Source organism: Chiloscyllium plagiosum, unplaced genomic scaffold (assembly GCF_037043375.1).
Source record: "Chiloscyllium plagiosum isolate Xiang-an unplaced genomic scaffold, Cpla_swu_hap1 HiC_scaffold_50, whole genome shotgun sequence".
NCBI lineage: Eukaryota > Metazoa > Chordata > Chondrichthyes > Orectolobiformes > Hemiscylliidae > Chiloscyllium > Chiloscyllium plagiosum.
In genome coordinates, this window is record NW_028270188.1 from 47,139,989 (window position 1) to 47,279,090 (window position 139,102).

The following is a 139,102-nucleotide window of genomic DNA, read 5'->3' on the forward strand; positions in this document are numbered from 1 at the left end:
CTGGTTTGTTGCCTGTGCTAGTGAGGTGAGGAATAGGGAGAGAGAGGAGTTGAACATGTGGCTACAGGGATGGTGCAGGATAGAGGGTTTCGGATACCTAGATAATTGGGGCTCATTCTGGGGTAGGTGGGACCTCTACAAACAGGAGGGGTACCAATATCCTGGGGTGGGAGATTTGCTAATGCTGTTTGAGAGGGTTTAAACTAATTTAGCAGGGGGATGGGAACCTAAATTGTAGTTCCAGTGTCCAGGAGGTTGAGATTAATGAGGTCAGAAATAAGGTTTCAAGGTCGCAAGAGTACACTGGCAAGTAGGAATGTGGTTTGAAGTGTGTCTACTTCAACTCCAGGAGCATCCGGACTAAGGTGGGTGAACTTGCAGCATGGCTTGGTACCTGGGACTTCGATGTTGTGGCCATTTTGGAGACATGGATGGAGCAGGGACAGGATTGGTTGTTGCAGGTTCCAGGATTTAGATGTTTCAGTAGGAACAGAGAAAATGTTAAAAGACTGGAAGGTGTGGCATTGTTAGTCAAGGATAGTATTACAGTGGCAGAAAGGAGATTTGAGGACTCGTCTACTGATGTAGTATAGGCTGAGGTTAGAAACAGGAAAGGAGAGGTCATCCTGTTGGGAGTTTTCTATAGGCCTCTGAATAGTTCCAGTGATTTAGAGGAAAAGATAGCAAAGATGATTCTGGATAGGAGTGAAAGTACCAGGTAGTTGTTATGGGGCACTCTAACCTTCCATATATTGACTGGAAATACTATAGTTTTAGTATTTTAGATGGGTCAGTTTTTGTCCAATGTATGCAGGAGGGCAGACAGGCCAACAAGGGGCGAGGCCATATTGGATTTGGTACTGGGTAATGAACCTGGCCAGGCATTAGATTTGGAGGTAGCTGAGCACTTTGGGGATAGTAACCACATTTGGTTATGTTTATTTTAGCGATGGAAAGGGATAGGTACTTACAACAGGGCAAAAGTTATAATTGGAGGAAAGGCAATTATGATGCGATTATGCAAGATTTAGGATGCATAGAATGGTCGAATGAGGGAGTAGTTGAATCGTTCGTCAAGAGGAAGAAGGCCTCTGATAGGATGAAACATGAAGGCTCAGTCAGGGTGCTTGAGAGTTACAAGCTAGCCAGGAAAGATCAAAACAGAGAACTAAGAAGAGCCACGAGGGGACATGAGAAGTCATTGGCAGATATGACTTTAAAAATCCTACAGCAGGAAATAAAGAATGACGAGAGTAAAATTGGGGCTGATCAAGGACAGTAGTGGGAAGTTGTGTGTGGAGTCCGAGGAGATATGAGAAGTGCTAAATAAATATTTTTCGTCAGTATTCACACTGGTAAAAGTCAATGCTGTCGAGGAAAATACTGAAATACAGGTACTAGACTAAACGGGATTGAGGTTCACAGGAAGAGGTGTTAGTAATTCTGGAAAGTGTGAAAATAGATAAGTCCTCTGGGCCGGCTGGGATTTATCTTAAGAATCTCTGGGAAGCCAGGGAGGAGATTGCAGAGCCTTTGACGTTGATCTTTACGTCGTCGTTGTCTACAAGAATAGTGCCAGAAGACTAGAGGATAGCAAATGTTGTTCCCTTGTTAAAGAGGGCAGTAAAGACAATCCTGGTAATTATAGGACAGCGAGCCTTACTTCGGTTGTGGGTAAACATATTGGAAAATATTATAAGAGATAGGATTTATAAGCACCAAGAAAGGAATAAGTTGATTAGGGTTCGTCAACACGGTTTTGTGAAGAGTAGTATGTGCCTCACAAACTTTATTGAGTTCTTTGAGAAAGTGACCAAACAGGTGGATGAGGGTAAAGCAGTTGATGTGGCGTATGTGGATTTCAGTAAGGTGTTTGAAAAGGTTCCTCATGGTAGGCTATTGCACAAAATACAGAGGCATGGGATTGAGGGTGATTTAGCTGTTTGGATCAGAAATTGGCTAGATGAAAAAAGACAGAGGATGGTGATTGATGGAAATGTTCATCCTGGAGTTCAGTTGTGAATGGTGTACCGCAAGGATCTATTTTGGGTCCACTGCTGTTTGTCATGTTTATATGTTTGGGTGGCACAGTGGCACAGTGGTTAGCACTGCTGCCTCACAGCGCCAGAGACCTGGGTTCAATTCCCGCCTCTGGCGACTCTCTGTGTGGAGTTTGCACATTCTCCCCGTGTCTGCGTGCGTTTCCTCCGGGTGCTCCGGTTTCCTCCCACAGTCCAAAAAAAAAATGTGCAGGTTAGTTGAATTGGCCATGCTAAATTGCCCATAGTGTTAGGTGAAGAGGGGAATGGTTCTGAGTGGGTTGCGCTTCGGCGGGTCGGTATGGACTTGTTGGGCTGAAGGGCCTGTTTCCACACTGTAAGTAATCTAATCTAATCTAATGACCTGGATGAGGGCGTCCCTGCCTGCCCTGGCTGTTTTGACTTGCCTTTGTTCTCAACTGTTTTATATGCTGTTGCATTGTTTTGGAACTTTTGGAGAAAAGAAAATCAAAACAACAACACTGCCAACTGAGATAGTTAGCAGTTATTGCCTTTGCTGTTGAATTAATGTATCCCTGGACATCGGACATGGGAAAATTTTAAAAATGGTATAAGTAGGAAACGAGATGAGGTCCTGAAAGAAGAATTCAGGGAGCTCGGAGAGAAGTTAAAGAGAAGGACCTCAAAGATAGTGATCTCGGGATTACTACCAGTGCCACGTGCTAGCCAGCATAGAAATGATAAAATAGGCAGGATGAACACGTGGCTTGAGAAATGGTGTAGGAGGAAGGGGTTCAAATCTGTTGGATATTGGGACCGGTTCTGGGGAAGGTGGGATTATTACAAAATGGACGGTCTACATCTGAACCAGACCGGAACCAACGTCCTTGGGAGAGTTTTTGCTACTGCTGTTGGGGAGTTTTTAAACTAATGTGGCAGGGGGCTGGGAACCAGAACAGTAAACAAGTAAGCAGGGAGGTGGAGACTGGAGACTGTAAGAATCATAGAGATAGCATTAATAAAGGGAAGAGTAGGCAGAGAGCAGATGAGCGCAAAAAAACTGGTGGGATGAAATGCATCTACTTTAATGCAAGGAGTACAGTGTGTAAGGCAGGTGAACTTAGGGCTTGGATTGGCGCCTGGGAGTATGATGTTATTGCAATCACAGAGACTTGGTTGAAGGAAGGGCATAATGATTGGCAATTAAATGTTCCAGGATACAGACGCTTCAGACAGGACAGGGAGGGAAGTGAAAGGGGTGGGGGGTGCATTGCTGGTTAAGGACGATATCATGGCTGTGCTAAAGGAGCACACTATGGAGGTCTTGGGTAGTGAAGCATAATGGGTGGAGCTGAGAAATAAGAAAGGTACAGTCACACTTTGGGGCTGTATTACAGGCTTCCCAACAGTGAGCGTGAGGTAGAAGAACAAATAGGTAAACAGATTATGGAAAGATGTAGAGGCAATAGTGTAGTGGGGATGGGAGACTTTAATTTTCCCAACATTGACTGGGATACACTTAACGTCAGAGGTCTAGATGGGGTAGAATTTGTAAGAAGCGTCCAGGAGAGTTTTCTAGAGGAGTATGTCAATAGTCCGATGAGGGAAGGGGCCATCTTGGACCTGGTATTGGGGAACTAGCCAGGACAGGTGGTAGAAGTTGCGGTGGGGGATTTCTTTGGGGACAGTGACCACAATTCTGTAAGTTTTAGAATACTGGTAGATAAAGAAGAATGTGGTCCTAAGGGAAGAGTACTAAACTGGGCCAGGGCCAATTATATCAAAATTAGGCAGGAGCTGGGAAATGTGGATTGGACGTGGCTATTTGAAGGGAAGTCCACATTTAAGATGTGGGAGGCTTTCAAAGATAGGCATATCCTGTTGAAGGCAAAGGATAGGAAGGGCAAGATTCGTAAACCGTAGATGACAGGAGAAATTGTACGACCAGCCAAGAGGAAAAGGGAAGCATACATAAGATCCAGGCAGCCAAGAACAAAACAGGCCCTGGAAGAATATCGGAAGAGTAGGACAAGTCTTAAACAAGGAATCAAGCGGGCTAAAAGGGGTCATGAAATAGCTTTAGCGAGCAGAATTAAGGAGAATCCCAAAGCATTTTATTCTTATATAAGAAGCAAGCAGGTAACTAAAGAAAGGATTGGTCCACTAAAGGATAATGAAGGAAGGCTGTGTGTCAACCTGAGAGAATGGGTGAGATTCTGAATGATTACTTTGCATCAGTGTTCACTGAGGAGAGGAACATGATAAATGTTGAGATTAGAGATAGAAGTTTGATTAGTCTGGATCACGTTGGCATAAGTAGCGAAGATGTGTTGGGTAGGCTAGAGGTTATTAGGGTGGACAAATCCCCAGGACCGGATAAGATCTATCCCAGGTTGCTGAGGGAGGCCAGAGAGGAAATAGCTGGGACCATAAGACCATAAAACATAGGAGCGGAAGTAAGGCCATTCGGCCCATCGAGTCCACTCCGCCATTCAATCATGGCTGATGGGCATTTCAACTTCACTTACCCGCATTCTCCCCGTAGCCCTTAATTCCTTGTGATATCAAGAATTTATCAATTTCTGCCTTGAAGACATTTAGCGTCCCAGCCTCCACTGCACTCTGCGGCAATGAATTCCACAGACCCACCACTCTCTGGCTGAAGAAATGTCTCCGCATTTCTGTTCTGAATTTACCCCTCTAATTCTAAGGCTGTGTCCACGGGTCCTAGTCTCCTCGCCTAACGGAAACAATTTCCTAGCGTCCACCCTCTCCAAGCCATGTATTATCTTGTAAGTTTCTATTAGATCTCCCCTTAATCTTCTAAACTCCAATGAATACAATCCCAGGATCCTCAGCCGTTCCTCATGTTAGACCTACCATTCCAGGGATCATCCGTGTGAATCTCCGCTGGACACGCTCCAATGCCAGTATGTCCTTCCTGAGGTGTGGGGACCAAAACTGGACACAGTACTCCAAATGGGGCCTAACCAGAGCTTTATAAAGTCTCAGTAGCACAACAGTGCTTTTATATTCCAACCCTCTTGAGATAATTGACAACATTGCATTCGCTTTCTTAATCATGGACTCAACCTGCATGTTTACCTTGAGAGAATCCTCAACTAGCATTCCCAGATCCCTCTGTACTTTGGCTTTACGAATTTTCTCACCGTTTAAAAAGTAATCCAAGTTTCTATTCTTTTTTCCAAAGTGCAAGACCTCGTATTTGCTCACATTGAATTCCATCAGCCATTTCCTGGACCACTCCTCCAAACTGTCTAGATCCTTCTGCAGCCTCCCCACTTCCTCAGTACTACCTGCCTGTCCGCCCAACTTTGTATCATTGGCAAATGTCGCTAGAAAGCCCCCAGTCCCTTCATCCAGATCATTAATATATAATGTGAACAGCTGCGGCCCCAACACTGAACCCTGCGGGACACCGCTTGTCACCGGCTGCCATTCTGAAAAAGAACATTTTATCCCATCTCTCTGCCTTCTGTCAGACAGCCAATCCTCAATCCATACCAGTAGCTCACCTCGAACACCATGGGCCCTCACTTTGCTCAGCAGCCTCCTGTGTGGCACCTTATCAAAGGCCTTTTGGAAGTCTAGGTAGACCACATCCACTGGGTTTCCCCGGTCTAACCTACTTGTCACCTCTTCAAAGAACTCCAACAGGTTTGTCAGGCACAACCTCCCCTTACTAAATCCATGTTGACTTGTTCTAATCCGACCCTGCTCTTCCAAGAATTTAGAAACCTCATCCTTAATGATGGATTCTAGAATTTTACCAACAACCGAGGTTAGGCTAATTGGCCTATAATTTTCCATTTTTTGCCTTGATCCTTTCTTGAACAAGGGGGTTACAACAGCGATCTTCCAATCATCCGGGACTTTCCCTGACTCCAGTGACCCTGACAGATATCTTTGTGGCATCCTTAAAGACAGGTGAGGTGCCGGAGGACTGGAAGGTTGCTAATGTTGTCCCCCTGTACAAGAAGGATACTAGGGATATTCCGGGTAACTACAGACTAGTGAGCCTGACGTCGGTGGTGGGAAAGTTGCTGGAGAAGGTACTGAGGAATAGGATCTGTTTATATTTAGAAAAGAATGGTCTTATCAGTGATAGGCAACATGGTTTTGTGTGGGGGGGATCGTGCCTTACCAACTTAATAGAGTTCTTCGAGGAAGTGACCAAGTTGATAGATGAAGGAAGGGCTGTTGATGTCATATACATGGACTTTAGTAAGGCGTTTGATAAGGTTCCCCATGGTAGACTAATGGAAAAAGTGAAGTCACATGGTATGCAGGGTGTTCTAGCTAGGTGGATAAAGAACTGGTTGAGCAGCAGGAGACAGAGAGTAGTAGTTGAAAGGAGTTTCTCGAAATGGAGAAATTGACCAGTGGTGTTCTGCAGGGGTCAGTGTTGGGGCTACTGTTGTGTGTAATAAACATAAATGATCTGGAAGAGGGCACTGTTGGTATGATCAGCAAGTTTGCAGATGACACGAAGATTGGCAGAGTAGCAGAAAGCATAAGGGACTGTCAGAGAATACAGGAGGATATAGATAGACTGGAGAGTTGGGCGGAAAAGTGGCAGATGGATTTCAATCCAGACAAATGTGAGGTGATGCATTGAGGCAAGATTAATTCTAGAGCGAATTATACAATGAACAGAAGAGTCTTGGGAAAAGCTGATGGGCAGAGAGATCTGGGAGTGCAGGTCCATTGTACCCTGAAGGTTGCTGCACAGGTAGATAGAGTGGTCAAGAAGGCATACAGTATGCTTGCCTTCATTGGACGGCGTATTGAGTAGAAGAGCTGGCAAGTCATGTTAACATTGTGCAAGACATTGGTTCGGCCACATTTAGAATACTGTGTACAGTTCTGGTCGCCACATTACCAAAAGGATGTGGACGCTTTGGAGAGGGTGCAGAGAAGGTTTACGAGGATGTTGCCTGGTATAGAAGGTGCTAGCTATGAAGAAAGGTTGAGTAAGTTAGATTTATTTTCATTAGAAAAAAGGAGATTGTGGGGGGACCTGATTGAGGTTTATAAAATCATGAAGGGTAGAGACAGGGTGAATAGAGACAAGCTTTTTCCCAGGGTGAAGGATTCAATAACGAGAGGTCACACTTTCAAAGTGAGAGGTGGGAAGTTTAAGGGGGATACACGTGGCTAGTACTTCACACAGAGGGTGGTGGGCGTTTGGAACGCGTTGCCAGCAGAGGTGGTAGAGGCAGGCACGGTAAATTCATTTAAGATGCATCTGGATAAATACATGAGTAGGTGGGGAGTAGAGGGATACAGATGTTTAGGAATTGACCGACAGGTTTAGACAGTACATTTGGATCAGCTCAGGCTTGGAGGGCCGAAGGGCCTGTTCCTGGGCTGTAAATTTTCTTTGTTCTTTGTTCACAACTGATCTTGGAGGAACCTGTTTGGAAGAGGCCACAGCACAGAAACAGATAAGTGGATTTTAAGCATAGCCTTAAAATAAGTCTGCAGTAGTGAGTAGAGTGGGTTCTTCCTTGATTATATGTTTCATTGAGCTATGTCTCTTGATTAAACTTAAAATATAAGCCATAAGTATTAATTTAACCTGGAGCAATGTTTTGTAGAGGAATAAGACAGTGCTGTTTCCTGGGTCTGTAGTTTGAAAGAAGCAACAATGGCCCTTCGTAGAGTGATATGCTCTTCTTGTCGGATGTGGGAGTTTAGGGAGAGTTTACGGGTTACTGAGGATTATATCTGCAATAAATGCAATTCATTGGTTGCGAATCCTATCAGATCGAATGGGTCGGTTGGAGCGACAGTTAGAGGCAATGGGGAATTTACAAGAGCAAGAAAGTGTGATGAATGGCAGTTACTGGAAGGGGGGAATGTCTCAAATACAGTCACATAGATGGGTTAACTCCACGAAAGGTAAGAGAGGGAGGCAGGTAGTAAAGGAGTCTTCTGTGTCTATCCCCATTTCAAACAAGTACACTGATTTGGAAAATGTAGGGGGTGATGGGTTCTCAGGGGAACGTAGCACGAATAGCCAAGTTTCTGGTATTGAGACTGACTGTAATGTAATGAGACATATGTCGGGTTCCAAGCAATTGATTGTGTTAGGGGACTCTCTAGTCTGAGGCACAGACAAACGTTTCTGTGGCCAGCAATGAAAAATCAGAATGGTCTGTTGCTTCCCTGGTGCCAGGATCAAGGATGTCTCAGAGAGGGTGCAGAATGTTCTCACAGGGGAGAGGGACCAGCAGGAGGTCATTGTACACATTGGAACCAACGACATTGGAAGGGAAAAAGTTGAGATTCTGAAGGGAGATTACAGAGAGTTAGGTAGGAAATAGAATTCTCTCTATGCCTGCGTGGGTTTCCTCCGGGTGCTCCAGTTTCCTCCCACAATCCAAAGATGTGCAGGTTAGGTGAATTGACCATGCTAAATTGCCCATAGTGTTAGGTGCAGAGGTAAATGTAAGGGAATGGGTCTGGGTGGGTTGCTCTTTGGAGGGTCGGTGTGGACTTGTTGGGCTGAAGGGCCTGTTTCCACACTGTAGGGAATCTAAGAATCTAAGTAACAAAGAGGATTGATGAAGGCAGAATGGTAGATGTGATCTATATGGAATTCAGCAAGGTATTTGACAAGGTTCCCCATGGGATACTGGTTAGCAAGGTTAGATTTCATGGAATACAGGGAGAACTAGCCATTTGGATACAGAACTGGCTGAAAGGTAGAAGACAGAGGGTGGAGTGGAGGGTTGTTTTTCAGACTGGAGGCCTGTGACCAGTGGAGTGCTACATGGATCGGTGCTGGGTCCTCTACTTTTCATCATTTATATAAATGATTTGGATGCGAGCATAAGAGGTACAGTTAAAAAGTTTGCAGATGACACCAAAATTGGAGGTGTAGTGGACAGCGAAGAAGGTTACCTCAGATTACAACAGGATTTTGATCAGATGGGCCAATGGGCTGAGAAGTGGCAGATGGAGTTTAATTCAGATAAATGCGAGGTGCTGCATTTTGGGAAAACAAATCTTAGCAGGACTTAGGGTAAGGTCCTAGGGAGTGTTGCTGAACAAAGAGACCTTGGAATGCAGGTTCATAGCTCCTTGAAAGTAGAGTCACAGGTAGGTAGGATAGTGAAGAAGGTGTTTGGTATGCTTTCCTTTATTGGTCAGAGTATTGGGTACAGGAGTTGGGAGGTCGTGTTGTGGCTGTACAAGATATTGGTTTGGCCCCTTTTGGAATATTGCATGCAATTCTGGTTTCCTTCCTATCGGAAGGATGTTGTGAAACTTGAAAGGGTTCAAAAAGATTTACAAGGATGTTGCCAGGGTTGGAGGATTTGAGTTATAGGGAGAGGTCGAATAGGCTGGGGCTGTTTTCCTTGGAGCATCGGAGGCTGAAGGGTGACCTTATAGGGGTTTACAAAATCACGAGGAGCATGGATAGGGTAAATAGACAAAGTATTTTCCCTGGGGTCGGGGAGTCCAGAACTAGAGGGTATAGGTTTAGGGTGAGAGGGGAAAGATATAAAAGAGACCTAAGGGGCAGCTTTTTCACCCAGAGGGTGGTACGTGTATGGAATGAGCTGCCAGAGGATGTAAAAGCCATTTGGATGGGTATATGAATAGGAAGGGTTTGGAGGGATATGGGCCAGTGCAGGTAGGTAGGACTAGAGGATTGGGATATCTGGTCGGCATGGACGGGTTGGACTGAAGGGTCTGTTTCCGTGCTTTACATCTCTAAATGGCTTTGGATGGCAAGGGATGGGAATGTAAAAACCAACCTGTAAGTCGGAGGCATCCCATCCTATCCTTAGGACATCCAATTTCCCGCAGGTCAGCAGAGCACTTTCTCTCTTTAGTGTCACATTCCCTCTTTTATCATTCCATGATAACCACCTAGATGGCACTACCAGCTTATTCATAAGAATCTGACAGCCAGTATTTAAGCAACTTATTGATACACAACAAACAAGAAATACTAGTTCATGCAGGATCCTCCCACATGGGGAAAAAAAGTGTTCACCAGTAAAGTTCTTAAATCCACAATCTTTAGTGGCCACTCCACCCCCTCCAAAATCTCCTTCAGTAAACTCCAACTTGAAAACAAAATCCAGTCTGTCCTTACACACCACTCCATAGAGAAATCTGAATTCTTGGATAAGGGCAGTTAAATACTTAACAAAATTGACCATTCTTCCATCCTTGCGGAGATGCTGCAGATGGAGGATACCAGCGCATCTGAGTGTGCAGTGCGGCAGCTGCAGCAGCAGCAGCAGGCTAGGTGGACGCAGCATTCTTTGCTGCTTTTGCTCCCATTCTGCTGTCAAATATAACAAAGCCAACTGGCTGTTTTGATGTTAGCTTGATCAGTGAGCCTTCATATCCCTTAAGTGATTGAAAGGGAATGTAAAGCTCACGTGGTTTCATATCCATAGGAAGGCCACTGACAAAAAGCATACTGACCTCCTCTTCACTGTTGTTAGCTTTTTCATTTTTCTTGCTCATGACTGGGGAGTTGATTGAATCGTTTGGATCAGGTTGTGGAGGGGTGGGCAGTGGTCCAAAGGCATGGTTTAACCTGTGAATGGAGAAACTCTAGAGACTGTAGCTGTTGAATGTATCTTTGCATTTCCTGTCTCATTCCTTCCTTACCAAGATGGTTATCAGTATGAAGACAGTCACATATATAACTACATTAAATTGTTTCTACCTATTTCAACATTCTCAGTCGTCTTGAAGTCTGTTATGCTGTTCACTATTTATGACATTATTAGGTTTTATACAATTCATAAACTTCTAAATTGTACTGCCTAAACAATTCAGTCATTTATGAACAACAATCAATGGTCCTAAAATCAAACCCTTGGGGAACCCCATTCAGGTTACTCAAAAATTATTTTCCTTTGACAAATTAATACTTGGCAAATGTGAAAGCTGTCAGGAAAATATTTCATAATCTGGAACAGCAAGAAAACAACAAAATGTATCCTGTGCTTTAGCCATTGAAGAGGTAGTTACTGTTCAGATTTCAAATATTTGTGGGAAACAAATGCAGAATATATTAAAATATGTTCTCCAAATGAAACTGGAATTACAGTGGTTACAGACCCAGTAGCTGTACAACTTTGGTAGAGACTGACATTCTTTGAACTTGCGATATGAAAGGGGCTAATGAAGTCTTAACAATGATTGACAGAACTTACACAGCTCAGCCTCAAGTTCTAATATTCTCTAAAATCTTAACAAAACATCAAAATTAAAATACATTCTTCTTTTTATGAAAACTCTGCATTATAAACACAGCAGCAAAGATATTTTAATATAATACTCTCACCTGGCCACTGACGCAATTGTTTTTTTGAAACAGGCATTGTAGAACTTCAAACAAATCAAGGAGTTAAGGCCCTCAATCAATTCGTTTTAAGGTTACAAGTTTGATAATTTTAAAAAAGGACATAATGTTGACTAAAATTAGTGTAAAAACAAAATCTGCCCTATTAAAAGCCCACAAAACACATTGAATTGAGATCCTAATTCAAAGAAGGCAAAACAAAGGATTTTGGGTTTCACCCCCACACTCCCTGTGAAATAAAACTAGTTCCCTGTAATTACAAATATTCTGCCATTTCACCCCTTATTCCCCGAATAAAAACAATGCTATTGTATCAGGTTATCATTCTTCTTGGGTTTTAAAAAATGCTGGAAGCCTTTAGCATGACTTTCCCTTACAGTTTCAACCCTTGCAAGTTTGACTGGTGTTTTAATCAATTTTTGACCATACACAGTGAACACAGACAATTAAAATCTAAACCAGTAAAGAGGTATCACTTCATATTTCAGTAGCAGATCTGGGTCTTGATTGACCCATTATGTCATAATCAACCTTTCCCATATGAATTTCCTACCTACTGTCAGACATCAATAGTTTATTGTTTAAGCTACTGTAACAAAGCTCATCAAGAGTTCTGACTAGACTTGTGCAAATAAAAGACTGGTGCACTTAAAATTAACTCCTTAATATCACATTCCCCATACCTCAAGTCCTGCAGTCTTGGTAACATTCCTTTTAAATCATTTTTTGTACCCTTTCCAGTTTAATAACATTCTTCCTATACTAGGGTGCTCAGAATTGTGCGTAGTATTCCAAATGTGGCCGTATCAATGTCTTGTATAGTCTTAACAACTCCTGTACTCAGTGCTCTGGCCGATGAAGACAAGCTTGCTAAACCCTTTCTTCACTGACATGTCTACCTGTGACACCCTGTGTACCTGCACTCCTAGGTTTCTCTGTTTGACCACATTCCCCAGGGCCTCACCATTAACTGTGTAAGTCCTGCCCTGGTTCGTCTTACCAAAATGCAACATCTCGCATTTATCTAAATTAACTCCATCTGCCAATCCTCTGTCCACTGGCTCAGTTGATCAAATCCCATTGTAATCTGAGATAACCTTCTTCACTGTCCATTATACCACTAATTTGGGCGATATCCACAAGCTTACTAACCATACCTCATATATTCTCATCCATATCGTTTCTATAAATGACAATCAACAGTGTGCCCAGCACTGACCCTTGCAGCAGGACTTATACTGTGTTTGGTGGGCTCTGGGGAGTGTAACTGAATAAAGAGATCTAGGGACGCAGGTATATATTTGCTTGAAAGTGGAGTTGCAGTCAGGCAGAGTGGTGAGGAAGGCATTGCCTTCATTGGTCAGAACATTGAATATAGGAGTTGGGATGTAATGTTATGGCTGTACAGGGCGTTGGTGAGGCCTCTTCTGGAATGCTGCGCACAATTCTGGTCACCCTTCTGGAGGAAAGGTGTTGTTAAACTAGAGAGCGTGCAGAAAAGATTTACAAGGAAGTTGTCAGTACTGGAGGAGTTGAGTATAGGAAGAGGCTTAACAGGCTGGGGAGTTTTCCCCTGGAGTGTCAGAGGCTGAGGGGTGGTCTTACAGATGTTTATAAAATCATGAAGGGTATGGATAGTGTGAATAGCCAAGATCTTTTTCCGAGGGTGGGGGAGTCCAAAACTAGAGGGCACAGGTTTAAGGTGAAAGGGGAAAGATTTAAAAAGGACCTGAAGCACAACTTTTTCGTGTAGAGTGTGGTGCACATATGGAACGAGCTGCCAGAGCAGCTACAATTACAACATTTAAAAGGGACCTGAATAGGGAGGGTTTGGTGGAATATGGGCCAAATGTTGACAAATGGGACAAGGGTGTCTGGTCAGTGCGGCCAGGTTGGTCCGAAGTGTTAGCTTCTGTGCTGTATGACTATGAATCCTGAGAGAGAGTGAGAAAGAGACAGGATCTTCACCCCTTAAGAACTAAATTTATTGAAATTCATAAGTTTGATCAATTGCAGATGTGTATTTATGAATGGTTCTGGGCCACAACGCGGCAGTAAAATAACATTGATGAGGGGTGTGCAATGATACAATGCAGATCACTTTTGGGTGTAGAATTATGTCAGAGAGATTTTCAGACCAGCCAGCAGATGGCAATGTGCTCATAGACTTTTTGAGTTTAATAGCACAGATTCTTCAGAATTAAAATAAACGTACGTTTTATCCAATCTGACACACTCCTGGAGCACATTCAACCCGATCTGACATGCTTTCAGAGCAGATTGCAACTCACCTGACACACTCAGAGCAGACTGTGCCCAGTCTGACATAGTCCTGGAGCAGACTGTCTGCAATCTGACAAACTCCCAGAGCAAACTGTACCCAGCCTGACACCCTCACAGAACACTCTGTGCCCCAGCCTGACACCCTCACAGAACAGTCTGTGCCCCAGCCTGACACCCTCACAGGACACTCTGTACCCCAGCCTGACACCCTCACAGAACAGTCTGTGCCCCAGCCTGACACCCTCACAGAACAGTCTGTGCCCCAGCCTGACACCCTCACAGAACAGTCTGTGCCCCAGCCTGACACCCTCACAGAGCAGACTGTGCCCCAGCCTGACACCCTCACAGAACACTCTGTGCCCCAGCCTGACACCCTCACAGAACACTCTGTACCCCAGCCTGACACCCTCACAGAGCAGACTGTACCCCAGCCTGACACCCTCACAGAACACTCTGTACCCCAGCCTGACACCCTCACAGAGCAGACTGTGCCCCAGCCTGACACCCTCACAGGACACTCTGTACCCCAGCATGACACCCTCACAGAGCAGACTGTACCCCAGCCTGACACCCTCCCAGAACAGACTGTACCCCAGCCTGACACTCTCACAGAACACTCTGTACCCCAGCCTGACACCCTCACAGGACACTCTGTACCCCAGCATGACACCCTCACAGAGCAGACTGTACCCCAGCCTGACACCCTCACAAGACACTCTGTACCCCAGCCTGACACCCTCACAGGACACTCTGTACCCCAGCCTGACACCCTCACAGAGCAGACTGTACCCCAGCCAGACACCCTCACAGAACACTCTGTACCCCAGCCTGACACCCTCACAGAGCAGACTGTACCCCAGCCTGACACCCTCACAAGACACTCTGTACCCCAGCCTGACACCCTCACAGAGCAGACTGTACCCCAGCGTGACACCCTCACAGGACACTCTGTACCCCAGCCTGACACCCTCACAGAACAGTCTGTGCCCCAGCCTGACACCCTCACAGAACAGTCTGTGCCCCAGCCTGACACCCTCACAGAACACTCTGTGCCCCAGCCTGACACCCTCACAGAACACTCTGTACCCCAGCCTGACACCCTCACAGAGCAGACTGTACCCCAGCCTGACACCCTCACAGAACACTCTGTACCCCAGCCTGACACCCTCACAGAGCAGACTGTGCCCCAGCCTGACACCCTCACAGGACACTCTGTACCCCAGCCTGACACCCTCCCAGAGCACACTGTACCCAGCCTTACACATTCCCAAAGCAGACTGTACCCAGCCTGACACCCTCCTTAGAACACTCTGTACCCCAGCCTGACACCCTTCCAAAGCAGACTGTACCCAGCCTAACACCCTCACAGAACACTCTGTACCCCAGCCTGACACCTTCCCAGAGCAGACTGTACACATCGTGACACACTCACAGAACACTCTGTACCCCAGCCTGACACCCTCAGAGAACACACTGTACCCCAGCCTGACACTCTCCGAGGGCAGACTGTACCCAGACTGACACATTCCCAGAGGAGGCTGTACCCAGCCTGACATCCTCCTAGGGCAGACTGTACCCAGCCTGACACCCTCCTAGGGGCAGACTGTACCCAGCTTGACACCCTCCGAGGGCAGACTGTACCCAGACTGACACTTTCCCAGAGGAGGCTGTACCCAGCCTGACACCTTCCCAGAGCAGAATGTAACCAGCCTGATACCGTTCCAGAGCAGACTGTACCCCAGCCTGACACCCTCCGAGGGCAGACTGTACCCAGACTGACACATTCCCAGAGGAGGCTGCACCCAGCCTGACATCCTCCTAGGGGCAGACTGTACCCAGCCTGACACCCTCCCAGAGCAGACTGTAGCCAACATGACACCCTCCCAGGGCAGACTATAGTCAGCCTGACACACTCCTAGAACACACTGTACTCAGCCTGACACCCTCCCAGAGCAGACTGTGCCCTAGCCTGACACCCTCACAGAACACTCTGTACCCCAGCCTGACACCCTCACAGAGCAGACTGTGCCCCAGCCTGACACCCTCACAGAACACTCTGTAGCCCAGCCTGACACCCTCACAAAGCAGACTGTGCCCCAGCCTGACACCCTCACAGAACAGTCTGTGCCCCAGCCTGACACCCTCACAAAGCAGACTGTGCCCCAGCCTGACACCCTCACAGAACACTCTGTGCCCCAGCCTGACACCCTCACAGAGCAGACTGTGCCCCAGCCTGACACTCTCACAAGACACTTTGTACCCCAGCCTGACACCCTCACAGAGCAGACTGTGCCCCAGCCTGACACCCTCACAGAGCAGTCTGTGCCCCAGCCTGACACCCTCACAGAACACTCTGTGCCCCAGCCTGACACCCTCCCAGAGCAGACTGTGCCCCAGCCTGACACCCTCACAGAACACTCTGTAGCCCAGCCTGACACCCTCACTGAGCAGACTGTACCCCAGCCTGACACTCTTCCAAAGCAGACTGTACCCAGCTTAACACCCTCACAGAACACTCTGTACCCCAGCCTGACACCCTCACAGAGCAGTCTGTGCCCCAGCCTGACACCCTCACTGAGCAGACTGTACCCCAGCCTGACACCCTCACAGAACACTCTGTGCCCCAGCCTGACACCCTCACAGAACACTCTGTACCCCAGCCTGACACCCTCACAGAGCAGTCTGTGCCCCAGCCTGACACCCTCACTGAGCAGACTGTACCCCAGCCTGACACCCTCACAGAACACTCTGTGCCCCAGCCTGACACCCTCACAGAACACTCTGTACCCCAGCCTGACACCCTCACAGAGCAGTCTGTGCCCCAGCCTGACACCCTCACTGAGCAGACTGTACCCCAGCCTGACACCCTCACAGAACACTCTGTACCCAGCCTGACACCCTCACAGAACACTCTGTACCCCAGCCTGACACCCTCACAGAACACTCTGTACCCCAGCCTGACATCCTCACAGGACACTCTGTACCCCAGCCTGACACTCTCACAGAACAGACTGTAACCCAGCCTGACACCCTCACAGAACACTCTCTACCCCAGCCTGATACCTTTCCAGAGCAGACTGTACACAGCGTGACACCCTCACAGAACACTTGTACCCCAGCCTGACACTCTCCCAGAGCAGACTGTACCCCAGCCTGAAACACTCACAGAACACTCTGTACCCCAGCCTGACACCCTCCGAGGGCAAACTGTAGTCAGCCTGACATACTCCCAGAACACTCTGTACCACAGCCGGACACCTGTCCAGAGCAGACTGTACCCAGCCTGACACGCACCCTGAGCAGACTGTTCCCCAGCCTGATACCCTCACAGAACACACTGTACCCCAGCCTGACACCCTCACAGGAGGGTGTCAGACTGGGTACAGTCTGCTTTGGGAATGTGTAAGGCTGGGTACAGTCTGCTCTGGGAGGGTGTCAGGCTGGGGTACAGTGTGTTCTCTGAGGGTGTCAGGCTGGGTACCCCAGACCACTCTGTAACCCAGCCTGACACCCTCCCAGAGCAGACTGTACCCAGCCATATACCCCTCCAGAGCAGACTGTACCCCAGTCTGAAACCCTCCCAGAGCAGACTGTACCCAGCCATATACCCCTCCAGAGCAGACTGTACCCCAGCCTGACACCCTCACAGACCACTCTGTAACCCAGCCTCACACCTTCCCAGAGCAGACTGTACCCAGCCATATACCCCACCAGAGCAGACTGTACCCCAGTCTGACATCCTCCCAGAGCAGACTGTACCCAGCCATATACCCCACCAAAGCAGACTGTACCCCAGTCTGACACCCTCCCAGAACAGGCTGTACCCCAGCCTGACTCCTTCCCAGAGCTCTCTGTACCCAGCCTGAAACCTTCCCAGAGCAGACTGTAAACAGACTGACACCCTCCCAGAGCACACTGTACCCCAGCTAGACACCTTCCCAGAGCAGGCTTTAGCCAGCCTGACACCCTACTGGAACACATTGTACCCAGCCTGACATCCTCCCAGAGCAGACTGTACCCCAGCCTGACACCCTACCAGTGCAGACCATACCCAGCCTGACGCCTTCCTAGAGCAGACTGTACCCCAGCCTGACACCCACCCAGTGCAGACTGTACCCAGCCTGACGCCTTCCCAGTGCAGACTGTACCCAGCCTGACGCCTTCCTAGAGCAGATTGTACCCAGCCTGACACCCTCACAGAACACTCTCTACCCCAGCCTGACACCCTCCCAGAGCAGACTGTACCCAGCCTGACGTCTTCCCAGAGCAGACTGTACCCAGCGTGACACCCTCACAGAACACTCTGCACCCCAGCCTCACACCCTCACAGAGCAGACAGTACCCAGCCTGACACCCTCCTAGAGCAGACTGTACCCAGCCTGACACCCTCCCAGTGCAGACCATACCCAGCCTGACGCCTTCCCAGAGCAGACTGTACCCAGCATGACGCCTTCCTAGAGCAGACTGTACCCAGCCTGACACCCTCCCAGAGCAGACTGTACCCAGCCTGACACTCTCCTAGAGCAGACTGTACCCAGCCTGACACTCTCTCAGAGCAGACTGTACCCAGCTTGACACCTTCCCAGAGCAGACTGTACCCAGCCTGACACCCACACAGATCACTCTGTACCCCAGCCGGACACCATCACAGAGCACACTACCCAGCCTGACATCCTCCTAGAGCAGACTGTACCCAGCCTGACACCCTCCCAGAGCAGACTGTACCCAGCCTGACACCTTCCCAGAGCAGACTGTACCCAGCGTGACGCCTTCCCAGAGCAGACTGTACCCAGCCTGACAGCCTCCCAGAGCAGACTGTACCCAACTTGATCTCTTCCCAGAGCAGACTGTACCCAGCGTGACACCCTCACAGAACACTCTGTATCCCAACCTGACACCCTCCCAGAGCAGACTGTACCCAGCCTGACACCCTCCTAGAGCAGACTGTACCCAGCCTGACACCCTCCCAGAGCAGACTGTACCCAGCGTGACACCCTCACAGAACACTCTGTACCCCAGCCTGACACCCTCCCAGAGCAGACTGTACCCAGCCTGACACCCTCATAGACCAGCCTGTACCCAGCCTGACACCCTCCCAGAGCCAACTGTAGCCAGCATGACACCCTCCTATGGCAGACTGTAGTCAGCCTGACACACTCCTAGAACACACTGTACCCAGCCTGATACCCTCCCAGAGCAGACTGTACCCAGCCTGACACTATCCCAGAGCAGACTGTACCCAGCGTGACACCCTCACAGAACACTCTGTACCCCAGCCTGACACCCTCCCAGACCAGACTGTACCCCAGCCTGACACCCTCACAGAGCAGACTGTACCCCAGCCTGACACCCTCCCAGAACACTCTGTACCCCAGCCTGACACCCTCACAGAACAGTCTGTGCCCCAGCCTGACACCCTCACAGAACACTCTGTACCCCAGACTGACACCCTCACAGAGCAGACTGTACCCCAGCCTGACACCCTCCCAGAGCAGACTGTACCCCAGCCTGACACCCTCCCAGAACAGACTGTACCCCAGCCTGACACCCTCCCAGAACACTCTGTACCCCAGACTGACACCCTCACAGAGCAGACTGTACCCCAGCCTGACACCCTCCCAGAACAGACTGTACCCCAGCCTGACACCCTCCCAGAACACTCTGTACCCCAGCCTGACATCCTCCCAGAGCAGACTGTACCCCAGCCTGACACCCTCACAGAATACTCTGTACCCCAGACTGACACCCTCACAGAACACTCTGTACCCCAGACTGACACCCTCACAGAACACTCTGTACCCCAGCCTGACATCCTCCCAGAGCAGACTGTACCCCAGCCTGACACCCTCACAGAGCAGACTGTACCCCAGCCTGACACCCTCACAGAGCAGACTGTAACCAGCCTGACACCCTCCCAGAGCAGACTGTACCCCAGCCTGACACCCTCACAGAGCAGACTGTAACCAGCCTGACACCCTCCCAGAACAGACTGTACCCAGCCTGACACCCTCCCAGAACACTCTGTACCCCAGCCTGACATCCTCCCAGAGCAGACTGTACCCCAGCCTGACACCCTCACAGAGCAGACTGTAACCAGCCTGACACCCTCCCAGAGCAGACTGTACCCAGCCTGACACCCTCCCAGAACAGACTGTACCCCAGCCTGACACCCTCACAGAACAGACTGTACCCCAGCCTGACACCCTCCCAGAGCAGACTCTAACCGGCCGGACGTATTGGGACACATTGTTTCCTTTCCTGAAGACCCTTTCTGGTCTTTTATTAGATGGAATTTAATAGCTCCCCAAACTGGGATGTGATCTTGTGATTTTGGGGTTTTTGTTTCAACCTGTCACCTCTCAGCTGTTATACACACACACTGGATACTTTCATTGGAAAGAGTGCTGTACTGTCTGATTTGTGCTACCTTTTCCTCTGAGCCTGAAAAACAAGTGCTTGCCTGGTTCTACCCATCAGATAAATCAGGTTTGACAATGCAACAAAAAACACTGTACAGAAATAACTCTGGTCCCTTGAGTGCTGTTTCTCAGCACTCCACTGCTCAAGGTCGCTCCCTGACATACATTCATCGATTCATGTGACCTGATCTAGCCCCCTTTCCCTGCAACGCACACCCCCAACAAGAGAACACAACCATTGGAAGAAATATCTCACACAAACTGCAGTTGGCTCTTGTTAGATGGTTCCCCAAGACACACACGTGTGTGCGTGTAAGATAGAGCAACCTGTGTTAGGTAGGGCCTGTGTCATCGTAACACAAGATGCACCAAGTTCAAGTTAATTGGACATGGCCCAGTTAATGTGTAGAGTGAGTGTAAATGTCAGTGTCAGTGTCTCTGTGCTTTGACCTCCTGTGCATTCAGTCAAAAAACATTGAGCTGTAGTGAGAATATAGAAGGCACCTCATTTGGTCTGCACAGATTTAGCCAGTTTGAGGGTTAAGTATTGGACCCGGACTGTACTAACCCTGACACCTCACAGGAACTGGATGGTGAACTTGTAGATTAAAGTAAAGTTGCCACAGTCCTACCAGACCACAAGGCTGCTCTCTCACCAGAGAAAGAAGGCTGGTGGCGGTTTAACCTGAGGGTCACCACACCTCAGGCAAGAGGAGAGGTTGAGAAGCAGTATTGTTAATGGTAACATTGAACTCATGCTGTTGGCATTATACTGCATTGTAATTAACTGTCCAACCAACTGAACTAACAATAAGGTGAGGGTGATGGGACATTGTAGGAGGGAGGTGAAGAAAAGTGTCAAAGGAACAACACTGAAGTATCTACAAGACTATGATCCAAACATTGGAAGTCGGATTTGGCTGGAACACTACATGACAACTAGTGCGGATACATGAATGGCTACATTTCAGGCCATAGATTTCTAGGATTCTAGATTGCTTTATTAATGACTGCTCGTGTGAAATGAGGAAAAGAATGAGCTTGTGAGGAACTAAAAGACAGCTAAGCTCCAGAGAATCAGCACTGACTGGGCCACAATATTAGTATTGTGCCCAGAAATGTGTTCAGTTTAGATCAACCTTCTTTGCATGGTGGATGTGTACATTCCTCGGGGCACCATTCAAGCACCCACCTGCCCCAGCGAACATCGATTGTACAAGGAGAACCATTGGTGAAAGGCACTGTTTAGTCTGCCCAAAACTTGTTGGTTTTTCAGAACAAGGAGTTGACCCCGGCTGAGTGTTGCAGACTGACACATTCCAAGGTCCAGCACCATGTGCAGGGGCATGCACTAAAGTGGGAAAAGACCATTGTCTGAGGTCCTTCTGCCAAAGTTAAATTGGGGACTGTTCAGTTATTGGACCCTCCCAAGTGCCTCAAACGCATGTGAATGTAGTGTTGTTCAATAAGAGATGCCTTCGCTTTGTTTGGTTAGAATCAAACTCCAATGTTTGTTCGTTTCCCTGATATGCTACTATACAGAACCAACCTGCATTTGTGACTATGCATATGCATAAAGGTTTTTTTTTAATAAATAAAGTATGTTTTTAAATTTTAAAAAAAGCATCCTGACCCGGGATATCTATCAATGCAGTGGCCCAGGAGGAAGAGTGTTGTCAGTACCTCCTGCCAACATCACCGGAAACATCAGAGTGTACCACCTGCTCTTCAGCAGTGTGAGGTTCCAAATGTGGGCCTCAGCTCTGCTGTCTCTCAGGCCCATACATCATTTTCTTCTTGGTATATTTACTGGCCTCCAAAGAGCTGCAAACCAGCTGTGCAGCCAGGGATGTGAACATTGCACACTTCGGACAATCCCAACTTCTCCCCAACCAGTGGAGGAGACCTTATTCAAGCAGAGGCTGCAACCCAGACAAAGGCCACTGAAACCCTGCCAGATAGTTGGATCCTGCCGCACTCCTGTTGACCCTGAGTCCGGAGAGGTTAGAGAACTAGAATGATCGAGAATAAACAATGGAACATCAGGCCATTTACCCAGCTGATCTGTCCAAGGTTTTGTGTTCCACAAGCATCTCCTTCCACCAGACTTCATTGCACCCTATTAGCTTAACCTATGATTAGAACGTTGCACAATGAGAGCACTGGAGGTTATGAATACTGAGAGTGTGTGTAATGTGAAGAGAGTTAATGATGAATGTCAAGTTGAATCGTGAGCAAAAGAGTGCATGAACTGAGAGACAGTTCTGGGTCTGCCCTGCAGGCCCTAACATTGATTTAGTTCCCTGTGCAATGCCAGCACTAATCGGTCTCTGAACACACTGTTCCAGCCCTTTGGCTCATGTGAATGTACAGCAAGAGTCAGAGATGAGTTTGACGCTGATCCAAGCTGGTGCGGGATGGGGGGAGGCACATCAGACAGATTTACAAACATTCTGTTATGCTCCCCTTTTTTTAACGTGATAGATCCTCTCTGCAACATCAAGGGGATGAGCCTTTCCCCATCCCACCCCACCCCACCTCAGCAACATCTGACCATCCGTTAGGCAGATGATAATCCATTTTGTGAATGCTTTGTTGACCTTGGTAATCGCAACACGATCTCAGAGACCTTTCTCCTGAGGCAGGCTTCACATCTTAGATTAGAGGGCGAGGGACTCTCTGAATCTGGAGTTTATCTCAAATAACAACTGTATAAGTACATAGCAGGCCATTCAGCATCTGATAGGGTGAGAAAGTGGAGGGGAGGGAGCTCAGAGTTTCTGATCGGACATAGATCATGTCAGGTCTCTGCCATAAGATGTAAACCTCCCTGGAGCAAGATTCTGTTCCTAGCAGCTGGGGGCTAGCTGAGCTCAGTTGGGAGCTAACCCACACGCAGCAAAGTTTTGCCTGGGTGAGGAGATGGATGGTTGCAATCCCAGACAAAATTATAAATTATATTACAATTTGGTTTTGGACCAGTAACTGTCTTTTTGTTAAAGGTAGACAAAGTTTGAAATCCTGGGTACTCAGAAAGCGAATATAGCCACAAGATTCCATGGTTTTGGACAAATAAACTTTACGATACAAAATTAGAAAAGTTAAACTGTAATATACAGAATGAAGATGATGTACCTATGGCTAACAGGCAAAGCAGATCAAATGGCAGATATGGTCAGGATAGACAGTCAAGATATGATTGTTCAGCAACCACCCAGATTGTAGTGACTCTGTGGGTCATCAAATCTCATTAAAGTTTTGTTTCCCTTACAAGGCATTCCAACTCTTTCTAATGTCTAGCCTGGATCTCTCTCAGAAGCCGCTCTGTCATGCATTGGCTCGATTGTTATTCTTAGAACATAGAACATTACAGCGCAGTACAGGCCCTTCGGCCCTCAATGTTGCACTGCCCTGTGGATCCAATCTGAAGCCCATCTAACCTACACTATTCCATTCTCGCCCATATGCCCATCCAATGCCCATTTAAATGCCTGTAAAGTTGGTGAGTCTACAAACTGTTGCAGGCAGTGCATTCCATGCCCCTACTGTTCTCCGAGTAAAGAAGCTATCTCTGACATCTGTCCTATCCAGAGAAAGTATATACCTGTCAGGGTGAAAGGGAAGGCTGGTAGGTATAGGGAATGCTGGATGACTAAAGAAATTGAGGGTTTGGTTAAGAAAAAGAAGGAAGCATATGTAAGGTATAGACAGGGTAGATCGAGTGAATCCTTAGAAGAGTATAAAGGAAGTAGGAGTATACTTAGGAGGGAAATCAGGAGGGCAAAAAGGGGACATGAGATAGCTTTGGCAAATAGAATTAAGGAGAATCCAAAGGGTTTTTACAAATACATTAAGGACAAAAGAGTAACTAGGGAGAGAATAGGGCCCCTCAAAGATCAGCAATGCGGCCTTCGTGTGGAGCCGCAGAAAATGGGGGAGATACTAAACGAGTATTTTGCATCAGTATTTACTGTGGAAAAGAATATGGAAGATATAGAAAGTAGGAAAATAGATGGTGACATCTTGCAAAATGTCCATATTACAAAGGAGGAGGTGTTGGATGTCTTGAAATGGGTAAAGATGGATAAGTCCCCAGGACCTGATCAGATGTACCCTAGAACTCTGTGGGAAGCTAGAGAAGCGATTGCTGGGCCTTTTGCTGAGATATTTGTATCATAGATAGTCACAGGTGAGGTGCCGGAAGACTGGAGGTTGGCAAACGTGGTGCCACTGTTTAAGAAGGGTGGTAAGGACAAGCCAGGGAACTATAGACCGGTGAGCCTGACCTCTGTGGTGGGCATGTTGTTGGAGGGAATCCTGAGGGACAGGATGTACATGTATTTGGAAAGGCAAAGACTGATTCGGGATAGTCAACATGGTTTTGTGTGTGGGAAGTCATGTCTCACAAACTTGATTGAGTTTTTTGAAGAAGTAACAAAGAGGATTGATGAGGGCGGAGCAGTAGATGTGATCTATCTGGACTTCAGTAAGGTGTTCGTCAAGGCTCCCTATGGGAGATGAGTTAGCAAGTTTAGATCTCATGGAATACAGGGAGAACTAGCCATTTGGATACAGAACTGGCTCAAAGGTAGAAGACAGAGGGTGGTTGTGGAGGGTTGTTTGTCAGACTGGAGGCCTGTGACCAGTGGAGTGCCACAAGGATTGGTGCTGGGCCCTCTACTTTTTGTGATTTACATAAATGATTTGGATGTGAGCATAAGAGGTACAGTTAGTAAGTTTGCAGATGACACCAAAATTGCAGGACCTATACACTTTATGGTAAGGTCCATGGTAAGGTCCTAGGGAGTGTTGCTGAACAAAGAGACCTTGGAGTGCAAGTTCATAGCTCCTTGAAAGTGGAGTCACAGGTAGATAGGATAGTGAAGAAGGCGTTTGGTATGCTTTCCTTTATTGGTCCGAGTACTGAGTACAGGAGTTGGGAGGTCGTGTTGTGGCTGTACAGGACATTGGTTAGGCCACTGTTGCAATTCTGGTCTCCTTCCTATCGGAAAGATGTAGTGAAACTTGAAAGAGTTCAGAAAAGATTTACAAGGATGTTGCTAGGGTGGGAGGATCTGAGCTACAGGGAGAGGGTGAACAGGCTGGGGCTGTTTTCCCTGGAGCGTCGGAGGCTGAGGGGTGACCTTATAGAGGTTTACAAAATGATGAGGGGCATGAATAGGATAAATAGGCAAAGTCTTTTCCCTGGGGTGGGGGAGTCCAGAACTAGAGGGCATAGGTTTAGAGTGAGAGGAGAAAGATATAAAAGAGACCTCAGGGGCAACTTTTTCACGCAGAGGGTAGTACGTGTATGGAATGAGCTGCCAGAGGATGTGCTGGAGGCTGGTACAGTTGCAACATTTAAGAGGCATTTGGATGAGTATATGAATAGGAAGGGTTTGGAGGGATATGGGCCGGGTGCTGGCAGGTGGGACTAGATTGGGTTGGGATGCCTAGTCGGATTGGACAAGTTGGACCGAAGGGTCTGTTTCCATGCTGTACATCTCTATGACTCTATAGCTATCACCCCTCATTTTAAAGCTATGCCCCCTCATGCTAGCCATTGCCATCCAAGGAAAAAGGCTCTCCCTGTCCACCCTATCGAACCCTCTGATTATCTTCTATGTCTCAATTAAGTCACCTCTCAACCTTCTTCTCTCTAACTCGCGCTTTTCCCCATTCGTTATTCATGCCCTGTTTGCTCAGTTTCTTCCTCTGAGCCTGCAGTCAGCTGGATTCATGGCCAGTTCTAGCTGGCTTCATTGAGCTGGCATTGTCCCTGAGTTTCCCCAAGCTTCAGTATTTAACAGCTGCACAATGCAAATACTGCAACGTCGGATTCCCCTACCTCCAGTCTCAGAGCCACTGAACTGTCAGGGCTCTCGGGACTTCTTCTGAGCTACAACCCACTCCAGCACAGAGTCTGTGACTTTCTGCTGCCTTCTCAGTTCAGCGTTTCTCCCAACTCCTGATTGCTCACACTCGTATTTCTTCCACTTGGAGTCTCTCCCCTTTTTCTGAAGAGTGAGCTATAGAAAGATAATGTTAAAAATCACGCAACACCAGGTCATAGTGGTCATATACAGCAAACGCCGATCCTTCATCAGGAGATTATGGAGTCTAACATTGTAAGACACAGAATGTAAGGGTGTGATTTTTACCTTTGTACACCCCAGTCCGCCAGCATCTCAAATTTAGAAAAATAATGGATTTTGTCATGAATGGAGAGAAGCCATCAGCCCAGGGTTCCTGTTCCTTATCATTATACAGACACTGATGCTCATACATTTGTGTCAGTGTTGATATCAGGGTTAGGTATGGATAAGCTGCCTATATCCATCCTTTGGGGGCTGTCTCCTTACACATCATTCAAATAAGATAGCAAAGGTCACCCAGCTATTGCAATTCTCACATTCCCAATAAGAATGAGAAACTGAGTCACTGCATACTGTACCTTCATCCTGGCCTCAGATAGAACTTCCAGGAATTCCTGAATCCATCATTATCATTCCCACACCCGAAATTATTTTGGCAGGTCTCTGTTCTGGGAAAGCCCAGTTCTCAGATTACGGTGTGGATCTAGCAAAGCAGGTAATTAAAGTCAAGTGAGTTTGAACAAGATTTGACATGATTCTTGGTGAAGCTATTTGTCCAGGGTCGGGGGGGTGCGGGGGTGCGGGGAGGCGGTGGGGGGGGTGGTTAGTAATGATGAAGCAGGTCACTGCACTGAAGAGAGTGGCATCAAGTTTGAACTGGGGAATTTTTCACTCTGTTTCAGTCTCAGGTGTTCACAACAGAAGGCACTTCACGCCACTTCCTTTGTCATCAATTACGCTTTGCAGATCTTTTAACACAGCTACGTCAGCAGATCATCAACACCATCTTCATTTTATGTGAAACATACTACCTTTCACTGTTAGAGAGTCAGCCACCCCGCCTGAAGGGGCTGACCCTCACTGGGGTATGGGGTCCCCCTCCCTCTCCTGAAGGGGCTGACCCTCACTGGGGTATGGGGTCCCCCTCCCTCTCCTGAAGGGGCTGACTCTCTCTGGGATACGGGGTCTCTCTCCCTCTCCTGAAGGGGCTGACCCTCACTGGGGTATGGGGTCTCCCTCCCTCTCCTGAAGGGGCTGACTCTCACTGGGGTATGGGGTCCCCCTCCCTCTCCTGAAGGGGCTGACTCTCACTGGGGTACGGGGTCCCCCTCCCTCTCCTGAAGGGGCTGGCTCTCACTGGGGTACAGGGTCCCCCTCCCTCTCCTGAAGGGGCTGTCTCTCACTGGGGTACGGGGCCCCTCTCCCTCTCCTGAAGGGGCTGCCTCTCACTGTGGTATAGGGTCCCCCTCCCTCTCCTGAAGGGGCTGTCTCTCACTGGGGTACGGGGCCCCCCTCCCTCTCCTGAAGGGGCTGACTCTCACTGGAGTATGGGGTCCCCCACCCTCTCCTGAAGGGGCTGCCTCTCACTGGAGTATGGGGCCCCCCTCCCTCTCCTGAAGGGGCTGCCTCTCACTGTGGTATAGGGTCTCCCTCCCTCTCCTGAAGGGGCTGACTCTCACTGGAGTATGGGGTCCCCCACCCTCTCCTGAAGGGGCTGCCTCTCACTGGGGTGCGGGGCCCCCTCCCTCTCCTGAAGGGGCTGACTCTCACTGGGGTACGGGGTCCCCCTCCCTCTCCTGAAGGGGCTGACTCTCACTGGAGTATGGGGTCCCCCTCCCTCTCCTGAAGTGGCTGACTCTCACTGGGGTACGGGGTCCCCCTCCCTCTCCTGAAGGGGCTGACTCTCACTGGAGTATGGGGTCCCCCTCCCTCTCCTGAAGGGGCTGCCTCTCACTGGGGTGCGGGGCCCCCTCCCTCTCCTGAAGGGGCTGACTCTCACTGGGGTACGGGGTCCCCCTCCCTCTCCTGAAGGGGCTGACTCTCACTGGAGTATGGGGTCCCCCTCCCTCTCCTGAAGGGGCTGACTCTCACTGGGGTATGGGGTCCCTCTCCCTCTCCTGAAGGGGCTGCCTCTCACTGTGGTATAGGGTCTCCCTCCCTCTCCTGAAGGGGCTGACTCTCACTGGAGTATGGGGTCCCCCACCCTCTCCTGAAGGGGCTGCCTCTCACTGGGGTGCGGGGCCCCCTCCCTCTCCTGAAGGGGCTGACTCTCACTGGGGTACGGGGTCCCCCTCCCTCTCCTGAAGGGGCTGACTCTCACTGGGGTACGGGGTCTCCCTCCCTCTCCTGAAGGGGCTGACTCTCACTGGGGTATGGGGCTCCCACTCCCTCTCCTGAAGGGGCTTACTCTCACTGGGGTATGGGGTCCTCCTCCCTCTCCTGAAGGGGCTGTCTCTCACTGGGGTACGGGGCCCCCCTCCCTCTCCTGAAGGGGCTGACTCTCACTGGAGTATGGGGTCCCCCACCCTCTCCTGAAGGGGCTGCCTCTCACTGGAGTATGGGGCCCCCCTCCCTCTCCTGAAGGGGCTGCCTCTCACTGGGGTATGGGGTCCCTCTCCCTCTCCTGAAGGGGCTGCCTCTCACTGTGGTATAGGGTCTCCCTCCCTCTCCTGAAGGGGCTGACTCTCACTGGAGTATGGGGTCCCCCACCCTCTCCTGAAGGGGCTGCCTCTCACTGGGGTGCGGGGCCCCCTCCCTCTCCTGAAGGGGCTGTCTCTCACTGGAGTAGGGGTCCCCCTCCCTCTCCTGAAGGGGCTGCCTCTCACTGGGGTACGGGGTCCCCCTCCCTCGCCTGAATGGGCTGACCCTCACTGGGGTATGGGGTCCCCCTCCCTCTCCTGAAGGGGCTGCCTATCACTGGGGTACGGGGTCCCCCTCCCTCGCCTGAATGGGCTGACCCTCACTGGGGTATGGGGTCCCCCTCCCTCTCCTGAAGGGGCTGCCTCTCACTGGGGTCCCCCTCCCTCTCCTGAAGGGGCTGCCTCTCACTGGGGTACGGGGTCCCCCTCCCTCGCCTGAATGGGCTGACCCTCACTGGCGTAAGGGGGCTCCCTCCCTCTCCTGAAGGGGCTGGCTCTCACTGGAGTACACCTTCCGTTCAGGGCTATTCTACAATGAAAATGTGAATAGTTATGGCCCCTTTATGACTTGATGTCAGAATTGTCTCTACAACAACCTGAGAGATTGACTGACAGTTTATGCTCAGGGCACACACCTGGTCTAGGTTTATGTTACGCATGGGAAAGCAACAGGGTCAATATCTGAGCCCACAAGTCTCGAGAGGCCACAGCTGCAGGACCTGGCATGATCCCGACTGCTGTGATTATTATTAAATCAGATTAGTTTAAATGTTTTGAGGCAAAATGGCCTATTCCTAAAATGGCTATGCTTCAGGGTATTAACTCCATCAAGGTTAGTAACAGGCTATGTTCAAGATTCAGATTACTACTGCAAGCCAGATGCCCAAACTGTCAGCTACTCCTTCTTGATCTTCCTTCTCTTTCTCTCTCTCTCTATTGTGTCGTTTGTGAACTGAAGTGACCCACTGCTGCTTATCCCTATCTGAAAAACACTGTTTTCCCTTCTTTCTCTCCCCATCCCTCTCTTATTATAACCTCAGTTATTGAGTGGGTCATATTTTCAGGGATTCTTTTCCCTGAAAGTGCACCAGTAATGTGTATATTATGGGATGTGATTGAACAATCTGTTCTATATTAACTGCAACTTTTTCAGTATTCATTGGCCTGGGCCCTTTCTCAGTCTGCCTCACCTTCTAATCCCTCAAGGCAGATTTCAAAGCAGCAGGCTGACAGGAAGTTGTTAAACAACCCATTCAGGGATATTATGAACTAATCTCTGGAGCAGGTAGGACTTAAAATCAGGTCTCCTGGCTCAGAAGCATGGACACTACCACTCTACCACAAAACCTGCATGACAGGCTGATAATCCAGGGTAGCTAATTGTGAGCCGAGAGTGTGGTGCTGGAAAAGCACAGCTGGTCAGGCAGCATCTGAGGAGCAAGAGAGTCGACGTTTTGTGCAGAAGCCCTTCATCAGGAATGAGGCTTGTGTGGGGAGGTGGGAGCGGTTGCTGAGAGATAAATGGGAGGGAGATGATGCTGGGGGGAGGGGGGGTGAAGATTGGCTGGGAATGTGATCGGTAGATGAAGGGGGGGGAGGAAGTGATAGGTCTGAGAGGAGGGTGGAGCGGTTGGATGGGAAGGAAGATGGGTAGGTCAGGAGGGCGGTGCCAAGTTGGAGGCTTGGGACTGGGATAAGGTGGGGGGAGGGGAAATGAGGAAACTGCTGAGATCCACATCAATCCCATGTGGTTACAGAATCCCAAGGTGGAAGGTGAGGCTTTCTTCCTCCAGTTTCTTCATTTCCCTCCCCCCACCATATCCCAGTCCCAAGCCTCCAACTTGGCATCACCCTCTCGACCTGTCCATCTTTCCCATCTATCTGCTCCACCCTCCTCTCTGACCTATCACCTTCTCCCTTCACCTTCATTTACCTATCACATTCCCAGCTAACCTTCCCCTCACCCCCCCTCCCATTTATCTCTCAGCAACCCCCCCCACCCCCCCGGCCCACAAGCCTCATTCCTGATGAAGGACTTATGCCCAAAATGTTGACTCTCCTGCTCCTCGGATGCTGGCTGACCTGCTGTGCTTTTCCAGCACCACACTCTTGGCTCACAATTAACTACCCTGGATTGTAGTTAAATCTTTCCCCTCTCACCTTGAACCTATGCCCTCTAGTTTTGATCTCTCCCACCCTGGCGAAAAGACCTTGGCTATTCACCCAATCTATGCCCCTCATGATTTTATAAACTTCGATAAGGTCATCCCTCAGCCTCTGACGCTCCAGAGAAAATAATTTCAGCCTATTCAGCTTCTCCCTATAATACAAACCCTCCCACACTGGCAACATCCTTTTAAATATTTTGTGATTGCTTTCAAGTTTCACATCATCCTTCCTATAGCAGAGAGACCAGAATTTCATGCACTATTCCAAAGGTGGCTTACCAATGTCCTGTACAGTCACAACATGACCTCCCAACCCCTATACTCTATGCACCGACTAATGAAGGAAAGCATACCAAACTATCCTACCTACCTGCGACTCCACTTTAAAGAAGCTATGGACTTGGACTCCAAGGTCTCTTTGTTCAGCAACACTCCCGAGGACCTTACCATTCAGTGTATAAGTCCTGCCCTGATTTGCTTTTCCAAAATGCAGCACCTCATTCATCTAATTTAAACTCCATCTGCCACCCCTCGGCCAATTGGCCCATCTGATCGAAATTCTGTTGTACTCTGAGGTAACCTTCTTCACTGTCCACTACTCCTCCAATTTTGGTGTCATCTGCAAACTTACTAACTATACCTCCTATGTTCACATTTAAATCATTTATGGAAGCAGTGAAACTAGCACCAATTCTTGTATCACTCCACTGGTCACAGGTCTCCCGTGTGAAAAGCAACCCTCCATCACCACCCTCTGTCTTCCACCTTCGAGCCTGTTCTATATCCAAATAACTCGTTCTCCTTGTGAGTTTCTCCAGCAATTTCTCTTTATATTTCAGAATTCCAGCATCTATGGTTTATTTTTGTTCTATTTTAGAGTTTGTCTGATGTTTGGGGCCAATATTTATTCCTCCATCATCTTCATTAAGCCGAATCAATAAAAGCAAATTGCTGTGGATGCTGGAAATCTGAAACAAACACAAGAGTTCTGAAGAAGTCATAATGAATTTCAAACATTAATTCTGTTTCCCTCTCCACAGATTCTGCCAGACTTGTTGAATTTCTTTGGCATTTTGTGTGTTTGTTTCATTAAACAGATTATTTGGTGATACCATTGCAGCTTGTGGAAAATTAGCCGCAATTTTTCCAATGTTACAACAGTGTCTCCACTTTAAAATCGTATAGTTGATTATAAATAGCTTCCTGATGTGTCAAGATTGCGATATAAATGAAAGTCTTTTTTCTTTTTTTGTCTTTTCCTCTGCATTTATCTGTGTTTGCATCTCTCTCTCTCTCTCTCTCCCTCTCTACATCTCACTCTCTTCCCTCCTTGCACACACATTAATGCGTCCTATGCTGCCATGAGGTCAAATCCTTTCAAATGTATGTTTCGGACCATTGCCCATTATCCCTTGACCTCATTCAGCACAGCACACAGCAGGAGCCTTTGTTCAGAGTCAGGCTGCTGAGCAGGAGAGGTGTCAGGCCCTCCAGATCCGGGAACACAGTTCATCATTGCCTGGGGCCTTCCCTGACCTTTCAGAAGGCTGATTATTCATCAGCTATGGGCTTCCAAAAAAATGTTCTGTGTTCTTTTGGGGCTGGGGCTTTGGGTGAAGGTTAAAGAGCAGTGACCTAGGCCAGCAGAAGATCAAGTCTTGCGATTAAGGAATGCAAGACTAAGAAAGGACTGCTGAAATCGGGTTGAGAGCAGTGATTGTGGACAGTGTTTGTTTGTGCTGAGTGGGGTAAATTACTTCATCACGCTTTTAGCTGACAGCAAGATGTCAGAGGTCAGTGAGAACAGGAGTGTGTAGGAATTTAGAGAGAAGTTTTGGTGGAGTGCAGCTTGATTGTTCTCGTGTGTTCCACCTGTGTGTGTGAAATCTGCAGCACGAGCTGTTTCTAATCATTGCAGATTGTTATAAAATTAGTCAGGTTGCAGTGTTCTGAACCACAGGATGGAACAGTACATACATTTTACTCCAGTCAGTTTAAGTGTTTGCAATTACATTAAGGTGCAGGTCAGTAACAGCACAGTGGGCAAAGGGCACCTCTACACTGTCCCCATCAAACATTACCAGGATAGGTACAGTACAGAGTTAGATATAAAGTAAAGATCCCTGTACTCCTTTCAACTGTGAGTAAAGTTCCATCTACTCTATTAAGCAGAAAGTAAAACCCCTTCTACACTGTCCCCATCAAACATTACCAGGATAGGTACAGTACAGAGTTAGATATAAAGTAAAGATCCCTGTACTCCTTTCAACTGTGAGTAAAGTTCCATCTACTCTATTAAGCAGAAAGTAAAACCCCTTCTACACTGTCCCCATCAAACATTACCAGGATAGGTACAGTACAGAGTTAGATATAAAGTAAAGATCCCGGTACTCCTTTCAACTGTGAGTAAAGTTCCATCTACTCTATTAAGCAGAAAGTAAAACCCCTTCTACACTGTCCACATCAAGCATTCCCAGGACAGGTACAACATGGGTTTGGATACAGAGTAAAGCACTCTATGCTATACCCATTAAGCACTCCCAGCACAGTTAGAGCATGGATTATTGAAATAAAGCTATAGTGTTGGAGAAGTTCAATACGTCTGGCAGCACCACTGGAGAGAGCAGCAGAGTTACCATTTTGTGTCCAGTACAACACCTTCAGAACAGGTTCCTTTTCTATCTCCGCTGATGCTACCAGACCTGCTGCATTATTTTTAGATTTCCAGTATCTACAGTATTTTGTTATCCTCTGTATTGCACTTTCAAATTTGCATTCAGACTGAAACCGGGTCACAGTCCTTGTTTTGTCGTTTGTTAAGTTACATGTCTTGCAGATTATTGAAGTTCCCTCATCCGTGAGTCCCCCTCTGCCTAAGAAAAGTCCCCCTTTACCTCCCAGTAAAGATGGGGTCGAGAGGTCAGAGTGCTCCAAAAGGCATAATCAGAACCGATTCCTCTGGCTGAAAGAGCATGAAAGAGTCTGGTGTTACTTAAACCAATCTCACTATTTTCATTAAGGAAAGGTCGAGCAAGGTTAGGGAAAGTGTTTCCAGATTTGCTGTGGATGTGGCTATTCAGAAGTCAGTACTAATTTGAAATTCTCTTCCTCTTCTGATTCTACAATATCTTGAGCCAACACTACCTGAGCCAATTCGGCCTCTGCTTATTCTGTCCCTCAACCTTGTGTGAACATACATTGCCATGGCTGTGATGCACAGATCTTTCACTGGCAGATACAGCTGGATACTGACATATCACCTAGAGCTGTCTTCTATCCATCTCCCACTAAAGTCTGATAACTCTGTTGTGAAGTCCCCGGGGATATGTTTTCCTTCATTAAAGGTGGTTATAAATGCAATTCATCGTTGCCAATCAACTGGCTCCAGAGCAAACTTGCCAGATTTAGCACTTCACTCACAATCCGACTGAAAGAGGCCGCACAATGGCTAATTGAGGAAATGTGCCTTCCCACTCTCCACCACTGATTTTCTAATCCCTGTGAGTACGAAGGATAATGTGTGCGATTCTGGTGGGATCAACTTCCTGCAAGAGAGGTACCCCAATTGGAAAGACGCTGAGAGCACTAACTCTCAGGTGAGCCAGTTCCTGAAATGTACAAGAGTGAAACAGGCCATTCTCTGTACCAGTGGGTATTCTTCACCTGAACACCTTTCCAACCTGCTTCAGCTCACCCCATCCACATTCGATTCCTTTTGCTCTTAAATACATACATGTTTTTGCATTCAGTGACTTTCTGAGCAGAGATATTTCTCCTCAGTCGTGAAATGAGTTTGAGCTTATATTTTTGGCTTGTATTTTTGTAACTTCTCATGACACGGCACGGTGGCACAGTGGTTAGCACTGCTGCCTCACAGCACCAGAGACCCGGGTTCAAATCCCGCCTCAGGCGACTGACTGTGTGGAGTTTGCACGTTCTCCCCGTGTCTGCGTGGGTTTCCTCCGGGTGCTCCGGTTTCCTCCCACAGTCCAAAGATGTGCAGGTCAGGTGAATTGGCCACGCTAAATTGCCCGTAGTGGTAGGTGAAGGGGCAAGTGTAGGGGTATGGGTGGGTTGCGCTTCGGCGGGTCAGTGTGGACTTGTTGGGCCGAAGGGCCTGTTTCCACACTGTAGGTAATCTAATCTAATCTAGTGACATGGTTCTTCTCAAGACCCTTCAGGAACAGCTTGCATCTTTGTTACTACTGTAGGCGCGGGCTATAAAATAATTGTTTCAACATGTTGTTGAGCAGCTCCACTCCTTCCCCCCCCCCCCCCCCCCACCATCACCTTTGAGTATGAGTATCATGCTTGAACCCAAAGCTCTGCTTGATGTGGAATGAAAGGGAGATGAGAGGAAGCTGCAACAACTCGCACACAACATTAAAGAAACAAGTTCAAGATGGGGGAAGGGGATGTGAAAAGTAGAGCAGAAATTCTTGCATCTCTTCACAGTTGACTAGCCCAGCTCTTGTTGGAAAACGTTGTCTGTCATGACTCATCTATGTCATTGTCAAGCTCCGTGGGGGAGACTTAGAAGAAAAACCAATCACACTGGAGCGGTGGTGTTTGTGCTTGACCTCACACAGTAACCTTTCAGTTGCTAGTGAATAACTGGGCTATAATTATCCTTGTGAGCCTTCAACAAAGATGCTTGGCACCTCCTCATCACACTTGCGGACGTACAATGATCATAGGAATCACAACTCTAGTACCAAATCAAATTGATCCTCTAAAAAGGTTACATTTATAAAACAATGAGGTCAGATTACCTAAACTATATGTAAATTGGTAAACCAGCCAGGTCAGTAGATTGAGCTTGGAGATACATACATACTGTTGTCTAGTCCTGCTTGGCTGGTGCCAAGACACATTGGGGCTACCCAGCTCAGATATTGCGTAGCAGTCAGCTTCATTTTTTTAAATTTCAAAAATATACTTTATTCATAAAGTTATTATGATATCTATACAATTGGTCATGCCATACATACATATACATTCCATTTCATTACATACAGAGATTGGAATTAATCATTCGTATGTACAAGTCTGTACATTGACCATCCAGGTATTTTGCTGAGATGTCAGTGAGCTTCATTTATTATTGTAAATGTGGCAAATGGCTGAACAATCCTCACAGCCACAAAACAAGTGGCTTTAAATGCGACCTTTGAACAGTAATCTAGTTTGAAAGAAATTTGTGTATTTCTCAAAATAATCACATTGTGTCAAATCTTTTTGCCTTACACTCAAGAGAACACTTCACAAGAATATACATTAAACAGAAAGCCATCATTTATATGGGACATGGGAGGAAGATGCAGATTAGTTACCAAGTCGACTTTGATAGGTAGAGACAACTTATACACTGGGAATCAAACCCGTTGAGAGTTACTATCATCAGAGACCAATCCCAGTGACAGTCACTATCACCAGAGACCAATCCCAGTGACAGTCACTGTCACCAGAGACCAATCCCATTGAGAGTCACTGTCACCAGAGACCAATCCCAGTGAGAGTCACTGTCACCAGAGACCAATCCCATTGAGAGTCACTATCACCAGAGACCAATCTCCGTGAGAGTCACTATCACCAGAGACCAATCCCATTGACAGTCACTGTCACCAGAGACCAATCCCATTGAGAGTCACTATCACCAGAGACCAATCTCCGTGAGAGTCACTATCACCAGAGACCAATCCCATTGACAGTCACTGTCACCAGAGACCAATCCCATTGAGAGTCACTGTCACCAGAGACCAATCCCAGTGAGAGTCACTGTCACCAGAGACCAATCCCATTGAGAGTCACTATCACCAGAGACCAATCTCAGTGAGAGTCACTATCACCAGAGACCAATCCCATTGACAGTCACTATCACCAGAGACCAATCCCATTGAGAGTCACTATCACCAGAGCTCAATCCCATTGAGAGTCACTATCACCAGAGACCAATCCCAGTGACAGTCACTGTCACCAGACACCAATCCCAGTGAGAGTCACTATCACCAAAGACCAATCCCAATGAGAGTCGCTGTCACCAGAGACCAATCCCATTGAGAGTCACTGTCACCAGCGACCAATCTCAGTGAGAGTCACTATCACCAGAGACCAATTCCATTGAGAGTCACTATCACCAGAGACCAATCCCAGTGAGAGTCACTGTCACCAGCGACCAATCCCAGTGAGAGTCACTATCACCAGAGACTAATCCCAGTGAGAGTCATTATCACCAGAGACCAATCCCATTGAGACTCACTATCACCAGTGACCAATCTCACTGAGATCCACTATCACCAGCGACCAATCTCAGTGAGAGTCACTATCACCAGTGACCAATCTCAGTGAGAGTCACTATCACCAGCGACCAATCCCAGTGAGAGTCACTATCACCAGAGACCAATCCCATTGAGAGTCACTGTCACCAGAGACCAATCCCAGTGACAGTCACTGTCACCAGAGACCAATCCCATTGAGAGTCACTATCACCAGCGACCAATCCCAGTGAGAGTCACTGTCATCAGCGACCAATCCCAGTGAGAGTCACTATCACCAGAGACCAATTCCATTGAGAGTAACTATCACCAGAGACCAATCCCAGTGAGAGTCACTGTCACCAGCGACCAATCCCAGTGAGAGTCACTATCACCAGAGACTAATCCCAGTGAGAGTCACTATCACCAGAGACCAATCCCATTGAGAGTCACTATCACCAGTGACCAATCCCAGTGAGAGTCACTATCACCAGTGACCAATCTCAGTGAGAGTCACTGTCACCAGAGACCAATCCCAGTGATAGTCACTGTCACCAGAGACCAATCTCAGTGAGAGTCACTGTCACCAGAGACCAATCCCAGTGAGAGTCACTGTCACCAGAGACCAATCTCAGTGAGAGTCACTATCACCAGAGACCAATCCCAGTGAGAGTCACTGTCACCAGAGACCAATCCCAGTGAGAGTCACTATCACCAGAGACCAATCCCAGTGATAGTCACTGTCACCAGAGACCAATCTCAGTGAGAGTCACTATCACCAGAGACCAATCCCAGTGAGAGTCACTGTCACCAGAGACCAATCCCAGTGAGAGTCACTGTCACCAGAGACCAAACCCAGTGATAGTCACTGTCACCAGAGACCAATCCCAGTGAGAGTCACTGTCACCAGAGACCAATCCCATTGAGAGTCACCATCACCAGAGACCAATCCCAGTGAGAGCCACTGTCACCAGAGACCAATCCCAGTGAGAGTCACTGTCACCAGAGACCAATCTCAGTGAGAGTCACTATCACCAGAGACCAATCCCAGTGAGAGCCACTGTCACCAGAGACCAATCTCAGTGAGAGTCACTGTCACCAGAGACCAATCCCAGTGAGAGTCACTGTCACCAGAGACCAATCTCAGTGAGAGTCACTATCACCAGAGACCAATCCCAGTGAGAGCCACTGTCACCAGAGACCAATCTCAGTGATAGTCACTGTCACCAGAGACCAATCTCAGTGAGAGTCACTATCACCAGAGACCAATCCCAGTGAGAGTCACTGTCACCAGAGACCAATCCCAGTGAGAGTCACTATCACCAGAGACCAATCCCAGTGAGAGTCACTGTCACCAGAGACCAATCCCAGTGATAGTCACTGTCACCAGAGACCAATCTCAGTGAGAGTCACTATCACCAGCGACCAATCCCAGTGAGAGTCACTGTCACCAGAGACCAATCCCAGTGAGAGTCACTGTCACCAGAGACCAATCCCAATGAGAGTCACTATCACCAGCGACCAATCCCAGTGAGAGTCACTGTCACCAGAGACCAATCCCAGTGAGAGTCACTGTCACCAGAGACCAATCCCAGTGAGAGTCACTGTCACCAGAGACCAATCCCAGTGAGAGTCACTGTCACCAGAGACCAATCCCAGTGAGAGTCACTGTCACCAGAGACCAATCCCAGTGAGAGCTGTTATCAGGAACAAATCCAATGAGAGGCATGACCTTGGAAATCAGGAAGATCTACTGAACATTGTATTACTTGCAATAACAGCACATGGACGGCAGCAATTCAAGAAGGGAGTTCACCACTACCTTCTTGAGGGCAACTATGGATGGGCAATGAATACTGTCTCGCCAGCAACACCCACCTCCTAAAGGATAATGAAAAAGTAGTTGAGGTACTTGATCCATTTGTCACCTTAACTCTTTCTGACTATGGAGGACTCCTAGTCACACTCTGTGAGCTTCCACAGGTCCTGCCCCATCCCAGGCTTCCACAACCTGACACTCTCCACTTGTTTTTGGAATATCTTTTCCATAATGGTTTCCTTCAAAACATCATGTCAAAAGAAATGTTTGAATTCAAGGGTTATGTATGATGATGAGGATGATAGAGAAAGGGTCAAGGAGATGATGAGTCTGGTGTCAGAATTTAAAGGTTGGATGTGGTGATCGAATGGAAGTGAGAGTGGTGATAAAATCATAGAATTCTCCATTATATGAGGAGGTCATATGGTCCATTGTGTAGTTATCAGCTCCCAAAAGAGTTACGCCCACCAAGGAATGTGTAGAGGAGAGAGAGACAGAGTTCAGACGCTATCCTTTTACAAGAATGAGCATTAACTCGTCATTAAAGTAACATAGGCAAATACCTTCTCCACAACCGCCTGAGGAAGGAGCAGTGCTCCAAAAGCTAATGCTTCCAATTAAACCTGTTGGACTATAACCTGGTGTTGTGTGATTTTTAACTTTGTCCACCCCAGTCCAACACTGGCACCTCCACATCATGACCTTTTCCACAGTGCTCAGCAGGAAAATGGCTCAGACTTGTTTTCAGATTTGCTGGTTTGATTTCATTCTTGTGCAGAGATACAATCTTTGTATCATGCATATCCTGAAGGATTGCACCATCTTTCAGCAGAGGTAGACAAATCCCTGCAGAAATGCAGATTTCCCATGCTTGATGAATTCTGCCAGTTAAGCATTAATACCTGGAGCTTAACCCATATTGCCTTTGTCAGACTATAGATCCAGGCTGAACAGCTCTCACCCAAGTTTCACTGTCATTTAGATCTGCAAGATCAACAATCAACATGATCTTCTCAGTCCAGCAACTACAAGAGAAATGTTATAAATAAAGGAGAACAGTATATACTGCCTTCGCCAACCTCACCAAGGCAGTTGAACTGAGACAATCTATTGAAGCAGTTCAATAAATAGGCTGCCTGCTAATCAAATCCGTGTGAAATGATACGGTGATATGTAAGATCACCTATGATGAGGCAACAATAAGACCTCTTTGAGATCCAACATGGGGTAAAACAAATTAATGTTCTGCTACCAACATTCTGGCATATCCATCTTTTTGCCTCTATCAATATGCCCTTAGTTCATCTCTCTCCTTCCATTACCAGGACTTCAGAAAGCTGTTTAGTCTTGCCTACCTAAGATCCAAGCCAAAAGTGTGAAAAGTTTTAATCAGAGGATTGCTGGTCCCTAATCTTGTTGTAATAGTAGTACATTCCAAGGAACATCTTAAGCAGCAAATGAATCTGTGCAGAATTTGGTTTGACCGTCAGCATCTGGAAGACAAATGTCATGGTCCAGAATTGCGTGTATCACAATCAGCATTGACAATAGTTATGATTTGGAGATGCCGGTGTTGGACTGGGGTGTACAAAGTTAAAAATCATACAACACCAGGTTATAGTCCAACAGGTTTAATTGGAAGCACACTAGCTTTCGGAGCGACGCTCCTTCATCAGGTGATAGTGGAGGGCTCGATCGTAACACAGAATTTATAGCAAAAATTTGCAGTGTTATGTGATGCTGGGGGTTCTTTATACTTCCACATGTCTAGGCTCCACAGTCACCAACAATATCTCAAATAATACCAACATTAGCACTTTGCTTTTCAAAATCTGCCACTGTTACATCCAAGTTGAGTGAGAATGTGGAACAGCAACCTGACTGAGAACATTAAACTGCGAGTTTACCAGACCAGTTTCTTCCATGTACACTAGTAAGACCTGGGCAAGCTATGATAGGAAGGAGAAAAGGCTGACCAGTTTCGAGTTCTGCCATCTGAGGCATGTCCTTAGATCTCTCCAGCAGGACAATGAATTCTTGCTGGAGAGCTTGTTAATTCCATCGACCAATAAAACCTATGCTGATCTGGCTACCTTGATCAGATGGGTGATGGCCAGAAACCCAAAGCCCTTCTGAATGGTGAATTGGCTTCTGTGTTACAACCTGCTTAACGTTAATGCTTTAACTACAAGGGTACCTGCAGTTGAGATGTGAGGGCAGTGGACATTGGAACATACAGGTGGGAGAGAAAAGCTGATAGCTGTGATTTCTGGAGTTAAAAATCACACAATACCAGGTTATAGTCCAACAGGTTTATTTGGAAGCACTAGCTTTCGGAGCGCTGCTCCTTCATCAGGTGGTTGTGGAGAATAAGCTTATTGTGGTATTGTGTGATTTTTAACTTTGTCCAACCCCAGTCCAACACCGGTGTCTCCAAATCGTGATTTCTGAAGGCTGACTGGAAGCACTCTGGAAGAATCAGAGAGAGATGGAGAACTGATCTGTCAGAGTGGCCCAGAAAAACGAGATTTCAGTAAATCTTGCACCTTCTCGGGTCACTGTGACATCTGCAGCAAGTGGTCTAATTAGTGAGTTTGTGGCCAACACAAGGTTTAGTGGATTTGCAGTTTGTGAGGAGGATAATCGGAGGATACTACAGGATTTAGATCAGTTGGAGTCATGGGCAGAAAATGGCAGGTGGAGTTTAATCTAGACAAATGTGAAGTGGTGTATTTTGGAAGGTCAAGTGCAGATAGAAATTATACATTTAATGGCGGAACCTTTAGGAGTATTGATACACAGAGGGATTTGGGTGTGCAGGTGCACAGATCACTGAAGGGCTAAGGTAGTGAAAAAGGCCAATGGCATACCTGACTTCATTGGGAGGGGCATTGAATGTAAAGATAGGGCACGTTATACTGCAGCTTTATAGAACTTTAGTAAGGCCACACTTGGAATATTGTGTACATTTCTGGTCACCACACTTCCAGAAGGATGCAGATGCTTTGGAGAGAGTACAGAAGTTTACCAGCATATTGCCTGGTGTAGGGGATTTTAGCTATGAAGATAGATTAGATAGACTGAGTTTGTTGTCACTGGAACACAGGAGGTTGAGGGGGCAGCCTGGTGGAAGTTTATAAGATTGTGAATGACATGGATAGAGTGGGAAGTATGAGGCTTTTTCCCGAGGGTGGAGGGGTCAATTGCTAGGGGATACAGGTTCAAGGTGCAGTTTGGCGGGGGGTTAGTTTGAAAGAGATGTGTGAGGTATGTTTTCCATGTAAAGGATGGTGAGTGCCAGGAATGAGTTGCCAGAGGAGATGGTGGAAGCAGACACCATTGCAACTTTCAATATTGAAAGGATGTTCGGAACAGATGGTCAGAACCTTGCCACACTGAGTTGACAAATGGAATATGACAGAGAGGTTTATAGAGAGACCTCCAGAGCAATGGCAACAGACAAATGATGCAATGGAAACCAGAAGAGTGATATGGACAAACATAGAGGAGTACACAGAACTGGAGGAGGTCACAGCGATAGGGATCGAGGGGCTGGAGGAGATTACAGAGATAAGGAAGGTGTGTAGGGGCTGGAGGGGGTGACAGGGATAGGGAGGGTGTGTAGGGGCTGGAGGAGATGACAGAGATAGGAAAGGGGTGTAGGGACTGGAGGGGGAGACAGAGATAGGGAGGAGGTGTAGGAGGTGGAGGGGGTGACAGAGATAGGGAGGGGGTGTAGGGGCTGGAGGGGTGACAGCGATAGAGAGGGGGTGTAGTGGCTGGAGGGGGAGACAGAGATAGGGAGGACGTGGAGGGGGTGACAGAGATAGGGAGGGGGTGTAGGGGGTGACAGAGATAGGTAGGAGGTGGAGGGGGTGACAGAGATAGGGAGGGGGCGTAGTGGCTGGAGGGGGAGACAGAGATAGGGAGGAGGTGGAGGGGGTGACAGAGATAGGGAGGGGGTGTAGGGGCTGGAGGGGTGACAGGGATAGAGAGGAGGTGTAGGGGCTGGAGGAGATGACAGAGATAGGGAAGGGGTGTAGGGGCTGGAGGGGGTGACAGAGATAGGGAGGGGTGTAGTGGCTGGAGGGGGGGACTGGGATAGGGAGGAGGTGTAGGAGGTGGAGGGGGTGACAGAGATAGGGAGGAGGTGTAGGGGCGGGAGGTGGTGACAGGAATAGGAAGGGGGTGTAGGGGCTGGAGGAGAAGACAGGGATATGGAGGGGGTGTAGGGACTGGAGGAGATGACATGGATAGGGAGGGAGTGTAGGGACTGGAGGAGATGACAGGGATAGGGAGGGGGTGTAGGGACTGGAGGAGATGACAGGGATAGGGAGGGGGTGTAGGGACTGGAGGAGATGACATGGATAGGGAGGGGGTGTAGGGGCTGGAGGAGATGACAGGGATAGGGAGGGGGTGTAGGGGCTGGAGGGGGTGACAGATAGGGGGTGTAGGGGCTGGAGTGGGGGACAGAGATAGGGAGGGGGTGTAGGGGCTGGAGGGGGTGACAGAGATAGGTAGGAGGTGTAGGAGATGGAGGGGGTGACAGAGATAGGGAGGGGGTGTAGGGGCTGGAGTGGGGGACAGAGTGTGACCTGGCCCCTGTAATGGCGGTGGGAAGGCCCTCAGTTGAAAGGTAATTGTGGACGGGAGCTGGTGACAGAATAGAGACTGAGATCAGAAACTCGGCTCAGGTTCCAAGAACGGACCAGTTCCGGTCAGTGACAGGGGAAAGGGGCTGGGTTAGAATAATCGGGCAGCAGCAGGAGAAAGTTGATGGGGTTTTCGCTTCCCAGTATGAAGTTGGGGGAAAATCCCGCTGACCCCAGTATTGGGTGGAAATGGCGGGGGGGGGGGGGGGGGTCTGTCTGGTGTGCACCTGGTCCCCAGGAATGGGAGCTCTCTGTAACTGAAAACAAAGCCAAGGGTCAGTGAGACACAGAGAGGTGGGAGTGAGAGGCAAATGTCAAGGGTTACAGATGAGGAGGAGGCAGGAGAGAGACACAGGGAGTGAGGGAGATAGAGAGAGAGGGAGACAGAGTGAGAGAGAGAGAGACAGAGGGAGTGAGGGAGATAGAGAGGGAGGGAGACAGAGTGAGAGAGACAGAGGGAGTGAGGGAGATAGAGAGAGAGAGACAGAGGGAGTGAGAGAGAGAGAGAGACAGAGGGAGTGAGAGAGAGAGGGAGACAGAGAGTGTGAGGGAGATAGAGAGAGAGACAGAGGGAGTGAGAGAGATAGAGAGGGAGACAGAGTGAGAGAGAGAGGGAGTGAGGGAGATAGAGAGAGGGGGAGACAGAGGGAGTGAGGGAGATAGAGAGAGAGAGACAGAGGGAGTGAGAGAGAGAGGGAGACAGAGGGTGTGAGGGAGATAGAGAGAAAGACAGAGGGAGTGAGAGAGATAGAGAAAGAGGGAGACAGAGGGTGTGAGGGAGATAGAGAGAGAGACAGGGAGTGAGGGAGATAGAGAGGGAGACAGAGTGAGAGAGAGAGAGACAGAGGGAGTGAGGGAGATAGAGGGAGAGAGACAGAGGGAGTGAGAGAGATAGAGAGAGAGAGAGACAGAGGGAGTGAGAGAGAGAGGGAGACAGAGGGTGTGAGGGAGATAGAGAGAGAGAGACAGAGGGAGTGAGAGAGATAGAGAGGGAGACAGAGAGAGAGAGACAGAGGGAGTGAGGGAGATAGAGAGAGGGGGAGACAGAGTGAGAGAGAGACAGAGGGAGTGAGGGAGATAGAGAGAGATGGAGGCAGAGTGAGAGAGAGAGGGAGTGAGGGAGATAGAGAGAGAGAGAGACACAGGGAGTGAGGGAGATAGAGAGAGAGGGAGACACAGGGAGTGAGGGAGATAGAGAGAGAGGGAGACAGAGTGAGAGAGAGAGACAGGGAGAGATAGAGAGGGAGGGAGACGGAGGGAGAGAGAGACAGAGGGAGTGAGGGAGATAGAGAGACGGAGACAGAGTGAGAGAGAGACAGAGGGAGTGAGAGAGATAGAGAGGGAGGGAGACGGAGGGAGAGAGACAGAGGGAGTGAGGGAGATAGAGAGAGAGGGAGACAGAGTGATAGAGGGAGACAGAGTGAGAGAGAGAGACAGAGGGAGTAAGGGAGGTAGAGAGAGAGGGAGACAGAGTGAGAGAGAGAGACAGAGGGAGTGAGGGAGATAGAGAGAGAGAGAGAGACAGAGTGAGAGAGAGAGACACAGAGGGAGTGAGGGAGATAGAGAGAGAGGGAGACAGAGGGAGTGAGGGAGACAGAGTGAGAGAGAGAGACAGAGGGAGTGAGAGAGAGAGAGGGAGACAGAGGGTGTGAGGGAGATAGAGAGAGAGACAGGGAGTGAGGGAGATAGAGAGGGAGACAGAGTGAGAGAGAGAGAGACAGAGGGAGTGAGGGAGATAGAGAGAGAGAGACAGAGGGAGTGAGAGAGATAGAGAGAGAGAGAGACAGAGGGAGTGAGAGAGAGAGGGAGACAGAGGGTGTGAGGGAGATAGAGAGAGAGACAGAGGGAGTGAGAGAGATAGAGAGGGAGACAGAGAGAGAGAGAGAGACAGAGGGAGTGAGGGAGATAGAGAGAGACGGAGGCAGAGTGAGAGAGAGAGGGAGTGAGGGAGATAGAGAGAGAGAGACACACAGGGAGTGAGGGAGATAGAGAGAGAGGGAGACAGAGTGAGAGACAGAGGGAGTGAGGGAGATAGAGAGAGGGAGACAGAGTGAGAGAGAGGGATAGAGAGAGAGAGACAGAGGGAGTGAGGGAAATAGAGAGAGAGAGACAGAGGGAATGAGGGAGATAGAGAGAGAGGGAGACAGAGGGATAGAGTGAGAGAGAGAGACAGAGGGAGTGAGGGAGATAGAGAGAGACAGAGACAGAGTGAGAGAGAGAGGGAGTGAGGGAGATAGAGAGAGAGAGACACAGGGAGTGAGGGAGATAGAGAGAGAGGGAGACAGAGTGAGAGACAGAGGGAGTGAGGGAGATAGAGAGAGAGGGATAGAGAGAGAGAGAGACAGAGGGAGTGAGGGAGATAGAGAGAGAGGGAGACAGTGAGAGAGTGAGGGAGATAGAGAGAGAGAGACACAGGGAGTGAGGGAGATAGAGAGGGAGACAGAGTGAGAGAGAGACAGAGGGAGTGAGGGAGATAGAGGGGGAGACAGAGTGAGAGAGACAGAGGGAGTGAGGGAGATAGAGACGGAGACAGAGTGAGAGAGAGAGGGAGTAAGGGAGATAGAGAGAGAGAGACACAGGGAGTGAGGGAGACAGAGGGAGTGAGGGAGATAGAGAGAGAGGGAGACAGAGTGAGAGAGAGGGATAGAGAGAGAGAGACACACAGGGAGTGAGGGAGATAGAGAGAGAGGGAGACAGAGGGAGTGAGGGAGATAGAGAGAGAGGGAGACAGAGAGAGAGACAGAGGGAGTGAGAGAGAGAGAGAGAGACAGAGGGAGTGAGGGAGATAGAGAGGGGGGAGACAGAGTGAGAGAGAGAGAGACAGAGAGACAGAGGGAGTGAGAGAGATAGAGAGGGAGGGAGAGAGTGGAGTCCGTATCTCTCTGTAAGTTTGTGTGGTGTACTCTGTCCCGGGGGTAATAGTTCAGGCAGAGCCCCCTCCCTCCCTCTAGGTCCCTCTCCTTGTGGATTTGAATCGGTTTCCGCCCGGGGATTACACCCTCCTGCCGACTGCAAGCCAATCCCAGAGCAGCGAGCGCAGTTCCAGACCCCGCTGAGCCAGAGTGGTTCCCGGCTCAGGCTGGAGCAGAGTCAGCCCTGCCGGACCAGAGTACACACCCTCCCAGCTTAGAGAGCCCCGCTCCCGGGGAAGCTGCGGCCGGGTTGGTAGCGGAACTTGGAAACAGACCCTGAGCTGCTGCTGCTGCTGCTGCTGCTGGAGGTATCCTGCTCAGTTAGCCCGGGATAGGATCGGGACAGAGCCTGGACTGGGAACGGGACAGGGTCTGCACTGGGAACGGGACAGGGTCTGGACTGGGAACGGGACAGAGTCTTCACTGGGAACGGGACAGGGTCTGGACTGGGAACGGGACAGGGTCTGGACTGGGAACGGGACAGAGTCTGGACTGGGAACGGGATAGAGCCTGGACTGGGAACGGGATAGAGCCTGGACTGGGAACGGGACAGGGTCTGTACTGGGAACGGGACAGAGTCTGGACTGGGAACGGGACAGAGTCTGGACTGGGAACGGGACAGGGTCTGTACTGGGAACGGGATAGAGTCTGTACTGGGAACGGGACAGGGTCTGTACTGGGAACGGGACAGAGCCTGTACTGGGAACGGGACAGAGTCTGTACTGGGATCGGGACAGGGTCTGTACTGGGAACGGGACAGAGTCTGTACTGGGAACGGGACAGGGTCTGTACTGGGAACGGGACAGAGTCTGTACTGGGAACGGGACAGGGTCTGGACTGGGAACGGGATAGAGTCAGTACTGGGAACAGGACAGAGCCTGTACTGGGAACGGGACAGGGTCTGGACTGGGAACGGGACAGGGTCTGGACTGGGAACGGGACAGAGCCTGTCCTGGGAACGGGACGAGTCTGTCCTGGGAACGGGACAGAGTCTGTCCTGGAAACGGGACAGAGCCTGGACTGGGAACGGGATAGAGTCAGTACTGGGAACGGGACAGAGCCTGGACTGGGAACGGGACAGAGTCTGGACTGGGGAACGGGATAGAGTCAGTACTGGGAACGGGACAGAGTCTGGACTGGGAACGGGATAGAGTCTTCACTGGGAACGGATAGAGCCTGTACTGGGAACGGGACAGAGCCTGTACTGGGAACGGGACAGAGTCTGGACTGGGAACGGGATAGAGTCTTCACTGGGAACGGATAGAGCCTGTACTGGGAACGGGACAGAGCCTGTACTGGGAACGGGACAGAGTCTGTACTGGGAACGGGGCATAGCCTGGACTGGGAACGGGACAGAGCCTGGACTGGGAACGGGACAGAGCCTGGACTGGGAACGGGACAGAGTCATCACTGGGAACGGGACAGAGTCTTCACTGGGAACGGGATAGAGCCTGGACTGGGATCGGGACAGAGTCTGCACTGGGAACGGGACAGAGCCTGGACTGGGAACGGGACAGAGTCTTCACTGGGAACGGGACAGAGCCTGGACTGGGAACGGGACAGAGTCTGTACTGGGAACGGGACAGAGTCTTCACTGGGAACGGGACAGAGTCTGTACTGGGAACGGGACAGAGTCTTCACTGGGAACGGGACAGAGTCTTCACTGGGAACGGGATAGAGCCTGTACTGGGAACGGGATAGAGCCTGTACTGAGAACGGGATAGAGTCAGTACTGGGAACGGGACAGAGTCTTCACTGGGAACGGGACAGAGTCTGTACTGGGAACGGGATAGAGTCTGTACTGGGAACAGGATAGAGTCTGTACTGGGAACAGGATAGAGTCAGTACTGAGAACGGGACAGAGCCTGTACTGGGAACGGGACAGAGTCTTCACTGGGAACGGGACAGAGCGTGGACTGGGAACAGGACAGAGCCTGCACTGGGAAGGGGACAGAGTCTACACTGGGAAGGGGACAGAGTCTTCACTGGGAACGGGACAGAGCCTGGCCTGGGAACGGGACAGAGCCTGGCCTGGGAACGGGATAGAGTCTGTACTGGGAACGGGATAGAGCCTGTACTGAGAACGGGATAGAGTCAGTACTGGGAACGGGACAGAGTCTTCACTGGGAACGGGACAGAGCCTGGACTGGGAACGGGACAGAGTCTGTACTGGGAACGGGACAGAGTCTGTACTGGGAACGGGATAGAGTCTGTACTGGGAACGGGATAGAGTCAGTACTGGGAACGGGACAGAGCCTGTACTGGGAACGGGACAGAGTCTTCACTGGGAACGGGACAGAGCGTGGACTGGGAACAGGACAGAGCCTGCACTGGGAAGGGGACAGAGTCTACACTGGGAAGGGGACAGAGTCTACACTGGGAAGGGGACAGAGTCTTCACTGGGAACGGGATAGAGTCTGGCCTGGGAACGGGATAGAGTCTTCACTGGGAACGGGACAGAGTCTGGCCTGGGAACGGGACAGAGTCTGGACTGGGAATGGGATAGAGTTTGCACTGGGAATGGGATTGAGTCTGGACTGGGAGCGAGGTAGAGTCTGGATTGGGAACATGTTAAAATCAGGATAGTGGGAAAAAGACAGTGTCACACCGGGAAAGGGATAATGTCTGGATTTGGGTGGGTATTAAATGCGAGTCTGGAATACAATCTGGATTGCAAGTGAAATAGATTCTGGACTAGGATCAGAGTAGAGTCTGCACTGGGAGTGGGGTAAAGTCTGCACCCGGATAGAATCTGAACTGGGAGCAGGAGAGATTCACACTGAGATTGGGATAGAGGCTTGTTGGTTCTGGGGTTGAGTCAGGACTGATTCTGCGATAATATCTGGACTGAGATCAGGATCGAATCTATGAAGACAGAAGCTGGGACATAGGGTAGGGGCTAAAACAGGACAGGAACTGGGAAAGGACAGCGACTGTGACTAGAGGTGGATCTAAGGTAAGACTGGGGCTTGAGTTGGAATTTGTGCTGGAGCCGGTTTCAGCCTGCTGGTGGATTGGTAGGGGAGTTTGGAGAACCTGTGTGCAGGATGATCAGGAACACTTGGAGAGACCCTGTACAGGAGACACCACTCACTGCCAGGCCCCACCTTAGTGCAGAGGAGCAGAAAGCTGCCCCCCCAGAGGATCTGTTAGCCTGTTCAGGGGCTCAGCAGGATATACCACAGCTGGAAAAGCTGCAGCAGCAGCCGGGAGTGGAGTGTATGGTTTGTGGGGACAAATCCAGTGGCAAACATTATGGACAATTCACCTGTGAAGGCTGCAAGAGTTTCTTCAAGAGGAGTGTCCGGAGGAATCTGAGCTACAGCTGCAGGGGCAGCAGAAACTGCCCTGTTGACCAACATCACCGTAACCAGTGTCAGCATTGTCGCTTCAAGAAGTGTCTGAAAGTTGGCATGAGACGAGAAGGTACACCTTCCTGGTCAGGGGTGTCTGTGATGAGAGCTGTTACCTGGGGGAAGCTCGTTAACAGTACAGTTAGTCTTTAACCAGCACCATGCACTGTTTTTAGTATCATATTGATAAACAGCACAGAATCAGACCCTTCAGTCCAACTCGTCCATGCTGACCTCAATTAATCTAGTCCCATTTGTTAGCACCCGGCCCATATCCCTCCAAACCCTTCCTATGCATACACCCATCCAGATGCCTCTTAAATGTTGTAATTGTACCAGCCTCCACCACTTCCTCTGGCAGCTCATTCCATACACGCGCCACCCTCTGCATGAAAATGTGCCCTTTAGGTCCCTTTTAAATCTTTCCCCTCTCACCTTAAACCTATGCCCTCTAATTTTGGACTCCCCTACCCTGGGGAAAAAGCCCTGACTACTCACCCTATCTATGCCCCGAGTGATTTTATAAACATCTGTGAGGTCACCCCTCAGTTTCCGATGCTCCAGGGAAAAAAATCCCAGCCTGTTCAATCTCTCCCTTTCCCTGTTTCTTCCCTGTATTTTGAACAGTTGCAGTGCAGAAGAAGACTATTTAGCCCATCATGTCTGTGCTGGCTGTCTGCACAAGCAACTCAGTCAACCTCACCTCTCCCTTTTTGCAACATCACACATTTTCACGCCAGCCCCCATCCCTTTCACCCACTCAGCAGTCCAATTCCCTCTGAATGTTTGAACTGAACTTTCCTCCACCACAGTCCAAGTCTAATATCTAGCCACCCACTTCGTGAACATTTCCCTGCACTTGTCACCTCTACCTCCCTCATCAACTCTGTTCTTAACTCCATCAGCCTGTCCCCATCCGCTACATCCAGACTCGCTTCAATCGAATTGCCTTCATTTCTCCAAGGAAAATAGCTCTAACTTTTCCAATTTATCTTCCTGACTGAAGTTTCATATCCATGGATCCATTCTTATGAAAATCGTTTTTGCACTCTCTTGACTGCCAGGGTTCTGGTCTATGTCCTTAATCTCATTTATTTCTCATTTATTCTCATCCGTTGTCTGTATTTTCATTTTGTCTTTTCTCTATCTATTTTCTCTGCCCTCATTGTCTCTATTGCTTTGTGTCCTAATTCTCTCACTCTTTACTCACTTCTCAATGACCTACTTTCCCCTCTCTGTCTCATTTTGCACTCATTCTGTCTCCATTTCTCTGCCAATTTTCAGTCTTCTCTAGTATTGCTGTCTTTCCCAATTCTTCTCTATTGCTCCTTTGTCCATCAGCATGTATCACAGTGAAATAGCCAGAACTGAGAAACTGCAAAACTGAAATTACTTTTGATAGAATGACATTAATGACAGATTCTGAGGTGGTACGTTTATTGTGGAAATTTTAAAAACATTTTAAGCTCTTTGTTTGCTAAATAATGTTGTTGATTTTCTGAGTTTGTTTCTGATTTTGTTTGGTTTTATTAAAAGTTTATAGCAAGGGAGGCCATTTGACCCATCGTGTCAGTGCTAGAGCAGCTCAAATATAATCAAGCTGCCCTGTTATTTCCTCATAGCTCAGAATCTTCCTCTGTGTCAAATATTTAATGAAGTATCCTTTACAATCAGCAATGTGCCCCTAGTAATACTTTCCTTGCCCCAGCAACACTGTGTAAAGATTTGTTTTGCAAATCTATCTCCTTATTCTCTTAGGGCAGTTTTACATCATGAACCACCCTCATTTTTGACTCCCCCCAACCAGAGAAAATAGTTTCTGGCTATACATTCCATAATAACTACTTATTAATTATAAAAATTGTTTGAACTTTCTCTGATCTAATGTGAATAGACCCAGTCTCTCCAGCTCTCAACCTTCTGTCATTTTCATCATCCTTGTGTGTCTATACTGGATGAATGGTTTTAATTGCCCTTCTATAAGGTACACAACTCTACGTGTGACCTAAATCAGTGTTTGGTACAAAAGTGTTATTTATTCTTTACTTTTGCATGCCTCTACATATAAAACTCAACAATCTATTGATTTTTATCACCATCCATCTGAACTTCCACTTAGGAAATTCAGTCTAGTTTTTGTCCTTGGTCCTATTGTTCCTTCTCTGTTTCTCTCTTCTTGAGTTGTGCCTGTTCTTTTTTTCCTTAAAGTTTTCCTTAGTTCCCAGTTTGTCCCATTTTTGTCGATTTCACACCAACCTCAGGCCAGCTGCAGAATGCAGATCAAGAGAATTTGCACCGGATTCTGATTAATGTAAACAAACTATTTACTCTGTATTAAATTGCATTCCAGTGGTCAGCACTGTAAATATATTTAATGTCGTTATATTCCAGATCTGCCATTACGTTTCCTTTGAATATTGCTATAGTTTGGGCATCTTGCATTGTCCTGGATGAGAGTTTCATCTGTGTAATTCATTTATTGAGCTAGAATCCAGCTGCTTTGTACTAAGCTCTGTACTTATGACTCTGATTGTCACAAGCCATCATTGATCTCCCATCTCGTTAGAAGGCAGTGGAATAAATACCTCATTAAGCTCCACGTTAAACTATAAGCTGCCAAGATTTATTAATCACTTGTTGGCTAAATAGCAATTTGGAATCATAGAATCCCTACAGTGTAGAAGCAAGCCATTTGACCCATCAAGTCCACCCTGACCCTCTGAAGAGCCCAGCCCTCTAAATCTGCATTGCCTATGGATAATCCACCCAGCTTGCACATCCCTGGACACCATGGGCAATTTAGCATGGCTGAACCACCTAACCAGCACATCTTTGGACTGTGGGAGGAAACCCGTGCAGAGATAAGGAGAATGTGCAGACTCCACACATACAGTCACCAAAGGGTAGAATTGAATCCAGATCCCTGGTGCTGTGAGGCAGCAGTGCGAACTACTGAGCCACCTGACTTATACGGTTTATATTACAGGACTTCCAAACATTAACTATTCTCCCTTGGGAGTTAAAATTGTTTCGCTTGTGTTAGGATACAATGTGACCTCAACTAGACGCAGGGTCCCTCAGTACTAATCTCTGTGCAGTGCGGTATTACTGATTGCACATTCTGGCTGCTTTCAGTCTAACTGAAATAAGGCCAGATGACATGTCGTTTTCTACAAAAATGCATGATTTGGATGAAGAAACTAGTTTTGAATCTCATTAGCTTCACAAACAACAACCAATTCAAAGACTAACTCAGAGGTACCACCTGATGAAGGAGCAGTGCTCTGAAAGCTAGTGCTTCCAAATAAACCAGTTAGACTCTAACCTGGTGTTGTGGGATTTTTAACTTTGTCCACCCCAGTCCAACACCAGCTCCTCCACATCAGGTATTTGAATGGGCTGCCTCAGGTCCTCCCTGAGCTGAATTGGACCATTGTCTGTAGGTTTGGTTTTGGTTTTTAACCGCCATGTGCATTCATATGAAGTGAAGAAACATTGTGTTTAAAGAAAAAAATTTATTTTGGTACCAGGAAATTTGTAGAATTTGCAACATTTAAACTTAAAGGAACCAGAATGTCTCAGTTCAGTTGTAAAAGAACTGAAGTGACTCCGACCGGAAACACTTTCCTTGTCGGGTGCTCACAAATTTGAGCTCCTTACTTAGTCTTGTCTTCCCATATTCTACATACTTTAGAAATGTAGGTATCTATCTCTGAACCACAACTCCTCATTTTACCTCATACTAATCTAAACTATTGGACTATCATGATGCCCTTCAATGGCTGCAGAGCACGAGATGGAACAAAGACAGGCTTGCATTTATATAACACCATTCACATCCTCAGACGCCCCAAGGCTCTTTAGAACTAATGCAGTTCAATGGAAGTGTGGTCACTGTTGTAATTTATGCACAGCAAGCTCCCAGAAATAATATAAAGATCTGATGATTTGACCTTTATTGATGATTCTTACAAGAGTAAGGAGGACACTGGAGAGAAATCCCTTGTTTTTCTTCAAAATGTGATGTTTTATTTTTAACTAAGAGAACAGACAGGACCTCAGATTCACATCTCACCTGAAGGACAGTTCTAACTGTGCAGCACTCTCTCAATACTGACCCTGCCATTTCAGCACTGAACATCTGACAGCGCCCACTCCCTCAGCACTGACCCTCCGACAGTGCGGCACTCCCTCAGTGGTGACCCTTCGACAGTGCGGCACTCCCTCAGCGCTGACCCTCCGACAGTGCGGCACTCCCTCAGCACTGACCCTCCAACAGTGCCCACTCCCTCAGCACTAACCCTCCGACAGTGCGGCACTCCCTCAACTCTGACCCTCCGACAGTGCGGCACTCCCTCAGCACTGACCCTCCGACAGCGCGGCACTCCCTCAGCGCTGACCATCCGACAGTGCGGCACTCCCTCAGCATTGTCCCTCTGACAGCGCGGCACTCCCTCAGTGCTGACCCTCTGACAGCGCCCACTCCCTCAGCACTGTCCCTCTGACAGTGCCTATTCCCTCAGCGCTGACCCTCTAACAGCGCCCACTCCCTCAGCGCTGACCCTCCGACAGTGCGACACTCGCTCAGCACTGACCCTCCAACAATGTGGCACTCCCTCAGCACTGACCCTCCGACAGTGCCCACTCCCTCAGCACTGACCCTCCGACAGTGCGGCGATCCCTCAGCGCTAACCCTCCGACAGTGCGGCACTCCCTCAGCACTAACCCTCTGACACTGCGGCACTCCCTCAGCACTGACCCTCCGACAGTGCCCACTCCCTCAGCACTGACCCTCCGACAGTGCGGCACTCCTTCAGCACTGACCCTGCGACAGTGCAGCACTCCCTAAGCGCTGACCCTCCGAAAGTGCGGCACTCCCTCAGCGCTGACCCTTCGATAGTGGGGCACTCCGTCAGCGCTGACCCTCCAACAGTGCGACGCTCCCTCAGCGCTAACCCACCGACAGTGCGGCACTCCTTCAACACTGACCCTGCGACAGTGCAGCACTCCCTAAGCGTTGAACCTCCGACAATGCGGCACTCCCTCAGCACTGACCCTCCGATAGTGGGGCACTCCCTCAGCACTGACCCTCCGACAGTGCAGCACTCCCTCAGCACTGACCCTCTGACAGTGCGCACTCCCTCAGCACTGACCCTCTGACAGTGCAGCACTCCCTCAGCACTGACCCTCTGACAGTGCCCACTCCCTCACCACTGACCCTCCGACGGTGGGGCACTACTTTAGCACTGACCCTCCGACAGTGCCCACTCCCTCAGCACTGACCCTCCGACAGTGCGGCGCTCCCTCAGCACTGACCCTCCGACAGTGCAGCACTCTCTCAGCACTGAGCCTCCGACAGTGCCCACTCCCTCAGCACTGACACACTGACAGTGCGGCACTCCCTCAGCACAGACCCTACAACAGTGCCCACTCCCTCAGCACTGACACTATGACAGTGCAGCCCTCCCTAAGCGCTGACCCTATGACAGTGCCCACTCCCTCAGCACTGACCCTCTGACAGTGCCAACTCCCTCAGCACTGAGCCTCCAACAGTGCGGCGCTCCCTCAGCGCTAACCCTCCGACAGTGCGGCGCTCCCTCAGCACTGACCCACTGACAGTGCAGCAGTCCTTCAGCACTGACCCACTGACGGTGGGGCACTACTTTAGCACTGACCCTCCGACAGTGCGGCAATCCCTCAGCGCTGACCCTCCGACAGTGCGACACTCCCTCAGCGCTGACCCTCCGACAGTGCCCACTCCCTCAGCACTGACCCTCCGACTGTGCGGCATTCCCTCAGCACTGACTTTCCGACAGTGCCCATTCCTTCAGCACTGACCCTCTGACAGTGCGGCGCTCTCTCAGCGCTAACCCTCCAACAGTGCCCACTCCCTCAGCACTGACCCTCCAACAGTGCGGCACTCCCTCAGCACTGACCCTCCGACAGTGCGGCACTCCCTCAGCACTGACCCTCCGACAGTGCGGCGCTCCCTCAGCGCTGACCCTCTGACTGTGCGGCACTCCCTCAGCACTGACCTTCCGACAGTGCGGCACTCCCTCAGGGCTAACCCTCCGACAGTGCGGCGCTCCCTAAGCGCTGACCCTCCGACAGTGCCAACTCCCTCAGCACTGACCCACTGACAGTGCGGCACTCCCTCAGCACTGACCCTCCGACAGTGCGGCGCTCCCTCAGCGCTAACCTTCCAACAGTGCAGCACTCCCTCAGCACTGAGCCTCCAACAGTGCCCACTCCCTAAGCGCTGGCCCTCTGACAGTGCGGCACTCCCTCAGCAGTGACCATCTGACAGTGCCCTCTCCCTCAGCACTGACCCTCCGAACGTGCAGCACTCCCTCAGCACTGACCTTCCGACAGTGCCCACTCCCTTAGCACTGACCATTCGACAGTGCCCACTCCCTCAGCACTGACCCTCTGACAGTGCCAACTCCCTCAGCACTGACCCTCCGACAGTGCAGCACTACCTCAGCACTGAGCCTCCAACAGTGCGGCGCTCCCTCAGCGCTAACCCTCCGACAGTGCGGCGCTCCCTCAGCACTGACCCACTGACAGTGCAGCACTCCTTCAGCACTGACCCACTGACGGTGGGGCACTACTTTAGCACTGACCCTCCGACAGTGCGGCAATCCCTCAGCGCTGACCCTCCGATAGTGCGTCACTCCCTCAGCACTGACCCTCCGACTGTGCGGCACTCCCTCAGCACTGACCTTCCGACAGTGCCCACTCCCTCAGCACTGACCCTTCGACTGTGCCCATTCCTTCAGCACTGACCCTTCGACAGTGCGGCACTCCCTCAGCACTGACCCTCCGACAGTGCGGCGCTCTCTCAGGGCTAACCCTCCGACAGTGCGGCGCTCCCTCAGCACTGACCCTCCAACAGTGCCCACTCCCTCAGCACTGACCCTCCATCAGTGCGGCTCTCCCTCAGCACTGACCGTCCGACAGTGCCAACTCTCCCAGCACTGATCCTAAGACAGTGCAGCACTCCCTAAACGCTGACCCTCCGACAGTGCCAACTCCCTCAGCACTGACCCACTGACAGTGCGGCTCTCCCTCAGCACTGACCCTCCGACAGTGCGGCGCTCCCTCAGCGCTAACCCTCCGACAGTGCAGCACTCCCTCAGCACTGACCCTCTGACAGTGCCCACTCCCTCACCACTAACCCACTGACAGTGCAGCACTCCTTCAGCACTGACCCACTGACAGCGCGGCACTCCCTCAGCACTGACCCTCTGACGGTGGGGCACTACTTTAGCACTGACCCTTCGTCAGTGCCCACTCCCTCAGCACTGACCCTCTGACAGTGCCAACTCCCTCAGCACTGACCCTCCGACAGTGCAGCACTACCTCAGCACTGAGCCTCCAACAGTGCGGTGCTCCCTCAGCGCTAACCCTCCGACAGTGTGGCACTCCCTCAGCACTGATCCACTGACACTGCCGCACTCCTTCAGCACTGACCGTCTGACGGTGGGGCACTACTTTAGCACTGACCCTCCGACAGTGCCCTCTCCCTCCGCACTGACCCTCCGACAGTGCGGCACTCCCTCAGCACTGACCCTCCAACAGTGCCCACTCCCTCAGCACTGACCCTCCGACAGTGCGGCGCTCCCTCAGCACTGACCCTCCGACAGTGCGGCACTCCCTCAGCACTGACCCTCCAACAGTGCCCACTCCCTCAGCACTGACCCTCCGACAGTGCGGCACTCCCTCAGCACTGACCTTCCGACAGTGCGGCACTCCCTCAGCACTGACCCTCCAACAGTGCCCACTCCCTCAGCACTGACCCTCCGACAGTGCGGCAGTCCCTCAGCACTGACCTTCCGACAGTGCGGCGCTCTCTCAGCACTGACCCTCCAACAGTGCCCACTCCCTCAGCACTGACCCTCCAACAGTGCGGCAATCCCTCAGCACTGACCCACTGACAGTGCGGCACTGACCCTACGACAGTGCAGCACTCCCTAAGCGCTGATCCTCCGACAGTGCAGCACTCCCTCAGCACTGACCCTCTGACAGTGCCCACTCCCTCAGCAGTGACCCTCCGAAAGTGCAGCACTCCCTCAGCGCTGACCCTTCGATAGTGCGGTACTCCCTCAGCACTGGCACTCCCTCAGCTCTGACACTCCAATGGTGGGGCACTCCCTCAGCACTGACCCTCTGACAGTGTGGCGCTCCCTCAGCACTGACCCTCCAACAGTGCCCACTCCCTCAGCACTGACCCTCCAACAGTGCCCACTCCCTCAGCACTGACCCTCCGACAGTGCGGCGCTCCCTCAGCAATGACCCTCCGATAGTGCAGCACTCCCTCAGCACTGACCCTCCGATAGTGCCCACTCCCTCAGCACTGACCCTCCGACAGTGCAGCACTCCCTCAGCACTGACCCTCCGATAGTGCCCACTCCCTCAGCACTGACCCTCCGACAGTGCGGCAGTCCCTCAGCACTGACCCTCCAACAGTGCCCACTCCCTCAGCACTGACCCTCCAACAGTGCGACATGTCTTCAGTATTGTCCCTCTGACAGTGCAGCATTCCATATTGCACTCTGTTATGAGGCTGCATCTTTAATCTCATATTTCTGAAGTAGGGCATGAATGTACTGTTCTGACTCAGAGATGCAGGGTGTACTATCTACTGAGCCCTAACTCACAGTTTGTTCAGTGTGTTATCTGTGTCCTTTCACTGATAATAATGAATGCTTATTAGTGTTATTTGTATTGCAGCAGTTCAGAGAGGCAGACTGGCTCACACTCCGTCCAACCCTGGACAGTACAGCCTTAACAATGGCGATGGCTTCCCCAGCCCTTCCTACCTCTCTGGCTTTATCTCGTTGCTGGTACGGGCGGAACCCTACGCAATGTCTCGCTCTGGCAGCCAGTGCATGCAGCCCGGCAGCATGATGGGGGTTGAGAACATTTGTGAGTTTGCAGCCCGCCTCCTTTTCAGCGCTGTGGAGTGGGCCAGGAATATCCCGTTCTTCCCTGACCTCCAGATCTCAGACCAGGTGGGGCTTCTGCGACTGACCTGGAGTGAACTGTTTGTGCTGAACGCGGCTCAGTGTTCAATACCGCTGCATGTGGCCCCTCTCCTAGCTGCTGCCGGTCTCCATGCCTCCCCAATGTCGGCAGAGCGCGTTGTGGCATTCATGGATCACACCCGGATCTTCCAGGAGCAAGTGGAGAAGCTGAAGCTGCTGCATGTGGACTCGGCTGAGTATTCCTGCCTGAAAGCCATTGCCCTTTTCACCTCAGGTCAGTGGGTTCTGGGTCTGTGTGCAGTGTTGGGTAACCCACTGTTTGATCACGCCACCGTTATGAAAGAGTGAATCATGAAAGAGTATTCCTGCTGCTCAGAGAAAGAGCAGATATGAATTAGAGTCAGCACCAGGAGCAAAACGTAAGATGTCCATTTTCATCGGTGCTAACTGAACATGAGTCAGATATAGCATACAACAGGGAAGTTCTCAATCTCCTGTCACATTGCACATGAAGATTAAAGTGTTATGTTCAGGTGAAGTGGGGTCAGACAGCACGGCGACTTGGACCTGAATATTTTGATACACTTTAAAGTCATAACAATTAGACATTTCCATTATACGTTCCTACTTATTATTGAGATTGTGTAAGCAAACATGTCACACTGTAATTACACCATTGGGTCAACAATGATGCAGTTGGGAGGGTGTGATTATACTGACAAATGTTTAAATGGGGAGACAATCAGAACCCAGATGGGATGAGTACTACCTTATTCTTAATATTCCCCTCCAAATCAACGTGTGTGGTGCGTACAGTGCAGCTGCATGCAAATACACACGTGTGTTCTGTGTGCATGTACATGTTTGTACTGTGTATATGTCTGCACATGTGCCTATTCTGTGATCATGCAAATGTATGTGTGTGTATATTCTGTGTGCATCCATGTGTGCAGTGTGTGCTTATGTGTGTGTATGCACGTGTATGTGTGTGTGTATGCACGTGTATGTGTGTGTGTATGCACATGTATGTGTGTGTGTATGCACGTGTATGTGTGTGTGTATGCACGTGTATGTGTGTGTGTATGCACGTGTATGTGTATGCACGTGTGTGTGTGTATGCACGTGTATGCTTGTGTGTGTATGCATGTTTGTGTGCGTGCGCGTGTTTGTGTGCATGTGTGTATGCGTGTGCATGCAAGTGTATGCGTGTGTATGCGTTTGTGTGCATGTGTGTATGCGTGTGCATGCAAGTGTATGCGTGTGCATGCGTGTGTATGCGTGTGTGTATGCATGTGCATGCGTGTGTATGTATGCGCATGTACACGTGTGTATGCACGTGTATGTGTGTGTATGCACGTGTGTGTATGCACGTGTGTGTATGCACGTGTGTGTATGCACCTGTATGTATGCACGTGTGTGTATGCACGTGTGTGTATGCACGTGTGTGTATGCACGTGTGTGTATGCACCTGTATGTATGCACGTGTGTGTATGCACCTGTATGTATGCACGTGTGTGTATGCACGCGTATGCGTGTGTGTATGCACGCGTATGCGTGTGTGTATGCACGCGTATGCGTGTGTGTATGCACGCGTATGCGTGTGTGTATGCATGCGTATGCGTGTGTGTATGCACGTGTATGCGTGTGTGTATGTGTGTATGCATGCACGTGTATGCGTGTGTGTATGCACGTGTGTGCATGTGTGTATGCATGCACGTGTATGCGTGTGTGTATGCACGTGTGTGCATGTGTGTATGCATGCACGTGTATGCGTGTGTGTATGCACGTGTATGTCTGTGTATGCACGTGTATGCGTGTGTGTATGCACGTGTATGCATGTGTGTATGCACGTGTATGCGTGTATGTGTGTGTGTATGCACGTGTATGTGTGTGTGTGTATGCACGTGTATGCGTGTGAGTGTGAGTATGATTAGTCTTCAGATGGAATTCAAATCAAGATACTAGAGCATAGCATTAATTTATTGACATTACTCAGTAATTACTCAGTATTAATGAAATACTGTTTAAATATAGGTGTGAGAAACGAACCCACTTAATCAATAATTTTCAGTCCGAGTCAAAGAGTTCCGAAGCAGCACATTTATTCGAACGTCTTTAAAGATGGGTGGCTGTACAAGGAGAGAGACACCCGACAGTAAAATAGAGAGTTTTTTAATACTTTTCTGAGGGGTCTCTCGACACCCCTACACTAAGCAATAAACCTATCATAAGTGTCTATTTCATTCTATCCCCTTATTTGGTTATTACTTGTGCCTGTTATTCCTTTATTTGGTAATTCCTTGCACCCAAGCCTAAGCCGATCATACTTATTAATTACCTCACTTGTTTTTCTTCAAATCTGCTTTATTTGGCTGTCCTTGTTTGTTACAGCCTTCCTGTTGTTTTGTCCAGTTCCTCTTTTCTTTTCTAACCTTCTGACTTCTGAGATCATCCTTTCCTATTTCTTAGCTTAAAACTATTTCTTTAAAAGACCCTCTATATCCGTTAAAATCAACAGACACCTGACAACCTGAAATGTTTCTCTCTCAATCCCTCCTTTTCTTTTTGTCAGTGTATGTTGATCTCATTGATTCTGGGACAATGAGGCCTCCAGGTCAGAGAGCATCAGACCTGAAAGTTCATCGACTTTGGAAATGCCTTCGGGAGTATTCTCAACATCACAAGTTGTTAACAAGTAAAGGCCGTCCCCCTGCAGACCCTTCAGGGGTTTGGTCAAGGCAGTCTCGATCTTTCTCCCGAGACCCCAAATACAAGGAATAATACAACAGCCCAGTGCTGCCAGAATCCCAACGACCACTGTCAAGGAGTTTAGAATAGAAACCACATTTGCTGAACCAAGACTCCAAACACCCTGTTATTGAAGTGTCCACCCCAGAATTTTCAGCCAATTCACGTGAGAGGGTCGTCAATCCTTGTAAGGCTCGAGTAATTAAGCCGTCTGGGGCCGTGTTATTCAGAATAAAGGTATAGCAACTTCCCCCTAACATAACACAAACTCCCCCTTTTTCTGCCAACATCATATCTATCATCATATCACATCCTATTTTCCCAGGCCATCCTGCTTGTGGCATCTAACTGTCCAGCTATTCCTTTAACAGCGTTTCTGGTGTAATTTATAAATCTTTGTTGGTTGTAAAAGATGTAATTAATCCCATCGACATTTTTATTAATCGTAACCCATCAGAAGAGAGACTCAAATCCAGCTGCTATCTGGTTACGGGCCTTAAATTCGTCAGGCACCCCTCTGAAGAAGGGCTAATGCCCGAAACGTCGATTCTCCTGTTCCCTAGATGCTGCCTGACCTGCTGCGCTTTTCCAGCAACACATTTGATGTGTTGATCTCCAGCATCTGCAGACCTCACTTACCCCTCTGGGAGCCCCTATCAAGTCCAAATAAATATCATCATCAAAGGAGGTAGCAAAGACTGGCCGTAACCTCCTCCTTTTCTTCATTTCAGGAATCTCACCTCGTTAAAACGCTCGGGTGAATGGAATAGCCAATTGTACAATTGCACAGGTGCCTCGCCAGTCAGAGGGCATAGTAGGTCTTAGAATCTTTCTGCCACAGTACCGCCACAAATCTGCTCGGGGTATCTTTAAAGCTGAATAGTTCCCTCCCATCTCTGTCTCGGAAACCGATTCAACTTCCGAGCATGACTTTAAGTTCTCCTAGAAATCGGGACTGGTCTGACCCCTGCCTTCGTACACAGGAGGTGATTCCCGACCACGTCCGAAAACGAAGGGGAGAATTTTTAATTCCTCCTTCTTCAGGGGAGGGAACAACAACAGCAAAGACCGACAGCCTGGATTGCCCCACGCCGTCTCATCCTGATACAGGGCTATCATGCATATTATACCAGCCCTGTCTCGCTTCCACCCGAGCGGGAAGGGGACCACATGAGCCACCAGTCTACCTGAGGCACATGCAGAGCAATTGCTTTTATTCAGACTTTACACAGTATATTTCACCCATTCAACCCAGGCGTTTGTATCCCCGTATCCAGTTTCTATTTCAATAGTCTGTTTTAAGTCCTTTACCTCTATAATTCTTACTACTTTAAGGTCATTGGGAGGGGTGAAAGGTTGTACCTTATTATCCCGTAGTTCTGCCCGTTTTCCCTGTCCTACGCTAATTCCAAAACAACAGCCCGAGAAATCCTTCCCATTTGCTTTCATTTCTATCCTAAATGTTTCATTTAATTATACCTGATAGGTGCCCCCTCCCAGAATTGCTTCGTGCCATATGGTTTTCTTTATCATTAGGTATATTGGGTTACACTTTTTATCGGGACAATTGCGAGCTGGTCGGTAGGGGGCCCGGTGTACTGTGACGAGACCATTATACCAAGTACCATCCCCAAGGCCAGTCCCATAGGACTTAAGATGTATCTCAGAGCTACGGTACTGTCTCTGATTATCTACATCCCCACAATTTACTAAGCTGCATGCATCAGCGTCTATTACTTGTGGATTATCAGACTCTGGAACCGTTAATAACACGTATGAAAATGATATTTGACAAAATCCCAATACTAAGAGGGCTAGTATCATAACTCTTAAGCATCCCCAGCATTCCTGGACATCACAGTCGAAAGAAAGGACAAGGGAGAACTACAAACCTGTGTATACAGAAAACCGACAACCACTGACCAAATACTTAACTACGCCAGCAACCATCCCAACACACACAAACAAAGCTGTATCAGAACACTATTCCAACGAGCCACATCACACTGCAGCACAGACAAACTTCGGAAGACAGAGGAGAACCACCTATACAACGTATTCAAGAAGAACGGTCTTACCAAAAAACACCTCAAGAACAAACCACGACAAGCAGACCAAACACAGCCAGAAACCCTAACCACCTTACCATACATCAAAGAAGTTTCAGAAATGACAGCCAGACTACTAAGACCCCTCGGAATCCTAGTAGCACACAAACCCATCAACACTCTCAAACAAAAACTAACAAACTTAAAAGACCCAGTACAACCCATGGACAAAACCAACGTCATCTATAAAAATTCCATGCAAGGACTGCCACAAACACTACGTAGGACAAACAGGAAGAAAGTTAGCCACTAGGATACACGAACACCAGCTAGCCACAAAAAAACACGACCCTCTCTCTCCCTCGCAGCCCTACACACGGATGAAAAAAAACCCACCATTTCGACTGGGACAGCACATCTATCCTGGGACAGGCTAAGCAAAGACATGCCAGAGAATTCCTAGAGGCCTGGCATTCCAACCACAACGCCATAAACAAACACATAGATCTAGATGCCATCTATCAACCCCTCAGAAAACGAACAGGAAATGACATCACCACAAACCCCAGGAACCCCATTCAGAAGAAAGATATAAATAGAAAGCAGGAGACAACAGCTTCGCTTCACTTGGAGGTCGCCACTGATGATGTTACCTAGCCAGGTAATGAAACGTCTGGATATCAAACCTACACCCTAAACCTCAACCTGAGCTACAAACCTTCACAAACCTTGCATCCCCAGCATTCTAAAAATCGTACAGAAATAATCCCGCGCTCGTGTCGCCACTGTATAATCAGTTACTCAAAGTCTCTTTAGTCTGAGTTTCAGCGGGTCTTGCGTTGATTCGGCTGTCCAGACTTCTTCCTCCACTGGAGGGTCCACTGGCCCTTTGATCCGAGTGTAGTGAGTCCAGCCTTTCTCCGCCGTCCTTATTGCCGTCTCTGTTGTGAGGAGGGCTTGATACGGACCTTCCCAGTCTGGCTGAAGTTTTGTCTCCGACCTCGATTTGATTAGGACCCAATCGCCCGGTCTGAGCAGACGCACTGCAAAGTCAAGGGGTGGTGTCTGGGCAAGCCGACCCTGAGTTCGAAGGAATGATAGAGAACTGGACAGGGCCAGTATGTACTTCTTTAACTTCTGTTCATTAACTTCCACAATTGGAACCTCTCCTTTTGTGTCCAAATAAGGTAAGCCAAACAATATTTCATTGGGAACAATCCCAAGTCCTTTCTAGGTGCTGTTCGCACCCGTAGGAGGGCCAAGGGTAGGCACTTTGTCCACGGGAGTTTGGTCTCAAGCACTAATTTAGATAGTTGCTTTTTCAGCGTCTGATTCATTCTTTCAACCTTTCCTGATGAGGATGGGTGCCAAGGGGTATGAAATTCCCAGGAGATTCCTAAACTCTTCATTGTCTCCTGTAATACTTTAGAAGTAAAATGTACCTTGATCTGAGGCTATATGTTCTACTACCCCGTACCTGGGAACTATCTGTTCAAGAATCACCTTGGATACCCCATTCGCAGCGGCTATAGCCAAGGAGTATGCTTCGACCCATCCGGACAAGTGGTCAACGATCACCAACAGGTACTTCATCCTTCCCACCCGGGGTAACTCGGTATAATCTACCTGGATACTCTGAAATGGTCGTAGCCCAGATGGTCGTACTCCCTGAACCTATCTCCTCAAAACCTTTTTGTTTATCTTTTTACATGTTATACATCCTTCACATATCTGTTTGGCAATGGTATATACTCCTTCACATCCATATCTTCGCAGGACTAAATCGCACATTGCCTGCACCCCCCCCCCACCCAATGACTTCCCTGATGCAAAATGGTCATAATTTCTCGCATCATCATTTTATTAAGCATCTCCCTTCCACAGGTAGCAGCCAACGCCCATCTTCTGTTTTAACTGTACCTATGTCTTTCAGTTCCTCCTCCTCAGTATTAAATAATGGAGTACTTGGAGGATCAGGGAGCGAAGGTATCGGGGACATATTACTGCTTCTGGTGGACTCATGGCCGCCTCCCTAGCTGCCTCATCCGCCAATCTATTCCCCCTTACTTCTAGGGTATCCCCCTTTTGCTGCCCATTCCCATGAACCACAGCTATTTCCCGGGGCAATAGTAGGGATTCTAAAACTTGCTTTATTAATCCCTCATGAACTAATTCCTTGCCCCTACTATTAATTAAACCTCGTTCTTGCCAGATTTTTCCAAAGGTTTGTACTATACCAAACGCATATCTAGAACCTGTATATATCGTTCCATCTCTATTTTCTAGGGCTTTAAGGGCCTTATCTAGAGCATAAAGCTCATAAGTCTGTGCTGACCAACTATCAGGTAATTTACCAGAATGAATCACAGTCCCTTTGTCTCCATTGATCACAGCATACCCATTATGTCTTTTACCCTCGATTACAAGGGAGGAGCCATCTATAAATATTCGGTCTCTAGCATGTAGCAGGAGATCCCCCAGGTCCTCCCGAACCTTTGTCTGGTAGTTTATAATATCGAGACAGTCATGTTCTGGATTTCTAGGAGGTTCTCCTTCTCCCCTCCATAAGAATGTGGCCGGATTCAAACAGCTGTCTGTGACTAACACAAGATCGTCCTTCTTCAGAATTCTAGAGTCGGTAAGCCAGCGTCCCCCCCCCCGCCCTGCCTTTTGGCTGAGGATGGTCCGTACCTGATGTGGGCTACTGACTATCAGGGCTCCCCTCCCCCAAAGGTAAGGTTCTTGAACCAATGAAGCTGTTGCTGCTACTGCCTGGACACTCTGGCCAACCTCTCGAGACTGGATCGAAGATTTTAGACAGAAAGACCACTGGTTGTTTTTTCCTCCCCACGGCTGAGTTAGGACCCCTGAGGCCACTCCCTTATCCACAGTAGCAAATAAATGAAAGGGCTTTTCTAAGGAAGGCAACGCGAGGACGGGCGCCTGAATCAAACTCTGTTTCAATTCCTCAACTAATTCCCTTTCCTCTTTTGTCCACTTTAAGCTGTTCGGTTCGTCATCTAGTAATTTCAAGTGTAGTTTCTTCGTTTTCTGAGCATAAGAATCTATCCATAATCTACAATACCCTGTTAACCCGAGCAGTTTCTGTAGGTCCCTTTCTGTTTCTGGTAACAGCATTTCTATAATCCCCTTTATTCATTCTGGGCTTATCCTCCTTTTTCCTTCACTAATCAAATGTCCCAAATACTTGACCTCTTTTTCCACATATTGGAGTTTATTCTTACAGACTCTTAGTCCTTGTTGTCCCAGGAAATTTAATAACTTATTTGTAGCCTCCGCCACACTATCCCTCTTTTTCCCAGTAATTAACAAGTCATCTACATATTGTAACAGAGTAATTTCTGCAGGGATATAAAATTTCTCCAAAACCTGCTCTAGTACCTGACCGAAGAGATCCTGAGATTCAGTAAAGCCCTGTGGGAGTACTGTCCATCTGTACTGCTGCTTTCATCCAGTGTTCAGGTCTTCCCGTTCAAAGGCAAACAGGTCCCTGCTTCCCTCTGACAATGGGCCGGCCCAAAAAGCCCCCTTTAGGTCTATCACACTAAACCACTTATGCTCATGTGGAATTTTCCTCAATATTGTATAGGGGTTGGGGACCACCGGGTGATGACTTTGAACTTTCTGATTCAGTGTTCTTAAACCTTGCACCAGACAGTAAGTACCATCCGATTTTTTTACTGGGAGAATGGGAGTATTGAAAGGAGACATGCAGGGCTCTAATAATCCATCCTCAATCAACCCCTTTATTACTGGCTGTAATCCTTAACGTCCCTCCGTCGGGATTGGGTATTGCCTTTGACACACTACCTCTCCTTCCTTTTTCAAGTTTATTTCTAATGGGGGTATTTGTAATCTTCCGCGGTTCCCTTCCCGAGCCCACACTGTGGGCTCTATATCTTTTTCTGCCTCATCAGTTAAGACTGCCATCTGTACCACTAATGTTTGATTCAATATTCCAATTTCTATTCCCAGGAGAATAAACAAGTCCCTTCCCAGCACGTTGACCCCAACCTCTGGGATATGCAACAGTTCTGCTTTGATTGTTTCTCCTTTTTTTCTAATCGGTGTACTTTGTAATGCCGGGACTCTAAATCCTTCACTCTTTATTCCTTTGATCCTTACGGTTTTTTCTGACTTATGAATTCCCTTTGGTTCAAAACTCAGTGAGGATCTAGCTTTTGCCTTTTGTTTCTGCTTTTTGTCTTCTCTCCTTACAAATAATCTCTGAGCCTCCCTCAGCAATTCATCTAATGGTTTCTCACTCCATCCCTCTAGTTTCTGTATTTTCTTCTGAATATCTGGCCAAGACTTAGTCACAAAGTGTATTTTCAACAATCCTTCCCCTACTGGCCCCTCTAAATTCATCCCAGAATATTTGCGCATAGAGTCCTTCAGTCTTTGTAAAAACTCTGAGGGACTCTCTTCCTTTCCTTGACATACCTCAAACGCCTTCGTTAAATTCTGTGACTTCGGGGCGGCTTCTCCAATTCCTGAAGAAGGGCTTATGCCCGAAACGTCGATTCTCCTGTTCCCTGGATGCTGCCTGACCTGCTGCGCTTTTCCAGCAACACATTTTCAGCGGCTTCTCCAATTACCCTGATTAATAAATTTTTCATAATTTTCATCTTTTGCCTATCATCTTGTTTTTGATGATCCCAATTGGGGTCTCTTAAGGGGAACTTATCCTCTGCCTGACCTGCCCCTTCAGTTCCCATGAGGGTGTTCCCTGTCCCAGACCCCAAATGCTGCTTTTCTTATCAACCCTCTTTCTTCTCCACTAAATAAAATATTTAGTATGGACATCAATTCTGTCCAAGTATATACATGCGGACCCAGGAATTGATCAATCTGTTCTGACAAACCTACTGGGTCTTCTATAAGTATTTTCATTTCTTTTTTAAAGGACCTTACTTCCCCACTCGTTAAAGGGGCATTAACAAATCCAATTTCTCTTTCCCCGATCGGGACCTCTCATAATGGAAGCATGTTTTGGACCAACATTTCTTCTGCCTCCCCTTCACTTTCTTCTAATCTTTCCATTTAGCTTCTGGTGCGTTTTGCATTCGGCACCTGACTTTTATCTATTTCCTGTTCTGTCTCAGACATGGTGGGACCTTCATCCCCCTGCCCCAGTCCCACTGCCTGCCCCTGACCCGTACCAGAAACGGCCACGGGCAGTTGGATACTTCCATATGGCGGGGGGTAAATTATCTAATACCTCCCATGGGGATAGAGGTGGTGAACTAGGGATGTTCTTTTCATCTATTTTTACAGTGCACATCCGTATTTTAGATTCACCCTTCCAACAGGAGGCATAATCAGACTCCTCCTGACTGAAGGGTTCTTTTTCATTGACATATAAATTTAAATATTGACAAACCCAGTCCCTGTCCAACCCGTACTTTGGCCAGAAGACGGCAGGACGAAGAATAGGTTCCTTAATCCATACAAAACAACAATACTTTATCATTTTCTTTCTATCTTTTTGTCGTGTGTGTTCATTTTGTTTCCAATTTCCCAACATCCAACCCAACGGACTTTCTGGAGGAATGTTGCCATGGACGCCTCCCTTCTCAACGGAAGATTTTCCTTTACTACTTGTTGCACAACCCATTTCACCCTGGCTCACCACCCAGTGGCCTCAATCACCTCTCCCAATAGGGATCCAATCCCTACAGAATCTGAGGATTCTTTCCCCAGAAAATCCTTGAGTCCACCTCAAGGTAGGGCACTTTTTAGGGGTTAGCCTGACCCCTGTCAGGTGATTCTGGTGTCCTTGTAAATCGCGGAAAGGCAATCGAGTTTGGGGTCCCACCCAAATGAACCAGAAACCTCGGGTCCAACTCGGGATAGGAGTTTGGTACTCCTGAACTCCCAGGTTACTTTCGTTAGTCCCTCATAACGACTAAAACCCAAGCCCCAGCCACCAAGGTAGTACTTAAAAGTCAGTTTTCTTACCTTGGTCTGTGCACAGAGTTACCTGGCTATTAGACATATTCCGGTTGTGCCTTCCCCCTTGGGTCCCACCCAAGGTCCCCCTGAGTCCAACTCAAGGTACACACACTCACTACCAACTGGTTCGGAACGACTCTTAAAGGATTCAATTCAGGTAATCCCTCGAGCCACCCACCGCCGAAAAACACAAGATCGTTCTAAAGGAACCGGGCCCGCCTTCTCAGTTATCGACGGTGGGAGCCTTTCCAGGAGCTGATGTTCATCCCGGACGAGCCCCCAATTGTGAGAAACGAACCCACTTAATCAATAATTTTCAGTCCGAGTCAAAGAGTTCCGAAGCAGCACATTTATTCGAACGTCTTTAAAGATGTTCAAGGAGAGACACACCCGACAGGAAAATAGAGAGTTTTTTAATACTTTTCTGAGGGGTCTCTTGACACCCCTCAACTAAGCAATAAACCTATCATAAGTGTCTATTTCATTCTATCCCCTTATTTGGTTATTACTTGTGCCTGTTATTCCTTTATTTGGTAATTCCTTGCACCCAAGCCTAAGCCGATCATACTTATTAATTACCTCACTTGTTTTTCTTCAAATCTGCTTTATTTGGCTGTCCTTGTTTGTTACAGCCTTCCTGTTGTTTTGTCCAGTTCCTCTTTTTTCTAACCTTCTGACTTCTGAGATCATCCTTTACTACTTTGATAGTCTAAAAAGCGAACCTACAAACTATGAGCTTATTGCGAAATGCCCCTCCTGCTTCTTTTGTGGTCAGCTACAATACTCAAAGTTATTTCTTAGCTTAAAACTATTTCTTAAAAAGACACTCTATATTTGTTAGAATCAACATACACCTGACAGCCTGAAATGTTTCTCTCTCACCGGGGATTGAGGTGAGGAAAGAGAACTATGACTCCACTAACAGACGATGATTCTACCAGTTAGTTCTTGATATCACACATTGACATACTTAGCAAAATACTTTGGAAGGGATTTATTTGAATGATGAAAATCCGCTGCTATATTTATAGAATTTACTCAGTCGATTTGGGAAGTTACGTCAAGATTGAGGGGATTAATGTCTTTAGGTGTTTTATTAAAATGACGTGACGGATGATTCAGATTTATTTCAGCTGAAAGCAAGACTGACTTAATAGGTGATGAAAATAGAAATAAGTCAAATCTAATCAGAGTTTACCTTGTATTAAACCTGCATGCCAGCTGTTTGGGATTACCTGAAACAATCAAACTGTGGCTTTTTAAGCTGGCATCAGTCACGTCAGGCAATACAGTTCGCATTTAATATCGTTTCCTTCAGTTCTGCCAATATACATGCACAATAATTCAAATGAATTGCCCCTACAGTACGTTACAAAAAAACTGAGGGAATGGATCAGGGTTTACAATAGTTCCTAGTAATATGTCAGTATTGACAGAGGATTCCTGGGAATAGATTAGTTTAGACAGGAGTCCCTGGGACTGGAACAATATAGACAGGGGGTCTTTGGTGCACTTTATTACTGATAAGGATACCCTGTGGTCTGCGTCTGTATGTACAGGGGGGTCCTTGGAGTGGCTCAGTATAGACAAGTGGCCCCTTGCAGTAGATCAGTATTGATGTAGGAACCTTGGGAGTGGCTCAGCTTAGACAGGGTGTCCCAGGGAATGGCACAGTTTTGTCAAGATACCCCTGGGAATGGGTCAATATTGGCTATGGGACCATGGGAGTGGGTCAGTTTTAATCAGATGTCCCTGGGAGTGAGGCAGTATAGGTAGATGTTGCTGGGAATGTCGGCCAATATTGACAAAGCTACCCTCTAAGTGAGTGAATATTGACAGGTACTCTGTTTGATTCAGTCTTGATAGGGGTCCCCTAGTCAGTCATTATAATGGTTACTCAGGAGTAGGTCATGGGAGTGGATCAGTATAGACAGGGTTACCTAAGGAGTGGTCCAGTATGGACACATACCTGTGGCAGTGCATCAGCATTTCTGAGGGGTTTTAGAGTGCGCCATTATTTATAGGTTGTTACCTAGGTTTGGGTCATTAGTTATAATGGATATTCAGAAGGGGTTCAGTATTCATAGGGAATCCTCGGAAATGGGTTAATATTGATCAGAAGTCCTCGGTAGTGGTTCAGTATTTATAGGGGATATTCAGGAGTAGGTCAGTATTTATAAAGGGTACCCGGGAGTGGGTCAGTGTTTATAGGGTGTACCCGGGAGTGGGTCAGTGTTTATAGGGGGTATCCGGAAGTGGGTCAGTATATGTCGGGGGTAACTGGGAGAGAGTCAATGTTTATAGGGTGTACCCAGGAATACGTCAGTGTTTATAAAGAGTACATGGGAGTGGGTCAGTGTGTATAGGGGGTACCTGGGAGTGGGTTAATGTTTATAGGGTGTACCTGGGAGTGGGTTAGTGTTTATAGGGGGTACCTGGGAGTGGGTTAGTGTTTATAGGGTGTACCTGGGAGTGGGTTAGTGTTTATAGGGAGTAACCGGCAATGGGTCAGTGTTTATAGGGGGTAACTGGGAGTGGGTCAGTGTTTATAGGGGGTAACTGGGAGTGGGTCAGTGTTTATAGGGGGTAATTGGGAGTGGGTTAGTGTTTATAGGGGGTACCTGGGAGTGGGTCAGTGTTTATAGGGGGTACCTGGCAGTGGGTCAGTGTTTATAGGGGGTAATTGGGAGTGGGTCAGTGTTTATAGGGGGTAATTGGGAGTGGGTTAGTGTTTATAGGGGGTACCTGGGAGTGGGTTAGTGTTTATAGGGTGTACCTGGGAGTGGGTCAGTGTTTATAGGGGGTACCTGGGAGTGGGTTAGTGTTTATAGGGTGTACCTGGGAGTGGGTTAGTGTTTATAGGGGGTAACTGGGAATGGGTCAGTGTTTATAGGGGGTACCTGGGAGTGGGTCAGTGTTTATAGGGGGTACCTGGGAGTGGGTCAGTGTTTATAGGATGTACCTGGGAGTTGGTCAGTGTTTATAGGGGGTAACTGGGAGTGGGTCAGTGTTTATAGGATGTACCTGGGAGTTGGTCAGTGTTTATAGGGGGTACCTGGGAGTGGGTTAGTGTTTATAGGGGGTACCTGGGAGTGGGTCAGTGTTTATAGGGGGTACCTGGGAGTGGGTCAGTGTTTATAGGATGTACCTGGGAGTTGGTCAGTGTTTATAGGATGTACCTGGGAATGGGTCAGTGTTTATAGGGGGTAACTGGGAGTGGGTCAGTGTTTATAGGGGTAACTGGGAGTGGGTCAGTGTTTATAGGGAATACCTGGGAGTGGGTCAGTGTTTATAGGGGGTACCTGGGAGTGGGTCAGTGTTTATAGGAAGTACCTGGGAATGGGTCAGTGTTTATAGGGGGTAACTGGGAGTGGGTCAGTGTTTATAGGGGGTAACTGGGAGTGGGTCAGTGTTTATAGGGGGTAACTGGGAATGGGTCAGTGTGTATAGGGGGTAACTTGGAGAGGGTCAGTGTGTATAGGGGGTAACTGGGAGTGGGTCAGTGTTTATAGGATGTACCTGGGAATGGGTCAGTGTTTATAGGGGGTAACTGGGAGTGGGTCAGTTTTTATAGGGGGTAACTGGGAGTGGGTCAGTGTTTATAGGGGGTAACTGGGAATGGGTCAGTGTTTATAGGGGGTAACAGGGAGTGGTTCAGTGTTTATAGGATGTACCTGGGAATGGGTCAGTGTTTATAGGGGTTAACTGGGAGTGGGTCAGAGTGTATAGGCGGTAACTGGGAGTGGGTCAGTGTTTATAGGGGGTAACAGGGAGTGGTTCAGTGTTTATAGGATGTACTTGGGAATGGGTTAGTGTTTATAGGGGGTAACTGGGAGTGGGTCAGTGTGTATAGGCGGTAACTGGGAGTGGGTCAGTGTTTATAGGGGGTGTTTATATGGGCGGCACAGGGCACAGTGGTTAGCACTGCTGCCTCACAGCACCAGAGACCCGTGTTCAATTCCAGCCTCAGGCGACTGACTGTGTAGAGTTTGCATGTTCTCCCCGTGTCTGCGTGGGTTTCCTCCGGGTGCTCCGGTTTCCTCCCACAGTCCAAATATGTGCAGGTCAGGTGAATTGGCTGTGCTAAATTGCCCATAGTGTTAGGTAAGCGGTAAATGTAGGGGTATGGGTGGGTTGCGCTTCGGCGGGTCGGTGTGGACTTGTTGGGCCGAAGGACCTGTTTCCACACTGCAATGTAATCTAATCTAAACTGGGAGAGGGTCAGTGTTTATAGGGGGTAACTGGGAGAGGGTCAGTGTTTATAGGAGGTAACTGGGAGTGGGTCAGTGTGTATAGGGGGTAACTTGGAGAGGGTCAGTGTGTATAGGGGGTAACTGGGAGTGGGTCAGTGTTTATAGGATGTACCTGGGAATGGGTCAGTGTTTATAGGGGGTAACTGGGAATGGGTCAGTGTTTATAGGGGGTAACAGGGAGTGGTTCAGTGTTTATAGGATGTACCTGGGAATGGGTTAGTGTTTATAGGGGGTAACTGGGAGTGGGTCAGTGTGTATAGGCGGTAACTGGGAGTGGGTCAGTGTTTATAGGGGGTGTTTATATGGGCGGCACAGGGCACAGTGGTTAGCACTGCTGCCTCACAGCACCAGAGACCCGGGTTCAATTCCAGCCTCAGGCGACTGACTGTGTAGAGTTTGCACGTTCTCCCCGTGTCTGTGTGGGTTTCCTCCGGGTGCTCCGGTTTCCTCCCACAGTCCAAAGATGTGCAGGTCAGGTGGATTAGCCATGCTAAATTGCCCGTAGTGTTAGGTAAGGGGTAAATGTAGGGGTATGGGTGGGTTGCGCTTCGGCGGGTCGGTGTGGACTTGTTGGGCCGAAGGGCCTGTTTCCACACTGTAATGTAATCTAATCTAAACTGGGAGAGGGTCAGTGTTTATATGGGGTACCTGGGAAAGGGTTAGTGTTTATAGGAGGTAACTGGGAGTGGGTCAGTGTGTATAGGGGGTAACTTGGAGAGGGTCAGTGTGTATAGGGGGTAACTGGGAGAGGGTCAGTGTTTATAGGAGGTAACTGGGAGTGGTCCGTGTTTATAGGGGGGTAACTGGGAGAGTGTCAGTGTTTATAGGGAGTAACTGGGAGTGGGTCAGTGTTTATATGGTATATCCGGGAGTGGATCAGTGTTTATAGGGGGTAACTGGGAGTGGGTCAGTGTTTATAGGGGGTAACTGGGAGTGGGTCAGTATGTATACAGGGTAACTGGGAGAGGGTCAGTGTTTATAGGAGGTAACTGGGAGTGGTCCGTGTTTATAGGGGGGTAACTGGGAGAGTGTCAGTGTTTATAGGGAGTAACTGGGAGTGGGTCAGTGTTTGTAGGGGGTAACTGGGAGTGGTCCGTGTTTATAGGGGGGTAACTGGGAGAGTGTCAGTGTTTATAGGGAGTAACTGGGAGTGGGTCAGTGTTTGTAGGGGGTAACTGGGATAGGGTCAGTGTTTATAGGGGGTAACTGGGAGTGGGTCAGTGTTTATATGGGGTAAATGGGCGAGTGCCAGTATGTGTAGGGGGTAACTGGGAGTGGGTCAGTGTATTTAGGATCTACATGGGAGTGGGTCAGTGTGTATAGGGGGTAACTGGGAGTGGGTCAGTGTTTATAGGGGGTAACTGGGAGTGGGTCAGTGTTTATATGGTATATCCGGGAGTGGGTCAGTGTTTATAGGGGGTAACTGGGAGTGGGTCAGTGTTTATATGGTATATCCGGGAGTGGGTCAGTGTTTATAGGGGGTAACTTGGAGTGGGTCAGTGTTTATAGGGGGTAACTGGGATTGGGTCAGTATGTATACAGGGTAACTGGGAGAGGGTCAGTGTGTATAGTGGGTAACTGGAAGAGGGTCAGTGTGTATAGGGGGTAACTGGGAGTGGGTCAGTGTTTATAGGGGGTAACTGGGAATGGGTCAGTGTTTATAGGGGGTAACTGGGATAGGGTCAGTGTTTATAGGGGGTAACTGGGAGTGGGTCAGTGTTTGTAGGGGGTAACTGGGAGAAGGTTAGTGTTTATAGGGGGTAAATGGGCGAGTGCCAGTATATGTAGGGGGTAACTGGGATAGGGTCAGTGTGTATAGGGGGTAACTGGGAGTGGGTCAGTGTGTATAGGGGGTAACTGGGAGAGGGTCAGTGTGTATAGGGGGTAACTGGGAGTGGGTCAGTGTGTATAGGGGGTAACTGGGATAGTGTCAGTGTTTATAGGGGGTAACTGGGAATGGCTCAGTGTTTATAGGGGGTAACTGGGAGTGGGTCAGTATGTATACAGGGTAACTGGGAGAGGGTCAGTGTGTACAGTGGGTAACTGGAAGAGGGTCAGTGTGTATAGGGGGTAACTGGGAGAGGGTCAGTGTTTATAGGGGGTAACTGGGAATGGGTCAGTGTTTATAGGGGGTAACTGGGATAGGGTCAGTGTTTATAGGGGGTAACTGGGAGAAGGTTAGTGTTTATAGGGGGTAACTGGGAGTGGGTCAGTGTTTGTAGGGGGTAACTGGGAGAAGGTTAGTGTTTATAGGGGGTAAATGGGCGAGTGCCAGTATATGTAGGGGGTAACTGGGATAGGGTCAGTGTGTATAGGGGGTAACTGGGAGTGGGTCTGTGTTTATAGGGGGTAACTGGGAGAGGGTCAGTGTTTATAGGGGGTAACTGGGAGTGGGTCAGTGTTTATAGGGGGTAACTGGGAGTGGGTCAGTGTTTATAGGGGGTAACTGGGAGAGGGTCAGTGTTTATAGGGGGTAACTGGGAGTGGGTCAGTGTTTATAGGGGGTAACTGGGAGTGGGTCAGTGTTTATAGGGGATAACTGGGAGAGGGTCAGTGTTTATAGGGGGTAACTGGGAGTGGTTCAGTGTTTATAGGGGGTAACTGGGAGTGGGTCAGTGTGTATATGGGGTAACTGGGAGAGGGTCAGTGTGTATAGGGGATAACTGGGAGAGGGTCAGTGTGTATAGGGGGTAACTGGGAGAGGGTCAGTGTTTATAGGGGGTAACTGGGAGTGGGTCAGTGTTTATAGGAGGGTAACTGGGAGAGTGTCAGTGTTTATAGGGGGTAACTGGGAGTGGGTCAGTGTTTATAGGGGGTAACTGGGAGTGGGTCAGTGTTTATACGGGGTAACTGGGAGTGGGTCAGTGTTTATAGGGGGTAACTGGGAGTGGTCCGTGTTTATAGGGGGGTAACTGGGAGAGTGTCAGTGTTCATAGGGAGTAACTGGGAGTGGGTCAGTGTTTGTAGGGGGTAACTGGGATAGGGTCAGTGTTTATAGGGGGTAACTGGGAGTGGGTCAGTGTGTATAGGGAGTAACTGGGAGAGTGTCAATGTTTATAGGGGGGTAACTGGGAGAGTGTCAGTGTTTATAGGGGGTAACTGGGAGTGGGTCAGTGTTTATAGGGGGTAACTGGGAGTGGGTCAGTGTTTATAGGGGGTAACTGGGAGTGGGTCAGTATGTATACGGGGTAACTGGGAGTGGGTCAGTGTTTATAGGGGGTAACTGGGAGAGTGTCAGTGTTTATAGGGGGTACCTGGGAGTGGGTCAGTGTTTATAGGGGGTAACTGGGAGTGGGTCAGTGTTTATAGGGGGTAACTGGGAGTGGGTCAGTATGTATACGGGGTAACTGGGAGTGGGTCAGTGTTTATAGGGGGTAACTGGGAGTGGTCCGTGTTTATAGGGGGGTAACGGGGAGATTGTCAGTGTTTATAGGGAGTAACTGGGAGTGGGTCAGTGTTTGTAGGGGGTAACTGGGAGAAGGTTAGTGTTTATATGGGGTAAATGGGCGAGTGCCAGTATATGTAGGGGGTAACTGGGAGTGGGTCAGTGTATTTAGGATCTACCTGGGAGCGGGTCAGTGTTTATAGGGGGTACCCGGGGGTGGGTCAGTAGTTATAGGGTATATCCTGGAGTGGGTCAGTGTTTATAGGGGGTAACTGGGAGTGGGTCAGTGTTTATAGGGGGTAACTGGGAGTGGGTCAGTGATAATAGTGGGTACCCGGGGGTGGGTCAGTATTTATAGGGTATATCCTGGAGTGGGTCAGTGTTTATAGGGGGTAACTGGGAGTGGGTCAGTGTTTATAGGGGGTAACTGGGAGTGGGTCAGTGTTTATAGGGGGTAACTGGGAGTGGGTCAGTGTTTATAGGGGGTAACTGGGAGTGGGTCAGTGTTTATAGGATGTACCTGGGAATGGGTCAGTGTTTATAGGGGGTAACTGGGAGTGGGTCAGTGTTTATAGGGGTAACTGGGAGTGGGTCAGTGTGTATATGGGGTAACTGGGAGAGGGTCAGTCTGTATAGGGGATAACTGGGAGAGGGTCAGTGTGTATATGGGGTAACTGGGAGAGGGTCAGTGTGTATAGGGGATAACTGGGAGAGGGTCAGTGTGTATAGGGGGTAACTGGGAGAGGGTCAGTGTTTATAGGGGGTAACTGGGAGTGGGTCAGTGTTTATAGGAGGGTAACTGGGAGAGTGTCAGTGTTTATAGGGGGTAACTGGGAGTGGGTCAGTGTTTATAGGGGGTAACTGGGAGTGGGTCAGTGTTTATACGGGGTAACTGGGAGTGGGTCAGTGTTTATAGGGGGTAACTGGGAGTGGTCCGTGTTTATAGGGGGGTAACTGGGAGAGTGTCAGTGTTCATAGGGAGTAACTGGGAGTGGGTCAGTGTTTGTAGGGGGTAACTGGGATAGGGTCAGTGTTTATAGGGGGTAACTGGGAGTGGGTCAGTGTTTATAGGGGGTAACTGGGAATGGGTTAGTGTTTATAGGGGGTAACTGGGAGTGGGTCAGTGTGTATAGGGAGTAACTGGGAGAGTGTCAATGTTTATAGGGGGGTAACTGGGAGAGTGTCAGTGTTTATAGGGGGTAACTGGGAGTGGGTCAGTGTTTATAGGGGGTAACTGGGAGTGGGTCAGTGTTTATAGGGGGTAACTGGGAGTGGGTCAGTATGTATACGGGGTAACTGGGAGTGGGTCAGTGTTTATAGGGGGTAACTGGGAGAGTGTCAGTGTTTATAGGGGGTACCTGGGAGTGGGTCAGTGTTTATAGGGGGTAACTGGGAGTGGGTCAGTGTTTATAGGGGGTAACTGGGAGTGGGTCAGTATGTATACGGGGTAACTGGGAGTGGGTCAGTGTTTATAGGGGGTAACTGGGAGTGGTCCGTGTTTATAGGGGGGTAACGGGGAGATTGTCAGTGTTTATAGGGAGTAACTGGGAGTGGGTCAGTGTTTGTAGGGGGTAACTGGGAGAAGGTTAGTGTTTATATGGGGTAAATGGGCGAGTGCCAGTATATGTAGGGGGTAACTGGGAGTGGGTCAGTGTATTTAGGATCTACCTGGGAGCGGGTCAGTGTTTATAGGGGGTACCCGGGGGTGGGTCAGTAGTTATAGGGTATATCCTGGAGTGGGTCAGTGTTTATAGGGGGTAACTGGGAGTGGGTCAGTGTTTATAGGGGGTAACTGGGAGTGGGTCAGTGATAATAGTGGGTACCCGGGGGTGGGTCAGTATTTATAGGGTATATCCTGGAGTGGGTCAGTGTTTATAGGGGGTAACTGGGAGTGGGTCAGTGTTTATAGGGGGTAACTGGGAGTGGGTCAGTGTTTATAGGGGGTAACTGGGAGTGGGTCAGTGTTTATAGGGGGTAACTGGGAGTGGGTCAGTGTTTATAGGATGTACCTGGGAATGGGTCAGTGTTTATAGGGGGTAACTGGGAGTGGGTCAGTGTTTATAGGGGTAACTGGGAGTGGGTCAGTGTGTATAGGCGGTAACTGGGAGTGGGTCAGTGTTTTTGGGGGTGTTTATATGGGCGGCACAGGGCACAGTGGTTAGCACTGCTGCCTCACAGCGCCAGAGACCCGGGTTCAATTCCAGCCTCAGGCGACTGACTGTGTGGAGTTTGCATGTTCTCCCCGTGTCTGTGTGGGTTTCCTCCGGGTGCTCCGGTTTCCACCCACAGTCCAAAGATGTGCAGGTCAGGTGAATTGGCCATGCTAAATTGCCCGTAGTGTTAGGTAAGGGGTAAATGTAGGGGTTTGGGTGGGTTGTGCTTCGGCGGGGCGGTGTGGACTTGTTGGGCCGAAGGGCCTGTTTCCACACTGTAAGTAATCTAATCTAAACTGGGAGAGGGTCAGTGTTTATATGGGGGTAACTGGGAGAGGGTCAGTGTTTATAGGGGGGTAACTGGGAGTGGGTCAGTGTTTACAGGGGGGTAACTGGGAGTGGGTCAGTGTTTATAGGGGGTAACTGGGAGAGGGTCAGTGTTTACAGGGGGTACCTGGGAGAGGGTCAGTGTTTATAGGGGGGTAACTGGGAGAGGGTCAGAGTTTATAGGAGGTAACTGGGAGTGGGTCAGTGTGTATAGGGGGTAACTGGGAGAGGGTCAGTGTGTATAGGGGTAACTGGGAGAGGGTCAGTATGTATAGGGGGTAACTGGGAGAGGGTCAGTGTTTTTAGGGGGTATCTGGGAGTGGCTCAGTTTTTATAGCGGGTAACTGGGAATGGGTCAGTGTGTATAGGCGGTAACTGGGAGTGGGTCAGTGTTTATAGGGGGTAACTGGGAATGGGTCAGTGTGTATAGGCGGTAACCGGGAGTGGGTCAGTGTTTATAGGGGTAACTGGGAGTGGGTCAGTGTTTATAGGGGGTAACTGGGAGTGGGTCAGTGTTTATAGGGGGTAACTGGGAGTGGGTCAGTATTTATAGGGGGTAACTGGGAATGGGTCAGTGTTTATAGGGGGGTATCTGGGAATGGGTCAGTGTTTATAGGCGGGGTAACTGGGAGAGGGTCAGTGTTTATAGGGGGTAACTGAGAGTGGGTCAGTGTTTATAGGGGGTAACCGGGAATGGGTCAGTGTTTATAGTGGGTAACCGGGAGTTGGTCAGTGTTTATAGGGGGTAACCGGGAGTGGGTCAGTGTTTATGGGGGTAACTGGGAGTGGGTCAGTGTTTATAGGGGGTAACCGGGAATGGGTCAGTGTTTATAGGGGGTAACTGGGAATGGGTCAGTGTTTATAGGGGGTAACTGGGAGTGGGTCAGTGTTTATAGGGGGTAACCGGGAGTTGGTCAGTGTTTATAGGGGGTAACTGGGAGTGGGTCAATGTTTATAGGGGTAACTGGGAATGGGTTAGTGTTTATAGGGGGTAACTGGGAATGGGTCAGTATTTATTAGGGAATACCTGGGAGTGGGTCAGGAAATATAGGGGGTACCTGGGAGTGGGTCAGTGTTTATAGGGGGGTAACTGGGAGAGGGTCAGAGTTTACAGGGGCGTAACTGGGAGATTGCCAGTGTTTATAGGGGGTAAGTGGGAGTGGGTCAGTGTTTATCGGGGGTAACTGGGAGTGCGTCAGTGTTTATAGGGGGGTAACTGGGAGTGGGTCGGTGTTTATGGGGGGTAACTGGTTGTGGGTCAGTGTTTATAGGGGGTAACTGGGAGTGGGTCAGTGTTTATAGGGGGTAACTGGGAGTGGGTCAGTGATTATAGGGGGTAACTGGGAGTGGGTCAGAGTTTATAGGGGGTACCTGGGAGTGGGTCAGTGTTTATAGGGGGTAACTGGGAATGGGTCAGTGTGTATAGGGGGTAACTGGGAATGGGTCAGTGTGTATAGGAGGTAACTGGGAGTGGGTCAGTGTGTATAGGGGGTAACTGGGAGAGGGTCAGTGTGTATAGGGGGTAACTGGGAGAGGGTCACAGTGTTTATAGGGGGTACCTGGGAATGGGTCAGTGTTTATAGGGGGTAACTGGGAGAGGGTCATTGTTTATGGGGGTGACTGGAAATGGGTCTGCGATTATAGGGGGTAACTGGGAGTGGGTCTGTGTTTATAGGGGGTAACTGGGAGTGGGTCAGTGTTTATAGGGGGTAACTGGGAGTGGGTCAGTGTTTATAGGGGGGTAACTGGGAGTGGGTCAGTGTTTATAGGGGTTTAACCGGGAGTGGGTCAGTGTTTATAGGGGGTAGCCGGGAGTGGGTCAGTGTTTATAGGGGGTAACTGGGCGAGGGTCAGTATATGTAGGGGGTAACTGGGTGTGGGTCAGTGTTTATAGGGGGTAACTGGGAGTGGGTCAGTGTTTATAGGGGGTAACTGGGAATTGGTCAGTGTTTATAGGGGGGTAAATGGGAGTGGGTCAGTGTTTATAGGGGGTAACTGGGAGTGGGTCTGTGTTTATAGGGGGTAACTGGGAGTGGGTCTGTGTTTATAGGGGTAACTGGGAGTGTTTCAGTGTTTATAGGGGAGTAACCGGGAGTGGGTCAGTGTTTATAGGGGGTAACTGGGAGTGGGTCTGTGTTTATAGGGGTAACTGGGAGTGTGTCAGTGTTTATAGGGGGGTAACCGGGAGTGGGTCAGTGTTTATAGGGGGTAACCGGGAGTGGTTCAGTGTTTATAGGGGGTATCTGGGTGTGGCTCAGTTTTTATAGCAGGTAACTGGGAATGGGTCAGTGTTTGTAGGGGGTAACTGGGAATGGGTCAGTGTTTATAGGGGGTAACCGGGAGTGGGTCAGTGTTTATAGGGGGTAACCGGGAATGGGTCAGTGTTTATAGGGGGGTATCTGGGAATGGGTCAGTGTTTATAGGCGGGGTAACTGGGAGTGGGTCAGTGTTTTTAGGGGGTAACCGGGAAAGGGTCAGTGTTTATAGGGGGTAACCGGGAGTGGGTCAGTGTTTATAGGGGGTAACTGGGAGTTGGTCAGTGTTTATAGGGGGTAACTGGGAGTGGGTCAATGTTTATAGGGGGTAACTGGGAATGGGTTAGTGTTTATAGGGGGTAACTGGGAATGGGTCAGTGTTTATAGGGGGTAACCGGGAGTTGGTCAGTGTTTATAGGGGGTAATTGGGAGTGGGTCAGTGTTTATAGGGGGTAACTGGGAGTGGGTCAGTGTTTATAGGGGGTAACCGGGAATGGGTCAGTGTTGATAGGCGGTAACTGGGAGTGGGTCAGTGTTTATAGGGGGTAACTGGGAGTTGGTCAGTGTTTATAGGGGGTAACTGGGAGTGGGTCAATGTTTATAGGGGGTAACTGGGAATGGGTTAGTGTTTATAGGGGGTAACTGGGAATGGGTCAGTATTTATTAGGGAATACCTGGGAGTGGGTCAGTATATATAGGGTGTACCTGGGAGTGGGTCTGTATATATAGGGTGTACCTGGGAGTGGGTCTGTATATATAGGGTGTACCTGGGAGTGGGTCTGTATATATAGGGTGTACCTGGGAGTGGGTCAGTATATATAGGGTGTACCTGGGAGTGGGTCTGTATATATAGGGTGTACCTGGGAGTGGGTCTGTATATATCGGGTGTACCTGGGAGTGGGTCAGTATATATAGGGGGTAACTGGGAGTGGGTCAGTGTTTATAGGGGGTAACCGGGAGTTGGTCAGTGTTTATAGGGGGTAACTGGGAGTGGGTCAGTTTTTATAGGGGGTAACTGGGAGTGGGTCAATGTTTATAGGGGGTAACTGGGAATGGGTTAGTGTTTATAGGGGGGGTAACTGGGAGTGGGTCAGTGTTTATAGGGGGTACCTGGGAGTGGGTCAGTGTTTATAGGGGGTAACTGGGAGTGGGTCAGTTTTTATAGGGGGTAACTGGGAGTGGGTCAATGTTTATAGGGGGTAACTGGGAATGGGTTAGTGTTTATAGGGGGGGTAACTGGGAGTGGGTCAGTGTTTATAGGGGGTACCTGGGAGTGGGTCAGTGTTTATAGGGGGTAACTGGGAGTGGGTCAGTGTTTATAGGGGGTAACTGGGAATGGGTCAGTGTTTATAGGGGGTACCTGGGAATGGGTCAGTGATTATAGGGGGTACCTGGGAGTGGGTCAGTGTTTATAGGGGGTACCTGGGAGTGGGTCAGTGTTTATAGGGGGTAACTGGGAATGGGTCAGTGTTTATAGGGGGTACCTGGGAATGGGTCAGTGTTTATAGGGGGTACCTGGGAGTGGGTCAGTGTTTATAGGGGGTACCTGGGAGTGGGTCAGTGTTTATAGGGGGTAACTGGGAATGGGTCAGTGTTTATAGGGGGTACCTGGGAATGGGTCAGTGTGTATAGGCGGTAACTGGGAATGGGTTAGTGTGTATAGGGGGTAACTGGGAATGGGTCAGTATTATTTGGGAATACCTGGGAGTGGGTCAGTATATATAGAGTGTACTTGGGAGTGGGTCAGTATATATAGGGTGTACCTGGGAGTGGGTCAGTATATATAGGGTGTACCTGGGAGTGGGTCTGTATATATAGAGTGTACTTGGGAGTGGGTCAGTATATATAGGGTGTACCTGGGAGTGGGTCAGTATATATAGGGTGTACCTGGGAGTGGGTCTGTATATATAGGGTGTACCTGGGAGTGGGTCAGTATATATAGGGTGTACCTGGGAGTGGGTCTGTATATATAGGGTGTACCTGGGTGTGGGTCAGTGTTTATAGGGGTACCTGGGCGTGTGTCTGTATATATAGGGTGTACCTGGGAGTGGGTCAGTATATATAGGGTGTACCTGGGTGTGGGTCAGTGTTTATAGGGGTACCTGGGCGTGTGTCTGTATATATAGGGTGTACCTGGGAGTGGGTCAGTATATATAGGGTGTACCTGGGAGTGGGTCAGTATATATCGGGTGCCCTCAGGAGTGGGTCAGTATAGACACAGTCCTCAGCCAGAGGTCAGTATTGATTGGGGTTTCAATAGTTGCCCTGTTTTGACTGGGTATCCTCAGGAGTGGATTCACATTTACAGCAGGTATCCTGGAGTATGGTTAATGAATTCCACTTTTTACATAGTAGACAAAGGAATGCGTTAGAAAGTGGATTAGGATTCCTGTCAGGAATTCAGTGTTACTTTAAGGTCAGTGATCATGATAATGTAGTGGTGGATTTTATTTATCCAGTGACCCAGTTCTTTCTGAGCTGATCCAGCTCATGTGATGTTTTGGTGAATTTGTTAATATATCGAAGAGTGAAGTATTAGTTAAAGCTGTGGCGTGGAGTTGATTTTCAGTACCTCAGTCTCTGGATATGGACAATGGTTTGAAATAATATTTACCCTTTCCATCAACATGCATTACGTCAACATTTGGGTCAAATCTGAAGTCTATTATGTTTCAAAGACACAGTTTTGTTATTTCACATTAATATATCTTCCCCATTGTCATCAGGATTCGAAATGAGCCACAGTCTGATTCTGCACAATGACTAACAATATATATTAAAAGCATCTAGAGCAATATGGATACCAAACTGGTTGGGTGACTGCAAACAGAATAATGATTAGTAGTTGCTTAATAGGCTGCAGAGGGTTTATATGGGAGTCCCCCAGGGTTTGAAGCTAAGACCCTTGTTCTCCTTGATGTATCTTAATGATATAGACCTCAGGGTACAAAACCACAATTTCAAAATGTGTGGTTGCTTCAAAATGTGTAATTATTTGAACTGTGAGGAGGATAGTGTTGAACCTCAAAAGGGCAGACAAGCCAGTGAAATGGACAGACAAATCGCAGGTAAAAATTTAAGTGTAAAGTTATTAATTTCAGAAGGAAGATCACAGACAATGTAAAATCAATGATGCACTTCTAAAGGGGTTACGAGAGCAGAGGGTACCTGGGTTTATAAATCATTGAAGATAGCAAGGCAAATTCGAGAATGTGATAAATAAAACATACAACGTGCTAGGCTTTATCATTAGGGGTATAGAGAAATAAATACTTTTAAACTTGTCATAAGTTAGTCCTCACACTGCACAGCACACCGTAGGAGGGACCTGAAGGCATTCGGTGAAGATCAGAAAAGATTCACACAGATGGTTTCAGAGTTGAGGAATTCCTCAAAACAGTTTGGAGAATTTGGAACAGTTCTCCCCGGAGAGCAGGCTGAGAGGAGGTTTAAGAAAGATGTTAAAACTCATGAGGGATCTGAACACAGTAAATAGGGAAAAGGCCATTCCCAGGAAGCAGAGGGCACAGTTTTAAAGTAATTGGCAAAAGTTGGCATGAGGAGCAGCTTTTTCACAGTGCGAGTGGTTATGATCAGGAGTGAACTGTCTGAGGATGTCGCAGTGACAGGTTCAAATGAGGCCTTTGGGAAGGAGTTGGACAGTAATCTGGAAAGAGAGAGAATCATGGAGGAGGTAGGGAATGAGCCTGAGTAAAGTCCTCCGTCAGCGAGCTGTCACCAGCGCAACAGGCTGGACCTCTTCTGTGCTGTAATCATTCTCTGATAAAGTCCTGCACTGGGGAGATGTGTGTGCAAAATCAAAGCCCATCCGTCTGATGGTAATATACCGGCATGGATTGCAAATTTGTCAGCAGGCAGGAGACAGACAGTGGCAGTGTTTGGGCCCCAGTTATTTAGAATATATATGTCAGCGATTTGGATGAGGGAATTAAACATAATGGGTGGAATCTTATAGGTGTCTGAGTGACTATGACTCTATGTCATGGGCTACAATGTGATCTGTGACAGATTCAGGTGAGAAATCAGTCAGGGTTAGCTTGACATTGGAAGCTTCGCACTGCCTGTTTTATGCATTTGCCAAGTTTCTAGCTAGTGATGAATTTCCAATTGTAGCTGGTTAAACACCTTATAAATGACTTCTTAGTTTTCAGCTTCCTATCTTAATAATCACACTGAACAATTTCGACATCAAGAGACCAGAAGGTGTACCTAAGGCCTTCAGCTCACTGCTTGGCTGTGACCTGAGTCCATGTTGCTCAGCTCTAAACAGCACCCAGCATTTGCCTCTTGAACATCATGGTACCTCTCTGATCCACTCGGAAACACACAGGGTACATCGGTAACTAGCATTGAAAGGCTGCAGGAGGGGCACATTGACAGGCAACAAGCACACGGATAGGACCAGCTGCCTCTCAGGGCTGCTCATTGCTGGCTTTGCAACCATTCACTTAGCATCTATGATGTGCTCTGCCTGATTGGTGCTTCAGCCAGAGATAAACCAACAGCACTGCTGTATCCACATGTCCTTTTGCACAGACCTGCAGGCTACTTGTCACACTTATTGGTAGGAATCTGTCTGCAGGGGAGTAGGAATCACCTTGATGTATGGTATATCGAGACTTCAGTTTAACACCCACAGTATGTACCAGCTGATTGTATACACATGCCGCACAATCAAATGGCCATGTTGGAGAGTAGGTGTGGGATGGTCATCAGTCCTATCACGGCAGGGTGGGTGCCATGGTCAGGAGGTCCCAGTGTCGTTCGTCAGGGGAACAGTTCAGACACAATCCACAGCTTGGCCTCGGTCAGCAGGGCTCACTCACTGTCAGTCAATCTGTGTGACTGCATTCTGTGCGCTAGCAACCAGGAGAAAGAGTTGTGTACCATCAGTTGGAGAGCTCCAAAGACAGTGCAGTGATGTTGGAGAATGCTGCTCATTGAGGTTAGTCAGTGATCTGGGACAAATACAGTTCTGAGTGCCTCATCATTAAGGAGGGTGCAAAGGAAGCCTCCAGGATCAATGCCAGAGAGGGGGATAGAGGAGCATTGCTAAAACAGTGAGGGAGTCAGCTGGGGGGGGGGGATAAAACAAGCATTTCTGGAGGGGTGAGCAAGGAAATGATGGAAGTGAGGACAGTTACAACATTTAAAAGACATTTGATAAGTACATGAGTAAGAAATGTTTGAAGGGATATAGGCCAAGCGCAAGGAGGTGGGACTACTTTAGTTTGGCATTATGATTGGCATGGGATTATGGTCGGTTGGACCAAAGGGTCTGCACTATCGCTCTGTGAGAGTGATGCTGCAAAACCCGAGGTGTATGGGGGCTATGTGGAACAACATCAGAGGGCATGGTGCACAATGAGAGATGAAGTTATTGAAAGTGGGGATACCCACAGCCTCCTGGAGTGGAGTGCAGGGGAGCAGAGGGGGAACACAGAGCTGCAACATTGGGGTTGAAGGGGCAGGGTGGACGGTTGCAGGTGAAATTTGACGTGCAGGAGTTTTCACATCGGGGAATGAATGGAAACATCTCCACCTTATTTTTTAGAACAGAAATTTCTGTGGAACCATTCCTGGAAATCTTTTCTGAACCTGATCTAATACCCCCGAGAACGACATCCGATAACCTTACCTAATACCTCCGACACCAAACCCCGATAACCTTACCTAATACCCCTGACAACAACCTCCGATAACCTTACCTAATACCTCCGACACCAAACCCCGATAACCTTACCTAATACCCCCGACACCAACCTCCGATAACCTTACCTAATACCCCCGACAACAACCTCCGATAACCTTACCTAATACCTCCGACACCAACCTCCGATAACCTTACCTAATACCCCCGACAACACCTTCCGATAACCTTACCTAATACCCCCGACAACAACCTCCGATAACCTTACCTAATACCCCCGACACCAACCTCCGATAACCTTACCTAATACCCCCGACAACAACCTCCGATAACCTTACCTAATACCCCCGACAACAACCTCCGATAACCTTACCTAATACCCCCGACACCAACCTCCGATAACCTTACCTAATACCCCCGACACCAACCTCCGATATCCTTACCTAATACCTCCGACACCAACCTCCGATATCCTTACCTAATACCTCCGACACCAACCTCCGATAACCTTACCTAATACCCCCGACAACACCTTCCGATAACCTTACCTAATACCCCCGACAACAACCTCCGATAACCTTACCTAATACCCCCGACACCAACCTCCGATAACCTTACCTAATACCCCCGACAACAACCTCCGATAACCTTACCTAATACCCCCGACAACAACCTCCGATAACCTTACCTAATACCCCCGACAACAACCTCCGATAACCTTACCTAATACCCCCGACACCAACCTCCGATAACCTTACCTAATACCCCCGACACCAACCTCCGATATCCTTACCTAATACCTCCGACACCAACCTCCGATATCCTTACCTAATACCCCCGACAACAACCTCCGATAACCTTACCTAATACCCCCGACACCAACCTCCGATAACCTTACCTAATACCCCCGACACCAACCTCCGATAACCTTACCTAATACCTCCGACACCAACCTCCGATATCCTTACCTAATACCCCCGACAACAACCTCCGATAACCTTACCTAATACCCCCAACACCAACCTCCGATAACCTTACCTAATACCCCCGACACCAACCTCCGATAACCTTACCTAATACCCCCGACAACAACCTCCGATAACCTTACCTAATACCCCCGACACCAACCTCCGATAACCTTACCTAATACCCCCGACAACACCCTCCGATAACCTTACCTAATACCCCCAACAACAACCTCCGATAACCTTACCTAATACCTCCGACACCAACCTCCGATAACCTTACCTAATACCCCCGACAACACCCTCCGATAACCTTACCTAATACCCCCGACAACAACCTCCGATAACCTTACCTAATACCCCCGACACCAACCTCCGATAACCTTACCTAATACCCCCAACAACAACCTCCGATATCCTTACCTAATACCCCCGACAACAACCTCAGATAACCTTACCTAATACCCCCAACAACAACCTCCGATATCCTTACCTAATACCCCCGACAACAACCTCCGATGATCTTGATTCAGTGGGCAAATGTGTGACAGATGCATTATACTAGGCTCAGTGTAACATTGTCCACTTCACCAGGAAAAACAGAATGGTGCATTATTACTTAATGGTCATTGATTGGGAATTGTCAAAGTCCAAAGTGACCTGGCTTTACTTGTATACCAGTTACTGAAAGCAAGTTAGGACAGCAGACAGTATGTTGGCCTTCATTGCCGGAGGGTTTGAATACAGGAACAAGGACGTCTCACTGCACGTGTACAGGGCCTCGGTAAGACCACAGCAGGTGTTAAGGTGGGTCTTAAAAGACTAAAGCCAAGCAGCGAGCTGTAGCAAGGGAATTTCAGAACTTAGGTCCCAGACAACTGAAGATGTGGCTGCCTGTGATGAACCCATTGTAACCGACAACATACAAGACGCCAGAATTAGCAGAAATCTAGGGTGGTTCTGAGGTTAGAGGACATGACAGAGATAGGGACCCAATATAGGTCAGTGAGCACAGGGGTGATAGGGAAACAGGGATATGACACAAGCAGCTGGCATCTGGATGATCTCAAGTTTCTCGAAGATAGAATGTAGGAGACCAATGAGGAATTATTGGAATAGTTTGTTGAGAGGTAACAGAAGAGAAGAATAAGAGTTTCAGTGACAGATGAGCAGAGACAGGCAAAGCTGTAATGAGATTAATAGACCCCATATAACAATTGAGATAACAACATTTGTGATGATAAATTGACACGGCCCCCTAGTTTGTCTTTTTTCATTCTCAAAATTGTCAAAATACATGATGATAATGGTGATGTTAACTAATGGGAGCAATCGATCTCCAACAATGAGTCAACAACAGACACAAGGTGAGGAAAATTGCCCAGAGATGGAGAGTTTTTGGGAACCACAGGTTCAGAGTTACCTGTACCTCTCAGACATGATAATGCTCATCACATATTCCCAGTTGTTAATATCCTGGGGTTTGAACCCTCACCATATTCTCCCTGATGGTGATTTCAGTGCCAGTGAACAGTTAGAGTAAATCACTTCATAGTGCGAGAGTCTGTTGAGCTTGTAGGTACAGACTTGAACTTCAGAACATGGCAGGGTCAAAGGAAATCATGATTTAAGGCTGCTGCATGTAATATCACATTCCTGTGTGAATGAAATTTCAACTTCCTGATCAATTCATCAACTGGGGACACTGGGAATTACCCCTAGGAGTTCCTCCAGTAGTTTAGGAATATAGCAACAGTTCCCTGTAAACTATGAGTGCCAGGAGATGCATCCTGGGGACCGGGATGATTGGAAGGCACTCCCTGGGTCCTGGGAAAGTCATGAGTTGTTTACCTCGAATACCAAGAACTGCTCATCAGGCACTGGGACTATCAGAGAACTGGGTTCATTGGGAACTATTTCCCAAGCGCAGAAATATTGAACATAGAACATAGTTCTAAGAAATATTGAGGACTGCACAATGTATACTAGAAATACTGGGAGCTGCGCAGTGCTAATTGGGAATATCAGATAGTCCCCCGACTGGGAACCCTTCTCCAGTGACCAGGAATGCCAAAAGCTACATCCAGAGATCTGGGAATTTCAGAAAGCGTTACCAAGGAACTTGGAATATTGCAAGTTGCTCCAGGAACTGGGAGTATTGTGAAGTGCGCCCAATGACCTGGGATGTGAATGAGGTTGCTGAGTGGAGACAATTGATCAGACGTTAATCTGTAGATAAACAGACACACCAACACTTCCCCAGGGTGGTTGGGATAAATGACAGTCCTTACCAACAGTACTCACCTCACTCAAGAATGCGTCAAATGCAGATTTTGATATTCATTTAAAACTGAAGCATTTCTTGCTGGAATGAGTGGGGACTTAGCTGGGCTTATTGCAGTCTTTATTAGTCATCTAAAAGTGTGGGTTTTCCTGCAGATGCCTGTGGTCTTTCGGATCCTGCCCATGTGGAGAGTCTTCAGGAAAGATGCCAGTGCGCCCTGGAGGATTACAGCCGTAACCAGTACCCGAACCAACCCAACCGCTTCGGCAAACTGCTGCTGCGGTTACCTTCCCTGCGTGTGGTCTCCTCTCCTGTCATTGAGCAACTGTTCTTTGTGCGTCTGGTGGGAAAGACCCCAATTGAAACTCTTATCAGGGACATGCTGCTGTCTGGTGCCAGTTTCAGCTGGCCTTATATGCCAATCCAGTGATAAGGCAGACAGGGGCAGGGGCTGCAAAGACATTATGGCCACGAGATGGGAACGGGGATTATCATTTGGATTTTAAAGCAGGTTTGAACGTTCTTGTGGGCTGGGGGCTTATACCTCTTGACACTGGATAACAGGAGGCGTCTTTAAAAGGAAAGGAACATGTTTTTTTCAGGTGGTGAAGCTTTTCCAGGAGTCACAGTTTCATTAACACACAATGCTGGAGCAAGGGAAATCAAGGCCAGTTTTCAATAAACCGAAACAATTTCAAATGAATGACGGTGTCTTTATAATATTACAGTTTCAATATTTGGCAGATCTTATGAAAAACTTTAATTTCTTACCACCTTTTGAATCCCAAGATTCCCAAATATGTTTACAGCCAGTGAAATATATTATAAAGGTCATTCCTGATGTAAGGTTAGGCAGCCAGTTCATTTGACAATGTGCTGCTAAACAGCAATGAACAGTGGGAGGGAGTACTGGCTGCGTTAACTTGGTGATTTTGGTAAACGTGATGGTAAGTATGGGTTTGGACCTGGGAGAGAATTCAAAGCTCTACTGCTTTAGTGCCATGGATCTCGTGATGTCCATGTGTAGCAAACGGTTTAATATATAACCTGAAACTGGCCTAAAACAGAGTATGGTGCTCCCTTACCACTGACCCTCCGACAGTGCAGCACTCCCTTACCACTGACCCTCCGACAGTGCAGCACTCCCTTACCACTGACCCTCCGACAGTGCAGCACTCCCTTACCACTGACCCTCCGACAGTGCGGCACTCACTCAGCGCTGACCCTCCGACAGTGCGGCACTCACTCAGCGCTGACCCTCCGACAGTGCGGCGCTCACTCAGCGCTGACCCTCCGACAGTGCGGCGCTCACTCAGCGCTGACCCTCCGACAGTGCCCTCTCCCTCAGCACTGACACTCCGACAGTGCCCACTCCCTCAGCACTGACCCTCCGACAGTGCGGCGCTCACTCAGCGCTGAACCTCCGACAGTGCCCACTCCCTCAGCACTGACCCTCCGACAGGGCCCACTCCCTCAGCACTGACCCTCCGACAGTGCGGCGCTCCCTTACCACTGACCCTCCGACAGTGCGGCGCTCCCTTACCACTGACCCTCCGACAGTGCGGCGCTCCCTCAGCACTGACCCTCCGACAGTGCGGCGCTCCCTCAACACTGATCCTCCGACAGTGCGGCGCTCCCTCAGCACTGACCCTCCGACAGTGCGGCGCTCCCTTACCATTGACCCTCCGACAGTGCGGCGCTCCCTCAGCACTGACCCTCCGACAGTGCGGCGCTCCCTTACCACTGACCCTCCGACAGTGCGGTGCTCCCTTACCACTGACCCTCCGACAGTGCGGCGCTCCCTTACCACTGACCCTCCGACAGTGCGGCGCTCCCTCAGCACTGACCCTCCGACAGTGCGGCACTCCCTCAGCACTGACCCTCCGACAGTGCGGCGCTCCCTTACCACTGACCCTCCGACAATGCGGCGCTCCCTTACCATTGACCCTCCGACAGTGCGGCGCTCCCTTACCACTCACCCTCCGACAGTGCCCACTCCCTCAGCACTGACCCTCCGACAGTGCAGCACTCCCTCAGCACTGACCCTCCGACAGTGCCCACTCCCTCAGCACTGACCCTCCGACAGTGCGGCGCTCCCTCAGCACTGACCCTCCGACAGTGCGGCACTCCCTCAGCACTGACCCTCCGACAGTGCGGCACTCCCTCAGCACTGACCCTCCGACAGTGCGGCACTCCCTCAGCACTGACCCTCCGACAGTGCGGCACTCCCTCAGCACTGACCCTCCGACAGTGCCCACTCCCTCAGCACTGACCCTCCGACAGTGCCCACTCCCTCAGCACTGACCCTCCGACAGTGCCCACTCCCTTAGCACTGACTCTCCGACAGTGCGGCACTTCCTCAGCGCTGACCCTCTGACAGTGCGGCACTCCCTCAGCACTGACCCTCCGACAGTGCCCACTCCCTTAGCACTGACTCTCTGACAGTGCGGCACTCCCTCAGCACTGACCCTCCGACAGTGCCCACTCCCTTAGCACTGACTCTCCGACAGTGCGGCACTCCCTCAGTGCTAACCCTCTGACAGTGCGGCGCTCTCTCAGCACTGACCTTCCGACAGTGTGTCACTGCTTCAGCACTGACTGAGTCGGTATGATATTGAAGATGTTTGTCGATATTAAAGCTGGTGATGTGATATCGAATCTGTTGGTGTGATATTGGTCTGTGAGTGTGATATTGGTGTTGTGGGTGAAATATTGGGGCTGTGGGTGTGATATTGGGGCTGTGGGTGTGGTATTGGGGCTGTGGGTGAAATATTGGAGCTGTGGGTGTGATATTGGGGCTGAGGGTGAAATATTGGAGCTGTGGGTGTGATATTGGGGCTGAGGGTGTGATATTGGGGCTGTGGGTGTGGTATTGAGGCTGTGGGTCTGGTATTGAGGCTGTGGGTGTGGTATTGAGGCTGTAGGTGTTCTGTTGGGGCTGTGGGTGTGGTATTGAGGCTGTAGGTGTTCTGTTGGGGCTGTGGGTGTGCTGTTAGAGCTGTTCCATGTGGGATGTTATTTATCACTGTCAATGCTAGTGAAGCTGGTTTTCTGATTTGTGTTCTGCAGATGTCAGCCTGTTAATCAAATTGGGAGTTTGGAACTCCCACGTCCTGAACTGTGTTCAGAATGGCGATGGTTGAAGATAACCCATTAATGGGAATGTCACCTCCTCACCCCATCAGTTAATTGTGTTCAGTGAAAAATGTCCCAGTGTCAGACTGAAGGCCAGTGAGTCGCTCAGGGAAACACATTACAAACATTGCCCTGCGCAAGAGAAGGTTAAGTGCTCCCAGATTTTCTGTGGGATTCACTGTTGACTGAATTGTTAGTAAAATAAACTGGCTGACCTTAATGCAAATTGACTCAGCCGGAAAAGGGCTAATTCAATCAGTTGTTCATTGACTGAAGGATACAAAACATGCAGCATTGTCTGTGAATATCTCGGCTACAAATCCAGGTCAGAGCTTTCAAATGAACACAGCACAGCTTTATCGAAATGAAAGTGTTTTGGAACGTTGCCTTGTGTTAGAATAGTCTTTCTGGTCTTGTTTAGAGCAGGCTACAGGAGCTGAAGTGCCTGGTAAATACAACTTAGAGCCTGACTAGCATTGACAGCCCAGTCCCTGGTTAACCAGCCCGGTGCCAGGAAAACACGGCCCGGTGCCAGGAAAACACAGCCCGTTGCCAGATAAACACGGCCCGGTCCCTGGTAAACACAGCGCGGCCCCTGGTAAACACAGCCCGGCGCCTGGTTAACACAGCCCGGCCCCTGGTAAACACAGCCCGGTGCCTGGTAAACACAGCCCGGTCCCTGGTAAACATAGCCCGAATTCCTGAAGAAGGGCTTATGCCCGAAACGTCGATTCTCCTGTTCCCTGGATGCTGCCTGACCTGCTGCACTTTTCCAGCAACACATTTTCAGCTCGGATCTCCAGCATCTGCAGTCCTCACTTTCTCCTTGCAAACACAGCCCGGTCCCTGGTAAACACAGCCCAGTGCCTGGTAAACACAGCCCTGTCCCTGGTAAACACAGCCCAGTCCCTGGAAAACACAGCCCGGTGCCTGGTAAACACAGCCCGGTCCCTGGTAAACACAGCCCAGTGCCTGATAAACACAGCCCGGTCCCTGGTAAACACAGCCCTGTCCCTGGTAAACACGGCCCAGTCCCTGGAAAACACAGCCCGGTGCCTGGTAAACACAGCCCGGTGCCTGGTAAACACAGCCCCGTCCCTGGTAAACACAGCCCAGTGCCTGGTAAACACAGCCCTGTCCCTGGTAAACACGGCCCAGTCCCTGGAAAACACAGCCCGGTGCCTGGTAAACACAGCCCGGTCCCTGGTAAACACAGCCCAGTGCCTGGTAAACACAGCCCGGTGCCTGGTAAACACGGCCCATGCCAGTTAAACACGGCCCGGTGCCTGGTAAACACAGCCCAGTGCCTGATAAACACAGCCCGGTCCCTGGTAAACACAGCCCAGTCCCTGGTAAACACGGCCCAGTCCCTGGAAAACACAGCCTGGTGCCTGGTAAACACAGCCCGGTCCCTGGTAAACACAGCCCTGTCCCTGGTAAACACGGCTCAGACCCTGGAAAACACAGCCCGGTGCCTGGTAAACAGCGCGGTCCCTGGAAAACACAGCCCGGTGCCTGGTAAACACAGCCCGGTGCCTGGTAAACACAGCCCGGCCTCTGGTAAACACAGCCCGGCCCCTGGTAAACACGGCCCAGTCCCTGGAAAACACAGCCCGGCCCCTGGAAAACACAGCCCGGCCCCTGGAAAACACAGCCCGGCCCCTGGTAAACACAGCCCAGTGCCTGGTAAACACAGACCCGGCCCATGGTAAACACAGCCCGGCCCCTGGTAAACACAGCCCGGCGCCTAGTAACCACAGCCTGATCCCTGGTAAACACAGCCCGGTGCCTGGTAAACACAGCCCGATCCCTGGTAAACACAGCTCTGTCACTGGTGAACACAGCTCGGTGCATGCTAAGCACAGCCCGGTCCCTGGTAAACACAGACCGGTGTCTGGTAAACACAATCCGGTGCCTGGTAAACACAGCCCGGTGCCTGGTAAACACGGCCCGGTGCCTGGTAAACACGGCTCGGACCCTAGTAAACACAACCCGGTGCCTGGTAAACACGGCCCATGCCTGTTAAACACGGCCCGGTGCCTGGTAAACACAGACCCGTGCCTGGTAAACACAGCCCGGTTCCTGGTAAACACAGAATGGTGCCTGGTAAACACAGACCGGTGGCTGGTAAACACGGCCCATGCCTGGTAAACACAGCCCGGTGCCTGGTAAATACGGCCCGTGCCTGGTAAACACCGCCCAATCCTTGGTAAACACAGCTTGGTGCCTGGTAAACACGGCCCGGTGCCTGGTAAACACGGCCCATGCCTGGTGAACACGGCCCGGTGCCTGATAAACACGGCCTGGTGCCTGATAAATACGGCCCGATTCCTGGTAAACACAGCCCGGTCCCTGGTAAACACAGACCGGTGCCTGGTAAACACAGCCCATGCCTGGTAAACATGGCCCGGTCTCTGGTAAAAACAGCCCGGTGCCTGGCAAACACAGCCAGGTGCCTGGTAAACATGGCGGGGTCTCTGGTAAACACAGCCCAGTGCCTGATAAACACGGCCCGATTCCTGATAAACACAGCCCGGTCCCTGGTAAACACAGACCGGTGCCTGGTAAACACAGCCCATGCCTGGTAAACATGGCCCGGTCTCTGGTAAAAACAGCCCGGTGCCTGGCAAACACAGCCAGGTGCCTGGTAAACATGGCGCGGTCTCTGGTAAACACAGCCCAGTGCCTGGTAAACACAGACCCGTGTCTGGTAAACACTGCCCGGTCCCTGGTAAACACAGCCCATGCGTGGTAAACACAGCCCAGTCCGTGGTAAAACCAACCCGTATCTGGTAAACAAGGCCCAGTCCCTGGTAAACACAGCCCGGTGCCTGGTAAACACAGCCCTGTCCCTGGTAAACACAGCCCGGCGTCTGGTAAACACAGCCCGGCCCCTGGTGTAAACAGCCCTGTCCCTGGTAATCTCAGCCCTGTCCCTGGTAAACGCAGCCCCGCCCCTGGTAAACGCAGCCCTGTCCCTAGTAAACACAGCCCGGTCCCTGGTAAACACAGCCCGGCGCCTGGTGTAAACAGCCTGGACCCTGGTAAACACAGCCCTTCCCTGGTAAACACAGCCCGGTCCCTGGTAAACACCGACCCCAGTCTGGTAAACACGGTCCAGTCCCTGGTAAACACAGCCTGATGCCTGGTAAACACAGCCCTGTCCCTGGTAAACACAGCCCGGCCTCTGGTAAACACAGCCCCGCCCCTGGTAAACGCAGCCCCGTCCCTGGTAAACACAGCCCGGTCCCTGGTAAACACAACCCGGTCCCTGGTAAACTCAGCCCGGCACCTGGTGTAAACAGCCCGGCCCCTGGTAACCACAGCCCGATCCCTGGTAAACACAGCCCGGCCCCTGGTAAACACAGCCCGGTGTCTGGTAAACACCGACCCCAGTCTGGTAAACACGGCCCAGTCCCTGGTAAACACAGCCCGGTGCCTGGTAAATACAGCCCGGTGCCTGGTAAATACAGCCCGGTGCCTGGTAAATACAGCCTGGTGCCTGGTAAATACAGCCCGATTCCTGGTAAAAACAGCCCGGTGCCTGGTAAATACAGCCCGGTGCCTGGTAAATACAGCCTGGTGCCTGGTAAATACAGCCCGATTCCTGGTAAAAACAGCCCGGTGCCTGGTAAACACGGCCCGGTCTCTGGTAAACACAGACACCAGTCTGGTAAACACACCCCATGCGTGGTAAACACAGCCCTGTCCCTGGTAAACACAGCCCGGTCCCTGGCAAACACAGCCAGTTGCCTGGTAAACACGGCCTGGTCTCTGGCAAACACAGCCCAGTGCCTGGTAAACACAGACCCGTGTCTGGTAAACACTGCCCGGTCCCTGGTAAACACAGGCCATGCGTGGTAAACACAGCCCTGTCCCTGGTAAACACCGACCCATATCTGGTAAACACAGCCCAGTCCCTGGTAAACACAGCCCTGTCCCTGGTAAACACAGCCTGGTCCCTGGTAAACACAGCCCGGTGCCTGGTAAACACAGCCCCGCCCCTGGTAAACACAGCCCCGCCCCTGGTAAACACAGCCTGGTCCCTGGTAAACACAGCCCGGCCCCTGGTGTAAACAGCCCTGTCCCTGGTAATCTCAGCCCTGTCCCTGGTAAACACAGCCCGTTCCCTGGTAAACACCGACCCCTGTCTGGTAAACACGACCCTGTCCCTGGTAAATACGGCCCAGTCCCTGGTAAACACAGCCCGGTGCCTGGTAAACACAGACCCGTGTCTGGTAAACACAGTTTGGTGCCTGGTAAACACAGCCCGGTCCCTGGTAAACACAGCCCAGTACCTGGTAAACACAGCCCGGTCCCTGGTAAACACAGCCCGGTCCCTGGTAAACACAGCTTGGTGCCTGGTAAACATGGCCCATGCCTGGTAAACACAGCCCGGTACCTGGTAAACACAGCTTGGTGCCTGGTAAACACAGCCCGGTCCCTGGTAAACACAGCTTGGTGCCTGGTAAACACAGCCCGGTCCCTGGTAAACACAGCTTGGTGCCTGGTAAACACAGCCCGGTCCCTGGTAAACACAGCCCGGTCCCTGGTAAACACAGCCCGGTACCTGGTAAACACAGCCCGGTGCCTGGTAAACACAGACCCGTGTCTTGTAAACATAGCCCAGTCCCTGGTTAACACAGACCCGTGTCTGGTAAACACAGACCTATTCTTGATAAACACACTCTGGCCTGGAAACTCAGCCCAGTTCCCAATGGATAAAGCTATTGCCACTTACTCCTGTCACACGTGACCTCTGTGGCTTTATCAGCAGTGTGGTAATCTGTACTAGGAACCCAGAAGGAGAAGATCCCAACCCAACTTAAAACATCAGCTCCAGCACTGAGGAAAGAATTTCCCCTGAGCCCATAGCTTAGGGGTGGAAACTCAATTCACAAGCATGTGGCTCTAGTTCCACACAATCCTGGGGGGTGGTGCATACTGCCTTGGGAATATTATCTGCATCTTCAGAGGGAAGAGACCTATTTGAGCAGCAATGGTCTGTGTCCCTCGTATCTGTTGTAGACTGTCAATAACTATCAGGGTGAGATCTATTAAAACTGATAGTTTCAGCTCCTATTAGGCTTCCCTAATGTCTTAATGGCTCACTTAGTAAATAATAGATGGTTTCTGCTTCTCTAGATTTGAGTCTAACATACTTCCAGGCCCCTGCTTGTAGCTGACCTCGTGCATTTAACAAGCTCAAACGAGCACAGGGAACGAAAGGCTGCAGGAAGGAAATCTTTGAGGAGAAAGTGAGGTCTGCAGATGCTGGAGATCAGAGCTGAAAATGTGTTGCTGCGCTTTTCCAGGAACACATTTTCAGCTGCAGGAAGGAAAGCCAAGGGTTGACACTTGTGTTCCGGATTCTCAACCCCATGATCCAGTTTGGCGTTCACTTGTGCCCTTCGAAATGCTATTGCCTGTGCAAGGTTTCAAAGGATCCCTGGGGTGGGATGTGGGGGGGGGGGTGGGGGAGAGGGGGGGTGGGGAGTTCTTGCCAGTGACCTAGGCCAGCAGTACTCCCTCTGCCAAAAAAAAGGACCCAAATGATCTGGCTTATCATCTCGTCGTTACCTGTGGGATCTTGCTGTGTGTCGCTGACTGCTTCATCCGGCTACATATTTCTCGGACCTTTCAAAGACACGGTGATGGCCGTGAATGAAAACAAGAGGTTTTCTTTTCTGTGATATGGTGTAGCCCATTGGACTCAATATGGTGTGGGCGTTCAAAGACCCGCAACACCACATGGGAGTGTAAGTCCAGGTGAGTATACTGCCTGTTAGTCCCTGAGGTCCTGGTCTGGTCAGCCTGAGCATCAATCACAGAGTAACCACTGTGCTCAATGTCAGAGGCTGACTGCCCCAGCTTTCCATTGATGGACATATGCCAGCATGCCGGGTATAAACTAGTTAGATTTCTGTAGGTTTACCTTTAGCAGTGAGGTTAATTATCAGGCCCAGTCAATTAATGTTACTCTTTACTCAAATTAGGACTCCTCTGTAAATCACTCCAAAGTGATAATATTACATGAGCTGAATGGTCTGGAATGCTGGCGATGATCAGTTTGATTAATGACGACCCCTCTTGGCTTTCCCTCTGGATGGTAACAAAGCCATGCAACCGGAAAATGCAAACAAAACCAGAAGTTACTGGAAAAGCTCAGCGGGTCTGGTTGTATCTGTGAAGAGAAATCACGTTTAACATTTCGGGTCCAGGCCCTTCCTCAGAACATTAAAATGCGGCTTTGTCGGTGATTCAATTCATGGGGCAGAAAGTAAGGTGATGAGACCTTCCTGCAAGGTGGGTGGGAGGTAGAGAGAGGTACAAGAAAAAGAGAATCAGGAAGAAGAGAAAGAAATCAAAATACAAGAGATGAAGAGAAAGAGGTAAAAGACATAAAACAGTAATAGAAATCATGAAGGAGAAAGAGGGGTGGGATAGAAGGCAGATTACAGTCACAACCGACCTCCCAGACACTGAACGTTGCCAGACGATCGATGACTCTCTTATCAGAGAGAGAGAGATAACTGATTGTGACTTTTATCAGAGGGTCACCATGTCTTATGCAAGGGACAAGGTCAAGAAAGCAGGGCCTTTAATGGTGACCTCGGCCGATACAAGGGAGTTGCTGTCTCACAAACCAGCCGTCCAAGTAACTGAGCTAACCAACCCCAAACGTGATGTGTTTGTTGATGGTCCTGTTTTCAATTATAGAGCAAACCTTGATTCAAACAGTTTCTGAACATGGCCCTTCCCTGTCTGTGTAGCTGTGCCTTTGCTACTTTTAGGCCTGACAGTTCTACTGCTGCTGGATTGCCTCCTATCACCTTCGGGTTTTGCTGCACGTCTCCTGATCTTCGTCCATCATGAGTGACTGTTCTCTTTGACTTTGGTCACTCCCTTCAGCATCTCTGCACCTTGCACCTATCTAATTCGGGCCTGTTAAACAGGCCTGCTTTGAATTCCCTCCCAGAATATCCCTGCCTCACAAATGTCCCTCAACACCCACCTCTTTAACACCATACTTAGTCTTCTTGCCTGCTTTTGTGTTACATTTTAGTTGATTGTCGCCTGTTTAACACTTTCTAATGTTTGACAACACATACTGTATAAATACAAGCTGTTTAGCTAAGATTTCTTACAGTGTGGAAACAGGCCCTTCGGCCCCACAAGTCCACACCGACCCGCCGAAGCACAACCCACCCATTTCCCTACATTTACCCCTTTACCTAATTCACCTGACCTGCACATCTTTGGACTGTGGGAGGAAACCGGAGCACCCGGAGGAAACCCACGCAGACATGGGGAGAATGTGCAAACTCCACACAGTCAGTCGCCTGAGGCGGGAATTGAACCTGGGTCTCTGGTGCTGTGAGGCAGCAGTGCTAACCACTGTGCCACCATGCCACCTGTTATTAGACCTGAATGTACAGGTGAGTGATAGTTGAAACCTGCTGATGGGTTGGACAGATATTAAAAAATCAATGTACACAGCTAGTCCTGCTCTCACCTTACACAGCCAGCTCTGTGCCCTGCAATGAGTCACCCATTCTTCTACTCATTTACAACAAGCTCGCAGCCTGTCCCTGAGCAGGAAACGTCCTGAGTATCACATGCTCCTTGGTGGGGGGGTAAGGAAAAACTGTGTGCTTGTGAGAGGAGCCAGTGAGAGATGTTGCAGGTTGAGACCAGGAAAAAAGAAAGACCACAAGATATAGGCGCAGAAATGAGGCCATTCAGCCCATCGAGCCTTCTCCATCACGGCTGATGATATTCTCAACTCCATTCTCCTGCTTCCTCCCCATAACCTTTGATGCCCTTGAAAATCAAGAACCAATCCAACTCTGCCTTACACATACTGAATCACCTGGCCTCCATAGCCTTCTCTGCCAATTGATTTCCAGATTCACCACTCTCTGACTGAAAACGTTTCTCATCTCTGTTCTGAAGGGTCTTCCCTTTACTCCAAGGCTGTGCCCTAGTCTCTCCTTTTAATGGAGAAAGTGAGGACTGCAGATGCTGGAGATCAGAGCTGAAAATCTGTTGCTGGAAAAGCGCAGCAGGTCAGGCAGCATCCAAGGAGCAGGAGAAGCGACATTTCTGAAGAGCCATTCCTGAAGAAGGGCTTATGCCCGAAACGTCGATTCTCCTGCTGCGCGGATGCTGCCTGGCCTGCTGCGCTTCTCCAGCAACGCATTTTCAGCTCTCTCCTTTTAATGGAAACATCTTCCCAATGTCCACTAGTTTGTGAGTTTCTATTGCATCCTCCCCCTTTGCCGGCTCCAACACTCTCCCTCCCCTGGAACTTCATTGAGAAAAACAAAAGTCCACCTGAAACGTTAACTTTCCCTTCACCGATGGTGCCAGGCCTCAGTTTTGGCTCCAGGTCTGGAGCACCACGTGTGCTTTTGGTTTTTATCTGAGATTTATTTGGGGAATCTGGTTGGCGTGGACCAAATGGACACAAGGGTCTGTCTCCCTAATTATAAAATAATCTCAAGCCTCCTGCCAAATTAGGAAGTAGCCTTGAACCAAAGGGCATGACCTGACCCGTTGCCACGTGACTCAGAGAATGAGACAAACAAACAATCCCCAGGAAACCCACTTTAATTGATACAGTGAGGTGACGTCACGGCCATGACGTTCGTATCTGCAACATCAACGTGCGGCGTGATGACGGAATGGCGTCAAATGCAAGGGACAACGCTGAGCGCGATGACGGCATGGCGTCAAAGACAAGGGACAAGGCTGTGCGCGATGATCGCATGGCGTTAAAGGAAAAAGTTGAGCGCGATGACGGCATGGCGTCAAAGGCACGGGACAACGCTGTGCGCGATGACGGCACGGCGTCAAATGCACGAGACAACGCTCTACGCGATGACGGCACGGCGTCACATGCACGAGACAACGCTCTGCGCGATGACGGCGTGGCGTCAAAGGCAAGGATAACGCTCAGCGCTATGACGGCACGACGTCAAATGCAAGGGACAACGCTGAGCGCGATGACGGCACGTCGTCAAAGGCAAGGGACAACGCTGTGCGCGATGACGGCACGGCGTCAAAGGCAACTGACAACGCTGTGCGCGATGACCGCATGGCGTCAAAGGCAGGGGACAACGCTGAGCGCGATGACGGCACGACGTCAAAGGCAAGGGACAACGCTGTGCGCGATGACGGCATGGCGTCAAAGGGGCGGGTCCAGATGATTTTGGGGGGCGGGAGCGCGGTGCTGCAAAAGCACAGCAGGTCAGGCAGCATCCGACATGCGCGGGAATCGACGTTTCGGGCAAAAACCCTTCATTAGGAATTACCGATGAAGGGCTTTTGTCCGAAACGTCGATTCTCCCGCTCCTCGGGTGCTTTCTGACCCACTGCGCTTTTCCAGCAACACACTCCAATCTCCAGTCCCCACTTTCACCAAGTTGACGTTCGGGGCGGGGCTCTCCGACGTGGGGCGTGTCCACGCCATGACGTCACAAAGGCGGCTCCAGCGAAGCGGGACCTCGGTCACGCGGCACGCTGACGGCGTGACATCACGCCCACGCTTGCCCATGACGACATCACGTCGAGCAGACGCCCGCCCTCACACCATCTTCATGTTGTACTTGGCGTCTTCTCCCTCTCCCGCGCCTCCTCCTCCGCCGCCACCGCCCCCATGCGGCACGAAGTCCACCTGGATGTTGTTGTGTCTGATCGGGCCCTTGGCTCGGCTCCAGGCGAACAGCAGCGAGAAGCAGACGGTGACCACGCTGAAGAAGGAGGCGAAGCCCATGGTGGTGGTGACCAGCAGGGTCTGGGTGTCGAAGGGGTACCCGGGCCGCGGGCCGCCTCTCCCCGCCGGCCGGAAGACGCCGAGCTCCTGCGGCGACAGCGGCCGCACCCGCAGCGTGGCCGCGGCGGTGTCGTTCCCGCCAGCGTTGCGGGCCACGCAGCGGTAAATGCCAGCGTCCTGCGGGCGGACTGAGGCGATCTCCAGGCTGCCGTCGGGCAGCAGGCGGCTGCGGCCCAGCGCCGGGCCCGCGAGCGGGAAGGGCCCGGGGGTGGGGGCGCCCAGCCGCTGGCGCCGGGGGTTGAGCCACAGGATGTCAGGGGGCGGGTTCCCGTCGGCCGAGCAGCGGAGTGTGACGGGCCGGCCTTCGCGCACCGAGAGCCGCTGCGGCCGCTTGTCGCGGATGCGGGGCCGGCTGCAGAGGAAGGAGCCGGGCGGCGGCGGGCGGTCGAGGCGCAGGCCGCGCTGGGCCTCCGGGGTGCGGCAGGCGGGCGCCGGGCCCAGGAAGCGGAGCCGGCGGCGGCGGCGGGCCACCCAGTGCAGGCGGCAGTCGCAGGCGAGCGGGTTGTCGCCCAGGCCCAGGCTGTGGAGGCCGGCCGCCGAGCGGAAGGCCTTCTCGGGCAGGCTGCGCAGCTGATTGGACGTGACGTCGAGCAGCCGGAAGTAGAGCAGCCCGCGGAAGGCCTCGGGCTGCACGGCGAGGAGGCCGGCGCCGACCAATCGCAGCTCCTCCAGGCGGGTCACGTGGCGCAGCATCCCCGCGCGGATGACGCGAATGGGATTGTGGGAGAGGTCGAGCCAGCGCAGGGCAGGCTGGGACTGCAGGCCCCGGTAAGGCACCGAGCTCAGGTTGCAGCGGGTGACCGACAGGCGCAGCAGCAGCTCGGGCCCCCGGAGGCTGCCTTCCTCCAGCTCGGACAGGGAGGACCATCCGTCCAGCTGCAGCAGGCGGAGGGCGGCCAGCGGCCCGAAGGTGCCGGCGGGGAGGCGGCGGACGCGGGCGAGGCCGAGCAGGCGGAGGGCGCTGAGGTTGGCGAGCGGCTGCAGGGAGAGGGCGGACGGGGCGGCGGGCAGCGAGCCGCCGGTGACGGTGAGCAGGCGGAGGGCGGGGAGGCCCTCCCACAGCCTGGGGCCCAGGTAACCGAGCTGCGGGCCCCCCACCTCCAGGCGGCCGAGGCGGCGCAGGCCCCGGAAGGTGAGGTCCAGCAGCGCCGGCAGCGGGTTGGAGCCGAGCTCCAGGCTCTCCAGGGCGGCCAGGCGGCCCAGCGCCCCCGGGGACAGGTACCGCAGGCGGTTACGGTCGAGGCGGAGGCGGCGGAGCTGCCCGAGCCCGGACCAGGCCCCTCCGCCCTCGGCCTCCTCCTCCCCGTCCCCCCCGGGCAGCTCCGACACCAGGTTCCCGCTGAGGTCCAGCTCCTCCAGCCGCCGCCGCACCGTCGGCCCGGCCCCCCGCGGCCACTCCAGCCTCCGGAGCCGGTTGCGGCTCAGGTCGAGCACCCGGGTCCCCCCCGGGATCCCCGCGGGCACCGACTCCAGGCCCCGGCCCGAGCACTCCACCGTCCGGTTGTCGGGCCAGCAGCGGCAGGGGGACGGGCACGAGCGGCCGGGCTCCGGTAACACGAGCAGCAGGAGGAGGAGGTGGAGGAGGAGGGAGAGAGGCCGCCACCCAGCCCGGGCCCGGGCTCCCGCTGCCGACAACATCCTCCAGCCGCCCTGCAGCAGACACAGAGGGAGGGGGGAGGGTCAGACTCGCTTCACCCCCCCCCCCCACCTCAGCACACACACACCCCCCACCCCACACCGTCCATCACACACCCCCACTCTCCCCCACCCCACCGTCCTCGCTCCCCCCGCACCCCACCCTCCTCGCTCCCCCCGCACCCCACCCTCCTCGCTCCCCCCGCACCCCACCGTCCTCGCCCCCTCCGCACCCCACCGTCCTCGCCCCCTCCGCACCCCACCGTCCTCGCCCCCTCCGCACCCCACCGTCCTCGCCCCCTCCGCACCCCACCGTCCTCGCTCCCCCCGCACCCCACCGTCCTCGCCCCCTCCGCACCCCACCGTCCTCGCCCCCTCCGCACCCCACCGTCCTCGCCCCCTCCGCACCCCACCGTCCTCGCCCCCTCCGCACCCCACCGTCCTCGCTCCCCCCGCACCCCACCGTCCTCGCCCCCTCCGCACCCCACCGTCCTCGCCCCCTCCGCACCCCACCGTCCTCGCCCCCTCCGCACCCCACCGTCCTCGCCCCCTCCGCACCCCACCGTCCTCGCCCCCTCCGCACCCCACCGTCCTCGCCCCCTCCGCACCCCACCGTCCTCGCCCCCTCCGCACCCCACCGTCCTCGCCCCCTCCGCACCCCACCGTCCTCGCCCCCTCCGCACCCCACCGTCCTCGCCCCCTCCGCACCCCACCGTCCTCGCCCCCTCCGCACCCCACCGTCCTCGCCCCCTCCGCACCCCACCGTCCTCGCCCCCTCCGCACCCCACCGTCCTCGCCCCCTCCGCACCCCACCGTCCTCGCCCCCTCCGCACCCCACCGTCCTCGCCCCCTCCGCACCCCACCGTCCTCGCCCCCTCCGCACCCCACCGTCCTCGCCCCCTCCGCACCCCACCGTCCTCGCCCCCTCCGCACCCCACCGTCCTCGCCCCCTCCGCACCCCACCGTCCTCGCCCCCTCCGCACCCCACCGTCCTCGCCCCCTCCGCACCCCACCGTCCTCGCCCCCTCCGCACCCCACCGTCCTCGCCCCCTCCGCACCCCACCGTCCTCGCCCCCTCCGCACCCCACCGTCCTCGCCCCCTCCGCACCCCACCGTCCTCGCCCCCTCCGCACCCCACCGTCCTCGCCCCCTCCGCACCCCACCGTCCTCGCCCCCTCCGCACCCCACCGTCCTCGCCCCCTCCGCACCCCACCGTCCTCGCCCCCTCCGCACCCCACCGTCCTCGCCCCCTCCGCACCCCACCGTCCTCGCCCCCTCCGCACCCCACCGTCCTCGCCCCCTCCGCACCCCACCGTCCTCGCCCCCTCCGCACCCCACCGTCCTCGCCCCCTCCGCACCCCACCGTCCTCGCCCCCTCCGCACCCCACCGTCCTCGCCCCCTCCGCACCCCACCGTCCTCGCCCCCTCCGCACCCCACCGTCCTCGCCCCCTCCGCACCCCACCGTCCTCGCCCCCTCCGCACCCCACCGTCCTCGCCCCCTCCGCACCCCACCGTCCTCGCCCCCTCCGCACCCCACCGTCCTCGCCCCCTCCGCACCCCACCGTCCTCGCCCCCTCCGCACCCCACCGTCCTCGCCCCCTCCGCACCCCACCGTCCTCGCCCCCTCCGCACCCCACCGTCCTCGCCCCCCTCCGCACCCCACCGTCCTCGCCCCCTCCGCACCCCACCGTCCTCGCCCCCTCCGCACCCCACCGTCCTCGCCCCCTCCGCACCCCACCGTCCTCGCCCCCTCCGCACCCCACCGTCCTCGCCCCCTCCGCACCCCACCGTCCTCGCCCCCTCCGCACCCCACCGTCCTCGCCCCCTCCGCACCCCACCGTCCTCGCCCCCTCCGCACCCCACCCTCCTCGCCCCCTCCGCACCCCACCCTCCTCGCCCCCCCGCACCCCACCCTCCTCGCCCCCCCCCGCACCCCACCCTCCTCGCCCCCCCGCACCCCACCCTCCTCGCCCCCCCCGCACCCCACCCTCCTCGCCCCCCCCGCACCCCACCCTCCTCGCCCCCCCCGCACCCCACCCTCCTCGCCCCCCCCGCACCCCACCCTCCTCGCCCCCTCCGCACCCCACCCTCCTCGCCCCCCCCGCACCCCACCCTCCTCGCCCCCCCCGCACCCCACCCTCCTCGCCCCCCCCGCACCCCACCCTCCTCGCCCCCTCCGCACCCCACCGTCCTCGCCCCCTCCGCACCCCACCGTCCTCGCCCCCTCCGCACCCCACCGTCCTCGCCCCCTCCGCACCCCACCCTCCTCGCTCCCCCCGCACCCCACCCTCCTCGCTCCCCCTCCTTGCCCTCGCCCTCCCCACACACCACCCTCCTCACGCCCCCCCCCACACCCCACCCCTCCTCGCTCCCCCACACCCCACCCCTCCTCGCTCCCCCACACCCCACCCCTCCTCGCTCCCGCCCTCACACCTCCTCACTCTTCCACCTGCCACACCTCACTCTTCCACACTCTTCTTTCCCCCCCCCCCCCCCCCATCTCCGTCCCTCCCCCTTGTCCATATATCTGGTGGGATATATGGACAACGCGGACAGAGAGGGTTCTGTAAGGACCAGTCTTCGCCTTCCTCCCTGCGAACACATTTCTTCAGCCTGTACCCAGTGGCTGGGAGAGTCAGTGAGATGAAGAGCTGGGAGTGATCCTGTCCTGCTCTCTCTGTCACTCTCTCACACACAGTCAGTTCAGGTGCTCAAGAGAATGTGAAGAGGGTACTGGGCGTCACTTCTTCGTCTGTGGCCCCCTAGTCTGTCTCTCTGAGCCCGGTAGCCCCTGGCCAGGACCGTCAAGGGTAGCCCTGGGGTGAGGGTTACCCGAGTGGAAGGTGGGCATTTTCCCGTTCCAGAGGATGCTTCCCCCTCCCGCCTCAGAAGCCACTGATATTCTGTGCTGCGCCAGAGCCACCTCTCACCATTATCCCCCTCTACCTCCTCCATCCCATATGTCCCTTCTTCATCGACCCCTCGACTTGCCATTTGGCCCCATTACTCTGCCCTGTTCACAACCCAATGCCTGAGGGATGTGAGTGGTGAGTGTTCTCGCTGCCTCCTGTCCAGGTTTTTTAAATGTTGCAGCTTCTGATTAAAAATGACAATTACCTCATTAACATCGTACTCCTGAGGAAGCCGTGGATTTTTGTTCAGTCCTGGGTTGCAGCTGTAACTCCGGGACTGGCTTCGTTGCACTGACTGTCAGTGTGGATTTATCCCGGTGGGATCTGGTTACAGGTCATACACCAGCTGCAGCCAGTGACTAAGTTTCCAACAGCCAGCACATGGTCGGGTTACAGGACAAACATTGTCCCTCTGAATATTTAAACACTCAACACCTTGTCACTTTCTTTCTTTGGTCAAAAGTGAAATCACCTGCTTGTACTTTGAAGGGGTCCTGGTGTCACCCATATTGATCACCAGAGCTGTTCACTGTCGCCTGAAGGCTCAGATTTAGAATGAAGCTTCCTTTATACTGTCCCCATCAAATACCCTCAGGAAAAATACTACCTGGTTAGATACAGAATAAAGCTCTCTACTGTCCTGAAGTGAAAATAAACAATATAGAGATTTCTTGACACTTCCCATAAAACCCTCCCAGGGGCAGGATGGGGTTAGCTAAAGAGTAAAGCTCCCTCTACACTGTCCCATCAGACACTCAGTACACGGACAGCACAATACAAATATCCTTTTGATACTGCGAACAGCGCAATCTAGATAGATCAAGCTCCTCTACTTTAAGCCCACCTAACACTATCTCTAGCGACCACTTACACGGCAGATACAGAGTAAAGTTCCCTCAAACACAAAAGAACAGAAATTGCAGGAGAGGCTCAGCAGGTCTCTGGAGAGAAGGCAGAGTTAACATTTCCCACCCTGTGACCTTTATTCAGAATGCGCACTCTGTCCCATTAAACAGTGAACACAGGAGAAGGTATTTCTGCAGGTTTTTTTTATTGCATCAAACAGAAACCAACCACAGCTGAGACCCTGAACATAAGAGGAGTGTTCCGTGGGAATCTGTGAGATTAACGTAACCAACTGACTGTTAGATCTGTATTGTTCTGTGTCAGCAAAACTATCCTTGAAGATGATCTGAAGTTTGCCATGGATCACATTGGGCTAACCGCTTCCCCTCTTTATTATCACATTTGGTGATATCTGCCGGTTTCTCATGGAGTGGAATTACAGCCCAGGGATATTGATGCAATACTGAATGCTTCACCGGCTGGGCCTGAGCAGGGTAAGGCTGGTTCCTGCTTCCTATTGGGTCCCCAGATGTTAGAAGAATGGGTTTTCCTCTTCCTTGTGGCTGTTCTGAAGCCGAAGACGTCCCATGGTGGTTTTACTGATGCATGGGATGTTGTGATTGGCTTTCATAACAACTGCCAGAAGGCACGAGCTGGGTCGCTGAATAAGTTCGCACCAGTCAGGGTAATCGACAGGTTGGGGCACGCTATTAAGAAAAGACAGGCTGAGAGAGCATATTATACAACCCCCACCCCAGGCTGCATTAAATCCGCAGAGAATACATACCCCAAGCACAGGGTTAAGAAATGGAGGAAAGCTACCTCTACACTGTCCCCCATCAAACACTCCCAGTGACAGCACGGGGTTAGATACAGAGTAAAGCTCACTCTACACTGTACCCCCATCAAACACTCCCAGGACAGGGAGAGCACGGTGTTAGATACAGAGTAAAGCTCCCTCTACACTGTCCCCCATCAAACTCTCCCACGGACAGCACGGGGTTAAATACAGAGTAAAGCTCCCTCTACACTGTCCCCCATCAAACACTCCCACGGACAGCACGGGGTTAGATACAGAGTAAAGCTGCCTCTACACTATCCCACCATCAAACACTCCCAGAGACAGGGACAGAACGGGGTTAGATACAGAGTAAAGCTCCCTCTACACTGTCCCCATCAGACACACCCATCACGACGTTAGATACGGAGTAAAGCTCCCTCTACACCGTCCCCATCAGACACACCCATCACGACATTAGATACGGAGTAAAGCTCTCTCTACACTGTGACCCCAGCACCCCCAAACCCAAAACATCCAATGCCGGTTGAGATACAGAATGTCCCCATGAAGTGCTCCTGCTGTTTTGGTTTCTACTTACCTGTCACAGCAGCCGACTCCAAAGGGCTTCAGGCAGATACATTGGTAACATTCTTCATTAATCCAAGTGTCTCCAGTCTCCAGCCTGACACCCTTGTGTTCACAGGTGGCTAGACAAAGATACAGACAGGGGTTAGTGTAAAAGGAACCAGTTGGTAGCCCGTCCCATTTCATAACCGCTCACTATTACAATACCCTCCTGCTCCCAGGTTAACAGAAATTACTTTCACCTTTGCCGTTAAAGAAGCATTCTCCTGCGGTGTGTATGGTGTGAGGGAACAGAATCAAAGCTAGGCACAAAAATCTCACTGCACCCCTCAGCAGCACCATGGCATAAATCAGTTGACGTTTCTGGCTGTGTCTCTCTCACCACTGTCTGTGTCCTCGTCCGTCTCTTGACCTGTTAGCTTTCTCACACCCTTTTCTACTTGTTATCTCTCTGTCTTAGACGTTACTGTCCTCCCAGTCTTCCCATGTCCTCCGTCTGTCTGCCCTTCCCACAGCCTCCACCTGCAACTGTTCCTGAGTCTTGCAGCTGGGAATACTCTCTCCTCTCGTCCACTTATTTCAATTTACGATCTTTTTCTGCTGCTGAATATTTCCTTCCTGCTGCTGAGTAATTTCTTTTCCTGCTGCCCTGTCCGTCCCCCATTAACTCTGGGCAATCCCTCACCTATTTATACTGGTCCAGCGTTCTGTCACTCCCATTTCTAACAGTCTGTTCATAGATTGATGCAGCGTGTGCTCACACCATCTGTCTTGGTGATAAGGCCAGGTTCTTGCTGCGCTTTTATTTATTTACCGGCAAATGACGACGATGCGGTTGACACAGTGATGGTAGATAACAAGGCCTCAGAAAGACAGAGACCTCTCCGTTATATCATCAGAACACCATACCCTCTTATCTGATACTTGCAGCATCTACTGTGCAAATTGCTAGAGATGACAAGTTCCTGAGTTCAGTTACTGATCTCATAGTTTGCCTAGAGGAACAGGAGTAGGCCATTGGGTTTGACCCTGCCTTGACTGATTATACTCTGTGATCAAATGTTCCTGCATTACCTCCGTATCCCCTCATGTCATTATTTTCCAGAATCCTGATTTGTTTTGAAACTGCCCTGTCATTGAGGTTCCACAGCCCTGTCATTGAGGTTCCACAGCCCTCTGGACAGAGTATTCTATCCATTCACCATCCTCTGTGTGAAGAAATTCATTAGCTCAGTCTGAAGTGTCCTGCTCCTTCTCCTGAGATTACGTCCCGCAGTTCTCCAGTCATCGGCCAGGGAAAGCATCTGATCTCCCTCCACCCTGTCATAACTTGAGAGGATGTTGCACTCGAAGGAGATCACCTCTGCTTTTTAGAAAATTTGAAAATTACGGACCCAATCTTGTCAATTCTGTCATCCCGGGGATTAACTGGTGAGCCTCTACTGCACTCCTCCTATGGCAAATGTAACCTCCCTTAGATAGGGGGACCAAAACTGTACAGAATACACCAGATGTGGTCTCGCCAAAGTTCTATCCAACTGCAATCTTTATTCCTGTGATAGGATCTCCTTACAATGAAGGCCAATGTATTAATTTGTCTTTCTAACTATTTGTTGCACTTGAATACCAACTTGCAGTAATTGAAGAACAAGGGCACCAGGTTCGTTTGGATACTCACACTCCCCAAGCCCTACTTTTTTTCCTAGCAAAGTAACTTCACGTTTATTCATATTGTATTCCATCTGCCATGTTCCAGTCCATTCACTTCACGTGTCCAATTCCCCTCGTAACCTCCTCACCATTTACCTTCCCATCCAGCAGATATGGACGTATTCCCATTGGGGTCCACAGCTACATAGGATTGTGGTCCTAGCACTGATCCTTGTGGTACCCCATGAGTAGCAGCCTGTCATCCTGAGCGTGATACATCTAAAAAGACATTGTAACATTTCTGTACTTTGAATAAAATGGGAGAATTGTTTTAAAACCAAGGAGTGACTGCACCTATGAAAACAACTTACTGGAAGTCATTGTGAGCTGTGTTTACCGTGCTGATTTGCACAGCAGTGGGAGAAGAAAGATGAGACCCCTCACCACCAGGGTGTATGTGTGCAGAGTGAGATTTGGCCAGCAGTAAGTTGCTGATTGGTTTATACCAATGTGACCAGTTGTAGATGCCAGAAGACATCAGGATATGATGACAGGTCTCTGGCTTCTGAGCAGGGAAACACCTTGGGTGTTTACAATACAGGGTGAGTAGTCACAGGACTGCTGGAAGAGCAAGTTCTATCTCTGGTAAAAGTTCCTGAAGCCTGCAGAAACCTGATTATTTTCTCCTATCAGATGCTGTAAGCCTTTAACCAGTCACTGAGAAACTTTGTAATTCATGTGCCAATTGCCCTGTGCCTCTTAAGAGGTGAAAGATCATGAAGATTGGAAAACAGATCTGGGTAAGTAAAGAAATGCCTAACCCTTTGAATCGTGTTCCCTCGTTCCCCCCCCCCCCCCAACACACACACACCGCCATAACACCTGTTTTTTTTTCTTGTATCTCTAGTCATTTTACAGGTTGGTTAAAGTATCAATGAGTAGGAGTTATATCTTCATAGTGCACTGTTTTGTTTGTGGATAAAATGTATTCATTAATAATAAACAGTAGTTCTTGTTAAGTATGGGAGCTTGGTTTTTTGTTAACCTGATTTCTACGCACATGTAACTCGGGGGCTGTGTGTACTTTGAGCCATTATTAATGGGGTTTGAGGATCAGCACACTTCCCCAAGGGGCTGGTGACATTGTTTATTCCTGCTCTGTTTCTGCCTATCAATCAAGTCTCAATCCGTACTTATATATTTCTCCCAAGGCCATGCACTCTAACTTTGTTTATTAACCTCATCAAAAGCCTTACAAAATCCAAATACATCTCATCCACTAGTCTATGCTGCAGATAATATCCTAAGCAAATCCAATATTTCTCAAACCATATGATCAGAAAATGGTCATTCATCATGTCGGTGTTCACTGAAACTAGCTACCAATTCTAATCTTTTCCAGCACCAGTCTGCAGCCTTCAGCAATTCAAGGGCACATTAAACTTTCTTTTAAATGAGTTGAGGGTTTCTGTCTCCATCACCAAATCAAGCAGAGAGCTCCAGACACCCACTACGCACTGGGTGAAATAGCTTTTCCTCATGCTCCCTTTGATGTGCCTACCAAAACTGTTAAATCTGGGCCCCAGGTTACTGACCTCTCCATGAGGGAAGATACATCTTTGCCATTCACTCCATCCAAGCCCCTCATTAAGTTGAACTCCTCAGATGAATCACCCCTAAGCTTCTTGTCATAGAGATGTACAGTATGGAAACAGATTGTTCAGTCCAACACGTCCGTGCTGACCAGATATGCTAACCTAATCTACCTCCATTTGTCAGCACCTGGCCCATATCCCTCTAAACCCTTCCTATTCATATACCCATCCAAATGCCTCTTAAATGTTGTAATTGTACCAGACTCATCCACTTCCTCTGGCAGCTCATTCCATACACGTACCACCCTCTGTGTGGAAAAAGTTGCCCCTTGGGTCTCTTTTATATCTTTCCCCTCTCACCCTAAACCTATGCCCTCTAGTTCTAGACTTCCCCCACCCCAGAGAAAAGACCTTGTCTCCAACCCTCCAACATCCTTGTAAATCTTTTCTGAAACCCCTTTCAAGTTTCACAACATCCTTCCGATAGGAAGGAGACGAGAATTGCGCACAACATTCCAAAAGTGGCCTAATCAATCTCCTGTTCCTCAGATGCTGCCTGACCTGCTGTGCTTTTCCAGCACCACGCTCTCGACTGTAATCTCCAGCATCTGTGGTCCTCATGTCTGCCTCATTACAGCCTTGATCTAGTATTCAATACCTTGCCTAATGAAGGAGTGCACCTCATGATGTATTTGCCACCTTGTTCACCTGCTCTGCCACCATCAGGGAGCTATGGACATGGACCACACGCCTGGTGTTTTTATCCTTTTGGTTTCTCCATCTTCCATTTGCTACCTTCCCACCTACTCAACCAGACACTACCTGCAGTCAGTCTTTTCATCAATTACTTGGCTAATTTGTGTTCCCTACAAATTTCCCAGTCATGCCTTGGAGCCATGTCGAACAGTGGAAACTATTTTCCACCAAGTATTGTCCATTGTTTCCTGTTATTGAGCCAACTCAGCTGAATTGCCCATGGGCCTTGGTCTTTCTAACTAGTCTGCAGTGAGACTTTTGTCAAATGCCTTACTAAGGTCCATGTAGATTTTTTTTTTAACCCCCACACTACCGCCTAAGTGCGGTAGTGCTTATTTTATCCCCAGCACCCATGGTGTGTGTGTGTGCAGGTGTGAGACACAGTGAAAGACACAAAGTGCACGAATCTTTATTCAATTCCACCACCAGGACGATAGGAAAACATCCGAGTGGCCAGTGACAAACACTGCCCTTCACTTCAAAGGGCAGTGCTGAGTGATCAAAACAGTGAAAAGGTCCATGTAGATAACATCCGCTGCACTACCCTAATTGGTCTATCTTGATGAATTCAATTAAGTTAGTAAGACACCTCTTACGTGAGCATAAGAGGTATAGTTAGTAAGTTTGCTGATGACATCGACATTGGAGGTGTAGTGGACAGTGAATAAGGTTACCTCAGATTACCACAGGATCTGGACCAGATGGGCCAATGGGCTGAGAAGTGGCAGATGGAGTTTAATTTAGGTAAATGTGAGGTGCTGCATTTTGGGAAAGCAAATCTTAGCAGGACTTATACACTTAATGGTAAGGTCCTAGGGAGTGTTGCTGAACAAAGAGACCTTGGAATACAGGTTCATAGCTCCTTGAAAGTAGAGTTGCAGGTAAATAGGATAGTCAAGAAAGTGGAGTGTCGGAAGCTCAGGGGTGATCTTGTAGAGGTTTATAACATTATGGGGGGCATGTATAGGGTAAATAGACAAAGTATTTTGCCTGGGCTGGAGTCCAGGACTAGAGGGCATTTGTTTAGGGTAAGAGGCAACATTTTTGCTCAGAGGGTGTTATATGTATGGAATGGGCTGCCAGAGGAAGTGGTGGAAGCTGGTACAATTACAACATTTAAAAGGCATCTGGCTGGGTATATGAATAGGAAGGATTTGGAGGGATATGGGCCGGGTGCTGGCAGTTGGAACTAGATTGGGTTGGGATATCTGGTCGGCATGGATGAGTTGGACCGAAGGGTCTGTTTCCATGCTGTACATCTCTATGACTCGACATGACCTTCCCATAATAAACCGCGTGACTCTGATTTAATCCAGTGGTGGTTTATCCGGTCTCAAATATAATAATTTGCTCAGCACAGATTGGAGTGACCAGTCCATAATTATTTGACCCATCCCTGGCATCTTTTTCAAATAATAGGAAAACATTCAAAGACCTCCCATCCTCTGGAAGCTCATCTGTATCCAGTGAGGATCGGAAAGTGATCCTTGGGACATCTGCTATTATCCTCCTTGGCTTCTTGAGGATGCAATTCTTCTGTTCCTCATGATTTATTCACCCCTTAGGTCTGTCCCCCAGCACTTCCCTGTTTACTTCATTGAACATTTCACATCCCTCTTTAATCGCCTGTGATACCCCTTTTGTGAAAAGACAAACTGCTAGTTGAGCATTCAGTCTACATTGTCTGCTTCCATGTACTAGATTAGAGTGATGCTGGAAAAGCACTGCAGGTCAGGCAGCATCTGAGGAGCAGATAAATCGATGTTTTGGACAAAAGCCCTTCATCAGGACTGAAGGCAGGGAGCCTCCAGGGGGGAGAGATAAATGGGAGGGGGGTGGGGCTGGGGAGAAGGTATCCAAGAGTACAATAGGAGAATGGGGAGTGGGGATGGAGGTGATAGGTCTGAGAGGAGGGTGGAGTGGATAGGTGGGAAGGGAGGTTGGCAGGTAGGACAGGTCATGAGGATGGTGCTGAGCTGGTAGATTGGAGCTAGGGTACGGTGGGGGGAGGGGAAATGAAGAAACTGGTGAAGTCCACATTGATGCCTTGGGGTTGAAGTGTTCCCAGGCAGAAGATGAGACGTTCTTCCTCCAGGCGTCGGGTGGTGAGGGAGCGGCGGTGGAGGAGGCCCAGGACCTGTATGTCCTCGGCAGAATGGGAGGGGGAGTTGAAATGTTGGGCCACGGGGCGGTGTGGTTGATTGGTGCGGGTGTCCCGGAGATGTTCCCTATAGCGCTCTGCTAGGAGGCGTCCGGTCTCCCCAGTGTAGAGGGGACCGCATCGGGAGCAACGGATACAATAAATGACATTGGTGGATGTGCAGGTGAAACGTTGATGGATGTGGAAGGCTCCTTTGGGGCCTCGGATGGAGGTGTGGGCACAGGTTTTGCAATTCCTGTGGTGGCAGGGGAAGGTACCAGGAGGGGAGGATGAGTTTAGGGGGGTGTGGAACTGACCAGGCAGTCACGGAGGGAATGGTCTTTGCAGAAGGTGGAAAGGGAAATATATCCCTGTTGGTGGAGTCCGTTTGGAGGTGGTGGAGGATGATGCGGAGGTTGGTGGGGTGGAAGGTGAGGACGGGGGGGGTTCTGTCCTTGTTATGGTGGGGTTAAGGGCGGAGGTGTGGGGTATGGATGAGGTGAGTTGGAGGGCATCCTCAACCATGTGGGAAGGGAAATTGTGGTCTTTGAAGGAGGCCATCTGGTGTGTTCTGTGATGGAAATGGTTCTCCTGGGAGCAGATACGGTGGAGGAATTGGGAATATGGAGGAGGTAGGGTGGGAAGAGGTGTAATCCAGGTAGTTGTGGGTTTGTAAAATAAAATGTCAGTGTCAAGTCAGTTGTTTTTGATGGAGGGGTCCAGGAAGGGGAGGGATGTATCAGAGATGGTCCAGGTGAATTTTACTGGTAGGTACAACACTCCATGGTGATTCTTTTGCTCTTCATGTACCGATAATGAACCTTTGGATTTTCCTGAATTGTACTAGTGTTCATATCTACACTTTTCTTTCATAAACCCCTTTTTTTAACTTCTAGATGTTCTAGATTTTCTGGTATCACTTAAAACATTAGCCCGTTAATGCTTTTAAGGTATTCTCCCAATGTGTGGTCATCAACTTGCTTCTCATAGCCCTCCATTTGTTCGATCAGATTTAACACCCTTGTTTCAGAATGATCTACATGTTATTGAAACTTTACATAAAACCAGGTTCGATTCCAGCCTGGGGTGACTGTCTGTGTGGAGTTTGCACATTCTCCCCGTATCTGCGTGGGTTTCCTCCCACAATCCAAAGAATTGCAGGTCAGGGGGATTAGCCAAGCTAAATTGCCCACAGTGTTAGGTGTATTAGTCAGAGGGAAATGGGTCTGGGTGGGTTACTCTTTGGAGGGTTGGTGTGGACTGGTTGGGCCAAAGGGCCTGTTTCCACACTGTAGGGAATCTAAAGGTTTACAGGTTGTTCTGCTAAAATATGCATTTTGTTAACACAATTTCGTTGTGATGTGATTGACAAATTGGGGACACTTCCTTAAGTGTGAACTTTTCAAACGTGTGGTTGTAACATAATTACATCACCAATATTTTAAATGCTGTTTCTAGAGTACAGTCAGTTCTTCTCTAACGCGACGGTTACGTTCTCATTTCTCAAAGGTTCCTTTACAGCACAATGGCTAACTAATCCCTTTCTTAGTGCACAACACTAAATCTAAAGTAGCCCAATTCTTCAACATCCTGCTCTATTATTGCAATTACAACACCAAGGGGTCAATGCATTGTTTAATGTAAACCAGAGACAGCTATCACTGTTTAAGCAGAGTGTTTAGTCAGCTTTTGTAAACAGAGACGTCATCCTATCCTTGAAATGAAACGAAACAAAAGAGCTCCAAACATTACTGAGGCCAGATAGTAACATTAGTAACCAGAAACTAACAGAAACAGGCTGCATGACAGCTTCCTCTACACTGTCCCCATCTCACTCCCAGCACAGGGTCAGGTACAGTAAAGGTCATTCTACACTGTCCCCCCCATCAAACCCTCCCAGGTCAGCAACAGCATGTGGTTAACTATGGGTAAGGTTCCCTCTACAGTGTCCCCATCAAACACTCCCAGGACAGAGACAGAGGTTAGATACAGAGTAAAGCTCTCTCTACACTGTCCTCATCAAACACACTCAGGATAGACAGGGCGAAGTTAGATACAGAGTAAAACTCCCTCTACACTGGCCCCATCAAATACTAGAACATAGAACATTACAGCGCAGTACAGGCCCTTCGGCCCTCAATGTTGCGCCGACCTGTCATACCAATCTGAAGCCCATCTAACCTACACTATTCCATGTACGTCCATATGCTTGTCCAATGACGATTTAAATGTGCTTAAAGTTGGCAAATCTACCATTGCAGGCAAAGCACTCCATACCCTTACTACTTAGGGTGTAGGTTTGCTCGCTGAGCTGTAGGTTTGATATCCAGACGTTTCGTTACCTGGCTAGGTAACATCATCAGTGGCGACCTCCAAGTGAAGCAAAGCTCGTCTCCTGCTTTCTGGATGGGGTTCCTGGGGTTTGTGGTGATGTCATTTCCTGTTCATTTTCTGAGGGGTTGATAGATGGCATCTAGATCTATGTGTTTGTTTATGGCGTTGCGGTTGGAGTGCCAGGCCTCTAGGAATTCTCTGGCATGTCTTTGCTTAGCCTGTCCCAGGATAGATGTGTTGTCCCAGTCGAAATGGTGGGTTTTTTCATCCATGTGTAGGGCTGCGAAGGAGTCGTGTCTTTTTGTGGCTAGCTGGTGTTCGTGTATCCTGGTGGCTAACTTTCTTCCTGTTTGTCCTACATAGTGTTTGTGACAGTCCTTGCATGGAATTTTTATAGATGACGTTGGTTTTGTCCATGGGTTGTACTGGGTCTTTTAAGTTTGTTAGTTTTTGTTTGAGAGTGTTGGTGGGTTTGTGTGCTACTAGGATTCCGAGGGGTCTTAGTAGTCTGGCTGTCATTTCTGAAACTTCTTTGGTGTATGGTAAGGTGGTTAGGGTTTCTGGCTGTGTTTGGTCTGCTTGTCGTGGTTTGTTCTTGAGGAATCTGCTCACTATATTTTTTGAGTATCCGTTCTTCTTGAATACGTTGTACAGGTGGTTCTCCTCTGTTTTCTGAAGTTTGTCTGTGCTGCAGTGTGTGGTGGCTCGTTGGAATAGTGTTCTGATACAGCTTTGTTTGTGTGTGTTGGGATGGTTGCTGGTGTAGTTAAGAAGAACGGATACTCAAAAAATACAGTGCCCAGATTCCTCAAGAACAAACCACGACAAGCAGACCAAACACAGCCAGAAACCCTAACCACCTTACCAGACATCAAGGAAGTTTCAGAAATGACAGCCAGACTACTAAGACCCCTCGGAATCCTAGTAGCACACAAACCCACCAACACTCTCAAACAAAAACTAACAAACTTAAAAGACCCAGTACAACCCATGGACAAAACCAACGTCATCTATAAAAATTCCATGCAAGGACTGCCACAAACACTACGTAGGACAAACAGGAAGACAGTTAGCCACCAGGATACACGAACACCAGCTAGCCACAAAAAGACACGACCCTCTCTTCCTCATAGCCCCACACACAGATGAAAAAAATCACCATTTCTACTGGGACAACATATCTATCCTGGGACAGGCTAAGCAAAGACATGCCAGAGAATTCCTAGAAGCCTGGCACTCCAACCACAACGCCATAAACAAGCACATAGATCTGGATGCCATCTATCAACCCCTCAGAAAACGAACAGGAAATGACATCACCACAAACCCCAGGAACCCTATCCAGAGAAAGATATAAATAGAAAGCAGGAGACAACAGCTTCGCTTCACTTGGAGGTCGCCACTGATGATGTCACCTAGCCAGGTAATGAAACGTCTGGATATCAAACCTACAGCTCAGCGAGCAAACCTACACTCTAAACCTCAACCTGAGCTACAAACCTTGCGAAACCCTTACTACTCTGAGTAAAGAAACTACCTCTGACATCTGTCCTATATCTATCACCCCTCAATTTAAAGCTATGTCCCCTCGTGCTGTCCGTCACCATACTTGTAAAAAGGCTCTCCCTGTCCACCCTATCTAACCCTCTGATTATCTTATATGTCTCTATTAAGTCACCTCTCAACCTTCTTCTCCCGAACGAAAACAGTCTCAAGTCCTTCAGCCTTTCATCGTAAGACCTTCCCTCCATACCAGGCAACATCCTAGTAAATCACCTCTGCACCCTTTCCAAAGCTTCCACATCCTTCTTATAATGCGGTGACCAAAACTGTACACAATACTCCAAGTACAGCTGCACCAGAGTTTTGTACAGCTGTAGCATAACCTCATGGTTCCAGAACCTAATCCCTCTATTAATAAAAGCTAAAACACTGTATGCCTTCTTTGCAACCCTGTCAACCTGAGTGGCAACTTTCAAGGATCTGTGTACATGGACACCGAGATCTCTCTGCTCATCTACACTACCAAGAATCTTACCATTAGCCCAGTACTTTGCATTCCAGTTACTCCGACCAAACCTTATCGAACGCCTTGCTGAAATCCATATACACCACATCAATCGGTTTACTCTCATCTACCTGTTTGGTCACCTTCTTAAAGAACTCAATAAGGTTTGTGAGGCACGACCTACCCTTCATAAAACCGTGCTGACTATCCCTAATCAAATTATTCTTTTCTAGATGATAATAATTCCTATCTCTTATAACCTTTTCCAACCAACTGAAGTAAGGCTCATTGGTCTATAATTACCTGGGTTGTCTCTACTCCCCTTCTTGAACAGGGGAACCACATTTGCTATCCTCCAATCTTCTGGCACTATTCCTGTAGACAATGACGATTTAAAGATCAATACCAAAGGCTTGGCAATCTCCTCCCTGGCTTCCCAGAGGATCCTAGGATAAATCCCATCCGGCCCAGGGGACTTATCTATTTTCACACTCTGCAGGATTTCTAATACCTCTTCCTTGTGAACCTCAATCACACCCAGTCTAGTAGCCTGTATCTCAGTATTCTCCTTGACAACATTGTCGTTTTCTAGAGTGAATACTGTTGAAAAATATTCATTTAGTGCTTCCCCTATCTTCTCTGACTCCACACACAACCTCCCACTACTTCCTTGATTGGCCCTAATCTTACTCTCGTCATTCATTTATTCCTTAAATACCTATAGAAAGCCTTAGGGTTTAGCCTGATCCTATCCGCCAACAGCTTCTCATGGCTCCTCCTGGCTCTTCTGAGCTCTCTCTTTAGGTCTTTCCTGTCTGCCTTGTAACCCTCAAGCGCCCTAACTGAGCCTTCACATCTCATCCTAACATAAGCCTTCTTCTTCCTCTTGACCAGAGATTCCACTTCCTTCGTAAACCACGGCTCGCACGCTCTACAGCTTCCTCCCTGCCTGACAGGTACATACTTATCTAGGACACACAGTAGCTTTCCCTTGAATAAGCTCCACATTTCTATGTGGCCATCCCCTGCAGTTTCCTTCCCCATCCCATGCTTCCTAAATCTTGCCTAATCGCATCGTAATTGCCTTTCCCCCAGCTGTAACTCTTGCCCTGTGGTATACACCTATGCCTTTCCATCGCTAACGTAAACATAACAGAATTGTGATCGCTATCACCAAAGTGCTCACCTATTTCCAAGTCTAACACCTGGCCGGGCTCATTACCCAGTACCAAATCTAATGTGGCTTCGACCCTTGTTGGCCTGTCTACATACTGTGTCAGGAAGCCCTCCTGCACACACTGGACAAACACTGACCCATCTATAGCACTTGTACCCAGTCAATATTTGGAAAGTTGAAGTCCCCCATGACAACTAACCTGTCTCTCTCACTCCTATCGAGAATCATCTTTGCTATCCTTTCCTCTACATCTCTGGAACTATTCGGAGGCCGATAGAAAACTCCCAACAGGGTGACCTCTGCTTTCCTGTTTCTAACCTCAGCCCATACTACCTCAGTTGACGAGTCCCAGCATACTCTCGGGATAGAGACAGGACAGAGTTAAATACAGAAGAAAGTTATATTCTTTTAAACTGACGGTAATGCGCTCTCCACACTATTTTAGCCCTAAATGACTCTCAGTCTACACAGCCTGATATTTCACTCCAGCATCTTGTCGTTCTGTACAGCAGGTTATTTTCCTGATTTAGAGTCACTCATTGGGATTAGTAAGTACAAGGTCAGGCTGTGTGGTGGTGACCTACACCTAACCTATCAACTTTGTTCAAAAGATCATGTTTAACAAACACACAAAGGCACCAGGCTCCCAGTGTGACACACACACAAACCGGCTCACACTGTAATGCTCTCTCTCTCTCTCTCACACACATGCATGCACACACAAGGCTCAGAGTAACACACACACACACAAATAACCTTAAACACGAGAGTCATTTCTAATGGAGCCACACAAGGGTGGCAGAGGCAATAATTGGTGTATATTTTGATCATGGACTGAACAGATGATGGAATTGAGTTGGTCAGATTGTACTGGATTGAGGCTTCTTGCCTGAAACATCGATTTTCCTGCTCCTCAGATGCTGCCTGACCTGCTGTGCTCTTCCTGCACCACTCTCTCGACTCTGACTCTCCAGCATTTGCAGTCCTTATTTTCTCCTGCACCGGATTGGAGGCGTGCCTACACAGAACACTAGGTAATACTGATTCGAGTGCTCCGGTCTGTGTGTGCTTATTTGTATTCAGCTGCAACCACACTCCGTCTCAATGTCTGACAATGAGGCAGCAAACAGGTCAAATTGATTCAATTTGTCTCCGGACCTTCTCAGAGGCCAGTCTGTCCAGTGCTCTCTGACGGTGAATGACCAACACAGAGAAGATGATGGAGAGTGTTAGCACGGTGCCTTCGAACCTCCAGAACAGAGTCTCCTCCATCAGTGCGGAACGGCAGCTGCAGAGGCACACAGTACAGCATTCTGAAACAGCCTCAGTAGGATAGGTTAGAGTCATAGACAGTCCAGCGGTCAACTGTGCAATTGAATATCCCTACCCCTCCCAGCTCCATTCCAGACAAGACACCCCACAACATCCCCATGAACAAAGAACCCAGCAATCCCTACCTTTTATATTCCTCTCGCTGGGACTCTGAGCAATTGATCTTTTCCACAAATCCTGTTGTACTGCAGGCTTCTCGGGTTTTCTGTAAAGACCACAGGAGTCAGACTGTGATCAACAAATTGCTCAGGTGCTGGGCAAGGCCCCGTCTGTCTGCCTCTGCCACTCCCCCTTTCCCCCGGCACAGGGACCCAAACCCTCCCTTTACACCCACACTCCCAGCAGTAGCCTTTACAGGACACTTACCACCTCAAAGCGTGTGCACTCCTTACAGCTCTCTGCCACAAAGAATTGTTCGACCTGCCAACACGGGGCATTTGAAACGGTGCTCACTGTGAATAGACAGCAACATGGAACTACACGGACAACACAATAAAGCTCCCTCTACTCTTCTAAACTGAATGTAAACCTCTCTCTACGCTGCTCCCCATCAAACACTCCAAGATACAGGGACAGCACAGGGTTACATACACAGTAGAGCTCCCTCTATGTGTCCCCTACTAAACATTCCTGGGACAGCACGGGGTTAGATACAGTGTAAAAATCCCCTTACACTGTTCCTCACTATCAAACACTCGCAGGACAGGGGCAGCATAGGATTAGGTACAGAGTAAAGCTCCCTCTACACTATCTCTCCCCCTGCCATCAAACACTCCTGGGACAGGGACAGCATGGGGTTCAATGCAGAGCAAAGCTTCCTCTACACATTCCCCATTCGGTAGAAAAGGCAGTGGAGTGAATGTCTGAAATGCTCTACTCTGTGAGTGGGGTGGGGTGGGGTGGGGGGAATGTTACTGAATTGATCCTTAGATGCGGGTGACGCTGCCTGGGTCAGCACGTATTGCCCATCCCTAATTGCCCCTTTAGAAGGTGGTAGTGGGCTGCCAAGTGCAGTTGCTTTGGGAGCCCACCCCGTGCTGTTAAGGAGGGTTTGTGCTGCAAAGGATTGACTCTCAGGTCAGAAATTCTCTTCAAGTGTTTCCCTCCTGCTAAATGCTGAGGGAACCTGTTAAAGCCGATCTCTTGGTTACTTGTCCCAGTTATTTCCTTCCATGCCTGATGTAAAATGCATCTTATAATGTTCGTGTATAGTGCCAGGGCTGCTCTTACCCAGCAAGGTGCTCGCTAAATAACAGTTGTTCATTTTGAACAAAGTAGGAAGATACCTGAATCTTTTCCTTCACGCGATGTCAGAGATTCACTGAACCTGAAAGATAATAACAGACGTATCACGACTGCCAGTACTTCACGTCTCATTCTTACCAGCTGGATTGATTTCCCGTTCCTGTAGGCAGGGTCACTGGACAGTGATCAGGAGCAGGACTGCGGCTGATTTGTGAAGCCATAGGACATGGAAACAGATCCTTCAACCAAACCTGCCATTGCCAACCAGTGTCCCAAACTAAATTAGTCGCTTTGTCTGCACTTGGCCAATATCCCTCTAAATATTTCCTGTCCACATGCCTATCCAAACATTTTTTAAATGTTGTAACTGGACTTAGTTCCACCACTTCCTCTGGCAGCTCATTCCATATAAGCACCATCCTCCGTGTGAAAAAGGTCCCCCATCTCTCTTCAGATCATTAGCAGGAACCCTGGCTGTTACTCTCCCAGAGATTTAATGGGGTTCGGGGTGTAATACACCAATATTTAACCGGCATCTCCAAATCAATATTTAATGGGGCTGTGTTTAACAATCTGGATATTTCATGGGGATCAGAATTTAACACTCCGGATATTTAATGGGGCTTGGGGCGTAACAAATCGGATCTTTAATGGGGTTTGATTTCTAACTCACCGGATATTCAACATGAAGAGATAGAACAGAGTAAGTAGGAATGATTGGCTGGTGTTTGTGCAGCTGAAAGCCTGGCCATGCCTGCAGCTGCTGACTGGATCCTGGGCCTCCTGTGATTCACAATTCAAAGACATGATTTGAGAGCAGCAAATGGTAGAGCTTGCACCAGTCTGGAGAGCTTGCATAGGATCAGGCGTCATTATGGGGAATCCTTGTAATCATTCCGAGCCACGGAGCAGGTTTCTGGCAAATAACAACAAGGTGCAGGTATGATGACATGAATCTCCGCGTATGACCCCACGCCCCAACATTCATCAAATAACCCCTGTATCTAAAACTCAGGCAGATCACACCACCTGACACCATCATTCTCAGGGCCAACTCTCCGCCTACACCACCCCCAAATTGCAGGGACACACCAGACCCCCGCAAACCGCAGGGACACCTATTTCCCCCTACACTCCCTAAACCCCAGGAACACCTCTCCCCACTACAACCACCAAATCCCAGGGACACCCCTCCCCCTACACCCCGCAAACCCTAGGGACACCAATCTCCGCTACACCCCGCAAACCCCAGGGACACCACTCTCCGCTACACCCCCCCAAACCCTAGGGACACCCTTCCCCCTACACCCCCCAAACCCCAGGGACATCTCTCCCCGCTACACCCCCCAAACCCCAGGAACACCCTTCCCCCCCCCACACTTCGCAAACCCCAGGGACACCCTTCCCCGCTACACCCCCCCAAACCCCAGGAACACCCTTCCCCCCCCACACTTCGCAAACCCCAGGGACACCCTTCCCCGCTATGCACCCCCAAACCCCAGGGACACCCCTCCCCCTACACCTCGCAAACCCCAGGGACACCCCTCCCCCTACACCCCCCAAACCCCAGGGACACCCCTCCCCCTACACCCCCCAAACCCCAGGGACACCCCTCCCCCAACTCCCCCCAAACCTCAGGGACACCCCTCCCCCTACACCCCCCCAAACCCCAGGGACACCCCTCCCCCAACTCCCCCCAAACCCCAGGGACACCCCTCCCCCTACACCTCGCAAACCCCAGGGACACCCCTCCCCCAACTCCCCCCAAACCCCAGGGACACCCCTCCCCCAACTCCCCCCAAACCTCAGGGACACCCCTCCCCCTACACCCCCCAAACCCCAGGGACACCCCTCCCCCTACACCCCCCCAAACCCCAGGGACACCCCTCCCCCAACTCCCCCCCAAACCCCAGGGACACCCCTCCCCCTACACCCCCCCAAACCCCAGGGACACCCCTCCCCCTACACCCCCCCAAACCCCAGGGACACCCCTCCCCCAACTACCCCCCAAACCCCAGGGACACCCTTCCCCCAACTCCCCCCAAACCCCAGGGACACCCCTCCCCCTACACCCCCCCAAACCCCAGGGACTCCCCTCCCCCTACTCCCCCCAAACCCCAGGGACACCCCTCCCCCTACACCCCCCCAAACCCCAGGGACACCCCTCCCCCAACTACCCCCCAAACCCCAGGGACACCCTTCCCCCAACTCCCCCCAAACCCCAGGGACACCCCTCCCCCTACACCCCCCCAAACCCCAGGGACTCCCCTCCCCCCAAACCCCAGGGACACCCCTCCCCCTACACCCCCCCAAACCCCAGGGACACCCTTCCCCCAACTCCCCCCAAACCCCAGGGACACCCCTCCCCCAACTCCCCCCAAACCCCAGGGACACCCCTCCCCCAACTCCCCCCAAACCCCAGGGACACCCCTCCCCCTACACCCCCCCCAAACCCCAGGGACTCCCCTCCCCCTACTCCCCCCAACCCCCAGGGACACCCCTCCCCCTCCCGCGGGTGTTTATTCTGGAACATTCCAGCGGGGCCCACAGCAGTAATTCTTTCCCCCTCCCCCTATCCCGGGTATTTCACTCTTTCCCCGGGTATGTTTTCCTTCTCTCTCTCTTTCACCTTCTGCCTGTTTTTTTTCGCCGCCGCCATCTCCTGGCGGGACGCCGACGATCGCCACCGGGCCAAGCGCGACCCCCCCGCCCCCGGCGCCACAACAGCGTCCCCTGCAGCAGGCAGGACCAGGGGGAAGTAACCTCCCTGAAGGGCACCTCCCAGCGGCCAGCACAAGCAGCACCGACCTAGTCCTCCAGGAACAGTGCCGCCCTGCAGGTTGGAGTTGGCTCTTCAGGAACGCTACTTAGGAGAAATTCACCCAACACCCTCAGTCATTCAGAGGGGCAAAGGCAGCAGATAGAGGGGAACTTGTTCCCTTCTGAGCCCCTCACCCTCCTGACTTAAAAATATATTGCTATTCCTTCAGTGGAGCTGGATCATGTTTCAAATCCAGTAAGTCAGAGGATGTTGTGACTGGAGAAACCCGGCGCAGGTTCAAACAATCCCTGCAGAGTCCAAGAGGGGAAACATCAACTCCAGCAGAATCTCAACTCCCATAGACTTTGTGATTGGGAGATGCTGGTGTTGGACTGGGGTGGACTGGATTGATTTTTAACCCCATAGACTTTGTAAGTCTCACCGACTCCGGCAGGGGTCAGTTTATCTACTCTAAGACCATAGGAATTTAGCCCTTCAAATCAGCTGCACTATTCAATACAATCATAATCTGGCTTGTGTCTCAGCTTCTGCCACTTGGCTCAATAATATTCCATAATTTTGTTTCTTGATCAGTGAAGGCTGCAGAAGGCTCCTTTTTAACACAAGCTCCAAACAAGATCACTTGGGGTATACTCCGATAAGGATAGATGGTTATGGCCAGCTTTCAAAATCCATGAATAAATATATCTCTAAAACATTATACACTTACAATTTACCAAAACAAAAATCAAAACCACCTCCAACAACCGGAGGGTCTGATTGTATGCAAATATCAATAAAAATATTTATTTGTCAAAACAGTATTTATGAATGATCAGGATACAGAGGGAGACATGCACAGAGAGGCGTGGACGGATGGACAGGGATTTCTGAATAACTATTTACAAAACTCGTCATTTAGAAAGGCCAGACCACAGAGGAAGTGTACAGCACCCATTTGGAGTCCCAGGCGAGATGCAGCTTTCTCATCGAGAGCGGACCATGAAGGATCCAACAGTCAGCAGAGGCTGTGACCAATGCTCAGAGCTTAGATTAGAGTGGTGCTGGAAAAGCACAGCAGATCAGGCAGCATCTGACGAGCAGGAAAATCGTCGTTTCGGGCAGCAGCCCTTCACCAGGAATGCTCAGAGCTGCACTGTCTCGGTCACTCAGTGGCCGTGAGGGGAGGGCAGGAGGCTCGCGGTCCTTCGCAAGTGCTTGACGTCCCATTTCACATCTCATCGGCATGCCCAGGTTTAACAGGGAGGGTATTCCCTAGGAGTGTTTCTGTCTGTGGTCCTTGCTGGAGATGCCCCGTGCTTGGGATTGGCATGCCAGAGTCGGATGTGTCCTCCTGCCTTTCAGACGAGGAGTTGCCGACAGAATCCTGGAGCTGTGAATCTTCAGGGTGGCTGACCATCAGCCTCTGGGACATCTGCCCCACTGGAGCTGAGCGGTTCCCTTGCTGCTGGGAATTGTTGCTGAACAGGTCAGCTTCTTCCTGCAGGTGCACGGATCCCTGGGCATCAGAGAGCGACCTGTCAGGAAGTCCCGATATCCGGGAGGCTTCCAGCTCAGTGAGGATTGTCCTGGAAATAACTAGCAGAAACATATTGGGGAAAGATAAATAACAATGCTATGGAAGGGAAACAAAGCCTTCATTCTACAAAATCTGCTTATTCATATCCCCTCTCCTTTATCTCCTCCGTGCATACAGAACTATGGGATCAGCAAACCAACACAGCACAGGGATTTTAGATACACACTCAAACGCAGCCTGGAGGCAGTGCTGCACTGTCAGAGGGTCAGCGCCGAGGGAGCACCGCACTGTCGGAGGGCATATGATTTGTTAGGACACTGCTAGAGTATTATGTACAGTTTTGAAATCCACATTCTAGGAGAGGAGAGGGTGCAGTGGAGGTTTATGAGGATGTTGCCTGGGCTGAAGAGTTTTCGTTATGAAGAGAGACTGGACTGATGTGGAGCAGAGGGGAGGGAGGAGGAGAGGACACGGCTAGATCTACAGTTTCTCCTGTGTGGAGGGATTAGTGACCAAGGTAGGGCAGGATGTTTCGAGGAGACATGGGGAAACTTGTTGCCACTCAGAAGGTGGTGGGAATCTGGAACTCACTGCCTGTAAGGGTGGGAGAGGCAAAAACAAACAAACATTCAAAGTATTAATCTACTTAGATGTACACTTTGAGGAGAAAGTGAGGTCTGCAGATGCTGGAGATCAGAGCTGGAAATGTGTTGCTGGAAAAGCGCAGCAGGTCAGGCAGCATCCAGGGAACAGGAGAATCGACGTTTTGGGCATAAGCCCTTCTTCAGGAATGAGGAAAGTTTGTCCAGCAGGCTAAGATAAAAGGTAGGGAGGAGGGACTTGGGGAGGGGCGTCGGAAATAGGTGGAAAGAGGTCAAGGTGAGGGTGATAGGTCAGACTGGGGTGGGGGCGGAGAGGTCGGGAAGAAGATTGCAGGTTAGGAAGGCGGTGCTGAATTCGATGGATTTGACTGAGACAGGGTGGGGGGAGGGGAAATGAGGAAACTGGTGAAATCCGAGTTCATCCCTTGTGGTTGGAGGGTTCCTAGGCGGAAGATGAGGCGTTCTTCCTCCAACCGTCGTTTTGTTGTGGTCTGACGATGGAGGAGTCCAAAGACCTGCATGTCCTTGGTGGAGTGGGAGGGGGAATTGAAATGTTGAGCTACAGGGTGGTTGGGTTGGTTGGTCCGGGTGTCCCAGAGGTGTTCTCTGAAACGCTCCGCAAGTAGCCGGCCTGTCTCCCCAATATAGAGGAGGCCACATCGGGTGCAGAGGATGCAATAGATGATGTGTGTGGAGGTGCAGGTGAATCTGTGGCGGATATGGAAGTTTCCTTTGGGGCCTTGGAGGAAGGTGAGGGGGGAGGTGTGGGCGCAAGTCTTGCACCTCCTGCGGTTGCAGGGGAAGGTGCTGGGAGTGGAGGTTGGGTTAGTGGGGGGGTGTGGATCTGACGAGGGAGTCACGGAGGGAGTGGTCTTTAAGGAATGCTGATAGGGGAGGGGAGGGAAATATATCCCTGGTGGTGGGGTCCGTTTGGAGGTAGCGGAAATGACGGCGGATGATGCGCTGTACATGGAGATTGGTGGGGTGGTAGGTGAGGACCAGTGGGGTTCTGTCCTGGTGGCGGTTGACCAGTGGGGTTCTGTCCAACCGCCACCAGGACAGAACCCCACTGGTCCTCACCTACCACCCCACCAATCTCCATGTACAGCGCATCATCCGCCGTCATTTCCGCTACCTCCAAACGGACCCCACCACCAGGGATATATTTCCCTCCCCTCCCCTATCAGCATTCCGTAAAGACCACTCCCTCCGTGACTCCCTCGTCAGATCCACACCCCCCACCAACCCAACCTCCACTCCCGGCACCTTCCCCTGCAACCGCAGGAGGTGCAAGACTTGCGCCCACACCTCTCCCCTCACCTTCCTCCAAGGCCCCAAAGGAAACTTCCATATCCGCCACAGATTCACCTGCACCTCCACACACATCATCTATTGCATCCTCTGCACCCGATGTGGCCTCCTCTATATTGGGGAGACAGGCCGGCTACTTGCAGAGCGTTTCAGAGAACACCTCTGGGACACCCAGACCAACCAACCCAACCACCCTGTAGCTCAACATTTCAATTCCCCCTCCCACTCCACCAAGGACATGCAGGTCTTTGGACTCCTCCATCGTCAGACCACAACAAAACGACGGTTGGAGGAAGAGCGCCTCATCTTCCGCCTAGGAACCCTCCATCCACAAGGGATGAACTCGGATTTCACCAGTTTCCTCATTTCCCCTCCCCCCACCCTGTCTCAGTCAAATCCATCGAATTCAGCACCGCCTTCCTAACCTGCAATCTTCTTCCCAACCTCTCCGCCCCCACCCCAGTCTGACCTATCACCCTCACCGTGACCTTTTTCCACCTATCACATTTCTGACGCCCCTCCCCCAGGTCCCTCCTCCCTACCTTTTATCTTAGCCTGCTGGACAAACCTTCCTCATTCCTGAAGAAGGGCTTATGCCCGAAACGTCGATTCTCCTGTTCCCTGGATGCTGCCTGACCTGCTGTGCTTTTCCAGCAACACATTTCCAGCTTAGATGTACACTTGCAATGCCAAAGTATATGAAACTACGGGCCAAGTGCTGGAAAATGGGATGAGAGTAGTAAGGTGCTTGTTTTTGATTGGTGCAGACACAATGGGTCAAAGGGTAATTTTTCAGACTCTACCATGACTCCTTACCTCCAGTGGGTTTGTAACCCTGTTTGTTGACTGGAGTCTCCAACTGTATCAGGTTATAACTGGGAAACACCAGCAGGACCAGGGAGAATGTGAGAATCTGAGAGAGAGAGAGAGAAAGGAAACATGCTGCCTGATGGAACTCATGATGAGATTCAGAAACACTCCACACAACTCAGAGATACTGCGGCGTCGGTCTGTGGAGCAGTATAATCCAACCTACAAAACCCAGATCCCTGGTATCTAAGCCTCACTCCCAATCTGTCGCCCCGTCCCGCCCCGACACCCCCTCCCTATCCCAGTCGCACCCCCTCCCACCCCGACACCACCTCCCTATCCCAGTCGCCCCGCCCCGACACTCCCTCCCTATCCCAGTCGCACCCCCTCCCGCCCCGACACTCCCTCCCTATCCCAGTCGCCCCGCCCCGACACCCCCTCCCTATCCCAGTCGCACCCCCTCCCGCCCCGACACCACCTCCCTATCCCAGTCGCACCCCTTCCCGCCCCGACACCACCTCCCTATCCCAGTCACACCCCTTCCCGCCCCGACACTCCCTCCCTATCCCAGTCGCCCCTTCCCCGACACCCCCTCCCTATCCCAGTCGCACCCCCTCCCACCCCGACACTCCCTCCCTATCCCAGTCGCCCCGCCCCGACACCCCCTCCCTATCCCAGTCGCACCCCCTCCCACCCCGACACTCCCTCCCTATCCCAGTCGCACCCCCTCCCGCCCCGACACTCCCTCCCTATCCCAGTCGCACCCCCTCCCGCCCCGACACCCCCTCCCTATCCCAGTCGCACCCCCTCCCGCCCCGACACCCCCTCCCTATCCCAGTCGCACCCCCTCCCGCCCCGACACCCCCTCCCTATCCCAGTCGCACCCCCTCCCGCCCCGACACCCCCTCCCTATCCCAGTCGCACCCCCTCCCGCCCCGACACCCCCTCCCTATCCCAGTCGCACCCCCTCCCGCCCCGACACCCCCTCCCTATCCCAGTCGCACCCCCTCCCGCCCCGACACCCCCTCCCTATCCCAGTCGCACCCCCTCCCGCCCCGACACCCCATCCCTATCCCAGTCGCACCCCCTCCCGCCCCGATACCCCCTCCCGCCCCAACACCCCCTCCCTATCCCAGTCGCACCCCCTCCCGCCCCGATACCCCCTCCCTATCCCAGTCGCCCCGCCCCGACACCCCCTCCCTATCCCAGTCACCCCGCCCCGACACCCCCTCCCTATCCCAGTCGCACCCCCTCCCGCCCCGACACCCCCTCCCTATCCCAGTCGCCCCGCCCCGACACCCCCTCCCTATCCCAGTCGCCCCGCCCCGACACCCCCTCCCTACCCCAGTCACCCCGCCCCGACACCCCCTCCCTATCCCAGTCGCCCCGCCCCGACACCCCCTCCCTACCCCAGTCGCACCCCCTCCCGCCCCGACACCCCCTCCCTATCCCAGTCGCACCCCCTCCCGCCCTGACACTCCCTCCCTATCCCAGTCGCCCCGCCCCGACACCCCCTCCCTACCCCAGTCGCACCCCCTCCCGCCCCGACACCCCCTCCCTATACCAGGCGCCGCCTCCCTATCCCAGTCGCCCCGCCCCGACACCCCCTCCCTATCCCAGCCGCACCCTCCAGCCCCTACAACACCTCCCTATCCCAGCCGCACCCTCCAGCCTCTACAACACCTCCCTATCCCAGCCGCACCCTCCAGCCCCGACACCCCCTCCCTACCCCAGTCGCACCCCCTCCCGCCCCGACACCCCCTCCCTACCCCAGTCGCACCCCCTCCCGCCCCGACACCCCCTCCCTATCCCAGTCGCCCCGTCCCACCCCGACACCCCCTCCCTATCCCAGTCACCCCGACACCCCCTCCCTGTCCCAGTCGCATCCCCTCCCGCCCCGACACCCCCTCCCTACCCCAGTCGCCCCGCCCCGACACCCCCTCCCTACCCCAGTCGCACCCCCTCCCGCCCCGACACCCCCTCCCTATCCCAGTCGCCCCGCCCCGCCCCGACACCCCCTCCCTATCCCAGTCGCACCCCCTCCCGCCCCGACACCCCCTCCCTATCCCAGTCGCCCCGCCCCGCCCCGACACCCCTCCCTACCCCAGTTGCCCCGCCCCGCCCTGACACCCCTCCCTACCCCAGTCACCCTGCCCCGCCCCCCCTCCCTATCCCAGTCGCCACCTCCAGCCCCGACACCCCTCCCTATCCCAGTCGCCACCTCCAGCCCCGACACCCCCCCCTATCCCAGTCGCCACCTCCAGCCCCGACACCCCCTCCCTATCCCAGTCGCCACCTCCAGCCCCGACACCCCCTCCCTATCCCAGTCGCACCCCCTCCCACCCCGACACCCCCTCCCTATCCCAGTCGCCACCTCCAGCCCCGACACCCCCTCCCTATCCCAGTCGCACCCCTTCCCACCCCGACACCCCCTCCCTATCCCAGTCGCACCCCCTCCCACCCCGACACCCCCTCCCTATCCCAGTCGCCCCCTCCCGCCCCGACACCCCCTCCCTATCCCAGTCGCCCCCTCCCGCCCCGACACCCCCTCCCTATCCCAGTCGCCCCCTCCCGCCCCTACAAACCCTCCCTATCCCAGTCACCCCGTCCCGCCTCGACACCCCTTCCCTATCCCAGTTGCCCCCTCCCTATCCCAGTCGCCCCCTCCAGCCCCAACACCCCTTCCCTATCCCAGTCGCCACCCCGCCCCTACAAACCCTCCCTATCCCAGTCGCCCCCTCCCGCCTCGACATCCCTTCCCTATCCCAGGCGCCGCCTCCCTATCCCAGTCGCCCCGTCCCGCCCCTACAAACTCTCCCTATACCAGTCGCCCCGTCCCGCCCCTACAAACTCTCCCTATCCCAGTCGCCCCGTCCCGCCCCTACAAACCCTCCCTATCCCAGTCGCCACCTCCAGCCCCGACAACCCTCCCCATCCCAGTCGCCTCCCCCCACCCCTACACCCCCTCCCTATCCCAGTCGCCCCCTCCTATCCCAGTCGCGCCCCCTTCCCGCCCTTACACCCCCTCCCTATCCAAGTCACGCCCCCCTCCCGCCCCTACACCCCCTACCTATCCCAGTAACCCCCTCCCTATCCCAGTCGACCCCTCCCACCCCTACACCCACTCCATATCCCAGTCGACCCCTCCCGCGCTTACACCCCCTCCATATCCCAGTCGCCCCCTCCCGCCCTTACACCCCCTCCATATCCCAGTCGCCCCCTCCCGCCCCTACACCCCCTCCATATCCCAGTCGCCCCCTCCCTATCCCAGTCGCCCCCTCCCGCCCCTACACCCCCTCCCTAACCCAGTCGCCCCCCCCCCACCCCTACACCCCCTCCCTATCCCAGTCGCACCCCTCCCGCCCCTACAACCCCTCCCTATCCCAGCCGCACCCTCCAGCCCCTACAACACCTCCCTATCCCAGCCGCACCCTCCAGCCTCTACAACACCTCCCTATCCCAGCCGCACCCTCCAGCCCCTACACCCCCTCCCTATCCCTGTCACCCTCTCCATCCCCTATACCCCCTCCCGACGTGTCACCCCCTCCCTATCCCTGTCACCCCCTCCCTATCCCTGTCACCCCCTCCCTATCCCTGTCAACCCCTCCAGCCCCTCCCTATCCCTGACACCCCCTCCACCCCCTCCCATCCCTGTCACCCCCTCCACCCCCTCCCTATCCCCGTCACCCCCTCCAGCCCCTACACCCCCTCCCTATCCCCGTCACCCCCTCCAGCCCCTACACCCCCTCCCTATCCCCGTCACCCCCTCCAGCCCCTACACGCCCTCCCTATCCCCGTCACCCCCTCCAGCCTCTACACGCCCTCCCTATCCCCGTCACCCCCTCCAGCCCCTACACCCCCTCCCTATCCCCGTCACCCCCTCCAGCCCCTACACCCCCTCCCTATCCCCGTCACCCCCTCCCGCCCCTACACCCCCTCCCTATCCCCGTCACCCCCTCCCGCCCCTACACCCCCTCCCTATTCCTGTCACCCCCTCCCTATCCCTGTCACCCCCTCCCTATCCCTGTCATCCCCTCCAGCCCCTCCCTATCCCTGTCACCCCCTCCAGCCCCTCCCTATCCCCGTCACCCCCTCCAGCCCCTCCCTATTCCCGTCACCCCCTCCAGCCCCTCCCTATTCCCGTCACCCCCTCCAGCCCCTCCCTATCCCCGTCACCCCCTCCAGCCCCTCCCTATCCCCGTCACCCCCTCGAGCCCCTCCCTATCCCCGTCACCCCCTCCAGCCCCTACACCCCCTCCCTATCCCCGTCACCCCCTCCAGCCACTACACCCCCTCCCTATCCCCGTCACCCCCTCCAGCCACTACACCCCCTCCAGCCCCTACACCCCCTCCCTATCCCTGTCACCCTCTCCATTCCCTCCCTATCCCTGTCCCTCTCCATCCCCTATACTCCCTCCCGACCTGTCACCCACTCCTATCCCTGTGACCCCCTCCATCCCCTATACTCCCTCCCGACCTGTCACCCACTCCTATCCCTGTGACCCCCTCCAGCCCCTACACTCCCTCCCGACCTGTCACCCCTCCACCCCCTCCCTATCCCTGTGACCCCCTCCAGCCCCTATACCCCCTCCAGCCCCTACACCACCTCCCTATCACCCCCTACACCCCCTCCCTATCCCCGTCACCCCCTCCCTATCCCTGTCACCCCCTCCCTGTCACCCCCTCCAGCCCCGTCACCCCCTCCCTATCCCCTATACCCCCTCCCGACCTGTCATCCCCTCCCTATCCCTGTTACCCTCTCCATCCCCTTTACCCCCTCCTGACCTGTCACCCACTCCCTATCCCTGTCACCCTCTCCATCCCCTACACCCTCTCCCTGTCACCCTCTCCATCCCCTATACCCCCTCCCGACCTGTCACCCACTCCTATCCCTGTGACCCCCTCCAGGCCCTACACCCCGTCCCTATCACCCCCTCCACCCCCTCCCTATCCCCGTTACCCCTTCCAGCCCCTGTCACCCCCTCCAGCCCCTACCCCCCCTCCAAATCACCCCCTCCCTATCAGCCCCTACACCCCCTCCCTATCCCCGTTACCCCTCCCTAACCCCATTACCCCCTCCAGCCCCTGTGACCCCCTCCAGCCCCTACCCCCCCTCCCTATCACCCCCTACACCCCCTCCCTATCCCCGTTACCCCCTCCAGCCCCTGTCACCCCCTCCCTATCCCCGTCACCCCCTCCAGCCCCTACACCCCCTCCCTATCCCCGTCACCCCCTCCAGCCCCTACACGCCCTCCCTATCCCCGTCACCCCCTCCAGCCTCTACACGCCCTCCCTATCCCCGTCACCCCCTCCAGCCCCTACACCCCCTCCCTATCCCCGTCACCCCCTCCAGCCCCTACACCCCCTCCCTATCCCCGTCACCCCCTCCCGCCCCTACACCCCCTCCCTATCCCCGTCACCCCCTCCCGCCCCTACACCCCCTCCCTATCCCTGTCACCCCCTCCCTATCCCTGTCACCCCCTCCCTATCCCTGTCACCCCCTCCCTATCCCTGTCACCCCCTCCAGCCCCTCCCTATCCCTGTCACCCCCTCCAGCCCCTCCCTATCCCAGTCACCCCCTCCAGCCCCTCCCTATTCCCGTCACCCCCTCCAGCCCCTCCCTATCCCCGTCACCCCCTCCAGCCCCTCCCTATTCCCGTCACCCCCTCCAGCCCCTCCCTATCCCCGTCACCCCCTCCAGCCCCTCCCTATTCCCGTCACCCCCTCCAGCCCCTCCCTATCCCCGTCACCCCCTCCAGCCCCTACACCCCCTCCCTATCCCCGTCACCCCCTCCAGCCACTACACCCCCTCCCTATCCCCGTCACCCCCTCCAGCCACTACACCCCCTCCCTATCCCCGTCACCCCCTCCAGCCCCTACACCCCCTCCCTATCCCTGTCACCCTCTCCATTCCCTCCCTATCCCTGTCCCTCTCCATCCCCTATACTCCCTCCCGACCTGTCACCCACTCCTATCCCTGTGACCCCCTCCATCCCCTACACTCCCTCCCGACCTGTCACCCCTCCACCCCCTCCCTATCCCTGTGACCCCCTCCAGCCCCTATACCCCCTCCAGCCCCTACACCACCTCCCTATCACCCCCTACACCCCCTCCCTATCCCCGTCACCCCCTCCCTATCCCTGTCACCCCCTCCCTATCCCTGTCACCCCCTCCAGCCCCTACACCCCCTCCCTATCCCCTATACCCCCTCCCGACCTGTCATCCCCTCCCTATCCCTGTTACCCTCTCCATCCCCTTTACCCCCTCCTGACCTGTCACCCACTCCCTATCCCTGTCACCCTCTCCATCCCCTACACCCTCTCCCTGTCACCCTCTCCATCCCCTATACCCCCTCCCGACCTGTCACCCACTCCTATCCCTGTGACCCCCTCCAGGCCCTACACCCCGTCCCTATCACCCCCTCCACCCCCTCCCTATCCCCGTTACCCCTTCCAGCCCCTGTCACCCCCTCCAGCCCCTACCCCCCTCCAAATCACCCCCTCCCTATCAGCCCCTACACACCCTCCCTATCCCCGTTACCCCCTCCAGCCCCTGTCACCCCTCCCTATCCCCATTACCCCCTCCAGCCCCTGTCACCCCCTCCAGCCCCTACCCCCCCTCCCTATCACCCCCTACACCCCCTCCCTATCCCCGTTACCCCCTCCAGCCCCTGTCACCCCCTCCCTATCCCTGTCACCCCCTCCAGCCCCTACCCCCCTCCCTATCACCCCCTACACCCCCTCCCTATCAGCCCCTACACCCCCTTATCCCCGTCACCCCCTCCAGCCCGTCATCCCCTCCCTATCCCTGTCACCCCCTCCCTATCCCTGTCACCCCCTCCCTATCCCTGTCACCCCCTCCAGCCCCTACACCCCCTCCCTATCCCTGTCACCCCCTCCAGCCCCTACACCCCCTCCCTATCCCTGTCACCCCCTCCAGCCCCCTACACCCCCTCCCTGTCATTATGTCACCAATAAGTCCACTGCGTCTCTCTGTGTGCCTGTCTATCTCAGTTCACCTCCATTAAGACAATGTATAAGCCAAGCTCTATAACCGAGTGTCTGGTCAGTGGCCCCATTCCTCACTGCGAGGCACTGTTTGCCTACCCAGCTGAGAAGCACCTTGCAACAGTTTGCTCTGTTGAAGGTGCTATATGAATGTGAAACATTTTGAGTCAGTGTCTCAGAAGACGGAGGACAGGCTGGGTGAATCCCTGTGCCCCAGTAAGCATGACTCTGCCAGACCTCAGATTCTGCCAGGTGACTGGTGTGACAAAGTTCCCAATGGCACAGCAATTAACACATACAGTGTGCACCAGGA

General features: G+C 51.1%; 5 protein-coding genes and 1 long non-coding RNA gene across 8 annotated transcripts in view; 1 reads left to right on the forward strand and 5 right to left on the reverse strand.

Moving 5' to 3' along the window:
• Positions 1-47,523: 47,523 nt before the first annotated feature.
• Positions 47,524-91,755, forward strand: LOC122544768 (COUP transcription factor 1-like). 2 transcript variants are annotated; one of them, XM_087985027.1, is made up of 3 exons: positions 47,524-49,809; positions 58,473-58,997; positions 90,944-91,755. In XM_087985027.1, exons 1-3 carry the CDS (start codon positions 49,431-49,433, stop codon positions 91,216-91,218), a joined length of 1,179 nt encoding a protein of 392 aa, XP_087841153.1. In that variant the 5' UTR covers positions 47,524-49,430; the 3' UTR covers positions 91,219-91,755. The 2 variants fall into 2 exon arrangements, with proteins under 2 accessions (XP_087841153.1, XP_043540028.2); XM_043684093.2 differs by having other exon boundaries at positions 58,470-58,997; positions 90,944-91,749.
• A 10,765-nt stretch (positions 91,756-102,520) lies between these two features.
• Positions 102,521-108,605, reverse strand: LOC122544767 (leucine-rich repeat and immunoglobulin-like domain containing-NOGO receptor-interacting protein 4). The gene is made up of 2 exons (XM_043684092.2): positions 108,515-108,605; positions 102,521-105,411 (listed from the first exon to the last, which is right to left on the reverse strand). The coding sequence occupies exon 2, from the start codon at positions 105,397-105,399 to the stop codon at positions 103,513-103,515; it is 1,887 nt and encodes a 628-aa protein (XP_043540027.2). The 5' UTR covers positions 105,400-105,411; positions 108,515-108,605; the 3' UTR covers positions 102,521-103,512.
• A 738-nt stretch (positions 108,606-109,343) lies between these two features.
• On the reverse strand, positions 109,344-112,924 carry msmp2 (microseminoprotein, prostate associated 2). 2 transcript variants are annotated; one of them, XM_087985028.1, is made up of 3 exons: positions 112,321-112,924; positions 110,535-110,643; positions 109,344-109,862 (listed from the first exon to the last, which is right to left on the reverse strand). In XM_087985028.1, exons 1-3 carry the CDS (start codon positions 112,358-112,360, stop codon positions 109,688-109,690), a joined length of 324 nt encoding a protein of 107 aa, XP_087841154.1. In that variant the 5' UTR covers positions 112,361-112,924; the 3' UTR covers positions 109,344-109,687. The 2 variants fall into 2 exon arrangements, with proteins under 2 accessions (XP_087841154.1, XP_043539961.1); XM_043684026.2 differs by lacking the exon at positions 112,321-112,924 and adding an exon at positions 110,764-111,653.
• Positions 112,925-122,951: 10,027 nt separating this feature from the next.
• On the reverse strand, positions 122,952-127,512 carry jtb (jumping translocation breakpoint). Its single transcript, XM_043684025.2, has 6 exons — positions 127,388-127,512; positions 125,432-125,674; positions 124,800-124,840; positions 123,880-123,965; positions 123,639-123,718; positions 122,952-123,469 (listed from the first exon to the last, which is right to left on the reverse strand). Exons 2-6 carry the CDS (start codon positions 125,629-125,631, stop codon positions 123,313-123,315), a joined length of 564 nt encoding a protein of 187 aa, XP_043539960.1. The 5' UTR covers positions 125,632-125,674; positions 127,388-127,512; the 3' UTR covers positions 122,952-123,312.
• Positions 127,513-128,299: 787 nt separating this feature from the next.
• LOC148135291 (uncharacterized) lies at positions 128,300-131,922 on the reverse strand. The gene is made up of 2 exons (XR_015755353.1): positions 131,789-131,922; positions 128,300-129,118 (listed from the first exon to the last, which is right to left on the reverse strand). It is a non-coding gene; the product is annotated as an uncharacterized LOC148135291 (long non-coding RNA).
• Positions 131,923-138,884: 6,962 nt separating this feature from the next.
• The window catches only part of LOC122546642 (C-myc promoter-binding protein-like), a 42,546-nt gene continuing 42,328 nt past the window's right edge, over positions 138,885-139,102 (reverse strand). The window contains exon 7 of the mRNA XM_087985100.1: positions 138,885-138,931. Coding sequence (XP_087841226.1) covers positions 138,885-138,931 — 47 coding nt within the window. The remainder of the gene's footprint in view (positions 138,932-139,102) is intronic.

Excerpts from the sequence above, each read along its gene's own strand:
- LOC122544768 (XM_043684093.2), top strand. The coding sequence starts at position 49,431 with ATGATCAGGAACACTTGGAGAGACCCTGTACAGGAGACACCACTCACT. Across the intron at positions 49,810-58,469 it reads AGTTGGCATGAGACGAGAAG|CAGTTCAGAGAGGCAGACTG; the intron begins GTACACCTTCCT and ends TTTGTATTGCAG. Across the intron at positions 58,998-90,943 it reads CATTGCCCTTTTCACCTCAG|ATGCCTGTGGTCTTTCGGAT; the intron begins GTCAGTGGGTTC and ends GTTTTCCTGCAG.
- LOC122544767 (XM_043684092.2), bottom strand. The coding sequence starts at position 105,399 with ATGTTGTCGGCAGCGGGAGCCCGGGCCCGGGCTGGGTGGCGGCCTCTC.
- msmp2 (XM_043684026.2), bottom strand. The coding sequence starts at position 110,863 with ATGGTGCTGCTGAGGGGTGCAGTGAGATTTTTGTGCCTAGCTTTGATT. Across the intron at positions 110,644-110,763 it reads ATGCTTCTTTAACGGCAAAG|CCACCTGTGAACACAAGGGT; the intron begins GTGAAAGTAATT and ends ATCTTTGTCTAG. Across the intron at positions 109,863-110,534 it reads GGAGTCGGCTGCTGTGACAG|CGTGCCCCAACCTGTCGATT; the intron begins GTAAGTAGAAAC and ends TTTTCTTAATAG.
- jtb (XM_043684025.2), bottom strand. The coding sequence starts at position 125,631 with ATGACGCCTGATCCTATGCAAGCTCTCCAGACTGGTGCAAGCTCTACC. Across the intron at positions 123,966-124,799 it reads GCGTGAAGGAAAAGATTCAG|TGAGCACCGTTTCAAATGCC; the intron begins GTATCTTCCTAC and ends GTCTATTCACAG. Across the intron at positions 123,470-123,638 it reads CAGCGAGAGGAATATAAAAG|CTGCCGTTCCGCACTGATGG; the intron begins GTAGGGATTGCT and ends GTGCCTCTGCAG.